At 44.1% G+C, this 144,179-nt stretch overlaps 2 protein-coding genes across 2 annotated transcripts; one reads left to right on the top strand and one right to left on the bottom strand.

Annotated features, from left to right (window-relative positions):
• Window positions 1–64,820: 64,820 nt before the first annotated feature.
• LOC120842709 lies at window positions 64,821–65,960 on the top strand. Its single transcript, XM_040213872.2, has one exon. It carries the CDS (start codon window positions 64,959–64,961, stop codon window positions 65,958–65,960), a length of 1,002 nt encoding a protein of 333 aa, XP_040069806.2. The 5' UTR covers window positions 64,821–64,958.
• Window positions 65,961–83,907: 17,947 nt separating this feature from the next.
• On the bottom strand, window positions 83,908–130,972 carry LOC8033054. Its single transcript, XM_040213913.2, has 5 exons — window positions 130,853–130,972; window positions 117,622–117,782; window positions 117,456–117,550; window positions 107,041–107,124; window positions 83,908–84,196 (listed from the first exon to the last, which is right to left on the bottom strand). The coding sequence occupies exons 1-5, from the start codon at window positions 130,970–130,972 to the stop codon at window positions 83,922–83,924; spliced, it is 735 nt and encodes a 244-aa protein (XP_040069847.2). The 3' UTR covers window positions 83,908–83,921.
• Between the last annotated feature and the right edge of the window lie 13,207 nt (window positions 130,973–144,179).

Genomic DNA, 144,179 nt, shown 5'->3' with positions numbered 1-144,179 from the left:
TCCGCTCTGGTTTCCTGTTTTGTTTAGCAGTGACTCACTCCTAAATTTAAGTGATAATATTAAAAACGAATGGGCAGGTTCTCGATGAAGACTCAATACCAAAGAGTTGAGCTGTTTTTCTTGGTACTCATTGCTTAGTTTCCTTTCGTTGCAATTAAGACACCGTCGTCGGTCTTTACTTATATGCTTACTTATATAATCAAATTTGCAAGAACGCATATCATCACCTTGGTCGCACGTAACCTTAAAGGGATACGGAATCGAAATTTGAAATATAGAGAAAACATCAAGAAATGAGTTCAATATGATCAGCTAAGCCTGTAATGAATAATCGCACGGTCGTATTTTGAGCAGAAGGCTATATTTTATGCTCTAAATGCCGCGATTTTGGCGAGCGCTTCAAAATCAGCCATGGAGGAGCGCGATGCATCTCGGGAGATCCGGCAGACGTCTTGACGTCATCATGCCTCGGACGACCAAGCGTACCGTAGTGACGAGTTTTGCCACTTGGAGGCGTCAACGCGTTACAATCTCGCTTTGTCGAAGTACCCAAGGGCTGTAGATATCGCGGGGCCAGCACGCGCACCAAACCTGAGAACAACCGAAGCACGCGTTTGCACGTCGCGCGAGAGCTGAAACCAAGGTGGCTCACTTCGTTTTGGCTCTTTCCACCAAGACGCCTTGGTATTGCGTTCAGGCCTAGGCAATCTATACCAGTGAGCGGACATACCGCTGCGGCGCTGCTTTCAGAGGCATGTTGTCGTCACGACATTCCATTGAAGCTTCATAACCAACTACCAGGTGGTTTTTGATTATCGTTTAATTCACTTTCAAATATGTTTTCTTGCGTTTTCTAGCGCAATATTTATGTTTCTGTGGTTGTACTGCTACCTGCGTCGTGTTGAAACAAAGAAATGAGCTCCAGAATTTGGTTTCCGTACCCCTTTAACGTTTTATCCTGTGTTGTTTTTCATTTCTTTGTTTCTCGTGTGCAAAACAGTGAGAAATTTCGTCTGTATTTTCTACTGTCTGTTGAATAAAAATGAACGCAAAAGGACAAGCATTGCATATTTTTTGTGTATGGGTCACTTTCGTTGCTTTGCTAGGTTTCTGCTGCTTTGCTGCTGGTCTCGCTTTTCAGTGCTGGCTTGTGTGCGTTTCAACGCACATTAACCAGCATTGAAATGCGAAAACCAGCCGCAAAGCAGCAGAAGCCTAGCAAAGCAACGCGCAAACCGGGCAAAAAAAAAAAAAAAAAAAAAAAAAAAGCTACAATATATATATTTTTAACTCTAGGTGGCGCAAGCTACCGCCCATCCATCCAAACAATGGCGCTGCCGTGCAGTTTCGGTTTTGATTTCGCTGTGCCGCCATGTTGATTTTAGTACAGCCACCAGATACCAGGGGATTCAAATGGCGCTGCGGCCTCCCAGGGTTTTCCAATTTGCGTTCCATGGGCGGTATAGGAAGTTGCACTCCTCTGGTGGGGTCTTCAGAGAGAGGGCTTCCCGTGAGCGTGTGTGAACGGTTTTTCAATCCAGACGCATCCACGCTAGAAACTTCGTTTGATGTTAGTCGCCATATTGTATTGCTCATGAAACCATTCTGAAATTGATCTGAAGCCATATTTTTTGGATTATCGAAGCAGGAACCAACTCTGCCTTATTAACGAGAGTAGAGAGGAACTAGAGGTGAGGTCTTCAGAGAAAGGGCTTCCCGTGAGCGTGAGTCGTGAGCGTGAGTCGTGAGCGTGAGTGAACGGTTTTTCATTCCAGACGCATCCACGCTAGAAACTTCGTTTGATGTTAGTCGCCATATTGTATTGCTCATGAAACCATTCTGAAATTGATCTGAATCCATATTTTTTTGGATTATCGAAGCAGGAACCAACTCTGCCTTATTAATGAGTAGAGAGGAACTAGAAGTGGGGTCTTCAGAGAGAGCAACGTTACTAAAACACTCAGTTGGGAAACTCCCATAGAGACAGCTTTGATAAAGCGGCCCCAATCTGTCTCCGAGCACCGAGCTAATGACGAACACAACGCCACCATTTCTCCCGCAGCGGCCACTCGAGGAACTGCACGTGACTTCAATTTTGGCTTTAAGAACAGATACAGCGGTTGAGGGTACGGGGGTGCCACCCCCGTCTCCCCGGCGTACGCGCCGCGTTGAGCTACGGAAGTTAAAATGCACCTAGGGCGGGACGTGCTACCTGAAAGGCCCGCTGAGGCATGGTTGTATAAAAACAATATTAATTGTGCCGCAAAACCCTGCAAACTAAAGATTTTAAAAACATAACGCGCCCCTCTTTTGGTACTAAACTCCAATAAATTTCATACAAAAAGAGTCTTTTTCGTTTGTTTTTACGCAAAAACAGGCTTTCAAAAAGCTCAAGGTGACCACAGTACAGACAAATGATAAAGAGTGGCGCTGTTGTCGCATTTAGCTCGGTCTCGGTGGACGCCAGCGGCCCAGGTTTCGACGGCGAGTTTCCCAACTGAGTGTTTTAGTAACGTTGGAGAGAGGGCTTCCCGTGAGCGTGAGTGAACGGTTTTACAATCCAGACGCATCCACGCTAGAAACTTCGTTTGATGTTAGTCGCCATATTGTATTGCTCATGAAACCATTCTGAAATTGATCTGAAGCCATCTTTTTTGGATTATCGAAGCAGGAACCAACTAGGGGTGTCGCGAACTTTTGTCGAACCAGATTTTTAGGTCGAACTTTCGGGGTTCGACTGGGTCGAACCGGTTCGACGAACCTTCGAACTTTTCACCAGATTCGACCGGTTCGACTTTGTGGACAGTGTGGCCAGACCTTGATACAAGCATGTCTAGGTTTGGAGAATGCTTTTTTTAAGAAAAGGGTTATTTTATTTTATAAACAGTTGCAATTCAAAGAAACTAATTCTAATCACTGAAGAGGTTAATAACTTAATTTTTTTGTACTGTATTAAGTGAAATAACCAATCGGCGCTGCCCTTAATTTATTCATTAGCCATTGTCATCCAATCCGAAGCCAACTGGCCAGCCTGTCGCGCATGCGCACACGAGTCGAACCTCAATAGAAGGTTCGTCGAATTTTCCACTAAAAGTTCGAAAAAGTCGAACCTGGTCGAACTCGAACCTCGGCCGGTTCGCGACCAGTGTTGCCAATTTGGCGGTTTTCCCGCTAACCTTAGCGGTTTTTGGTCCTGTTTAGCGGGATAAATTATTGCTTTGCGGGCGGCGGGATTTTTAGCCGGTTTTATGTAATCTTGGCGGTTTTTTTAGATATATAGAAGTTATATATCGATTTGCTGTCGACTATGCACCTTTCATATCCATAATAATAAGGATAATAAGCCACAGTCAACGTTACTAAAACACTCAGTTGGGAAACTCGCCGTCGAAACCTGGGCCGTTGGCGTCCACCGAGACCGAGCTAAATACGACAACAGCGCCACTCTATCATTTGCCTGTACTGTGGTCACCTTGAGCTTTTAGAAAGCCTGTTTTTGCGTAAAAACAAACAGAAAAGACTCTTTTTGTATGAAATTTGTTGGAGTTTAGTACAAAATGAAGGGCGCGTGATGTTTTTATAATATTTAGTTTGCAAGGTTTTGCGGAACAATTAATATTGTTTTTATACAACCATGCCTCAGCGGTCCCTTCAGGTAGCGCGTCCCGACCTAGGTGCATTTTAACTTCGGTAGTTCGACGCGGCGGACGCGGTAGTTCGACGCGGCGCGTCCGCCGGGGAGACAGGGGTGGCACAGCTTACCTAGTAAGAGCTGTTTTTTGTGGGCAACTTTTCTATGTTGCTCACATTGCACTTCCCCCTTCTCGGTTCGCTAGCCGCATCACCTCATGTCTCTTTCGGTTTTACTGGAGCAGGGGCACTGAGCTCTTTTGTGATGTAGTGGAACCTGTAAAGTCACGGTGCAAAGGACAAGTCGTATGTGATTGGTTGTTGACGACGAGAACGAACTATATAAGAGGAAGTTGTTGAAATAAACGTGTAGCTGAGTTTGAGACCTGTCTGTTTTTTCTGTTTCTTCTGCTCTTCAAAAAAAAAACCCCAGTCTCAGGGTAAACGACGAAATGGTTGCACTGAGCTAGTGTCAAGGTCGGTGCTCCGCCTTCCCACGTCACTGGGCAGCCGGGGCATGCCCTGCGTCAGCACGGTGTGCCGCCTGCTCTCCCTCCGCACTGTTCTAGGGGTGTTAGATGACACGGATCACCCGGCACGGTCCCTGGCTCTTTATTTTCTACGGCCCTCGCGCCGAGTGCTTGTTCCTCGCGCGTTGGGCAACCTTTACCCGAGCGCAGAAGCAACGCCGCCGTTTTACCAAGCGGTGGTGGCTTGCCAAGAAGAGTTGAGGCAGGTGTTACCAGACCTCGAAGTGCGCGAAGTACCACCGGCTCGCGTCGTCGAAGAGCTCTGCGTGACCCGGATCACTTGTGAGCAGAAGGATCGGGCGAACGCCTTTCCGTGGACCTGGTTGGTTTCTCGCCGCCTTCCCGGACCTGTGGAGGATTTTGAGTGGCGTCGGGGCTGGGGTGTCCTTCCAACAAGACAACGACTCCACCGGTGGGGCATTGTTCCCGACCCTAAGTGCCTCAACTGTGGACAGGTAGAAACAAACACCCATGTTTTCTTTGATTGTCCCGTTGCGCGCTCATTTTGGCGCCTGGTGCACCATGCCTTCCGGGGTACCGGCATCTGGAACTTTGTGTCAGGCGGTAGGTGCCCCCGCGGGGGCTTCGCCCTGCTCCTGTTGGCAGTCGGCCAACTGGTCCTCTGGCAGAATCGTTGTGCGGCGGTTGGCCAGCAACGACGACCTCGTGCAATGTGGCCAGTCCTCTCTCGACTGCGGGGTACCCTGCTCCGCCACCTAGACTCCGAGCTCTTTTGGTTGGGCGAGGAAGAGTTCCTCAGGCGGTGGTCTTGCCGCTACGTCCGGCTGGTCGGTGGTCACATCCACTTGCTTTTCGCGCCTCTCGCACAGGTGTGAGAGGCGTGGGGTGGGGTGAAAGGGGGGGGATTGGACGTTGGCCAGCCGAACGCTATGCCTGGCTTACACTGACATTTCTTAGGTAAAGGAGAGAACCCTCCTCGTGTGTGCTGATGAGATGTAAAGAGCGGCCATGTTTGGTTCGCTAAGTTATGTTTTTTCGTTACCTCCGTCCCTGCATCTTTGTAGCGTACATGTTCCTATTGTATACCGATGTGATTTACGTCTTGCAGTTTACAGTGTCAATAAACTTTTCTTTAAACCCTGATACCCCTTCCGCTATATCTGTTCTTAAAGCCAAAATAGAAGTTACGTGCAGTTCCTCGAGTGGCCGCTGCGGGAGAAATGGTGGCGTTGTGCTCGTCATTAGCTCGGTGCTCGGAGACAGATTGGGGCCACTTTTTCAAAGCTGTCTCTATGGGAGTTTCCCAACTGAGTGTTTTAGTAACGTTGGCCACAGTCGTCTTGCTGACTCTCAGTAATGTTCTGGTTTGTGAGAGTAACGCCTGTGACGTCATCACGTCGAATATCGGAACATGCCCCCCCGTATTGTGCGCGCACGTTTGAACAGCATGAATGATCCAAATTTCCTTTGACGTTTTGTCACTGTTTCGTAAAATGGGCGCGGTGAAGTACGCTCAAAAGTTTAAAAAAGACTGGCTATAAGACCCCAAACTTAAAAGACTGGCTACTGGAGGTTCCTGGTGATAGCAGACGAGACTTGTGCCGCTATTTCAAAACGGAACTATCTGCGAAGAATGTGGATTTGGTCTTGCACGCTGCAACGAAGAAGCATGTTTCGGTCGCTGCACCTTTCTCCTCTGGTAGCAGACGACTCAAAAAGTTGAACGGCTATTACTGTTCACGCACTGCTGAAGGGTCCCTTGCCATGTTCGTATGCGCTCACTCTGCAATTTTGGCTTCGGATCACTTGGGTGGACTGTGGCGTGGCGTGACAGATTTCTGGTCAAAACAGAAGGAAAGCTTCCTTTCAGATGGCATTGATATGATCTATACTGTTACTATACCTTTGTCAAGAATTAAAGCAAAAAAAAATGTTTAAAAAGTCGTTTTGCGCTGTGTTTTGGATTTAGCGGTTTTTTAGCGGTTTTCGGGATTCCGACTGCTGGTTTTCAATTTTTGAGTTGGCAACACTGTTCGCGACACCCCTAGAACCAACCCTGCCTTGCAGGGGGGGGAAGGTGCCGCCGCTTCCAATGCACCCTCCTCAGAATTTACGGCGCTCCGTGGGGGCCGCCATGTTAAAACGTGAGACCAGTGTTGCTGCATCTGTAGCTCGTCTTTAGGTTAGAGCTGACGGAGAAAGTCTGGCCACGGCGCAACACGGATGTACGCTGGAAGCTAGAGCCGGTTTGCTTTCGTTGTTTTTGTTTGGTCGGAGAAAATCTAGCAACAACGCACGTTCAAGTTTCAACATGGCGCCGGTATTGCTTCGGCGCTTCGGTTTGACCACGTTTGAAGCGATTTGCCAGCACATGTAGCGAAGACGTGACCGGAGAAGTGCCCCTGTGATGGTCCCGGAAGACGGAAAGTATCATTCGTAATCGTCGTGCGTGCTTTGAAAGCGAAGAAAGTCACAGGGTCCACGAGTGCGCAACCACAAGCCAAGGTTCACGACAGCGCTCCGTTGACTTCGGCGATCTTGTTCTGTTTGGTGCATAGAGATAGGTTTGGTGCAACACGGCGATGCGACAGAGAGTTGAAACGTTCGTGGTGTGTCGTGCGGTGCTTGGAGGTAGAATCCCATACTAACACGAAGCGCAAATTGGTTATTGTGGCGTTGAAATTCAACGGGTTCAGTTCCGTCGCCGTCAGCTGATCCGGTCCAACTGGTCCGGGAGGACGCAGCGAGCGCTTTTAAAAGTAAATCTTCCTTCGTTCCGTTTCAAAATGTGGAAGATTCTCGACGCATACCGTGAGTAAAATGCTGCGGGCGTTTTCAACAAAATTACGTCGTTTTAATTGAACAATGGACTACGGATTCTTGACCTAGACCTGCCGTTTTTATGCTTCGTGTTGTTGGCGTTTGCACAGCGACGCACACCGCCCGAGTAGATGATTCGGTCCTGCGAACGACCGGTCATACAGAATTTCAGAGAAACATAAGTTACCACTGATATTTTCTTGTAAATCTCGTGTGAATTTGTTGCGCTCGTCATGCGGTGTGAATAAATTAGGGCAACGTTTCCTACCTGCCTACGGATGCATGAACTGAGACCATTTTTTTACATAGTGAACATAGCGTTTTTTCTTTATTTTGGAAAGAGGTGTTGGTGAATTTATTATAGTACAATCACTTGAGAGTTCAGAAATTGGAGAGAGCGAGCATGCTTTCCCAACTTCGTCACTTTTCTCTCTGGCATTGCCCCTAGTTTCAAGTTGCAGTTTCACTAGACATACTTACTAGCAGGTACAAACTGCTCTAAAGCAGGTAAAAGACTGGTAAGTCAGGGCGGTGCGGACCCCGTGTTTCGCGCTTTTCGCAAGGTTACTGGGTAAGTGCTTTTGCGAGGTATGCGGAATACGCAAACGATTTTGTTATGCCTGTCGATTGCGTGTCTCCAGCAAAACGAGTAAGATGATCTACAAAGGCGCAATCACAAGCCAATATTTACGATAACAGTGCATTTGATTCGGTGGTACTTGTAGTTGTATTTTACCCTGCTTTCTGCAACAGCGTGTCATGACGAAGAGCTGGAACGTTCACGGTTTGTGCTGGGGTACCTGTTGACCCAGGGGCAAATCCAAAATTCCGTTGTTTTTTTTTTGTTTTTTTTTTTGGGGGGGGGGGGGGCGAGGGGGGAGGGAAAATCTAAACTCTAAAGCAAGATAAACAGGACTCCGGTTGCGCCTTTTGTTTTAACCGCCGCAGTACCACACTGCGCCGACGGGCCCTAGATGTGCGCCGCTGCGCCGACTTTTGGTTCTAACTCTAAGCCGTGCTTTGAAACCGCCGCCGCGGACTTCAGTCTAGGCGACGGAGTGGTTCTCCAAGTGTGTGCGCCTGCTAGGGTGCGGCCTACCCTATTTCGAACCCTCGTCCTTCAGTACCGAGCTTCCTACCACCTGGCAGGACGGGAGTTGGTTTTATTTCGGGGGATCCACCCATGTCAAATCGCCCTCCAAGAAGGGGGCAGGGGGGAGGGGGGGGTCGACTGTTTGGAGGGTAGGCGGCCGCCCCCGTCGCCTCCCGCCTCCCCCTTGGGTCTGCCCCTGGATTGACAGAAGCCCGCGTCGCCCGCATCGTGAGTGCACTTGGGCTGTTGTAGTGGCTCTAGGCTGTTGATGCTCAAGCCTTTCATCCGCGGCTTGCCGTCAGCTGATCCGGCTGCTCGACGCTGAGGAAGCGGCGAAAGTGACCTCTGAAGCAAATCTAAATCCTTGTTCATCCAGTTATCCGGTGTCAAAGTGTGGAAGGTGTCAAAAGTGTACTGAGGGCGGGAACTACGAGCGTTTTGCCTTGCTTTCGTAACCGAAACCAGAACAGCGAGATAACTGCCTTGCGTACTCCAAAATGATGGAAGCAATAAGTTGCCAAAACCTGTTTTTAGGGTTTCAAGCCGAGTAAACAAGACAGATATAATTAAACTTCGTTGTCTGTATGCAGGAGGACTTATATAACACAACAATATATTCTCTTTCCAAAACGAAAAAGAAAGTAAAACTTAGTCCGCCGTATATGGCAGCAACTTCTCCACTGCAAAACCTATGCTGGCAACGTAAGCGGTTTTAATATGGCAGCCTCCGCTTTGCGCCGCGTTCCCTTTCCCTCCTTCCCCCCCCTGCTGCCTTGTTAACGAGAGTAGCGAGGAACTAGAGGTGGGGTCTTCAGAGAAAGCGCTTCCCGTGAGCGTGAGTGAAAGGTTTTTTAATCCAGACGCATCCACGCTAGAAACTTCGTTTGATGTTAGTCGCCATATTGTATTGCTCATGAAACCATTCTGAAATTGATCTGAAGCCATATTTTTTGGATTATCGAAGCAGGAACCAACTCTGCCTTATTAACGAGTAGAGAGGAACTACAAGTGGGGTCTTCAGAGAGGGGGCTTCCCGTGAGCGTGAGTGAACGGTTTTTCAATCCAGACGCATCCACGCTAGAAACTTCGTTTGATGTTAGTCGCCATATTGTATTGCTCATGAAAACATTCTGAAATTGATCTGAAGTCATATTTTTTGGATTATCGAAGCAGGAACCAACTCTGCCTTATTAACGAGTAGAGAGGAACTACAAGTAGGGTCTTCAGAGAGAGGGCTTCCCGTGAGCGTAAGTGAACGGTTTTTCAATCCAGACGCATCCACGCTAGAAACTTCGTTTGATGTTAGTCGCCATATTGTATTGCTCATGAAACCATTCTGAAATTGATCTGAAGCCATATTTTTTGGATTATCAAAGCAGGAACGAATCCTGCCTTATTAACGAGTAGAGAGGAACTACAAGTGGGGTCTTCAGAGAGAGGGCTTCCCGTGAGCGTGAGTGAACGGTTTTTCAATCCAGACGCATCCACGCTAGAAACTTCGTTTGATGTTAGTCGCCATATTGTATTGCTCATGAAACCATTCTGAAATTGATCTGAAGCCATATTTTATGGATTATCGAAGCAGGAACCAACTCTGCCTTATTAACGAGTAGAGAGGAACTAGAGGTGGGGTCTTCAGAGAAAGGGCTTCCCGTGAGCGTGAGTGAATGGTTTTTCAATCCAGACGCATCCACGCTAGAAACTTCGTTTGATGTTAGTCGCCATATTGTATTGCTCATGAAACCATTCTGAAATTGATCTGAAGCCATATTTTTTGGATTATCGAAGCCATAGGCTGTGTTCCAAATCTTACCCAAATGGATCCGAGTTACTCTGGAGGGTCGTGTCACGTGACAACACAAATTGAAAAACGCTGGACGAGGGTAGGTTTTAGAACGCCAAGGTACAAAACCCTTACCCTGGAGTAAGATCGAGTAAAATTTGGAACTCGGCCATAGAGTTATTGTAATGTACGCTAGAGGTTCAACTGGCGCTAGTGTCTATACGACTTCCGTGACGCAAATTGAAGCAGACAGCAACCAGTCTACTTTTGCGGTGCTTCTGTGCAGGGGGATCGGTGGCCGAGTGGTCTAGCGCACACCAGCTCGGAGCACGTGGAGCGAAAGCTCGCGCTGCAGAACCCAGGGATCCTGGGTTCAAGCCCCACCCCTGCCCGTTTCGATCTGGATGAGCATCGTACCGGCGTGCGGTCGTGTATCACTACTGCGTGATGCACGTTAAAGACCCCAGGCCAGCGGTTGTACCGCACTGGCTAAATTTCTCATCTACAGCTGGGAGACTCGTCGCCCCTGTGAGGCAGACCAAGTTCTAGGCTGTATAAACACACACACACAACCCAATTTTCGCTCCTGTGCATTCCTATGGGAAAACGCGCGTGCATTTCGTCTCTTCGCAGGAAAATAACATGGAACACTTTGGTTATTTCGGTCGTACCGAATAGTACGTGTCTTAATTAGCATCGTAAAAGTGTAATTGCTTTAGTTAGCGCATTTTTCTTCTTCGGTGAGCGATGTTTAACTTCGCTGCATTTCAGTCCCAAGCGTGTGTTCCGCAGCAGGTGTGTAAAAACAAGCGACGATTCAAAGCAAAATTACGATCGAAACGAATATAGAGTGTGTTCAAGGCTCGCCAGCATTCCGGTGACGCTTGTATATTGATAATATGCCAGTCCTGTCACCATATGAAAATGATCCCGTCGTGCATGGGCGGATAAAAACCTTCAACGTAGAGAGTAAAGTCCGTGGGATATGAAAGGTGTCTCTTCGTATTGTTTTCTCTGCCGGGCAGCTTTTATCGCGCACTTGTTCTCAAAGGTGTCTAGCGCGCGGGTGATATTTTGAACGTATACACGCAGCTTCGCTCAGGACAGAAAGAATAAAGTGGTACTCACTTATTTAAAATCGGAATAGATTACGTGGCCTTCAATTTATTTTGATCGTACATGCACTGCGAGTTACTGATCCGGTGTTGCTGCGTAGTTCTTGCCGTCGCTCTTGATTTCCCAGATGTCCTTAGTTCGTTTGACATGTATATCCCCCATGCTGAAAATCGCCGACGCCGCGTTCGCGCTAACAGTGTCCGACAGTGCACATAAATACACGTACGAAGCCGTTTTAGCACCGTTTTTAATGCGAAGAATTTGAAAGAAAAACGCTGTAACTGACCAATTATTTCGTCGGCCTGACTGAGAACTGTTCCAAGCTACTTAGTACGTACGAATTATTTAGGATATTTGCTCTTATGATCGAGCGCAGAGAGCAAATGCACTCACTTTTTCCCATAGAAAAGCATTACCGGAAGTCAATTTTCGACTGGTTGCTGTCTGCTTCAATTTGCGTCAGCACACTAGCGCCACTTGAACCTCTAGCGCACATTCAGGGGGGGGGGGGGGGGGGGGGGAAGGTGCCGCCGCTTCCAATGCACCCTCCTCAGAATTTACGGCGCTCCGTGGGGGCCGCCATGTTAAAACTTGATACCAGTGTTGCTGCATCTGTAGGTCATCTTTAAGTTAGAGCTGACGGAGAAAATCTGGCCACGGCGCAGCGCCGATGTACGCTGGAAGCTAGAGCCGGTTTGCTTTCGTTGTTTTTGTTTGGTCGGAGAAAATCTAGCAACAACGCACGTTCAACAAGGCGCCGGTATTGTTTTGGTTTGACGCGGTTTGCGAGCACATGTAGCGACGCGGTTTGCGAGCACATGTAGTGAAGACGTGACCGGAGAAGTGCCCCCGTGATGGTCCCGGAAGACGGAAAGTATCATTCGTAATCGTCGTGTGTGCTTTGAAAGCGAAGGGAGTCACAGGGTCCACGAGTGCGCAACCACAAGCCAAGGTTCACGACAGCGCTCCGTTGACTTCGGCGATCTCGTTCTGTTGTGTGCGTAGAGAAAGGTTTTGTGCAACACGGCGATGCGACAAAGAGTTGAAACGTTCGTGGTGTGCGGTGCGGTGCTTGGAGGTAAAAGCCCATACTAACACGAAGCGCAAATTGGTTATTGTGGGGTTGAAATTCAACGGGTTCAGCCCCGTCGTCGTCAGCTGATCCGATCCAGCTGCTCCGGGAGGACGCAGCGAGCGCTTTTAAAAGTAAATCTTCCTTCGTTCCGTTTCAAAATGTGGGAGATTCTCGACGCATACCGTGAGTAAAAAGCTGCGGGCGTTTTCAACAAAATAGCGTCGTTTTAATTGAACAGTGGACTCCGGATTATTCTCCTAGACCTGCTGTTTTTATGCTTCGTGTTGGACTGCGTCTGCACAGCGACGCACACCGCCCGAGTAGATGATTCGGTCCTGCAAACGACCGGTCATACAGAATTTCAGGGAAACTTAAGTCACCACCGATATTTTCTCGTAAATGTCGTGTGAGTTTGTTGCGCTTATCATGCGGTGTGAATTAATTAGGGCAACGTTTCCTAATGCCTACGGATGCATGAACTGAGACCATCTTTTACGTAGTAAACATAGCGTTTTTTCTTTATTTTGGAAAGAGGTGTTGGTGAATTTATCATGCTACAATCGCTTGAGAGTTCAGAAATTGGGGAGAGCGAGCATGCTTTCCCAACTTTGTCTATTTTCTCTCTGGCATTTCCCCTGGTTTCAAGTTGCAGTTTCAGTAGTACTAGCAGGTACAAACTGCTCTAAAGCAGGTAAAAAACGGGAAGCTTAGGACGGTGCGGACTCCGTGTTTCGCGCTTTTCGCAAGGTGACTGGGTAACTGCTTTTGCGAGGTATGCGGAATACGCAAACGATTTCGTTATGCCCGTCGGTTGCGTCTCTCCAGCAAAACGAATAAGATGATCTGCAAAGGCGCAATCACATGCCAAGATTTACGATAACAGTGCATTTGATTCGGTGGTCCGTATATACTCCGTTTCACCTTATGTTGTACCGCAGACAAGGCTAGAAGCGCGAGCTCATAGCGTTGGGAGCTGCTCTTATAGGGGTATTCACACGAGGGAGAAATCCCGGGGATTTCTCCCCCGCACGCGCGATTCACGAGATGAAAACGCGAGGCTTTTGCACATCGCAAAGCCTGACGTTTTCGTCGTGGGATGCGCGTGCCGGGGAGAAATCCCCGGGATTTCTCCCTCGTGTGAATACCCCTTAACGCACGGGAGCTTGTGCCGCCGAGATGTGCCCTAGAGCAAGGAGCTCGCGCTTGTACCTTTAACTGCGGTACGTCATAAGGTGAAACAGAGTATAGTTGTATTTTACCCTGCTCTCTGCAACATCGTGTCATGACGAAGAGCTGGAACGTTCACGGTTTGTGATGGACTACCGGTTGACCCAAGGGCAAATCCAAAACTCCGTTTTTTTTTGTTTTTTTTTTTGTTTTTTTGTGGGGCGGGGGGGGGGGGAGGGAAGGGAAAATCTAAAGCAAGATAAACAGGACTCCGGTTGCGGCTTTTGTTTGAACCGCCCCAGAACCACATTGCGCCGACGGCCCCACACTTGGGCTGTTGTAGTGGCTCTAGGCTGTTAATCTCGACGGTGAGGAAGCGGCGAAAGTGACCTCTGAAGTAAATGTAAATCCTTGTTCATCCAGTTATTCGGTGTCAAAGTGTGGAGGGTCCCCAACGTGTACTGAGGGCGGGAACTACAAGCGTTTTGCCTTGCTTTCGTAACCGAAACGAGGACAGCGAGATAACTGCCTTGCGTACTCCAAAATGACGGAAGCAATAAGTCGTCAAAAACCCGTTTTTAGGGTTTCAAACCAAGTAAACAAGAAAAATATAATTAAAATTCGTTGTCTGTATGCAGGAGGACTTATGTAACACAACAATACATCCTCTTTCCAAACGAAAAATAAAGTAAAACTCAGTCCGCATATATGGCAGCAACTTCTTCGCTGCAAAACCTATGCTGGCAACGTAAGCGGTTTTAATATGGCAGCCTCCGCTTTGCGCCGCGTTCCCTTTCCCTCCTTCCCCCCCCCCCCCCCCCCCCCTGCGTACATTATAATAACTCTATGATCGAAGCAGGAACCAACTCTGCCTTATTAACGAGTAGAGAGGAACTACAAGTGGGGTCTTCAGAGAGAGGGCTTCCCGTGAGCGCGACTGAACGGTTTTTCAATCCAGACGCATCCACGCTAGAAACTTCGTTTGATGTTAGTCGCCATATTGTATTGCTCATGAAACCATTCTGAAATTGATCTGAAGCCATATTCGGATTATCGAAGCAGGAACCAACCCTGCCTTATTAACGAGAGTAGAGAGGAACTAGAGGTGGGGTCTTCAGAGAAAGGGCTTCCCGTGAGCGTGAGTGAACGGTTTTCCAATCCAGACGCATCCACGCTAGAAATTTCGTTTGATGTTAGTCGCCATATTGTACTGCTCATGAAACCATTCTGAAATTGATCTGAAGCCATATTTTTGAATTATCGAAGCAGGAACCAACTCTGCCTTATTAATGAGTAGAGAGGAACTACAAGTGGGGTCTTCAGAGAGAGGGCTTCCCGTGAGCGTGAGTGAACGGTTTTTCAATCCAGACGCATCCACGCTAGAAACTTCGTTTGATGTTAGTCGCCATATTGTATTGCTCATGAAACCATTCTGAAATTGATCTGAAGCCATATTTTTTGGATTATCGAAGCAGGAACTCTGCCTTATTAACGAGTAGAGAGGAACTACAAGTGGGGTCTTCAGAGAGAGGGCTTCCCGTGAGCGTGAGTGAACGGGTTTTCAATCCAGACGCATCCACGCTAGAAACTTCGTTTGATGCAAGTTTGATGTTAGTCGCCATATTGTATTGCTCATGAAACCATTCTGAAATTGATCTGAAGCCATATTTTTTTGGATTATCGAAGCAGGAACCAACTCTGCCTTATTAACGAGAGTAGAGATGAACTACAAGTGGGGTCTTCAGAGAAAGGGCTTCCCGTGAGCGTGAGTGAACGGTTTTTCAATCCAGACGCATCCACGCTAGAAACTTCGTTTGATGTTAGTCGCCATATTGTATTGCTCATGAAAACATTCTGAAATTGATCTGAAGCCATATTTTTCGGATTATCGAAGCAGGAACCAACTCTGCCTTATTAACGAGTAGAGAGGAACTACAAGTGGGTTCTTCAGAGAGAGGGCTTCCCGTGAGCGTGAGTGAACGGGTTTTCAATCCAGATGCATCCACGCTATTAACTTCGTTTGATGTAAGTCGCCATATTGTATTGCTCATGAAACCATTCTGAAATTGATCTAAAATTTGGGGGTTTTACGTGCCAAACCTACGACGGGCATCTGGCACGCCCCAGCGGAGGACTGAGGATTAATTTCGACCACGTGGGGATCTTTTGACGTGCAACCGAAAGCTCGGTTACACAGCGCCTTCTCCGCAATAAGCCTCCGTCATATTGCGGGCACCTTGGTCGGGATTCGAAACCGCCACCTGGGGATCCATAGGCCGGCGCTCTCGCCTCGGAGCCACCGAGGCGGCTGACGTGGCGTATATGCATTTCCACACAATGAAGCGCTTTTACATGCAATTTCTGACTTTTGTGTTTGCACACGAATACCAAAAACGCATGGAACTCTAGCCATCTACAGCTTCGTTGTGAAATTCCCGATGTCACAGAAATATAATGTCTCAAACCTGAAAGCAATATTTTATTTATCCAACAGTAAAATATGATTAGCTGTGATACTGCACCTTAGTTAAGGGTCTATTGGTAGGGGCCAAACCTTTTAGCTTGCCGGCTCTACCTGGTTATAAAAAATAAATAAGTGCTGGCTTTTATTTCAATTTAGGTTCGCCTTATGTCGTGATCTATTTAAACTTATTGCCGGTTGTCATTTATAAATTAATAAGTGTATTTTAGTTGCTTCAGACGTAAATCAAGTTTTGAATCTATCTCATGTGCGCGATAGTTTTTTTTTCAGACTGCGTGTGAAGCCACATTCTGATTACTTCTTTGCGCGGGACATTATAATCACACTGTGCTAAACAGTATTCAGTATCAATTAAAACGAACTTACCATTTGTATACCTTGAGCATATCTATATGCCTCATCATCGTCAAAGTTACGATGTCTGACGTTTCCGTTCCCTTCAATCCGCATCCCCAAGAAACAGGCTAATAAAATTGAATTAATCATCATCTTCATCTTGCAGCTGAGCCTAGGGACGGAATCTGCGAACTTCTTTCCTTCGAATGTCTTCGAACTTAGTGAGAATAGACCACTGACATGTTAGTCGCCTACATATGTTTCCTGAGATGGAAAGAGAGAGCGAAAAAAAAAAGAGGAAGCGAAAAAAATAAAATTTTTAAAAAGCTTGGCGACCTTTAACTTTTGTCGCGATGTAGCATTTCGCCACCGACATACTTTTGTTTATTGTTTTCAAATCAAACAATGTATATCCCTGTCATTTTGTTGACAGATTCTGAAGAACGATGCGGAGATACTACTGTCCTTTTTACGAATTAAAATCGTTCAGCCTTTCCACTCTCGTGAAGAAGGAAGACCAGCGGAGCTGTATTCGATACACTGTGTGCTTCTTCGACGTCTGTTTTTTGCGCTGTTACGATGAATTCCCCACCAACGCGCCCAACTATCCATTGTTTTATTATAGCTGGAAAGGGTGCCGCCATCTACGGGCGACGGCCGAAACCATACTGGTTGTGTGCTTGCCGCCGTCGCTTATAGATGGCGGTAGCTGTCCAGGTAGGTTTGTGTCGACATACACGGACACGATCCTGAGGAACCTAGCCCTTAACAGCTCCGCTATAAAAACGCAACTACATACACAGGGGTTGAAAAATAAATCAGTAGTTCATATAATGTGAAACAGCCGGAAGTTAGTCTGCTCAGTGAGTGTCTGGTGTGTCAGCCGTAGATGAGCAATTTAGTCAGTGTATTATAACCGCTAGTTTGGGGTCTTCAACTTGCAGCACGCAGTAGTGATACATGACAGCACGCCGGTACGGTGCTCATCCAGATCGAAACGGGCAGGGGCGGAGATTGAGCCCAGGAGCCCTGTTCTGCAGCGCGAGCTTTCGGTCCGCGTGCTCCGAGCTGGTGTTCGCTAGCCGTCTCGGCCACCGACCCCCCCCCCCCCGCCTGTTTTTTTTGCCTGGTGGGCGTGCCTTTTAATCTAAGAGGTTTCCTTTACTTCCTTTCTCTAGAATAAACTTCAGTTGCGAGTAAGTCTTTGTCCTGTCGTACTCGTTTCCTCTTCGTCGTCCGTGTTTGCTGAGGCTGTTTTGCATCGTGTTTAGCCGTTTGGCATCTTCCGCTATTCCACCACCGTCTGCAACGTACGCAACAACCCTGAAGCGCGGCTTTGAAAGCTGCGCTCTATAGCGATCAATAATGCACGAGCCACGCTTTATTCATTCCTAGGTTACGTAAATAGGTGCCTATCAGGGCACTTTTAAGATTATACTTACTATGCTAAATGCAATTGCAAAATATAGTTGGGTGCAAATAAAACAAAACAAAAAACTTCGAAAGTTTTTAACAATTTGCAGGTATCACCCAAAACATACAACCACCGCTAAACTGTGAAGGAGCGCGGTGCGAATGGAAAAAACGACTGCCAAGGATAGGGCTGTAGTTCTCAAGTTTTTAGGCAGCGCCTCTTGTGAGCAAAATCAATAATTTCTCGGGCGCGTTTTTGTTGCGCGTCATTGCAGTTTTTTTATATTGCTCGACGATGCTAAGCTGGCAGAATTTCATTGGTGGATAAGAAGTTTATGAAAAAGAGACTAGAACAGAAAACCTGAAAGAAAATAACAGTTATCGTCTTAATAGGACAGCGTGAGCTCAATTTTTTTTTTTTTTTTGCGTATGTAAACCTTTATTAGCTTTCAGACGCTCTAACCGCGCGTGAACAGATGCTGACGCACGCTTGTACACGACTGTGACTCGTGCATAATAAAACACTGCGGTGGCACTTTAAGGGGTATTCACACGAAGGAGAAATTCCGGGGATTTCTCCCCGGCACGCGCATCCCGCGATGAAAACGTCAGTCTTTGCGATGTGCAAAAGCCTCGCGTTTTCGAGTCGTGGTGCGCGCGCGCCGGAGAAAAATCCCCGGGATTTCTCCCTCGTGTGAATACACTTCGTGTGAATACCAGCACGCTAAGCGCGTGCTGACGGGACCGTTCACTACCTTTGTATCACACCGTCCAAACTGTTGCTCATGGCAGACGATAAGTAGCTTACGACACGTGAGCAGCGCTACATCAGCGCTTCGCTGGGTGGGAGAACCGGCCTTTATGATCGATGCAAGTATTACATAAGTGCGTCTTACGGGCGCACTCTTGCCCCCCTGGCCGAGAGAAACATGCCTATAATAGAGGTAGCATTTTGTCGACTACGTCTGCACGTATAGGGAAAGGCTGCTGATGTAGACGACTTTGAGGAATTGCAGATCGTGATGGCCCGACGGCTCAGAACAAGTATCGTGGAAACTGCGAAGCTCGTCGGGTGTTCACAACTTGCCGTCATTAGTATCTTTTAAAAGTGCAAGGACCACAATACGCCTGTAGCTCTCAAGTTTGAGCAGCGCGTCTTGCGAGAAAAATCTCATCTTTATAGCTCGGGTTTCTTTTGTGCGTCGTTTCGCATTTTCACACTGCTTGCGGGCGCTAAGCTGGCAGATTTTCATTGATAGACATGAATTTTCAGCAAAAAAACATATAACAACAAAAAATAAAAAAAATTGATCATGTTGTTTTGATAAGACACTGAAAGCGCGAGCTCCATTGTTTTCTTATTTATTTAAACGTTTCTTTTAGTTCGTTTTTACGCTCTATTACTGCGGGCGTAGACAGAGGCTGCCAGGTGCTTGCTAAAGACCACGGCTGATAGATGATCGAACACTGCAGTGCCGCTTTATGCTCAATGCAAGCATTACATGGTCGTGTCTTACACACGCGCTCGCGTCCCCTAGCCGAAACCAACAGGCCTATAAGACTGCTACTAAAGCCAAGGCTTTAGTAACAGTACCATACCTATGTCCACTTCTCATGAAATTATGTAGACGTGGGAGGGTTCCCCGCTTGGTGAAGCAATAGAGGTGGCTACCTCTGGCAGCCAGATACGATGCAGGTCAAGGTACAAGTTTTTCTGAGCACAGATTTTATTGGAGTTACCTGAACACGTATTAATCCTCGGAAGCAGACGACCTTTGAAAGTACGTTCCTTTGCAGGTGCGGGTTGTTGCCTTTCCGCGGTGCCACGGCTCTCCTGAGCCGATATAAATGATATTACTCACTCAAGAACCATTAAGTGAAGTGTTGCCAGCACGGCTCTAATATCTGCCTTACACAAATTGCGCCAAGATAAAATAGGGCAAAGTTTTGGAAAGCAGGTGTCGAGTTGACGAGATTCAGGAAATCCAACAAGTCTCATGGTGCCCTTAGTGAAAACATCTTCAGACATTTGAAGCGTATAACTTTGGACAACGAAAACGCAGAAAATACTTGAAGGGGGATCACTGTGCTACCTTAAATTCACGAGGTTACGCACAAGTTGAAAAAGATGACTGCAAGAAATGAAGTATTTCGCTCCACACCCAACAAATCGTACTCCATGGGCAGGCAAGGTAACAGAAGAACAAAAAAGGAAAAACCTAAAAAGTAAAAAACACCGTATGTCCCATGTAGAACAGGTGTGGTGAAGCGTGCCTTCATGTGCGCTTTGCTTAGGTTGGAGACATCTGGCCATTTTGTCCCACACGTTTATTTGTATTTTTGTTGAAAAGCGCGCGAAAGAGCATATCTTTGCACGCGTTCGTGGCACTGGCTGTGCTATAGAGACATTTTGTTGTCGTCTTTGTATTTTCCCCGTGAGCGCGTGCTGTCGGCATCGGGTACTACAAAGGGTGGCATCACCCTAAACAGGACATTGAGGCACCCTAGGGTGGTGTATCACATTCCGTTTCATGCGGCAAATGCTACATCGGCTAAACCGGCCATTGCGTACAACGACTGAGCTCACAATCATGCAGCGTCTATTCACACTAGGGAGAATTTCGCACAAGGATGTGCGTGACGCAGTCTTGGGTAGTAACGCGTTACTAGTAACGCGTTACTGTAACTTCGTTACTTTTCTGGTAACTTGTAACTGTAACGAGTTACTTTTTGAAAAGGTAACTTGTAACTGTAGTTCTATTACTTTTTCCTGAGGTAACGATGAAAGTAACGACGTTACTTTTGTCGTTACTTTCCAGTGTTTTATGAATAATATATCACTGAACGAGGGTGCAATTTAGCCATTCCTAGCACTTTCCAAATCGTCTATTTCGACATTTCGAGTGTCAAGTTGGCCTTGCACAAAGTTGTGAATACGTTCTTTCTCGCGAGTCAGGACTCGAATATAGCCACGTGTAGATTTAATGAAAAAATACCTAGTTATCTTTACGCACGCGCTTGTACTTTGTGCCTGAACACTTACATCTTAGTGTCTTGAAGCACTATCTATGTTGTGGTTTTTCTTATTTCTGTGCAAACGCTTTTTAATCGGGTGAATCAACCGTAAAAAAACAATACACGTGAAGGGCACTGCGCATGTCTCGTATTTTGATTAGCTCCACTACTCCGCACTGTGCATGTTTCGTATTTTGATTTGCGCCACTACTCTGGCGTAGAAACTTTCAAACACTAACTTCGAGAAACAAAAGCTGCTAAGCTACAATATGAAGTAAAAAGCGTACTTTTTAATTTTATGCAATAAACGTTGTGAAGGGCGTTTTCTAGTTTTTCTAATTTTTTTTTTGTGTTATACAAAAGTAACTGAAAAGTAACGTCGTTACTTTTTAAAAGTAACTGTAACTGTAACGAGTTACTCTTTTGTTGCGGTAACTGTAACGGTAACTTCGCTACTTTTTTCTGAAAGTAACTGTAACTGTAACGAATTACTTTTTAAAAGTAACTTACCCATGACTGGCCGTGACGTCGACACAAGGCGCGATTTCTTCCCCAGCTTTGTCGTTCACTCCAATAAAATGCTAGGTGGAGGGATGTCAACGTTTGCTGTCCAGTTGGGCGGTTTCCACGCGCGACACTACGGCAGAGAAATTTGGCGAGCTCTACCAATGACAGTAAATAGTTAAACGACCATATATGATTGAAAAGAAACTGATCGGCCTCCAAAGCAGGATTGTTCGCTCCGCCCGAGCATCCCTTTCTCTGTCCGCCGCGTAGCTCACGTCAGATTTCTCCCTCGCGTGTCTACCCCTGGGAACAGCGGCAGGACATCTGGCAGCTCATTGCACATGGCAGTGCAGTGCTGCATTCAACAAACCAACCATCCTTGCCAGTAACCACAATCCTCATGCACACGAGATGCTCGAGGGGCTCACTATCGAGAAAGACGCGGAAGAATGCGTTAACACCTCGCCTATCACCGCAATACGCTTGATTCGTCGCGCACGTAGCAAGAAGTTTACAAACAAAAAGCTGGCAATTAAGTTTTCAGTGGTGGCCTTCGCACATCGGCATCTCGGGCAACGAGGCTGCTGACCGCCTCGCTGCCGCGTCTCATCACCTTGATGTCCCAGTGATATTAGTACCTAAAAAACACGAGGCCAAGCTACTTATACATTGAGAAATATTCCTTCATCATCCGGACCCAAGGGATTCTGGCGGAAAACCTCCTGTACGTGTCCTACCAAAGCTACAACAAGCCAGCGCCTCTTTGCTGCACAGGCTCCGCACTGGATGTGCCTTCACTGCAAAAGCCCTCCACCACATAAACTCTGTCGTCGAACCCCACTGCCCAACCTGGAATGTTCTTGAAGACCTTTACCATCTTCTCTGGCGACTGCGCGACGTTAACGAACGAAAAAAAAATCCCTCTTTGACGGCCTGCAGTACGCCGGCGTCGCCCATGCCACTACAAAGGAAATTCGTTTTAACCCTGTCTAACCGGGACCGCTTCTGAATCATTCGCTCGTCTCCTCATATTCTTAGAAGACACAAAATAATTCGACCGCCTATAAGCCACAAGTACTCGACCTTAAGTTCACTTTGACAAGTGACAGTCACCCACCGCTTCCCTTGGTCCTCGTCTCTTTCTCTCTCTCTCTCTTGTCTTTCTATTAATCTGTCTCTCTTCTAACCCATTCCCCAACCCTGATTTGATTCCCCCCCCCCCCCCCCCCCCATTTTTAGGACTGGCCAACTGTTCAGGCTATCCTTTTCAATACAACGCCTACTACAACTACTACACCGTTCAAAAAAAAATAAATAAATAAAAAATAAACAGAATATTTGTGGCCTGCCACGCCCCGAACAACGGCAGAACGAGCTTGTGACGGGTCAGTTTAGAAATAATCATTTTTAGGTATTTTCGTGTAATTTCTCGTATAATTTTGCATACCTGCAATTATCGATAGTAATCTTTATTAGTATAATAGATTTTTATGTAATAAATTAATCGTGCCATATTACGGCCTCTGAAGGGAAAGAAAAAGCGAAAGGGAGAAGTTTACAATAAAACATCGGTTGTAGTAGGGTTGCTTAATTGATTGCTAACGTACCCATTAAAAGGTTATTGCTTTAATCGCGATTATTTTTTAACAGGATAGTCGGTAAAATATTGAAGAACCAAAAGCAAGTAAAACTTAAACGTTTTCACCACGCAGACGTCGACGAGCACATCTGTAAGAAGGGCGAACTTTATGCAAAATTTTAACCTAAACTTTGCTGTGGGGACGAGCTTTGTAACCCCAGACCAGTGCAGAAAGTTACACGTCTCCCGGCCACTTCAATGCCGTGCGAGTGTCCGCTTTATCCTGCAGAGACAATTGTGAACAATAAAAGGAGACCGCTCTTGCCGGAGAATAAAACGAACCTTTTTTTCCTATGTAGATGAAGTAATAATCTGTTAGTGTGAGCGTCTTTGAACTGTTTTCAACTAAACATTGAGGATGATTCGTAATTGAAATTCAATATTGCGCCGTTTATCACATATTCAGGAAAAGCAAAAACAAAATATTTAAAACAATATTTTGCATGGAGATGAACGAGACCGATTAATTGATTTTTGAATCGATTAAAGGGTGGCGATTCATCGGGCTAAATTTTTAATCGACTCGCAACCCTAGTTGGTAGTCAGTTAACTTCCCTCTGCTGTTTTTTTTTTTTTTTTTTTTTTCGTGTTCAAGTATAGTTTTATAATTCAAGCTGACTTGTATACAAGTATGTAGTACCAACAAGCTCGACTCTTAACCGTTAGTCAGTTCCGAGCAGACTGGATGAGAAACAGACTACCAAATGATCCGTGAGCCATAAGGCATTTGTTTGGGACATTCGGAGCAAAGGCGTTGTTGAAAAACACGATCACATCGCCAAGCAGCCTTCACTACCTCCCATAAGGTCAACCGATCGTGATTCTTGGGAGTATTAGCTTTCTTTTTTATTCACCAATTTTCGCCACATTCTTAAAAAACAAGGTTTTTTTTTTAAATTTGCGAGCATGTGTAATTCTCGATTTATTTGAAGCACAAAGACATGGCTGAATAGTGACGTTCCAAGTGAACTGATCGGGTTACGTGAGCTCAATTTTCGCGCTACACATGGTGTGATGTCACGTGACACTTTCTTACAGAAAAGTTTCCCGCTAAATGTAGCAAGACGTTTGTCACGTGATGTTAAGGTATAACGTGACGTCAAGGCGCCACGTGATGTGGCTCCACCAGGTCGGTGCGACGACACCGGCGTCACATCACGCCGCTGGGTCGTCGTGGCGTCATTTGACGCCTTGACGACCCCGTGTCGTTGCCATCACGTGACCAGGTCGGGCGACGTCAGGTCACGTGACACTCAATTTCCCCGCTAAATATAGCGGAGAAATTCGGCGTTACGTCATCACGTAGTCAGGTTTGCCGCTAAATTTAGCGGGTGAATATCTCATAACACAAGGCCACAAAATGTCAATTTCTTAGTTAATTTTAGGTAGGAACTTATAAGCAATGTTTTTCACCTCTCCTAAACACTACTGTTTATTGTCTTCAGAACACTTTTTACCGATCGTTTCTTTAATACTGCATTTCATGCATCATGTGACTTTGAGGATTAAGCTCGCTGGTATGTTTTTTTTTTTTCAGTCAGCTAGAAGTAGGATACGCTGTGCTAGCAACATTCTAGTCATGCTGGGTGCGTCGTAACGGCTGTCATCCTCAGTCACCTTTGAAGCAAAAGAAGGCGGCTCGCTGGAAGGTTCTATGGATTTTCAGGGGATAGAATACAAAGCTATAAACAAGAATTATAAAGAAAGAAAGCAGTGGCATGAAAAACAAGCTTGACAGTTACATGAGAGCGCTATGATTGTTCGCTACGTCGGTTTGTCCTTCACATTAACGCGGTTTCTATTTCTAGCTGTGTGCTACCAACCAACCCATTTCTCCGCTGTACAGCGTAAGACGTTTCGTTTCGGAGTTGTGCCGTCGAGCAGTACGCTCGTCAAAGACGAAAACGCTATAATCATATTTTTCTTGGCAGAAAAGCTATCACGAGAAGTTCAGAAACAAAACAAATAAAAAAAAGGACATGAGAGAATTCTGTTCGTTCCTTCAGTAACCAGCGCAGTTGGCGGTATTAGAGAGGGAAGTGGTAGTTCAGAAGTCCTAACATATGAATAACCTTTTTTTTTTATTGGATTCATTTCAGTTCTAGAAATTTCATCAAGATGCAGAAGAAAAACTCTAGGTGATTCAGTAAGAGTGATAAATGGGAAAATTCGTTTCTGACTTCAAACTACTTTTCTCTCTAATGTCCATTCCCTGGACAAAACTAAAATGTTTTAAAACGTGTCTTTATGTGTTAGTCAGGAAGTGTTAAAGCAGAAAAAGCAAGGGGTGGAGAGTGCACTCGCCAATTAGTTTGATAAAGGCAGCGCTGGAGAGGTATTACACCTTGACATTGATAAAACAGAACTTCGGTCGTAATCAATATTATATGTTTATAAAGAGTTAAAAGTGTATGATGGAAGCTCTTTTTAAAGGTCCGTTCACACACTTGCAACCGAGTATTACCGACCGAGAGAAGACCGGTTTTTAAGCTTCTTGTGATGGCGTAGGACCATCTCCGCAGCAGCGCATCCGGTCCTACGCCGTCGCAAGAAACTTTAAAACTGGTTTTGTCTCAGTCGTTCCTACTCGGCTGCAAGTGTGTGAACAGGCTTTAAAGGGGCCCAGCAAGGACTTTTTTTACTGGTTTTTAATTCGCACCGAACCTGAGCGCACTGAACGTAGTAACTTAATTGAACTTTTCTTTTCTTGAATTTTGCTTTACTTCTTTTATCGGCAACTTCAAATTACAAAAACAAGCAAAACATAACCTCTTTTATGACGTCCTTGGTCACTTGAGTCGCCGTGAACTAGAGGAGGGCTAGTGAGCTCAGCGAGCTCTGACGGCTGCCGCACTCCGTGTCGACGGCTCGAGAGGGCGCCACTAAGGCGTGTTCTGGATAGGCTGTATAAAGCAGGCACCCAGGGCCGCTCGCATTGCATTTCCTGCGCGATTAAACACTAATTCGGCATGACACTTCAGTGGCCACAAACGACAGAAAACACAGGGTAAAGATCAGTTCAGAACAGGAGCCACTTCGCGCTGCCATACCGCCAAACGGCTAAACCGCAAGCCAAACCTTCTCGCCGAAGGCCTTCGGAACGCTATGAACCGGTCGGATCCTCAAGTCCGTATACGACCGCAGCGCCGCCGCGTACACCCGGGACCTATCTACGCTCGCCGCTCGTCGGTGCCTGATCCCAATGCACCTTTCCATAGTCGGTGACAGGTCAAGAACGAAGTGGAAGCTCGCCCCACCCCTTTTCACTTTAGTAATGCGAACACTGGAGAGGAGGCGACCTCCTTTCCACCGTTTGCTCCGCTGAGGTGGAAAGGGGTGGGAGGAGCTTCCACTTCGTTCTTGACCTGTCATCGACTGTCACTATAGTATTAGCCGCCTTTTGCACTGCTTTGTGGTGGGTATGATTACGAGTAATTTCCTGCTTCCGTACTTTGTAAATGGCATTTGTTTCTTTACTGATCTGAAATACTGAACAACAACAACTTTTATAAATAATTGAAACTGTTCGCGCCACTTATGTTTTGTATTTCGACTAAAAAGAAGCTTTTAGCCGCTCTGACCAGTAGTTACAGCGGGTAGGCACCACGGGTCGCCCCGTAGGTGGAGGAGGTTTCCGCGTCGTCCGGTTAAAATATGACGCACTGATATTTAGTTACTCTCTCCGTGCACGCTGGCTTGCCCGAACCCGAAGATATGTGGAAACCGCAAAAAAGGTAGACGCTGAAATATGGTTGCAGGGCCTCTTTAAGGCAAAGAATAAGTATTCCCCTACAACCGAAAACCAGCGACGATGTTCGTACATTTAAAGAGATTCGCTTACTCAAGTTTCAAAAATCCCAAAGGACGTGACCTCATCACGTGCTGTTTAACCATCAACCTCCTGCGCAGTTGTGTGCACACCAATTTGTTTGTTTATTTTTTTTAATGCTTTGGACCCATATAGCATGAGATGGTTTAGTACCAGTCGATAAATTTACTACAACCTAAATGAGAGAAGTAGTACGATATCGCAAAAAATATTCAAAGATAAGACAATCTAACTGTTTCTAACTATCCTAAAAACTGAATTTAGGGTTGTTTAAAACAAGAGTTTGCGCATCTTCAAATTCCACATATAATGTAAATAAAGTTTATGGTCATTCAGATTATCGAATATCTCACCTCAGTTATTTTTTTAAAGTGAACAAGTCGCGAAAATATTACGAATTTCAGCTCAACCACAGACTGGCTCCTATTTTTATAAGATGATTTACCACCGTTATTGGCAGCCCATCGACCAGTGACTGTTTTGATTATCACAAACTAAAAACGTATACGGTTAATAATATAGGAACGTTTATATCGCCTATGTCGCGCGTGGGTAAACACAGAACTGTTAAAGTTTGCTTATATGGTATTGTTTCTAGATATACATAAATGTATCCAATCCTTACGTTACGTAAAAGCGCTAATAACCCAATATGAGCTTTGTTGCTGACGCAGTCAACATGGATATCCTAGTAGAGATCATTACCTATGTGAACACCGAGGCATTTATAGAAGGGCGCACTAAGTGCGATAAAATAATTGACGAAGTAGGAAAGTCAAGCATTATTTTGACAAGAGACTATCATGGATTTACATTTAGGGATGTTAGGTTTCATATGCTTGTCATCGCACCCTTAAGTAACATTGTTAACATTGATCTGAGTAGCATAGATGCCATAATTGTTATTTATTTATTTAGAGATAACGCAGTCGTCAGCAAAACGGCTAATAATAGAGGAGAGAGAATATGGACGATTATTAATTTAAATAAGGAAACGAGGTAAACCTAGTACTAAACCTTGTAGGAACCGAAATTAACACGTGTGGATGAATGATTACTTTTGTTTTCATAAACAAATGGGATACAGTCAGTTATTTTTTTATTTATTTTGTTATTTGCTTATTTATTTATTTATTTATTGTATTTTATGTGACCCACCAACAGCTTAACGCCTCCTTAGTGGTGCACTTATCAATGAGTAAATTAGTAGTAAAGTTTGAAACAGGATAAAATCAAAATGTTAGGCCAAAAGAATATTCTAACACACTTTCGAAAGTTTCGCTTCTGATCAAAAATATTAAGACTAACATTCCCACAAATCTGTTCTAAATGGTTATACTTCAGTTGTAGGCGTGTCATGGGTGCAGCATGGTAAAAATCGGTAGGGTAAAACAAAGTATAAATTCACAAGACTTACGAGGAACGTGCAAGTAGATGTGACTGAGTAGCTCTGGTGAATCAATTATACCATTTACAATCTTATACAAATATATCAGTCCACGAATTGCTCTCCTGTTGTGCAACGAGTCTAACTTCACGAGTTCACAAATCGTCTCATAGCTATAGTAATATTTCGGTTGAAAATAACGATCAAACAAAACACGAGCGAATCTGCGTAGAATATTCTTAATTGCACCTGAATTTGTCACTCTGATACAGTTCCAGACAACTGAGGCATATTCAGCACGACTACGCACCAGTGAAGAAAGCAAACGTAAAACAAAAAGTGGGCTTGATAAACCACGTGTCACTTGCTTAATGGCTCCCAGCACTCTAAAGGAAGCTATCGCAATCGTAGTCACGTGATGAATGAAATTAATTGCAGGATCAATAAAAACGCCTAGATCACGGATGACCTCAACGCGAGTAATATCGGTGGAATCTAGTGAATAGGGGAAATTCAGAATTTCCCGCTTCCTAGAAAATGATATGTTTCATCTTTGACTTAGTTAAGAGTAGGTCATTTGCAAAACACCACGTCGAAATAAACTCTATACCACGCTGAAGACATTCACAATCGTCAACCGTTTTAACAGCGGTAAACAATATCATCAGCAAATAACAACAACCGCGTCTGTTTAATACAGGAAGCTAGATCATTTACAAAAATTAAAACAGCAAGGACCGAGGTTACCGCCTTGAGGAACACCAGAAGTAGATAAAAAAGGAGCAGATATTCGGCCGGATACTCGCACGATGTTCAGCCGATGAGATAGGTAACTCTCGAAGAGACGACATTACTTAAGAGACAGACCGTAACTACAGAGTTTACTCAACAGTAGTCGATTATTAACTTTGTTAAAAGCTTTGCTCATATCAAAGTACACTACGTCCGCTTGCCCTCCGCTATAGACAGATGGTACAATTTGATGCAAGAAGGAAAACAGGTTTGTTTCTGTGGAGCTGTCTTTCCTGAAACCACGTTGCTCAGGAATAATCTTCCGACAAAAACATACATAAAGACGGCTGTGCAAAACAATTTCATAAACTTCAGACAAATTACAAAGGAGGGAGACTGGCCTATAGTTTTTAACCATGGACCGATCACCCGATTTGTGAGATGAAACCACAACAGAGCGCTTCCAAGCGGCAGGAAATGTTTCAGACGCAAGGGATACGTTAAATATATGCATCAAAACTGGACAAAGGAGTGCAGCACAACCTTTGACAATGAAGCTGGAAATTCCATCCACTCCCGTAGATAACCTTGGTTTCAATATTTATAATTTCCTCCAAGACTTCAGATTCATTAATTGGAGCAACAGTCAAAAAATTCTTGCAGTTTATATTACAGCTAGCTATTAGGCCAGTATTTGTACTGAAAGAAGCACTAAAATGGCGCGCAAAAATATGAGCGACATCAACAGGGTCAGAGACGCAATCCGCATTATTAGGACTGATTCAATCTAAGAAGCGAGGGCGTATGGGCATTTCTTAAGGCTACGAAGTTTATAAAAAGAAGGATGTGAGAAACAATATCAAACTCTTCTGAGAAATATAGAAGTATGCAGTCAGATTTGGAACCTTGCACTCTAAAAAAAAAAGGTGTCAAGGGAGAGTAAGTGCCCTAACTTACTCTCCTTTAACTCTATCTGCATGGAAGTTACTCTTTCCCGACCGCTTCTTTCGATGATACTCTCCCTTAACCCTCCCTCGACCTCGAGAGTAACTGTAACGAGAGTTAGTTTCTCCTCGCGATATCACGGGCTGTCGATAGATGGCGCCGCTATGGGTTCGGCGCAAGTTCGACGCTGTTCGGCGCAGGTATTTTTTTCGTTTTCTCGGGGAAACCTTTTTTTCCTATCCGCTTTTCTTTTTGCTTTTTTTTTCTTCTTCTTTTTTTTTTTTTTCGGGGGGGGGGGGGGGGGGGGGAGATGGGCAAGGATGTTTTAATAAATGAGTTGGTACAGCCTGCCTTGACGGGTTTATATTTCAGTATTTATTAACTTAATTATTACCTGCGGCAGGAAGATCATTTGAGCGGGGGACACTCCTTTATCCAAGCAATAGGCAATTAATGTTTTTGCTACAAAGATATATTAAACAATAAACATATAGATCAGTGTGTAAACGGGTGTATGAGCGGATGCTGACGCGCGTGTGCGATTATGTTTCGTTACATAAGTGCCTAGGGTTGTTATGTAGCCCAGGGATGTTTTTGGGGCATTGTTATATTTTTGGGGGGTCGTTTCAAGTTACTGCTGAGCCCGACCTCACTGATCGTAGGAACAGGTATATGTATAAAAAAAGTATTTTTTCCACATTCGCATTAAAAGCAAGCAAAGAGGAAAACCTCCCTCCGTGACAGAAGAGGTCGGCTTCGCGCGGTCTATTGCATACGCCACGTGACGACCATTTCATAAAGCGTCGCCCTAAACACGGCGTTCGTTTCGAAGCCATGTGTAGGTTCAAAAAACCTATACATGGCGGCAAGCCAGGTTTATGGTACGTGACACTAGGGGCTCCCTTATTTTCACCGCCGTGGAGAAAATGAACGACGGAGCCAGAGCGTTTGGAAAAGTTGTTAGCGATGATTTCCAAACTTGTTATGCGGTCTTTGTTTTGAGTCATTAAATAAACTTGGCTTGACTACTACCTTTTTTTTTCAATATTTACATTTTACTTTCCGAAGCGAGGGAGTCGATTAGTCTTCTGCTCTGTTCAAGAAAAGCTCTGGGGGGTTAAACCTTTAACTCTGCACAGTTTGCTACATCCTTTAACTGTTTTAACCTCACTCTCCGAAGCTCCCTTGACAGGAAGGTTTTCGATATAAGAGAACATTCAAGATCGCTGCTCTTTTCCGCTGTCCATCAAACAGTTCGTAATGTACAGCGGAAGCACCGTGTAGCATTCCGGATATCGATATTTGTGGTACGGATCTCACTGGCTTTAAATATAGATACATTAGTGTGTATTACAGAAGTCTTATTTCGCTGTCCAACAGAGCCACATTTAAACTGCCATTGACGGGTTCACCTTACGTTCAGTTGATTCTACACAGCAAGCGATAGCTCAATTATTTGGGGGAGAACGTAGACTGCTCTATGTCGCCCTACGATATGTTAAAAAGTATGCTAAGCTTCTTATGTTCAATGTCCCCGAGGTACGAAACACGGACGACAGAAGCTCAGTTAAAATGAATGAGCGAAATTGTCTATATGTTCTGTAACTAGCGGTAGCTTCCTCCATCTAGCATGGCCTTTGAAAAAACCTGTGTCTAGAGTGCCGTGGTACTCTTGCCAAGCGTTCAAGTGCCCACGTCCGATGGCACTCTAAGCACGCATTGGAGTGCCGTCCGAATGCCCTAAATGGGCTGTACAGAAGACGTGGGTCAGCGCGTCCCGAGAAGCATAGCCTGCCGCATCCGTGAGCTAAAGAAATCCGATCACAAAAAATTGTTCACCATCGAAGTGCTTCGGAAGTGAGGGAAGTGTCGCAAGCGGAAATTTAGAGGACCCAGAGGAAATTAGAGAGTAAATAAATTTAGAGGAATTTAGAAGATAAATAAATCTGTCTTTTAGACACAGCCAAATTTACTTATAAGCTTGGTCTTGGTGCCAATCCAGCCAGCTGAAAGTCATAATGTGGAAAGATTGTGAACTTTAATTTGGTCTCCTGTGTTTGTTAGTTACCGAATCGACAACAAACCAGCACCGACCAACCAGCTCTTTTACGACGCAAATATTTTCACGAAAAAACTTCAAAAAAAAAAAAGCTTCGAAAAAGCAAATAAATAAACACAAAAAAAATAGTGTGGAATGGGCATGCTGCGGACACTAAAGTTCGTTAATATTTTTCTCTTTTTTTTTTTTTTTTTTTTTTTTTGTATGGAGCATTAGTGCAAGCTGGGTGCAAGGTGCGCAAGGAACGAGCGAGGCGCCCGTTGAGTCCGGATTCCCTGGATTACCGCCTTCGGAAGCACACGCTGTCCTCAGTTGCCACACAAAGCCTTTAGTCATGGATCGGGGACTTTATCCCCCGTAAGCTGACAGCGCGGTGGAAACTACGTGCTCGTTAGACCGTTTGACTGTCAGTCTCGCACCACGTGATCACCCCTTCTCCGCATACACACGCGAGGCGAGCGAAATCAAGCGATAGGAGTCAGGCCACTGAATGGTTGGCTAACGCTTAGCTTCACCGCATTGTCAACTTAGAGATGAACGAAATAAGAGCCCACCTCTACAATCAATTTCCGGCCTGTTATCGCCTGACATCACTTTCTGCGCGCGAAACCTCCAACCTTGAAAGCAACAAGATCGTTTTGCCCACGAGCAAGCTTCCCGGAACTTCAGAACGGATGCCTTGCGAACGAAGTAGCGCTGCCATAATATATTTTTTTTTTTTTTGATTTCACGAACGGTTTCGGAATATGACTGAATACCGCTTTGGCATCTCCACAGAACTCAGGTTTAGTGACACTATGAATGTGTCATTGATAGTAGATATTCCATGCGCAGTTATGCATAAATATATAGGACAACGATAATTTATTTATTATGCTTGTGAACACTGAAAATACGCAAATGAATTAATTAATATATTCATAAAAGTATCTGTTTAACATTTATTTTCAAGAAGGTTTGTCTTTCTCGCGCGCTTCATGGGTAACAACACAATCATTTAAGTACTCACGTGTGCACTTATCTGACAGAAGTATTATTTTTTTATACAAAAAAAAAACATACGTTAATATATCTTAATTACGCTTCTCGATTAAATGTTCCTTATAATAAGGGACGCGCTTAAATGCATATATGTGCACCCTGCTGTCATTGCTGCTGTCATTGCTGCCAAAAAAGCAAACATCTTTTTGATAGGACAGGTCAAGAGTGCTTATATTATAAATTGGAAATAAACACCCGTGCCAGAATCACCGGTGTATTTCCAATGAGAGGGGCCGACATCCCGTGCTCGCCTGGCGTATAAATGACCAGTAACTCGTCATTCGTAATCTATAGATGATATTTTGGATGAAAACATTATTTCAAAGCAAATGAGGGCGAAATTACAGTCGATGTGCCATAGTGAATCGTTAATTAAACAAGAGTCCCACCTACACCAAATCGATGACGTCGCGCTTAGGCGGTGGCGCAGCCTGTTGAACGGAGCATGGCCGAACGCTTGACACTTCGGGAAATGGGTGCATACCGCGCGTCGTGCGCGGAGCTCTTGTGTACAAATGCGTGCTTGTTTACACGCAATGAATTGGTGTACACTCGATTCAAAGGTCAAATTGTTCGTGAGAGATTATTCAGCGTGAAGTCGGTCTGCCTTTCAAGATTTGCGACACTGGTTCACGCTGTACATGAGACACGCGTAGCTTGTGCAGCACGCCCGCTAACCTGAGGTCGTTAATGTGCATCACGCGCTATACTTAGTTTCACCTCAGAATGAACCGCAGATGATGTGTCAGTGCTTGTGCACCCCTGAGCGCTCGTGTGCCCGCCGAGGCGTCATTCAAAACAATTAGCTCGCGCTTTTAGCACGTGTGACCAACAATGGTCCATGCTGAGGTGAGACGAAGTATTAATGGTGATCATAGCACGTTCTGTAAAATGAGCTCGCGCTCCTCGTGCTCCTAGCTCCAACCAGTCAGCGACACGCGCGAGCTAGCGCGTAATCCTCCCTTTGAAACAAAAATGTTTAGCGCAAGCGGTCATTCCGCGAAAACACGTCTGAAGGCTGCACTTTCGTGCCGGCAGCCTTCGCTGTTTAAGGAAAGGCCTCGGGCACGTGCAGCATTCGCACGGAAATCTATTTTGGTGTTGTTGTAGTGTTGTAAAGTTCAGGAGAAAAGCTGGAAGCCACTCGCATCTATTTCACGAGCAGAGTGCTCGCGAAAGTAGCGTAAGTGCTTTTAACGTAAGCTATCACTTTTAGAGACAGATTGTTATTGTTTGAATAATCTTCTTTCTTTTTTCCCCTAAAATTAATTCGTGATTGGAGTGATCTCCGAGATTACGTGTCAACAGATACCTGTATAGTGTCATATTGGCGTGATATTTGAGTGCTGTGCTTTTGATGCATTGCGTTTCTTTTTATAATTCCTTTTTTTTTTTTCTTTTTCGCAATTTGACATTTGAACTTTCATGTAGTCGGACGCTGTTTCTCTGTCTGTGACAATTTGATAGTTTGTATAAAAAAATGCATTCCTGAAATAATTCCCTCTGCACACTGTAGGCATTTTATAAATAAATAGAACAAATAAATATCCGCGGGAAGGATGCGCTAATAACTGACTGAATAATTTTCGATCAGTCTTTCATAGGTCGGTACTTTACGACAGTTAATCATACAAATATTAACCTGAGATATGTTTTTGTAGTGAAGGCAAGTGGAACCGTTCGCGAGTTTTAGAGATTCGAAGAGCTATCGCGGTAAAACGCTAAACACACTCCAATGTACTTTTTTTTTTTTTTCGGGCATGTTGTTTTTAGTATATTTACTGTGGCGGATGCTTTCAACGCGTGAGCTCTTGCTTAGTGGGGGCATTTCTTCCGTAGTGCTCCCGCTCACTCTTGCCTCGGTATTACGAAAATCAAATGATTATTAACCCCTCCAACTAGCAATCCGGAAAATGGGTTTTATCGACGTGTTTCATTCGCTATGGCAATCGGTTTGTTGGATGATGCTTCATCGACAAAATCGTCTCGTCGACACTGCGCTGTCCCATCGACGGTTTCGTCAAAACGAGCGTTGTGTCGTTTCACAACGTAGCTTGCTTTGCGATAGCATTTATGGGCGAGCCCTGCGCACTTTACGCGTCCGTAACGGCGGCGCCGGTCGGTCGTCTGTAACCATACAACAGATTGGAACCACCGCGTAACCACAGTGGAAATAGCGCTCCATATAATAGTCACAAGGTCACGTGACTATAATCCGTGGGGGCGATGTAAATATCGTCACTGATGAATCCATGAATCCCGAACAAGAGCTCTGCCGGACAAAAGCTTTTCACGGACCCGTATAAAACCTCAGCACTTTTTTTCAGAGACCCGGATAAAAGTACATCATTTTATGACTACACATGAGCAAAGGATTAATGAAGAATTTCTTTAATTTCATTGCCGATCTTGATATGAGGACCGTATGTTTGTTTCTGGGGACCGAAAACTACGTTCAGAAATGTCTCGATATGGGCCCATCGGGGCCGCCAAATGGGGCTGCCGATGTTCGCGTCAATGCCTCGCCGTTCCGTCGCGGTCAAACACATGGGACCTTTCGCTCCAGATTATTAAGTTGACTCTATGACCTCGAGAGAAAAGCTTCGTACCCTAACTACGGGTTTATGGACTTCATTTCGTGGCCAGTGAAGAACCCCGTTGCGATTGACGGGACAAGAACATATTGTGAAACGTGGTTATACAAGGACGGCTCTATGACTTTACGGCACAACTGCTGCCACAATAACACGCCGAATGCTTCCAACATGGCACCACCAAGGCACTGATAGCAGACGATAACGTTGTTTTTGATTTAGAGTTTAGCCGGAAATAACGTCAGCTGCAAAACGCAAAAAAAAAAAAAATCATACGAACGCTTTTTACAGTGGACTGCCAAGTTCCACAAGGGAGACCGGTTTACAGAAAGTTCATGCCCTCTGTACGATCTGGTGGTGCACGAAAGCACCCGATGTCAAAAGCCCGTGTCAAACGCCTCACGGCTGACACTCCACCCTTTTGCCCCGCCTTTAAAAAGCTAGCTTGATCAGAAGTCCATGACGCGAATCCCCAGATCATATGGCCGGGTTCTCACCGTGATGGCGAAGCATTCTGCTTTTAATTAAGAGACAGCAAGTGTGCACGCGAGCGTGTGTAACGTAATCATGCCGTCATTTGTAGACCTTCAACATATTAGGTTAAGTCATGGAACAATGATGCTACACCTGTACGATCGCCCACATGTGGTTGGTATTTTAGTCTACAGATCTGGTGCAATCCATATGTTTGCGTGCATTTTTTTTTGTATGCGCATGTTTTGCTGTTTTGTTTATGTTGAGGCATAACCTAGTTAGCCTCGCTGGTGCTCCGAGGCAACGGGAAGTGGCTGACGATTTTCTTAAAAATCATATTTCCTCTTTTTTTTTTTTTTTTTTCGTTGGGAGACATTTGATTTATCATTCTCGTTTTAATGTTGACATTAGGGTTCAAGTTGAGTTCGGAGCGTCGTGTCTGCCAGACTCTTTTTGTCTTCTTGCTCTAGAGCTGTCATGTTTAAGAGCACAGAACGACAGAGACTTCAACAAAACACAGAACGACAGAGACTTCGTCCCTGTCGTTCTGTGTTTTGTCCCTTTTCCGTATCCCCTGCACCCTCACCATTGCTTCAATCTCTACCACATTGGTTTTTTGGATACCCGGCAAGCAAATACCAACAGAGACAAACGAAAGAATTCGAGCGCCCTTCCCCCGCATGGGGGGGGGGGGGGGGGGGGGGGGGGAGGAGGAGGGAAGGCGCACGCACCGACGGCCTCGAAACGGAATGCTTACAAGGTCGCTCGGCCTGGGGCAAGACCTCTATCTTTCCCGTGGTAAAGGTCGAGAGAGGGTATTGAGAGAACAGTTCCCCTCCCATTTTCCCCACACTGCCCTACACTATCACCAATCTCTTCTAATCTCTACTTTGTAAGCGAAGAGGACTCGTCCTTGAAGGAGGACTCCCTTCATCCCTAAGCTGACAGTGTAGAGCGAGCTAAGCTGGCTAAGCGCCCACCGGACCAGTTATCACCTGCCTCGCTCTCTGCGCGTGGTTACAGGAGGGAGCGTGATCACATGGTTAAAGACAGACGTGCGATTAGTTCACCGGGCACCCCTTAGCTTCCTCTACACTTTCAGCGCTTTCAGCTTAGTAGTGACGGAGCCCAGCACGCAAAACACATACACTAAAAAAAAAGATACGAAAGAGTTGAGAAGCGCGCGCGGCAAAACGCCGACGCCGTCGAGGCGAGATCTCTTTGCTTTGGGGCATTTCGCCATCGGAGCGGCGGAGGGAGGCCCACCCGAAAGCCGGCGCACTCAGCTCGCGGACGAAGACGTCTGTCACGTGATGTTTACTGGGCGCACCGTGACACCGCTGCGTAGGCTCTCCGACGGAAGCTCTTCCATGACTTCGTTGCCGCGACCTCTTGTCACCATTCAACTGCACTTAAAAGGTAAGTAGCTCATTTTCGCACGCGCCTTGAGAGATAATCGAAGTGCAGAAGGAATGAAAGACGCGTAACTTAACGCGATAGCGCGTGTTGTGTCAGAAAACGCGCTCAACCTTGTTGCTTCCGCTTTCCCCACTCAGTTGCACGAGGGCAACGCATCCTCGCATCAGACTCGACGCGATTGACGTGTGCAGAACAAGGGCTCACTGCCATGGGAGTTTGGTTTGCTCTGGTTTCTTCCAAACACTTTTTGTTCGTACCTTTTCGCTTTCCGGCGCCGTAAGAAGAACGGAAGAAATCAAAAACACTGAACCGCGCTCGTTGAATAATTACGATGGGCGCTCTCGCGTGCTGAAATTTAAAGAGAGCATGTCATATCTTCTTTAGTCTATTTATCTATGTAAAAAAAAAGAAAAAAAAGTTCTTGTCTTAGGCAGTGGTGTGTTCGTTTCACATCGCGCATCCCCGCTCCGCGAATGAGGCCACCAGACGGTCATGTTACATGTCGAAAAATTGCCTTTCTGGAGCGTTCCGGAGGCTGGCGGCAGCGTGCTGAAGTTACGTGTTTTACTCGTTCGTCGGTATTCGCCGAAAAAGTTATTTAAAACCCTGTGTAAGCCGTGAGACTTGCCGTTGAGAACACGTCAAAATTTTTACGGAAGCGCAGTGCCGTAGGAAAAAGGCGCAACTCGTCGAAATCAAGTTTACCGCGGCGTGATCAAAGCTTCCTTGGCACGCCGAAGCGCTGCGTGTCTCTGGCTTTGCGCGCCTGGATACCGATCAAGAATCGGCGCCGCGGCAAAGTTTTGAAGGTGTGTCGCGCGTAGATGTTTTTGCATCATATCCCAGGCAGCACACCATTGTTGGACCCCCGTTGGCACAATGTTGGCAAAAAATGGTTCCAATATTGGTCTGACGTTGGCATTTTTGAAAAACGCTACCCGATCCAATGGTGGTCCAACATTGATGCCAATGTTGGACCACTGGTTTGCCATCGTTCTAGCCCACGTTGGACCAACGTGGTTTCCGCTTTTTTATCCAATATTGGCATAGAAGTTTCACCGTTGGCTGAACCAACATTGGCATTCAACGCCTTACACACTGGCTCTTCCAACATTGGCTTAAATATCGGCTATTCTAATATTGGCATCCAGTTTAATACACTGGCAAATTTTTGCATCTATTGTCTATGACATTATCAGATGCTATTTTTCAGCCAGTGTTCTAACCAGTGTCACAAAAACAGTGCAGAGAACCAAGCAAGTATCTTTCCCTTTTTCCTGAAGCACCGTTTTCTTTCTTATACTAAAATCTAATAAGTGCGGCAATTTGACCATATTTGGGCACATTAGAAATCATTAAAGCATGCAAATGAATTGTTCATAACGTTTGACAGTTCATAATTTATTTAGATCGAATAAATATATTTAAAACATTGTGCAACCACGGGGGCCTGGACAGACTCGGTGGCAGGGTCGGCGGCAGGCTCGGTAGTGGACAGGGCAGAGCGCTGGGCAAGGAAGGGGATACCACACAGGGGCATGACCACAGGATTCTGAAAGAGACAGAAGCGGGGGTTGGATTCAGTTGAAGGGTTTCAGAGGCTCTCAGTTCTCTTACGCCTGTCAATAAGTAATATCAAAATAAAAGAGAGCTTCATTAGTAATCGCTGCCCTTTAATTAAATATTCGATTAATCGGTTCAGTTGCTCTTCAACTATAAAATCTCGGAAAAGCCTACCGACTTTTTATGTTTACTTTTCTATATGATAAACTTTATTTTCCAGTGAATTATTTTTCATTATTTAGTATATAAAAAACTTAGTACTGCCTTCTAAAATAAATAGATGCGCAGGAAAGACACCGGGGCCAGCTTGCTGAAATCACTGTCTCAGCTCAGACTGGGTGAAAGAAAGCACTGTAAAGGCTGGAACGCGCGAGCGTCTTGAGTCGAGGTTTGAGTCCCGTTCAGCTCGTACGCTGGCTTTGACAGTGCTTTCTCTTCCCCCGTCTCGGCTGAGACGCACGGTTTCTAGCAAGACGGCCCAGGCGCTTACTATTGTTTTGTTTTTCCGACTTGTCCTTACTCAAAGCTCGATCGATCTAGATTCAGATATTTATAGCGATTTTAAAAAAAAAATATTCGAATAGTACGAAGGTTATTTTATCAATTGCTTAGCTCTAATCTTGCAACATCATGGCGTCCCTTAACCTTTCATCTAGCTGTAAGAAGTTTTAAGATTTATAATCTCGCCATCTAAGTTTACACCGATATTTCTACACGTAAGAACATGACAGTTCAACAAAATTTTATGCTTGAATCAATCAAGAATTCAAAAAAAAAATCACACCTATAAAATAGCTTGCCGTGTAAAGACAATTAGTGGCAATTACACTCGCAGAGCGCGGTGACATAGCTGACACTCAACTTGCACCCAACAAGCCGAACCTTGTCAAATAAGCACTACTCAACGCTTTGTAGTATTCGGCTTTGGACATACCTGGAGGACTTTTTATTGCAGCACACATCTGCCGCCAAAATGACAGCCGTATTTTAACAAGAAAAATGAAATAAAAAAAAAACTTCGAGCACAGAAATAACCAATCAGAACGCCTCTCGCGGTCTATTAGAATAAAAAGCACTACAAATAGCGCTGTACAGGGCTTTTCGGGCCGATCGCTGTGGATTCCGCGTTGAACTCGTCGGAAATCCCTGGCACAGAGTCCGACACGGTTCAAACTCATCGGAAAGTTACAAAACGTACATTGCGTAGCAAGAATACCCATCCCCAATGGTCAAGAGGACCTCTCCTTGTCACTCACATGGAAGAGAAAGCAGTCCGTCGTGTCTTCGGTCCGTCGAAGCTAGTGGTCACATGTATGCCCACAACAAAGGAAGACCACCGGTATGTAGGCGCTGCCGAAAGAATATCCATGGGTCTTGGCAATCCGCATGTTGAAGATCGCACTTGGCACTAAGACGAAATGCGCTGCTGGTGATCGGAACTCTAGAACCACCGTTCTTGCCCATGGATGGCGGAGATGCCGAGCCGCTTCGCCCGATAAAAGCAGTCTGCTAAGCAATCAAATGCACTCGGACAACCTGGAAACTGACCCACGGTGTCCTGGTATCAGCATGATTAGCTTGCCATTCTTGTTCCTTAGAAAAAAAAGCTATTTCTGCCACAAAAAAAAAAAATGCATGATTTGCGAAGCGCACCTGCCCACTTGCAGTTCGCGGATGCGCGTGTTGGAAATTGAGGAGACCGTCCCCACCGCCTTCCAGTCGTTGCCTTATCGTGTGGCCTTGGTGCTCGCGATCCCACTTTCTGTGTGCTTCTGTGTGCGTGTGTGCGTGTGTTTCGCGGTCTGGACTCCATCACCCCTAAGCTGAGAGTGCAGAGGAAGCTAAGAAGCTCGGTGAACCAATCTCAGGTTTATATTTATTCACGTGGTCACACTCTCTCCCGTAACCACGCGCAGAGAGCGGTGCAGGTGATGACTGGTCCGGCCGGCGCGTAGCTTCCCCGGCACTGTCAGCTTAGGAATGCGCAGTGTCCTCCTCCCTCAAGGTCGTCGAGTCCTCTTCACCCACAAAGGAGAGATTAGTGACGGCGTGGGGAAAATGGGAGGGGAAGCCGTTCAGGGACGTTAGTTCCGAGGCCGTCGGCGCGACCCCTCCCCTACATACTTCTCTCTCCAATTCTTTCGTTTCTCTCTGCTGGTATTTGCTATCCGGGTTTCCAAAAACCAACGTAGAAGAGATTGCTTAGACATGATAAACTCTACAGCAAGTGGACGGAGAAGGACTGACAGACACGAAGCTCTGAAATCAGCTCGGAGCCTAATGTCAATATTGAAGAGACAGTGATAAATCAAATGCGGAAAAAAGGGGCTAGACTCCATATCAAACCAACATTGTCGTCTGCTATCAATGCCTTGGCGCCATGTAGGTGGCATTAGGGCTCTTATTGTAGCACCAGTAGTGCCGTAAAGTCATAGAGCCGTCATTGTACAACCACATTTCAGAATAGTGTCCTGTTCCAATCAATCGCAAAGTTCTTCACCTGACACGAGGTGCAGCCCACAAGCCCGTAGTTAGAGTACGAAGCTTTTCTGTCGAGATCATAAAGTCAACATAATAATCTATTATGGTGACTATAACGCGCACATCGATTCTTCTTTTTTTTTTCCCCCAGTGGGCGGTCCTGATGAGCCCATATCGCTCGCGACTCCTTAGTATGCACAGTGAAGGAGCAAAACATCGCCATTAAGTTCTGTACGTTGTTATTGTTTTGTTTACTTTGCAGAAAAGCACCTCAATCGCGCTTTGAAAAAAGAACATTAAATTGACAATCGCTCGAGCAATTTCAACTTGTTGAGGTAAAACGAAATTTGCCAAAACCAGCCTATTTCAACATGCTTCCACTATTAAGCCAATGGTGTTGTGAGACTAACACACTTTGACCATTATATGCCACTGTGTTTTTGAAACGACGATGAGCGAATGGTACTAACAAGACAACAGTAACCATTATAAGCTCGTGTTTATCCATCATTGGCAAGCCAATGCTGCAGACAAGCCAACAGTGTCCATTTCCAGTCCCCATCAAATATTGGAATGCCAACGGCAAAGACAGGCCAACGTTGACCATTTTATTCCAGTGTTCATCCAATGTTAGCAAGCCAAGGGTACTCAAAGGGCAACATTGTCCGGTTTACGCCAGTATTCATCGAATATTCGGAAGCCAATGGAACTGACAGGCCAAGATTGCCCATTTTATACCAGTGTTCGTCCAATATTCGCGAGCCAATGGAACTGACAGGCCAACATTGTCCGGTTTACGCCGCTATTCATCCAATATTCACAAGCCAATGGAACTGACAGGCCAAGATTGCCCATTTTATACCAGTGTTCATCTAATATTCGTGACCCAATGGAACTGACAGGCCAACATTGTCCATTTTATGCCAGTGTTCATCCAATATTCGCAAGTGAATGGAACTGACAGGCCAAGATTGCCCATTTTATGCCAATGTGCTTCCAATATTGGTTGGTCATTGGAGAAGCTGGGCCATCACTGAAGATGCTATATAATGGCAAAGACAATATTGGGTGCAGATTGGTTAAAGTGGACCATCATTGGACCTTTTTTTGCCAATGCTCTTCCAATATTGGCCCAACACCTTGTGCTGCCTGGGATATCGGGCACGGAGTTCTGGGTCGTCCAGCTGTTCCGGCAAGTTGCTTTGAATAAAGAGGAAAAACAATATGGACGGTTGCTCTTATGCACTATTAACCATGGCTATTAACCATGTTCCATATCTGCTCTAATGGATCACATGGCAGCACAAATAGAGCAACGCTGTGGAGCAAGTTTGGTTTTCGAAGGCAAAACTACAAGACAGCGAGAATTAAAATTTTTGAAGCGCGACCCATACGGTCATGTGCAGTCCCTTGGCCAATCACAATTAGGTGAGTCGCGCTCAAACGTCAGGTGCAATAAAGTAGGTTTATAATGGTTCAGCACTAATCAGTGATGAGGAGCTATCGTGCACAATATTCTGTAAATCGTCTAACGACGAAAAAAAGACGTACTGAGTGCGACACAGTTTCTGCGAACAAGTGATCGCTGGTTTTTCCAGTTTTTCTCTTTGAAACCAAGGGATGTCATCCAAGTTATTATTGCTACGGAAAGAGCTCATATAATGTAAGCAAAAACATTTTGTGCTCGCTAATACTAATTGGAAGTGAAATGTGCCGATGTCGTGTTTGCACTAACAGTATCATGATGTGTACCTTCCCCTCCTCGTTCGTTGCCACTGGCCACTGGATCAAGCTCTTTCTGGACCGCGAGTGCCGGAAGTTACAAATACAGGGTGTCACAAAAGAAAATTTACACTGTCTTTTTTACTGCAAAAATAAACTAGGCATCGCCGAAAGCTCATTCTCCGCCCAAAGGCAGAGCTGGAGGTCACAACCAGATGCCAAAGTTTCAGCCTGATCCGATAACTTAATCAAAAGTTATATGTGATTTTCTGAAAATTTCAATGGGAAAATGGAGCCCATTTTTGCCCGTTTTCGGTTTCTGGTGCCTTAGAGCCCCATCTGTTTGAAAACTGTCGGCTGCCATTTTCCCAATGAAATTTTCAGAAAATCACTTATAGACCGACACGCTGTTTACAAACAAGCCGGCGTTTGCCCACACCAGGTGTGGGCACTGCGCGTGCGCAGAAACCGAATTGGCGTGAAGGGAAGCGTCTGCGCATGTGCAGTGCCGTCGACAGCGCCACCGCAGCTGCGTGACGTCAGGGCCGCGTGTTGGTCTATAACTTTTGATTAATTTATCGGATCGGGCTGGAACTTTGGCATCCGGTTGTGACCTCTAGCTCTACCTTTCGGCGGAGAATGAGTGTTCGACAATGCCTAGTTGATTTTTGCAGTAAAAAAGACAGCGTAAATTTTCTTTTGTGACACCCTGTACAGTCGTCGGGGTAAAGCAAAACGCTGCTCCAGAAGCACATATATGGCTTCACACACATTGCACTCGCAAAACACATTTACACGTTGATTCTTTATTGTCATCCGAGCATGCGAAGGCACAGAGACGCAGTGCTTTTGCGGGCCAGGGAGCTTTCATCACGCCACTAGACCGGTGAAACATGCTTTCGACAAGTTGTGCCTTTTTCCTGTGGCACTCTGCTGCCGTAAAAATTTCCACGTTTTCTCAACGGCAAGTTTCACGGCTTACACAGGGTTTTAAAAAGCTTGTTTGGCAAGTGACGACAAACAAGTAGAAAACATGTCTTCAGCTCGCTGCCGCCAGCCTCCGCCACGTTCCAAAAACAATTTTTCAATGTGCAAGATGGTTGTTCGGTGGCCGCACTCGCGCTGCAGCGAGCAAGCTGGGATGCGTGATCCGGCAATTGTCATAGAAACCGGGGGTTCGTTCGTTTCGCAGTAGGCCTAGCGGGCGAACGACGACCGTGCTTGCATAACCTACCGCAGGATGGCGCCACCGACATCATTAGATGCTGGCTGGAAGCAGACGAAGACGTGCCACCTGCTTTTGCCACTACGATTTATTAAATACTTTCAGCGGATATGATATGTTACCGCTCGATAATAAATAGGACTGAGGTACACGAACCACTTCTGTCCCACGGTGAGCTGAGCAAGCACTCTGCCATAGACGGAAACAATTTTGTCCTTTCATGAAATTAAGGAACCCCAAGTTACTCGCTTATATTTCTCTACGTAAAAGCAACCATTAAAATATGTGCTTGAGCGAAAAGTAGCCACTTTCCGAGAAAAGTTTTCAACTTTTACTTTTCCTTTATGGTTTCCCTTTGGCTGGAACGATTATTGATGCCTTGCATGGAAGGAAGTGAGGTGTCAATCATTGTTTCAGTGGCCCCAATTACTTGAGGAACACTCGTACGATTCTTCCTCGCTGTATTTGCATTTTAAAGGGATGCTGAACCGAAATCTGGATTCCACAAAACACGGCGGCAAAAGCGTGCAACGGGATGCTACAAGCACCAAAACATCACCCGTATAGCGATATCTCGACCATATTTTCTAAAAAAGGAGGTGCATTTGACAGATATGTTGACGTCTTGTTTCTCCGAGAAGAGTCGAGAAGGAAAGGGAACGGTCTCGCGTCTTCCCCGCCTCGCCGCCTTGATAGGGCGAAGCGAAGAGAGGAGAAAACCAGATACGTTGACGCCACGTCCCTCGTCGGCCTCGTTCAATCTTGACCTCTTTTTCCAAAAATACGGCCGTCAATTCAAAATTTCGCCTTACGAGTAGTCTCGTAGGGATTCTAGCGTCCCACCTACAGCTCCTGCATTGTTTTCTGAAATCCAAATTTCGGTTCACCATCCCTTTAAGGAAAAATGCATGTTGCAACGTGTGGTTTATTCGCTCTGTTGAAATAGTTTTATTGCCCTGCAGTTGTTGAAGACCGAACTGATTTAGTAAATGGATCGAGATTTAAAGGCGTTTTGCGTTTTTACTTTCTATCCCCTTCTATTACAACACTTCCAACAACAATCTTTTTGCTGCAAATATTTGTCTGTGTTTAATCACAGTTAAAATAGTTTTTATGGCACGTTGAGGAACTGCGGGGTTTTCTATAGTACTTGCATCGCTTTTTATAAGGTGATGAACCGGAACCACCTGCTCCAAAAGCTGAATTCAGAGGGGGGGGGGGGGGGGTCACACTACCACTGCCATGATGGAGCACTCACACATATTTTTGTTGCAGACTATACTTCTGAGCATCGCCAGCAATGACGGGGCCCATGTGCTGGACGGACCATGGGACGCCACTGAACCGATCATTTTCGAGCCAACCACGGGAAACAGCGGCTCCCAAAACCCGTCCTGGTGGATTTCAAGTTAGGAGCATTAGGAGCCTGCCAACATTGGTCGTCAGCTGCGATGCCTCTACAAAAGCCGTTATCCCATGCCGGTCATTCGGGGCACGCTACCACAGCCGTGATGGAGCACTCAAACATCTTTTTGCTGCAGGTTGGTTATTTGAAAACTTCAGCTTGCTGTCATTCTAGCAACTAATGTCTGCTAGTGGTATTGTGGCCCAGTGATTGCCAAATTTAACATAGCTCTCTCGAAATTTTCTGACAATTATGTTGTAAATTTTTTTTCTTTAAATTGTACAGTTAATGACGACTAGTTACTTTCCAAACAGAAGTTGCTAGAATTTATTCTTGCCTTTGTTCTATGCTTTCGTATTTGGTTAGACAGCACTAAACCCCGGTACAAGGAAGATTTTGAAAACTAGGGCAACAGAAAGAAAAGACTATTAAAGATAGCCAAAAACTCGAGTGTCGAGGCAGCCTGGACCAAATATAACTCTTGGGCCAAACTCTGTATCGAACGTATGCATTTCTTCGAAGACAAATTTTATAACTGTGACCTGCCTTTAATATTATAGAATAACCAAAAAACTTTTTGGAAACTTATTTTCTCATATCAGTCATCCTGTTCAATACTCTTGATGAACAATGATGGCAGTGTTATTTCGGACGCTGTATGTCCTACGGTTTTGAACAATTGCTTTTAATCTACTTTTACTGATGGAGATAGTTCTTTCTTACCTTTTGTACCAGATGTCGATTTTAGGTATATGAACACTATTTCTATAACACCGTCTGAAATTGCGATATTGATGATAACCTCAAAATTTTCAGATTGGCTGGTGTCGACTCAATTAATACAAAAATTCTAAAAAATACCAAGGGTGTAACCAGCGAAATATTGTCACCAAAAATAGGTGATGAGGCAAAGTAAAACTGAACAAAATGAACGTTTAATGGGGCGAACTTTGCCCAAATTAAAGGTAAATAACAGCACGTCGGAGGCGTCGAGTGTCTTCAATGGAACAGGGTCGAGCACAAGCGATAACTGGTTGCATAAGGCCACGCGGGGCTTCTTTTATAGCACTTTCCTTTCTAGAACATTCTGTACTCGAACATTCCGTACTAAAATATAGAATTAACCACGGCCTTCTCAAATTTTCCAGAAGCATTGTCTTAGGAGTAAATAAAAACATCTGCCGGTCCCAAAATTCAAACCCGGGACCTCTGCATGATAGTCGGGCGCGGTGCCCACTGGGCTACCCCTAAGCACGCCGTAATATGCAGTCTACTTTTCCAGCATTCGTCCACTGGTTGCATCCCACACGAGCGGAAGGTTGGGAAGGTCGTTCCAATCTACAAAAGTGGCGACCGTCACTCTGCGGGAAACTACCGTCTTATAGACCAACACGCGGCCCTGACGTCATGCAGCTGCGGTGGCGCTGTCGGCGGCACAGCGCATGCGCAGACACTTCACTTCTCCCAAATCCGGTTTCTGCGCACGCGCAGTGCCCACACCTGGTGTGGGCAAAGGCGGGCTTGTTTGTCAACAGCGTGCTGGTCTATATCATTAACCAGCGTTGTATGCAAGTTGTTAGAACCCAACATTTTCTCATGTAGTATGGCATTTGGAATCTACTAACAACTTTTTCTACCAAGATCAGTACAGGTTTCGTAAAATATATTCATGCTAGAGGCAGTTGCCGGAGTTCACCCATGATATTCATGTTAATATGAACACTAACTCCCAAATATGATGCCATATTTTTTGATTACTCTAAGGCTTTCGATCATGTATCTCTCTGTCATTTAATATCAAAACTTTCCTCACTGAATCTTGGTTCTCTCACTTTATCATGGATTACAAATTTTCTTTGTGAAAAACAGCTCAAAAGGGAAAAGGACAAAAAGGAAGGACTACATAGGATAAGTGCTGAATAACAACTGATTTTTCATTGGAATGTGTAGATGGCACTATGTTCGCACGGGCATAGGGCGCACCGTGGATTTTGCACTTCTTTCTTCTTCATTGCACACTCCACATGCTAACCAAGATCCAGAAAATGAATCTCACTGTTCGTTGGAGTCAGTAAAGGTTGGCTCACTCAAGATGGTCTGTTTTTTATTATGTAATAGGTTTCCTTCATTTCCTTACACATTTGGTCTTGGTGTTTAAACAATACAATGGTGTTGGAGAACTGCGGTTTGCACCCGCAATCGCGACAGTGCACCGCTAAATACTAGTATTAGGTCCCTTGCAATGAGCTTTGGTGTTCTCAGAGTTCGATGTTCAGGCATCGCTTGGTCACCCAGGTATCCTGGTCACCAGATAGAAATCAGAAACATTAAAAGATATATTTTTGTAATGATTGGAACTTTAAATATTCTGAAATGTTTTCTGTATGTCCAGTAACCTATGGGGCTGTCATGTAATGAATACTCTTACTTGCCTAATTTCTGTGTCCTGGCCCCTTTCAAGTAATTTCATTTGGGTTTACAGCTTTCTTGAACCACACTGGCACCTGCAGTGCACTTACGTGTAACTCATAGTTTGCAGGTATCGGGTGGTTTAGTTCGCCATTGTATTCTGTTCAGAACCTAACCACATTCCACATTTTTTCTGTTTTTCTTTGTTTTCGAGGTTCTATAGTTGTTCATATAGACTTGATTGCTGTGCAAGTTACGAACATTGCCTTCCACTTGAAAGCTGGACGTAACCCACTAATTATTTTTCAAGAAAAAAGATACGAACATGTTTTACTCAGTGCTGCATCTTGTGTGCACTTGCTTGAAATTTCTTACTATCACGGTGTTCAAACACCCATCTCTGGGAGGTGCACTTGGCAGTAACCTCTGAAATTAACTTGTGACAGCAGGCTTGATGAAACTCATTGAATGTGAAAATTTCATCTTGAAAGGTATTTTTCGAACTTGCCTTGTTAAAGTGGCTTCATAGCATAAGTCACAAGTTGGTTTCACTGCTTAGTGCCTGCCAGAATGAATCTGAGTTAGCTGCACTGCGCTTATGTATGACTCATAGTTTGCTGAAATCGGGAGGTTTAGTTTGTCATTGCATTCTGTTCAGAACCTAATCACATTCCACTTTTTTTTTTCCAGGTCCTGTAGTTTTCCGTATGGACTTGATTGCTCTGGAAGTTAGAGATTACCTTCCACATAAAAGCTGGACATGGCCCACTAATTTTTTCCCAAGAATAAAGGTATGAACAGGTTTTACTCCGTATTGCATCTTATGTGCACTTGCTTGAAATTTCTTACTAACATAGTGTGTAATTATCTCTGAGAGACACAGTTCGCAGTAACTTTTGAAAGTAACTCGTGACAGCATGCTTGAAGAAACTCATTGATTGCAGCAATTTTGTCTTCGAAGGCATTTTCGGACTTCCCTTGTTAGTTCGTAGCATAAGTCTCAAGTTGGTTTTGCTGTCTAGTTCTCGCGAGGAGTTAAGCTGAGGCTCTTGCAATGCGCTTACGTGTAACTCATAGTTTGCAGAAATCGGGAAATTTTTTCTGTCATCGCACTCTGTTAATAATCTAATCACATTCCATATTTTCTGTTTTGCTTTTCCAGGATCTGTAGTTCTTCATATGGACTTTATTGCTTTGAAAATCAAAGATTGCCTTCTACATGAAAGCTGGAAATGGCCCACTAATTATTTCTTGAGAAAAAAGGTATGAACATGTTTTACCTAGTACTGTATCTTGTGTGCACTTGCTTCAAATTTCTAACTGTTTAAGCACCTGCTAACCGCTGGGATGCGCAGTTGGCGTTAACTCTTGAAAGTAACTTGGGCCCACAACCTAATCACATTTTATGGGCGCTAGATATTTAATTTGAATTGTTCCGGCATCAAAAATTAGTTGGCGTGTTCTCCGTAACTTGCGGCACCAGAAAACTGCAACTCTCAATCACTGAGCTGCACGTCAGGCGTGACAACGGGAATCATTCACACATTAAAAATTAGCTGCCGTGTTGTCCACACCTTGCAGCAACGGCTAGAGCCTGTTGAACTGCTAGCTGTAATGATCTAATAAAACGGACGTCTCAGTGAACAATAATTATATTAGTTAAATGCCATATTTATTGTTCACTGAGGCGTCCATTTTGTTAAGTCACTGCAGCTAGCAGTTCAACAGGCTCTGGCCGTAGCTTCAAGGTGTGAACAACACGCCAGCTAATTTAAACGATTCCCGCCGTCGCAAGTTACGGAAAACATGGCAGCTAATTTTTGATGCCGGAACAATTCCCGTATCCGTGCATCACGTGCGGTACAGTGACTGAGAGTTACAGTTTTCTGCCATGCTTCTACGGGTCAAGTTACGGGGAAGACCGTAGGGCCTCATTACTCTCATGCACGTAAGACATAGTTAATGCTGTGACCATGATGGAAGACAACGGTAATTGTACCGGCATCAAAAATTAGCTGGCAATTTCTATTAATTTGACGGAATTTGTTTTTACAGTGAATGTACTTTTTGTTAGGATCCGATGAGCTTGGATTGTGTCTAACTCTGGACCGGGAATCTCTGACAAGTCCAGCGTGTAATCCACGGCGAAAGGCCCTGTACAGCGCTATTTGTAAGTGCTTTTTATTCTAATAGTTCATGAAAGACGTTATGATTGGTTACTTTTGTGTTCGAAGTCATGTTTATTTCATTTTTGCTGTTAAAATATGGCTGTCTTCTTGGCGGTAGATGTGTGCTGTAGTAAAGTCCTCCCAGTAGGTCCAAAGCCGAATGCCACAGAGCGTTGAGTGAGTCCTTATTTGCCAAGATTCGGCTTGTTGGGTGCGAGTGGAGTGTCAGTTACGTCACTGCGATATGTGAATGTATTTGCCAGTAATTGTCTTTAGTCGACGATTTCTTTTTATACGACTGATTTATTTTAAATTCTTGATTCATTCAAATGTCATGTTCTTTCCTATAACAGGGTATTTATTCGACTTAATTTAGTAGTACATTTGACGCTAGTGAGCTGAAGAGGAAGGCCAGCGGTTTGATTTTTAACTTGTAAATGATATGGAGGCAATATGGGTACATTTATGACTACATATTTCTCTGCCGCAAATACCGTAAGCCTTAAAACATTTTTTGTTTGTTTTCAAATCAACATAGAAATATAGGTGTGAACTTAAATGGCGAGGTTGTAATTATCAGTTCTTAAAAACCAATGAAAGGAAAAAAAATGTTTTTTTTTTTTTTTAAATCTGGTTGGGGCACGCGTGTCAAAGAAAATTGAAGTGGAAATTTTTTTTATTTTAGAGAAATATTGATGGCGCGAGGTGCCTTGCAACTAAGTCAATAGTCACCTCCTTTCAACTGCTTTTCTCTTGGCATTCGGGCGTGCGGAGGAGAGGTGGATCGGCTTCGCCTTTACGTTGAGGTGGAAACAACGAATGACCATCTTGTTGAGGTGGAAAGAGCAAATGACCATTCTGTGATGTCATGGACTTTACCCGCATAATTTCAAATCAATCTTTTGCCGTCAATATTGCTCTAAAAATTATTTTTATTTTTTTTCGCATAAAATTGATTTTTTGACACGCGCGTGTCCCAACCAAACTGCTTTAAAAAAATATATATATATATATTTTTTTTTCAAAGCCTCTTCAAGGTTAGATGAAGGGTTGAGGGTCACTATGATGTTGCAAGGTTAGGCCTAAGCAATTTATAGATTCACCTTCCTACTATTTGAAAAAAAGAAAAAAAGAGCTCTAAATTCGACCTTGCAATGCAATGCATTCAGAGTGGTGCAACCAGTTCATTCACATGCAACGAGAAATTTAAAGCCCACATCTATTGTGCAGCTAGCTACATGATGAAGTGGCACACATGAACAGCTTGCTGACTATCTAGTAGTGTCGGTTGTGGCGGAGCTTAGGCATGCCACGATGCATTCTTTGTTTTGACATGTGGCACATTTCTCAATTATTTTAACTCTTGCGAATCAAAACCTGTGTGTTCTTGGGTTGGGGTACTTTTATATATATATATTTAGAATTTGTGCATTTTAGTATGTATAATTGGTTTTTTTTAAGGTTAAAATGTACTTTATGGCAAATTAGCTCCTTGTAGAGTTGAAATTACTTTTAATTAATGGTCTCCCCAAACTGAGATGTTACATGCATTCGCTAGCTTTTTTTTTTTTTTGTAAAGTTGTAAAATAAACTATAATATACGGCAGTCAGCACTGAACCACCACAATAGATTGTTCACACTAACTAATCTATAAAAACTTGGACGAGTCTACTTGGACAAATCCAGATGTTAAGAAATTGCATTCATCCTACCCTTCGGGAAAGTCTGTATAAATATAGAGCTATGTCTTTTGCCACTGTGGGCAGAGGCCAGCTGAATTGCTACCGTTTGGAAGGTGGAGGGGTGATGTGCAGGGAAGCTAAACCCTATCCCTCTCTCCCATATTGTCTGCTATAATTGTTTCAAATGTCAGGAAAAAGGGGGGGGGGGGGCAACTGCCCCCTCCCCTTGCACCCTTGTCCCGATGCCACTGGCAGGGGGTGCTAGCTTGGGGATGCCATAAATAAATGCAACCACTTACGGCTGCCATTGCATACAAAGGAAGAAATAGAGAGAGAGGGAGAGAGATGTGGATTATTTTTCTTTTAGGTGTTCATGTCAGAAGGGGTACTAATGGTTTTGGATGGTTGCGGCTGAGTGAGCTAGCCATGAGTGCTGCCTAAGTGTTTGGTTCGGACTCTTGTTCAATCGGCAAAAATGCAAGTCCCAGCCAACTATTCAAGTATATTCTATGAATGGCTCCTGGGATTTTCGAAAATGGTCTATTGTCTTGCAAATGAGTGCACTGGTATTAACTAAGGGCACTTAGCAAGCTTACTCTTTTTTAATATTTCTGACTTTACATTTATGCATTCATTCTTCACAGGAGGAGTGGCACGACGGATCGACCTGCCCGGTGATGCGCAGTGATGAAGAGGACTCAAGTGCCATAACTCTGGTGTCGGAGGACCACTTCTTTGAGGTGACGGATATTGTGGCTCGTGCTGTGCTCGTTCTTGCACTGCACTGGGTCCACGACATATCTTACCGTCAAAAAGCAAGCCGGTCACTCGCAGTGATTGGGCACTTCATTGGTTTGAAGTACAAGATAAAGTCCGTCCTGGCTTTGGATCTGATATCAAAGTTAGAAACTTTTAGCCAGTGGGAATTTAGGTGCCAGTTTTGGTTTTTTTTGCCATGTGCTGAAATTAAAGTCTTGGTTTATTAAGCTTTTTTCTACTGTTTTTATTCTTTCCATGCTGACTTCATGAAGACCTGTAGCCTCTGTACAGGCTCATTATCTATGTGCCGTTCCACATTTCCTATGCAACCATCTTGTAAACATGTACATAGCCGATTTTAGATTTTAGGGCTGCTGTTCATTGCAAAATACTTGAGTTGTCCCTAGTTGTATGCAACAACTCCTGCAATAAGGCCGAAAGCATTCCACATTACAGTGAAATCAAGAGAGGTATTGACATTCATAAAATAAGTGCAAAAAGAAAAGTCCAGTGGTCGCACTTTAACTGGCTAGAAATGCTGATTGCCAGTAGAGTTCTTTTTTCCTTTTTTACTTTTTTTCCAGCAAACTTTTTATTAACAAACAGCCAAATTTACACTTTTGTTCTTCTAATTTTCTTTTCAGGCGTTTCTGTTACTTTTTACTGGGTTAACTTGCACTCAACAACACAACAAAAACAACATATAAGAGTATAATTGAGTGGAGTTTGTGTGACCCCTTCCTGGAGAGTGTGTTTAATTTTTTATACAGAGTTTAGGCACACGGGGGTGTACTTTACACAAATCTTTGTGGAGATTAATTGACTCTATTAAAGAGTTAAGCACTCTTCGAAAAGGGGTCACACAAACTGCTCAAGTGTGCTGTTATTTGACATTAACTCTCGCTAGAGAGCATACTTAACTATTTAGTATGAAGTGTAGGCAACACTTCTAATGGAGTTTTATTTACTCTCCTCAAAATGGTCATCACAACTCTTCCTAGAGAGCATGCTTAATTCTTTAATACAGAGTTTAAGCAACACTTCTAATGGAGTTGTAGTTACTCTGCACAAACAAGTGAAATCAACTCCTCCTGGAGAGTTTTTTTAACTCTTTACACAGAGTTTAGACAACACTTTTAATGGAGTTCTCATTACTCTACACAAAAAAGTGAAGTCAACTCTTCAGGGAGAGTATGTTTAACTCTTAAGTACAGAGTTTAGGCCACACTTCTAATGGAGCTGTAGTTACTCTACACGATGGAGTGAAGGTAACCCTTCCTGGTGAGTACGCGTAACTCTTGAATACAGAGTTGAAGTTACTCTACATGAAGGAGTGAAGGTAACTCTGCCTGGAGAGCCTCCTTAACTCGTTAACAAGGAGTTTAGGCAATACTTTTGATAGAGTTATAGTCACTCTACACAAAGGAGTGATATTAATTCTCGTCAAAGAGTTTAGACAACACTTTTTATGGAGTTATAGTTACTCTACACAAAGGAGTGAAATTAACTCTCACACTTACACATCGAAAGAGTAGTGCTGACTCTGGCAAAAGTATTGGCATGACTCTTTATAGAATAGTTAAGTGAACACTCGCATGGCAGAGTTAAACTTACTCTCGTCGTTGAAGAGTAACCGTTACTCTCAATAGAGAGTGTGGTTTGCGACAACCCAGATACTCTCCAAAAAGAGTCGAGTCGACACTTGTCGACTCCTTTTTTTTTTAGAGTGTGGTCAAGAGTGGCGTGAAGATTATGGGCATACTGATGTTTAAATTGTACTAACCTTTTATACAGAATAAACATCAAGTTAGATGGAGCTAGTGAAACGTTTTGGCATAGAGATCCAAGCGTTTGATTCGCATTATCTTTATGTAGAGTGGGCAAGGCGGCAGCCGAACGATGCAGCCACGGCTCAATTTCTTCGCTTTTTTCGTCCAGGTTCTTGCCTCGTGCATCGACCCGGTCTCGTTCGGTGATGTCGGCAGCGCGGATGATTCCTGCTGCGTCAAGTGCGTCGACACGGTTTCTTTCGGAGATGTCGGCAGCGCGGGGGATTCCTGCTGTGTCAAGTGCCACCAACCAGTACCGATGACAACGTTCGACGATGGTGATTCAGCGGTACAAAACGGAAGCATCGCTCGATTTTTCGAACTTTATCCTCTTCGAGACAACATCTTCGAGACAACATCGACACCAACAGGACCAGCGAGCAACGCCCCTCAGGCTTTTTTCGTCAGTGGGCAAGGCGGCAGCCGAACGATGCAGCCACGGCTCAATTTCTTCGCTTTTTTCGTCCAGGTTAGTAGAAAGCTTTCTACTAAAGAATTGAAAAGTAATTGTTTATGTTTGATTGTGCTGCCTTGCCCAGGCGTGTTGTGCGATTGTATAGCGGGTTGTTTTGACTCGTTTTGTTTTCTTATTCTTCTTTTGAGCGGGGATGTTGAAATGAACCCTGGTCCAACTATCAACGAGCAGTTGGCACAAATCATTGAAAGTCAAAAAGAAAACTCGAAAGAACTAAAGTCAATTCAAGGAAAATTAGACTCGCACATATCGGAAACAGATAAAAGATTGACTTCTATAGAGGGAAAGCTGGAGTCATTTTCGCGTACAGTAGAAAGAATGGATGACTGTGAGCATGCAGTGAACAATCTAAATCATCAGGTTGCAACGATAATGAGCAAAATAGATGATCTCGAAAACCGCAGTCGACGGAATAGTTTGATTGTATACGGAGTAAATGAACGTGAAACTGAAACGCCAAATTCTCTCCGGGAATTTGTCTTGTCGGGAATATTTGAGGAAAAGCTGGGCATTAAGGTCAGCAGCCTCGAACGTATCCATCGCTTGGGTAAAAAGACACCAAACAAAACTCGCCCTATAATTTTGCGTTTGTTTGACTTTAACGAAAAAATGGAGCTGCTAAGAAACTCAAGGAAATTTAAGGGAACGAAAATTTCAGTCTCGGAAGATTTTTCGCTTAAAATTCAGAACATCCGGAAACAGTTATGGGCTACAGTTAAAGATAAAAGAAAACCCGAAGATAAAGTATATCTTAAGTATGATAAGTTGGTTATTAATCAGGATGTGTATGTGTGGGATGACGTAAATTGTCGAAGATGTAAGCTAACGGGCTCTGGGATTGATGACGTGAACGACGCACAAGATCATCTTGCTAGCACTTCCCAGTCCGGAAGAGGTAGGGACGGTGACAGGCTGCGCGAACACACACGCGAAAGAGTGGCCAAAACTATTTCGGGCGACCGTGACCGAGTACGTTCAAATGAACAAGCGTATTCCACCCGTGCTCGTAAAAATCAGGCAGCGACATCTTCGAATTCGCAGACACTGTCAGAAGCGTCATAGCTACGTGCAGGAAGTGGTGGCGAACATGTTACTTTCTTTCCATCTGTTTCAGTTACGTTTACTAACATAAGAAGTGTTATGAATAAACGAGATCAGCTTAACTCTGTTGTCAGCTCAATGAACGCAGACCTAATCTTTCTTACGGAAACATGGCTTAGTAAACATGTCTGCAGCTCTGAAATTTTCCAAGGAGATAAAACATATAATGTATATCGTTTTGACAGAGATGGTAGACATGGGGGTGGCACACTCATAGCCGTATCACAGAGCATACCTTCATTTTGCGTAGATGTTCCTTCCAATCTAGAAATTGTTTGGGCTTGTATCACTTTAAATAACACAAGAATTTTATTGGGCGTCTCCTACCGCCCCCCAAACAGCGCAGTGACATTTATTGATGATTTACATGACGTTATGAATTCTATTGTTTGTCAGTATCCCAGTTCTCCTATTTTTTTATTAGGAGATTTTAATTTTCCTGATATCATGTGGTCTGACCCACCTTCTTTTCAACGTGTTTCAACTCAGAGTCAACTTTTTTTGGATCTGTGTGCGTGTTTTAATTTGACACAGCTGGTAATGAAACCAACAAGGTATGTCAATGATACAGCGAACACACTTGATTTAATTCTGTCCACACATCCTGACCTTCTATCTTCCCTTACGTATCTTCCAGGCTTAAGTGATCACTCGTTGTTAAATTTTGATCTCAAAGTTGCTCCCCCAATCAATAGTAAAAAGTAAAGCTTATTTCTGATTACAATAAAGCCAATTTTGATCTTATTAATGAAAAACTGTACAGCTATCTGGACACATATCTGCCAGAATTTGATCAGCGAAGCGTGCAGGAAAATTGGAGATTATTTTGTTTAAAAGTAAACGAACTGATTGATGCGCATGTACCCGTCAGGCGTATTCAATCTGATGCTAAAGCACCTTGGTATACTAACACCCTAAAACGTCTTTCCAATAAAAAACAGCGACTTTTTCGTTCAGCTAAACAACGTAACACGATTGATAGGTGGGAAGCATACTTTGCAGCTGAGGTCGAATATTCCCGAGCTGTATCTGACGTCAAAGAGAATTTTTTTAAGAACACTTTACCGGGTCTATTGTTGAATGACCCCAAAAAGTTCTGGAAGACTGTTAATATAAATGACGACGGCTTAATTTCTCTTAGCGATGAGTCTGGGGCGTTAATCCCTCCAGCAGAATATCCATCAGTGTTTAATAATGTTTTTTCAAATAGTTTTTCTGTAGCTGATGGAAATGTATCGTATGACGTTCCACGTTGTGAGTTTAGCCCTATGTTTCCAATTTCCATGGAACCTACTGGAATTGTAAAGTTAATTGATTCTTTGAAAGTATCATCGTCATGTGGAAGCGATAATATTAACTCAAAATTTCTAAGACAAACTAAAATGTACTCATCCTTTTTTTTGGCCAAAATTTTCCAGCAATCTCTTGAGTGTGGAACGCTCCCAATAGAATGGAAAACTGCGAAGGTGGTTCCACTGCATAAGGCCGGTAACAAGCATTCTCCATTAAATTATCGACCCATTTCACTAACAAGTATTCCTTGTAAAATAATGGAGCACATTTTGTACTCTCATATTTTCAATTACCTAGAATCCAATTCATTTTTCGCTCCTGCTCAACATGGTTTCCGTCGCTCATTTTCTTGTGAAACGCAGCTGCTTCATTTCACCCATTGTTTGCATGCTATACTGGACAAAAACCATCAGGCTGACTGTATTTTTCTCGATTTTTCTAAAGCATTCGACAAGGTTAATCATAAGTTACTAATGCTTAAACTTTCTTCGTTAAGCCTAGATCCTAACTTGTTAACCTGGCTGGAATGCTTTCTAACCAACCGCTCACAATATGTAACTCTAAATGGCGTTAATTCATCCCTGACTGATGTTGTATCGGGCGTACCCCAAGGTTCAGTTTTAGGCCCGCTTCTTTTTCTAATATTCATTAATGATTTACCAAGTTGTGTTTCTTCCTCCATGCATTTATATGCAGATGACTGTGTAATTTATCGGGAAGTTCATGGTGATGATGACGTACGCATTTTGCAATCTGATTTAAATAATATTACTCTTTGGTGCAAAAAATGGCGTATGGAACTAAACCCTAACAAATGCAAACTAATGCGCGTTTCCCGGCAAGGCGCACGCCCTTCAAAATATACACTAACCGACATTCAACTTGAATCTGTAAACTCATACCGTTATCTGGGTGTTACTATATCGTCGACATTAACCTGGAAGCCTCATATTGATATAATAATCGCCAACGCTAACCGCATGTTAGGATACTTACGACGAAACTTCAGAACGGCCCCAGTTAACTTAAAACTTCTTCTTTATAACACTCTAGTACGGTCAAAATTGGAATACGCAGCCTCTATTTGGGATCCTAACCACACGTTTCTGCATAAAGCTCTCGAACTAGTTCAAAATAACGCCGTTCGTTTCATTCTGTCTAATTATAATCGAACAGCTAGCATATCATCAATGAAATCCAGTTTATTGTTACCCTCTTTGTCATTGCGCAGAAAGTTTTTTCGACTTTGCCTGTTTCATAAAGTGTATCATCATCAGTCGCTGCGAGACCATTTCTTTACATTGCCTAGCTATTACTCTTCCCGTCTGGACCATCGGAATAAAGTTGGATTAACACGTTGCCAAACAAACACTTTTTTTTATTTATTTATCCCGCATACATCAAACGACTGGAACCACCTTCCAGCAGATATCGCAACTATACCTGATTATTCTCTTTTTCGCCAATCTTTGTCTACATTTCTGTTTGGTGAGCCAACATGAGTCATTTTATTTTGTTTATTTTTTTCCGTAAAATATATTGCTTGCCGCTTTTGCCAATGGCTGTGTGTTTTTGATATTTCAATTTCTTGTTGTTTGTTTTTTATTGTTTTGTCAGTTTGTTTTATTTTTGTTTGCTTTGCCCCTCCCCTCTACAATGCTTCGGCGCTTGAGGGTATGTACAATAAATAAATAAAAATAAATGTAGTCAATGTTAATTTGCCGAGAAAGTGGCTCCTGGGTAGTTTAACCCCATGTTACTGAAAATAACTTAGTTCGAATTCCGAGCGAACTCTTTTTGTTGACGTCGCACCCATCTTAAATTACGGAAAAAGAGCCCAATCACGTACCTGATCTCGCTGCACTGTCGTCTCCTCCCGCATATTAAAGTATGTCTTCTGTAGTCACCGTCACCATAGTAACAAAGTGTCTGCTGAATAGACGCAGCGTCTAAAGTCAACAAATTGGAATGGATTTGCTAGGTCCTTTTCCACCGTCGACGATGGGGAACCGCTGGATAATCGTCGCCACCGATTATCTTACTCGTTACGCCGAGACGAAAGCCCTTCCGTCGGGGACTGCGGTCGAAGTCGCCAAGTTCTTCATCGAGTCCATCGTCCTCGGGCATGGCGCCCCCGAAGTACTGATCACAGACCGAGGGTAATCGTTCATGGCACAGTTGACCCAAGAGATCCTCCGTCTAAGCCACACGGAACACCGTCGAACAACGGCATACCATCCGCAGACCAACGGGTTGACGGAGCGGCTCAACAAAACAATCACCGACATGGTCTCTATGTACGTCGACGTGGAGCACAAGACCTGGGACGAAGTGCTGCCCTACGTTACGTTCGCCTACAACACAGCAGTGCAAGAGACCACAGGAGTAACGCCCTTCCAGCTGGTGTACGGCCGGGTGGTGACGACTATGCTAGACTCTATGTTGCCGCACGAGTCAGTCGACGACGGGAGCGATGACGCCCAGGTCGTTGCTCAACGGGCAGAAGAGGTCCGCCAGCTAGCCAGACTACGAATTCAAGACCAGCAACATGTCGACGCCGGCCGCTACAATCTTCGCCGGCGTGACGCCCACTTTCAACCCGGAGACCGGGCATGGGTCTGGACACCTATACGGCCGCGGTCTCAGCGAGAGGCTTCTCAAGCGCTACTTTGGACCCTACAAGGTTCTTCGCCGTCTCGGGAACTTAAACTACGAGGCTCTTCCCGACGGAACTAGACCATCAAGACGACGCCAACCACGACCCGAAGTAGTCCACGTCGTGCGCTTCAAGCCGTATTACGAATGATAAAACTTTGAACTCTCGTCAAACCGTGAACTGTGACTAACGATTCTGCTACCCTTTTGTTGTGGCTTTGTGTTTTATGTTGCATCGGGACGATGCACTTTTAAAGGGGGGGGGGGGGGGGGGGGTAATGCCGAGCGCAGGGCTGAGAAAGCAACGCTCGATCACGAGCCTCTAGAAAGTTCTCGTTTATTCTTGTTCCAAACGTAACATCTATCGTTTATCCCTGCTTTTGTTGTTCCAGAAAGTGCGTGTTCATTCTCGCCCCGCGCGCGCTACGCTCGAACCTTCTCCGCCGAATCTTCGAGATAGTGACTCACCTTAGATAAGAGGCCGCCCGCGACCTTGTCGAGTCAGTTTCGCCCCAGCGTTCGACACTGCTGCTTCGCCGACTTCGACGCCCGCGACGCTCTGTTATTATCTTTTGTACCCCTTTTATTTTTGGCACAAGTTCGCCACATTAAACGTTTATCTCTTCCTGTTTAGTGATTGTTTTTTGGTCACCACCCGTGACAATATATAGTTACGGACTGGTTTACAGATCTTAGGAGCTACGCGAGACGTCTCGGAGTCCTGGTGGCGTCTTGCCCCCTCCGATGCTCAGCGTAAACTGCCTCCCCCTTTCGCGCGCGCCCCCAAAATTCCAGAAATCGTCCCCACTTTCCCGAGCGTCTGGTCAGCATCGCTTGTCACCTGGCTGGGTCGCTCCGCACCCCCCGCCATGTCGTTCCGACCCGGCGGTGCTTCTCGCCCACTGCCCACATTTCCAACTCCGGTGCTCGAGATTCGGGTTACTTCGGAATTCGTTCACTGCCGTCGCGTCCGGGACTCGTAAACCATTGCGGGCCCCCTGTTTTCTTTTGAGCTCGTCACAAACAAAAACAAACAAGAATATATATACAGAACACAGTTTCCCCGAAAGTCCTGGGACCTAATAGACCTGTTATGTCGGCTGGGCATTGACTTACGGCGAAAATGATTTGAAAGTTTATGTCGTGCAAAAGCTCTTTCGATCACGAAATGCTGACAAGGCATGTCTTATATATGTTGTTTACCGTTTGATAAAATTCTTCACTGATTAATTGACTATGTTTTTAATTCCTGAATAGTTAAAACGATAGCTACTAGCTTGTGAACCTGTAACAAAATTGCTTTGCCAACCCTGCAGCGCGGAACAAAGCCAGTATCAAAAAACAAATTTTGCCCTGCTAGGCACTCTCGATCGGGTCGATGAGCTAGCTGGGCTCCACTTCTGTGCAAACTGGGCACTGCTAGCACCACTGGCACGTTGGCTGGCATTTGTGTCAGCGGGAGCACGCGCTGAGCGCTGAACGTGCACTGGCGAGCAGCAGAAAGGAGGAAATTAAGAGCAGAGCTAGGAGGAACATCACTGCCACGAGCCTGTTTTCTGGCCACACGGATGAGTGCCGCCATCTAGTGGTTGAACTAATCGCTTGTTCAAGATGGCCACCGTGGGACCACCGCCTTAAAATGGAGGTCTTTGACGTCATTTTCGTTGCGTGTGCTCGCGCACACCGGCGGCTGCTGGCTCGTGGAAAGAACGTGCGCCACTTATTACGGGCACTAAAGTCTTTGGTTCAGTATCTCTTTAAAGTAATAATGCTTGGAGTTGGGCTAGTTGGTTTGACATTGATGGAATGCTGCGCTGCGTAGTTACGCGGAAAAAACTACGCAGCGCAGCATTCCATCAGTGTCAACCCTACTGAAAAAAAACCATTAGGCGCCTATATGAAAATAAACGGGTTCATACCCGTAACAGTTTAATCATACCGGTCACCAGTTTGTCAAAGGGGTCGCCCGTATGGCTCAAAGGGGTCACCCGTATGAGCCATAACGGTCACCTATTTGGACAAACAGGTCACTCCTTTGGCAAATGGGTCGCTCATATGGGCAAATGGGTGACTCGTTTGGGCAAAGTTGTCGCACGTTTGCTCAAACCGGTGACCATGTTGCAAACTGCACCGGTTTAATCAAACGGCTCTCCGGAGCCCGTTTGATACTGAACGTACAGATCGGCGGCGTGGGCACGCCTAGCCAATGTTTCCGGATGGCTGGGAGCGGCGGTTCATCGATTTCAGATCGTCCGCGTAATGCAAGTAATTATATTTATATTTCAATTGCGCTGATGTTCGCTTATACTGCAACTAAAACTAACATTTTTTTTTTTGTTGTTGTTGTTTTCCGTAAACGCGCTACGTTGGTAAGCCGATATTTTTGACAGAACTTAAAAACTTTGTCCATCTTTGTTGCCTCAATTTACTTATTCAGCTCGAATCTCTCTCGCAGACGACGCGACCGAATGAAAGAATGTACGTCTAGACTCCGTTTCACTTTAATTCAAGACGCAGCGAAGGTAGCACGCGTACACGCGGCTGCAAGAACATCGAGCATTGCGAGAGCACGCCCGCCGTTGCAGCAGTCGAACTACGAGCTCGCGCTGGGTACTTTCTTCGCTCGGGCGCAAGCCGAGCTTCTGGCCGCCCCGCCGCCATTTCCAAAATTCGAGCGTGCTAAAATGCGCGCGCGCGCGCGCGCGTGTTTTTTTTTTTTTCGAGGTTACAAAAACACATCTTTATGGAATGCCTGGGGAGAGGGAGAGGGGCTGTCCCTGTGGTCCTCGCCCCCTCCCTCCTCTCTTGTCACCCGTCACGTGACCCGCACCCGCGCGCGAGCTACACGCTGATAAGCATCGAGATCCGGAAGGGTGCGCCTAGCAGCCGCTTTTTTATTTTTTTTTTTATTTAGAGGATATTACAAGCCATTGAAGGTCCAAGTAGGGGTGGGATACAACATATACATTCACACATAAAACGAAAGCAAATAACACGACATTAAAAGGTTTACAACTAACTAGCAAATATACAGGATATATTATTTTAAAAAAAGGGGAGGGGGGAAAGCAAGCATCAAGCAGTATGTAATTCCATCATGCACTAATACAAAATTACCTATCCAGATGTAGTATGAAGGTTTATACAATCCTAATGTCTATGCGAAAAAGATGAAGGTGCAGCAATGTACAAAGCAAAACATGTTAGTTATGAAGACGCTCGAGACCTTCTACAAAGTTGGTGTCGATAAATAGTTCGAGAGGTAAACCGTTCCAGTCGCTAATAGTGCGAGGGAAAAAGCTAAACTTAAACATATTAGTACGCGCAAAAATGTGTGTTAGTGAAAACTGATGTCTGTGCCGCGTAGCTCTTGACGCTAAAGGGGAAATATATTGCAATGGGTCTATGCGAGTCTGTCCTTGCTGAAGATGAAACAAGAATTTCAACCGCGTTAGTTTCCTTCTGGCCTGAAGAGTCTGTATTCCGTTAGCCTGCATAAGTTGAGATGGTGAATCCAGCCTTCTATACTTTCCGTAAATAAACCGAACCGCTCGACGTTGCACCATCTCCAACTTCCGGATATCTTTCTGAGTGAATGGATCCCAAACGATATTTGCATACTCCAACTTCGATCTGACTAATGAATAATACGCATGTAGCTTAACCTGAATCGGAGCGTCGTTCAACTTTCTTTTAATGAAACCCAACTTCCTGGATGCCGAAGTACAGATATGTTTTATATGAGGAGACCAAGAAAGTATGTACGTCTGCTTGTTGTCAGTTCCAGCTCAAACTTAGCGCGTCCACCTGCCTCGATCTGTCGCCTAATCCTGCGGACCTGTGGTCTTATTAGGATGTCTCTCGACAACGTATTGGATGTGCACCAAAGCTATCAGTGTTCGAAAAGTCCTACGTCTATATCGGCAACAAGCGATTCTTCGAAGAAGTTAGGAATTCTTGCGGTTTGGTTGGGTTCGGCAACTGAAACTTGTGCGCCACATGGTGTTGAAGCTTCCAAGAAGCCATTCCCTCTCATTTGTGTTTGTGTGGTTGTCCTGCTTTGACCGTGTCGACAACTATCACGGATTACATCTTTCAAGTCCGCTATTTTTATGGTAAGTGCACTGCAACCTACTTCTTGGCAACGATTGATCGTTCTTCTACTCGTACTCTTCCAGAATTAGGCAGCCACTATTCTCGCGGCAGCCGGGCGAATAATTTCCCGAAAGTCTACCTTCATAGTCTAGAATTACCTCGGTTCTTGCTTGGTTTGCTATCTTCTCAGTTGTATAAAAGCTTAGAGTGCCTCTCACATTTCACAGATCGCTTGCACGTTTGTACTTGTCTACAGAAGACGGAATAAACTTTGAGGAGAATTGAAAACAATCTTTTGTGTCTGTTTTCCTGTCCATTTGCAAGCACCTACGTGAGCACATTTGTTCTACGTGTTTCCTCCATGTTATAAATAGGTTGATGAGTTTCGGAACGTCTTAAATAAGTTTAAGATAACCAACCTACCAGACTATCCCTGTTTAGGGCTAGCGCATAATTTCCCGATTCGAATGGCACGTTCAAACGTGTGGTCACGTGCAAGGTCGAACGGGCACCTGTATCAAACGGGCACCTGTATCAAACGGGCACCTGTATCAAACGGGCACCCGTATCAAACGGGCACCCGTATCAAACGGGCACCTGTATCAAATGGGTACCGTTTCAAACGGCTACCCGTATCCCATAATCACGTTTGATCCAAACGGGTCGACAAGTTTGCACCCATTTGATTTACCAGTTTGCCACCCGTTTGAATTTCAAATGGTTTTTTTCAGTAGGGAAACCCTTTAAGGGGATCGGTGGCCGGGGAGAAAGAAGAAGACGCCGTTCCGAACGGACGCGCTTTATGTTCTCCAAGGAAAATACACCGGCCACTGGCCGGGGAAATGCTGAGGCTTCGGCCAGTTCTTTGGAAACCATGACAACTGAATACCGGACCGTCTTACCTCGTCTACCCACAGGTAATTTGAGCCTAAACTCTGTTTTCCTGCATGGAGATCTTGCCGCGAGACCCTACCGCGCACCTGACTTCCGTGATGCCTTACGAGGAGTGGTTGAGGCTCAAGATATCATCGGAATCGGCCAATTCCAAATGAGCCACGTATGGATGGTAACTTGTACTAACGCTTTGGCGAAAGCCAAGCTCGTCAACAAGGCCGAGCTCTGTGTGAAGGGACACAGATGCATAGTCATCGACCCAGACACCAGAGACGTTAAACTCAAGTTGTTGTGGCTGCCGGTCCACATGGAGAACAAGCGAATCGAAGAGGCGCTAGCGCCCTACGGTACGGTTTGTTCAATCGTTCGCGAGAAGTGGAGTTGCCCAGGGATGGAGCAAATGGAGACTTTAAACAAGGAGGTAACGTTAACACTCCGTGAAGGGATGAACAGCACCCAAATCCCGCACCAACTCACGGTTTTCGGCTGCCGAAGCCTCGTGATCGTTCCTGGTCGCCCTCCGCTGTGCCTCCGATGCAACCGAATCGGGCACATACGTCGAGAGTGCAGAACTCCTCGGTGCGGCGAATGCCGCCGCTATGGACACACTACAGACGAATGTGTATCGACATACGCCGACAAGCTCCGACAGGTGAGAACCCCTCTTGATGACGTTGTTCAAGATCACCTAATGGACATCAGTGAGATGGTTGACGCTACAGGAGAAGTAATCGATTCCATAGCACCAAGGATAGAACGGGAAACTGCTTCCCAAGAAGCACAAACGACCAATCCCGTCTCGCATGATGTCTCATCTGTGCCAATCAAAGAAAACTCTACGATAACAACTACAGCAACCATGCGAAACTGGTCGGATAACGAGTACCCCCTCTTGGAGGTAACAGAGGAGCCGTCCTGCAGCCAACAGCCACTGCCTCGCCGGGAGCGTCCCACCACATCCAATGGAGCATCCGTCAAGAGACCCGCTCCTAAGGCTGAGTCGTCCCAGCCCTCTGGAATGGGTGCCAAGAAGGAGAGCAAGAATGGCGAGGGAGGAGAGGCAAAGCGCAAGCCAGCAGCGCTCCGAGAAGACCCTTACAGCCTGGCTCCACAGCCGGACAACGAGATGAAAGACCATGATGTTTTACCTACATAACAACTAGTAGCCCATGGCACGCCCCCCACTCAGCTTTGCTACCCTCAATGTCAGAGGACTGTGTTCACGTGTGCGACAGTCCCAAGTATATAGGCTCCTATTAAAAGAACAGATAGACTTTGTTGCCATTCAGGAAACAAAGATATCGTCTGATGAGGACACCGCTCGAGCACTGGACCCTTTCCTCTTGACATACGAGGTATGTGTCAGTCATGCTGATGGCTTGTCGGGAGGGTGCTTCTTGTTTCTCAAGAAAAGCCTGGGTTATTCTTCATTGTCACATGTCGTTGGCGACAAAGGAAGGTTTATATGCTGTGATTTTCTGTTACGGGGCATTTTTTTTCGTTTACTGTGTATTTACGCTTATAACGGCGAGCGAGAGAGACGTTTTTTCTTTGAAAATCTTGCCCCATTTCTTGATACAGACAAGCAGATTGTTTTGTTCGGAGACATTAACTGTGTGTGTAACGTTAGCGACAGATCAGTTCCTTCTACAAGACGTGGTAGCAGTGCCGAAATTTTGAACAGTCTCACATCTGATTACTACCTTTTTGACGTTGGGGCTTCGCAAAACGTTTCTAATCGATTTACCCATCTTCATGCAACATGCAATGCGAGACTGGATCGCATTTATGTATCAAGTCCCCTTTTTGCACAAGTGAGTGCCTACGACGTAAAGCCAGTTTCCTTTTCGGATCATTGCCTTGTAAGGGCGTGCATCGGTAGAGACATACAACGTAAATCACCACCAAATTGGGCTTTATGGAAATTTAATACGAGACTATTAGAAGACAAAGAGTTTAGCAAGCGAGTTCGAGAACATTTTAATAAGGCGAGTACGAACCACCTATTCGGCGTTTTTGCCCAGTGGGACTCGTTTAAACAAGAAATTAAGAACGAAGCAATTGAATGCTCGTGCATAACATCATTCCATGCAAAAAAAGACAAAAATCTTCTTTTACGCAACCTACAGACCCTCCACGAGCTAGAGTGTGAGACGCCTGGTTTGTTTCATGAAGAAATACTACGAGTGAAGTGTCAGATACAAAGTCACGAACAAAAACGGTTCCATGGAGCACTAGTACGGTCTCGTTGTAGACGATTTCTATCCTCAGAGACACCCACTCGACGAGCACTTGACGATGAGACTCGAAATAGACAGTCAAAAAGAATACAACTTCTGAATTGTAACGGGGCATTATCATCTAACGAACTTGACATCATGAATGCTTTTGAAACACACTACCAAAGCCTCTTCGGGCAAACACAATCGATAAATAGAGAAAAAACTAAATATCTAGTCTCCTTGATGCCCCAGGTTAGCCAGCTTAAGAGCGATCTCCTTGGTAGGCCAATCACATTGGAAGAAGTACAATGCGCGATAGATGAATTACCAAATTCAAAAACACCAGGGCCCGATGGACTCCCAGCAGAGTTTTATAAAGAATACAAGGACCTCCTAAGCCCGTTTTTACTTAAAGTATTTCTGGAAGCGTATGAGCAGGAAGCACTACCACCTTCTTTTTATAAGAGCCATACAGTTTTAATCCCAAAAAGTAAAGAGGCAGATAAACTCCTAAATGTTGAAGGGTACCGCCCTATTACACTCTGCAATGTGGACTACAAAATCTTTGCAAAAATTCTGACAAAACGACTTCAATACATCACATCCAGCGTTGTTGGCAATCACCAGACTTGTGGAATTAAGGGCAGAACGATACAGACAAACATACACGTAGCTCGTACAATAATAGAGAGCTGTTGTGCTCATGCAGACCAAGTGGCTATGGTTGAAGTGGATTTAGCAAAAGCTTTTGATCGCGTCTCCCATATTTTTCTATTCGACATACTCCGCCACGTAAGCTTAGGACCAACACTTTTTAAAGGAATAAAGATATGCTATCGCAATTGTACCACTAGGCTTATAGTTAATGGCTCTTTGTCAGGTCCAATTCGTCTAGAGTCATCTGTCAAACAGGGATGCCCATTGTCCCCCCTTTTGTTTGCACTATACTTAGAGCCCCTATGTCTAAGCGTACTAAATAGCCCAACTGTAGAAGGATACCGTTTCTACTCCACAGAGGTAAAAGTGTTGGCCTATGAGGATGACATTCCGTTCTTCTGTAAGGACAAACGAAGCGTAGACAATGTGTTCGCTTTAGCTCAAAACTTCTGTTCCACGACTGGTGCGCTCATCAACAAGGCAAAGTGTACTGGCTTCTGGTGCGGGCAATGGGCCACAACACCTTCAAAGTACGCTGGCATTTCATGGAGCTGCATTGCCCCTCAGTACTTAGGAGCTCCCCTTAATTGCGTTAGGAACAATGGACATTATTGGACAGAGAGGGTTGAAAAGATGAAAACTCAAGCGGCAATAATGAAAGTAAATCAGTGGTCTATCTTTGGACGGGCGAAAGCCTGTAATATCTTCTTAGTAGCAAAACTTTGGTACGCACTTCAGGTGATTTGCTGTACTAGAGGCCACATTCAGAAGTTTCACAGGGTGTTTGCAACTTTTGTATGGGGTTCCACTTGGGAGCCCATGAGATGAGATAACCTGTTTCGTTCCGTTGAGCAAGGCGGTCTCGGGCTTTTACACGTCTTTTTAAAACAAATTATATCACGCTTCTTGTTCTTCCGAACTGTGTCTCATGACTTCCTTCGAACTTACATGCAGGCAGCGCTTTCAAGTGCGTTGCCGTATTTAGTAGTAACAACAGTGCCTGCGAGCACATCTCGTCCATTGGGATACCTCGGAGAGGTTGTGAGCTCAATAGAGTTCCTTAAAGCACGTTTTTCCTTGGAATACTTATTTAAAGTGTCGCGGAAAGCTTTATATGTTGATCTCATCGATGCATTATTTCCTATACCCCTGTACCGAAGTATGTTCAGTAATGGCCCGGGACAAGACGTCCTGAAACGTGTGTGTAAGCTACATGTCTCAACGACAGCGAAGTCATTCTTTTATAAGCTCCACACTTCAACGTTGCCGGTAAAGCCTTGGCTGCGCGAAAAAGGTATATTTGTTCCTTGGTCAGTGAACTGCCGTTTGTGCAACCAGCCTGAAACAATAGAACATTGCTTTATTTTTTGCACCGACGCCTATTTGTTTTGGGATGTCCTACAAAGGACATTGAAGAAAGATCTGAATACCTGTGCATATACGATACGTTTTTTGCCTTTAAACCAAAATGATACTTTTCCTTATGACCTGTTCACATTGATGGGTCTGCATAGCCTTTGGAAAACAAGGATGAATGATAGAAATGCTGATCCTCCACGGTCTACAAAGTCCAATTTCATAGAAACTGTGTCACATGTACGCAATGTGTACGACCACCTCAAGAAACGCCCAGAATGGTATACCCTTCTAGACAAATGTGTTCATCTTCCTGACTTTTAGAGATGTGACCCCATTCGAAATATGTTACTATAGCCCTCTTTCTTCGTATATCTATGTGACCATTATCAGTCAGTTTGAATGTAGATAAGGGATAGCTCTGCTAGAATGTGTCTTGATTGTTTTTACTGTCCTTTTTCCATGTAATAAATACAAAAAAAAAAGATCGGTGGCCAATTGGTCTAGCGCACACCAGCTCGGAGCGCGTGGAGCGAAAGCTCGCGCTGCAGAACCCAGAAATCCTGGGTTCGAGCCCCACCCCTGCCCGTTTTGATCTGGATGAGCATCATACCGGCGTGCGGTCGTGTATCACTACTGCGTGGTGCACGTTGAAGACCCCAGGCTAGCGGCTGTACCGCACTGGCTAAATTGCTCATCTACAGCTGGGAGACTCGTCGCCCCTGTGAGGCAGACCAAGTTCTAGGCTGTATAAACACACACACAAACCAATTTTTTTTTCAAACCCTTTAAAGTACTACTGTTCGGAAAACTGGCACTTCACATGAGGTACATTTTTTTAAGAATGTACTTGTAATTTACTAAAGTATTCTTTCTGGTTATTTTTGAGGAAAGTAATACATCCGACTTTAATGTACATTCCCCGAAATTGAAAACAAAAAATGGCGTATCGTCGTGTAAAAACGGGCTTTTTCGAGACGTCATCTGGTCATATCTCCCAGTGAAGTAATAGCGGCTATAAGACCGACACCAATAAGTGCCTTATAAGTTAATTGCGTTAAATAGTTCGTCACCGAGAGTAAAACAGCTACTCTGTGGCGACTTGACTTCAAAATATTTGGTGCCATTTCCGTAACAAACTGATGCACCTCCGATTTTCCCTAAGCAGTGCATACATGTTTAAAAAAAACAAGAAAAAAAGCAGAAAAAAACACTACAGGGAATGAAAGGGCCAAAGGAAAGAATTTGTTAAAGTACTTGTACTTTACGTTGAAATACAGTCAAACCCGTTTATAAGGAACAGCAGGAAACGCTATGATCATTTCGATATAGCAAGTAGTTCGACACAGCAAACACCATTTAGAACGAACTTTCACTATGCGTTCGTTGTAAGGCGAGACCTTCTCCTTCTTTCTCATGTCTACACTTCCGCCTTTTAACACACCGCTAAAAAGTTTTTCTTTTTTTTTTTTGCATGCGTGTTTAGTTTGTTCTTTTAGCTTATTTCCCCTTCTGAATCGCTTCTCTTCTTGGGCAAACGCTTTGGGATGAAAATCTCTTTTTTTTTTCTGTGCGTGCGTGCAGAGTGTATTTTTTTAGCTTTCTACTCTTCTGAATCGCTTCTCTTCGCTCAATTTTGTTCCCAACTTGAGGTTTTGAAATTTTCTTTCTTTCCTACTTTTTCTTTTTTTGGGGGGGGGGGGGGGGAGGAACAGGCTAAAAGACAATTGTTTGCGCGTTTTTGGAAACCTTCCCGTGGGGGAAAAGCTCGATATAACCAATGTGTTGTTCGTTATAAAAAAATTGTTTTAAATGCATTTGTATTTAAATGTTTCCTGAGTTCGATACCGACAATAAATCGCTATACATGGGTTCGTTCTAAACGGGTTTCACTGTATATTGTATTGATACTGCGTTACTTCAACCACATTTCACGAGGTGTACTTACGACTTTGCTTAAAGTACATAACCTCTCATTTACTTTGAACGTTACTTCAAGTACCTAGACGTAGTTTACGAAACACTGTAAACAAGCAAACACTGTCTAAAACATAAAGCTGAGGCAGTGCTAAACCTCAATGTAAAAATGATACATTCGCTGTATATCATTGACCAAAAAAAGAAAAAAAAAAGTACAAAACAATTAGGCACGCAGAAGAAGAACCAGCTACTAAAGCATTTCTCTGAAAAAACAAGCCGAATCATTATTGTCGAGCACAATTTCGCTAAGGCCCGCTTCAGACGGGGCAATTTCACCCGGCAACTTGACGTCGCAACACCAGCAACACGGACCGCCCGCCTTCACACGCAGCAACCGAATTGCTTCGACTTGCCATCATCATCATTCACTTTAAATTTTCTTGCACCATTTAGACGCACAGCTACGCGCTAAAGACGTGTTTTTATATCTTTGAATGGCGTTGAGAAAACTAACTCATCTTTCTGAAAAGGTTTATTTCTAAAAACGATCAATTTCAAACCAGAACCAAGTCTTTAGTTTTCATCATGACCACCAGAGGGGTGTCACGTGAAAATATCGCGTCTCTAATTGGCTGCTGCCGCTTCAAACGGCTCCGAGTTGTTCGAGTTGGTCGTTTGTTTTGAACCGGACCCGATCTCAGCAATTTGTGTTGATCTGGGAACACAACAACCCGCCAGCAACCTCAAAATAGCTGTAAAAGTTGCCCCGTCTGAAGCGGGCCGAACGGATCAAAACCTATATACTTTCTCGTTACCATAAAAACATATAAAAGTAACTTAAAAAGTAATTTACTACTTTTTTATGGTAATTTGTAATTTTTTCAATTACTTTCCATTTGAGTAATTTCTACTCTACTCAATTTACTTTTGAGGTCAAAACTCAGTAACTTAACTTAATTACTTTATTTTAGTAACTTGTTCATGTCTGCCCTCGAGTGACTATTCGTAGCTCCCTTCGTGGTCCCACGACGTCAGGGGTCATATCATTACGCAGCAAGGGGCTGCGCAGCGGGCATGTGACGTCACGACTAAGCACAGCAACCAGTATATAGCTGGAGCAGCGAGAGAAATAAATCTTCATTTGACATTACTTTATTTTTCACAAGATAGAATCGTCGCAAGAATCAGAGCCCATGGAAACTTCAATAAAGCATACTCCTCAAAGACTCCACTTGAATAAATATAATTTTGCCTTGATTATTTTGTTAATCTTGACGAGTACACGAGTGTGTCTTGTGTGCAACGCACCCGAAACAACCGAAAGCTCCCGGTACCCAAGCGTAACAAATCATAACGCACACGTAATGCACGCAAGACACATTTTGTGCTCCCTGGATTTATCAGAATGATAAAAAAAATGTTTAACCTTTCTAAAGTGAAACCTTTCCGTATGAATAGCCTTAGCTCTGACCTCGTTTTTAGGGTTAGAACGCTACACGTGTCCTACCGCTGTCACCTTGTATTTTCCAGATTGTTCCGCGGTGGTGCCGGACGCACTAGTCGCAGTGACACACTCGCTTATACCAGAGTGTCGAACCGATATTTTTATCGGTTCGGTTCGGGTTCGGGTTCACGGCTTTCGGTTCAGTTCCGGTTCAGTTCCGGGGCGCAAAAAATAACGGTTCAAACCGGTTCGAACCGGCTCGAACCGGTTTGAACCGCTAAATTGATAATATATTTTCCGCTTTGTTCTGTCATATGCACTATTTAGGCCGTAAAACTAACTGCTGTAAACGATCTGATTTTTGCGAGGACTTATTTTTGAGAATTTCGCTAATCGCCTACAATCCACAAAAAATGGGTCCCGCGAAAAATTTCGGTAAAATGTAAACAGATTGAAATTTATATTGAGATTCCACCGCGTCGAGAAAATTACAACCCGCGAATTATACCGAAACTTCAGCTTTGACCTAAATCGCGAAATATTGAGCCCACGAAAAATAAGTCGTTTACAGTATATAGATTTCTTCTTTTTTATATCGTTTGTTCAATCCAGTTTTGTTTTCAGGTACAAAAATTATAAAATTCTGTTATTTATACCTACACAACAAGAAAGGAAAATCTACATTAACATACAAAACGTCGTGTATATACGACTCAACATTCCTTCGTTTGCCGGAGTCACATACATTGTACCTGAATCGAAATGTTTTCGCGAAGTGAAGTAGCTAGGTTGCCTGAAATACCCGTGATTAGTACAACTTTGTATCGCAGTATTAGATGTTGATTCGTGGTTTTGCCCTTGAACTAAGGAATTCATTACAGTGAATAAAATAATGAAATGGGCAGTTCGTCGCCATATACACCATAAAATGTGTTTTATGGAATACGTTTCACAATATATATATGATGACGAGACGACTGAACTCAAGGCAATATAATTTTCAAGATGTCACGAAAGTCACGGGACAAGTCCTTCCAGACTATATTTTACAGAAACACTAAGCGACAATCGCGATGCTTGTTTTTCTAACTAGCATTGTTTGCTCTCGGCAGCATGATGCGGGCGACGAATCATGCGAAAAGGAGTGGCTGAAATTATTCACTCTAACCTATTAGCACCCTCGTACTGAGATCGAATCTCACCTAAAACAGTGCTTACCCATGTGAACATTTTCTTATATTGGATAAACTGGCATAGCCTGGTTCTTGAGGTTTGCTCTTGACAAAATGCCGGTCAATTTAATTTGCAAATAAGCATCACCCTCGCTAATTGATGATTTTTGTTAAATAGAACAAAGTGGAATTTCATGCTCTACTCAATTCGGAAGCTACTTAATTGGACACTTTCTGAGAGTTTAAGTGTGCAATCGTCATAGTTCCACCATTCGTTCCAGTAAAAAAAAGGGCGATAATAAAAACACATAAAAAACGCAATAATAAACTTCTATATATTTGAGAAGTTATATATGCGTGAGGAACACATATAGTTATTTAAATTAGCTTCAAAATAAAAAAAACATTATTTAAACTTTTCCAAATCACCTATAACGTGTCTATTGAGGATAAAAGCGCCGGAAAAGATTTGCAGAACATCTTTCAGATAATTTAAAGGTTCATTTACTTATATATCTTTGAGGTGACGATCTTCTATTTATGCTGCCAAATCTTCAGACAGGAATTAAGTATATTTTTATTATCATCGATAAATTGGACTTTATGAAGTTCACATAACCGCCTGAGACCGACACGGAAGGACGATACTCGAAAATACACCAGCTGTTGAGTCTTCGGTAACGTGCTTTTGTTAGCTGTTTTGCAGTGTAAAATACTGGGTTGCAGAGTATGCCAAAAAACACTGTGGTCACATGATATATCGGAAGGCAAATACACGAAATGTGCAGAAATAAGGAGATGACACGCAATTTTTTCTAAATAATCCCTTACACAACGCTTTACTGCAAAAAGAAATGCATAGAAATGCATAAAATGATATTCCTAATTAAACATATAGATTCCGCGCAGGGCAAACGAAGATTTTTAGAATCCTAATATAAATCACTTTTGGGCATCAGCTTGCCTCAGCTCGAAACGTCGCGAGATACTACCTCGGGAGGCTAATGTTATCTTAGGTTTTACGTACAGTTGTTTTGGGACCTTACTTCACGACTCTGTTCTTTATCAGTCATGTGCTGCAACATTTCATTAGGCTGCCGTATATCATCGTTTGGGAGCCTCAATGGTGTGCATACATGTAAAATGGGTCGTGCAGCATTTTTTTTTTACCTTAAGTTCAATAAATACCGCTAAGTTGTAATCCCTGACGTTTATAACTTGCAAAAGCATCCATTAGTTTGCCCCTCCGCGAAATGGCAGACGCAGTCAAAAGAAAGAAATGAAACAGCTTTCCCTCCTCAACTCGCCATTAGAATTATCAGCCACGTGATCTGATCCTAATATATGCACCGTCAATGTTTATCATAGTCCTACGCAGGGTTGGCAAAGCAGAGAGCATGGGCTAATCTTCAGGTATAGTTTTAGTTCGGCTATAATGGGGCCCGAGCCCCACTAAAGCGACAAACAGAAACAAACGACAGCGGCTAGCCTTAAACCAGAGAATTTCGCGATTTGACAGGCTTTGTAGAATAAAGAAGGCTATGCCAAAACACGAGTATCCTTCGCACGATGGTACCATTTGCAGGCTTGTAAACACTCGTGTAACCTTCGCGAGCACCGAACAACTCAAAGCCGTATAAAGGTACCATCGCGAACATGCTGCATGTGTCTGAGGCTTGTCGCTTTCGTTTGTTTCTGTTTCTAGCTCTTGTGGGACTCGGGCCCATCATAATTTTTGAGTTGAACACGAGCCGTTACCCGAATGTTTGGCGATACTGGTTGTCATGAACCAGGGCATTCGACTCGGGATCATGACAATCGAGTACATCATGGTGTCACGTGACTCTCAGTGCGAAGTTGTGATGTCATGTGACGTCACGGTATCAACAACGTTAATAGATCTAGCGACGTTCTCAATTTGAATCGACTTAACGCGGTGAGTCACGTGACGTCACGGGGTCACGTGATGTGACATTACTTGACAGCATGTCTTAACATCATGACGTCACGTGACGATGTGACACATGGCTAGTCATAGTGCCAATAAGAAAGCGCCGCAAAAAACAAGGATTTATTATACATTGCAATTCTGTATATGACGATTTGATCAATACGTAGAGGAATACACGTGCCAATATTTTATTCCCAAATAATAAATTTGTAATACTAACAAAACAAATACCGTGAGCCGTTTTGAACCGGTTACCGTTATATTTTTTTCCGGTTCAGTTCCGGTTCAGTTCCAAGATGGCGGCGAAGATTTCGGTTCGGTTCAGTTCCGGTTCGGCTAAAAATAACGGTTCTGTTCCGGTTTTCGGTTCGGTTCGGTTCCGGTTCGACACCCTGGCTTATACAGTACACTGGCTTGACCATAACTAAAATAAACACGATATCAATTTCTTTCATATCATAGGGTACGTACACTTTATTGCTCGAGTATTTCCCTTTTATTCCGGGAAACAAACGATAACACTGATTGAACAGCAGCATCTCGTGGTGGCTAAGCTAGCTACGGGATTCCGTCTAACACTTTATCTGCTAAACGTACTGTCAACATCTAGTTGCTACTGCCAATTGTCCTCACGATTCGTCGCACCAGTTGTACACATAGGTCTCGCAGCCGTTTCCAAGACACAGTTCAAAATATCGCTGCCCCAGCGCTTCAGCCAAACACACCCGCCACCCCTTAAAATGTGAACATGCAGTTACAGTGGCTCTTGTTGGCACTTCGGTACTTAAATCTTATCTTAGGACGTCGTGTACGTCCGGCATCACCGAGTTCCTAAAAGAAACGCTGCGACGAGTTCTTTTCATGTGAACCAAGTTCTGGCCAATGAGTCGTGCGGCCGGCTTGATCGTTATCAGGATGGAACACGAGGCTCGGTACTGTTCCATAGGCTGTGTCGCCAGTATGGCCGCACTGCTTCCGTTCAAATTTAACAAGCAGTACTATAAAAAGATTACTGTATTTACTCGATTCTAGGCCGACCCCCAAAAAGGCAAGGCCGAAAAAAACAAGAACAACATTCTAGGTTGATCAGAAAGGAACGGTAAAAACCATAAATTAAGAACAGAACGGAAATTATTGTTCGGTATACAATACTAGATCAGCTACGAAGCCGACGGGGGTGTTAGCGGTTGATGTCCGTATTTTCAAGTAAAAAGAGCAACGCCGCGAGTCGCCGTAAGCAACAAACAAAAGTAAACATTTTTTTTTATGTGTGTGCGCGTCCGTGAAGAAGAGGAGGGAGGGGGCAAGGAGCAAGGTGCATGGCTGGCAAGGTGCATCGCATCCTTCTCCCTCCTTTTTTCCCTTGCGTAGCGAGGGGCATGCGGGAGCGGCGCGGCAGCGGAGGCGCGAAACCCGACGCCCAAGGGATGCACGCGAGCGGCGGCCTCGGGCGTCAGACTGTTGTTTTTGGTTGTTTTTCATGCACCAAAAAGCTTTCTAAAACATGAAGCCGCGGGAATCTACAGCGACAAATAAATGCCAACAGTTTCGGTTTCGGTAGCCGGCATTGCCGCGATGTGGTATAGGCGCGAACTGCATCTTCGTTTCTGGGCCGACCCCCGAGTTCCGATATTAATTTTTTTTTTATAAAAACTATCGGCCTAGATTCTAGTAAATGCTGTAGGTTAAAGAAAGTCGGGTCTCCAATTCACGTTGGGAAGGAGGTTTGCCAGCGAAGTTGTGGTATAACCTGCAACGACTGCTCACTACGCTATTGACCATTTTCATGGCAAACGGCACCAGGCGGTGTTCCAGTTTTTCACGTCCCGGAGGTCTTCCGGTTCATAAAAAGAATGAACGTAGCCCATCATAACACCGTTGCTTGAAATGTCGATTGAACGTTTAGCCACCAATCCTCCAGGCAAACGCAAACAAAAAAGCGAAGAAGCGCGAGATCTGTAAAAAACAATTTCTTGTAAACCAACTTGCCTGCTCCAAGACGTTAAATTGCCCAACCGAGTGCCCTCGTTAAATCTACAACTACGTGTAGCATTTATGCTGTCTCGTACCGGTCACATAAGCAAGCTCGACAGGCTTGCAAAGACTGAGCGAGCGGAAGGGGGCGCAGGAGGCAGTTCATAACTGTGAACAGCAAAAGGCTGTAGGCCAAATTATTTACGAAAGAAAAGTAAATGCAGTGTGCCAACACATTTTAGATATGAAAGGCTAGAGACGGCACTCGGGTGACGCAAGCTACCTTTGCCGCAGCAACTTGCGCAACAGTAACATTTACCGAGAAGCGTATTGAGTGAGCGCTATGTGCTTCGCATTGTTATCAGGAGCACCTTATCACCAATTATGTGGCTCACATTCTTTTCTTTTGTGCTTTATAGTTGTTTAAATGAATGCTCTGCTTTATGATGTATGCGGGACATGCACTTTTTGCTTCTATCGCTGAATGTGTCTTTTTCTCGTGAAGGCGACGAAAAAATGCCAAAAATCCGACCTGCGACTCATATACAGCTTCGCTGTAAAAGAAACAGACGCTCCTTCAGGATGACTAATTAAGAATTAATTACGAATAACTAATTTCATTCTACATGCTACTAACGAAGTTCAGGAACGGTCAAATATTCCCTGATCCTACGTCGCAGCGAAGAACCCATCAGGTGGCGCCACTCTTTGCTCTATATGCTATAGTTGCCGTGCCTTCTTATAAACGGAAAGTGAAAAAAAAAAATTGCGAGGACTTTTAAACATTTTTTATGAGTTGTGATTGCGAAAGCACGAGTGTCGTTCTTCCGCTCTTTTAGTTCGTCTGCGGCGTACTGGCGTGGACGGTCACGTTTCGCTACTGCCCAGGTAGCGGCCGACGGCCGACCACCGACCGTGCGGTCTCGTGAAGTGGTCGCGCCGCGCTGAGCTCGGCTACGCAGCCACTCTGGAGTATGACCATGCGGGCTCTGTGGCCAGGCCCGCTTTAGAGTCACTAAATGAGCTGTGCTTGGAGTATCGGCACTCCGTTCCCCGACATTGTTGGGGACGCCGCAATTTTGGTGCTTCTCCAGAGCAGACGCAACTGCCAATCGTCGTGATTCAAAAGTGCGACTTCATCAGCATTAGATTTGGTGTTAGGAAGCTCATGTTATATTGATTTGCTCTGTCGCGAACTCTTTAAACATTTGTGGAGGACGGAAAAGCGTTTCCTGTGATTTCAGATACAGTGTCAGATAACTGGCAAGCATGATTATAAGACACAATATGGCCTAGTGTTGTTACTCTGAAGCCTACCTAATTTAGTGGTACTAGCCCGCTCCTCTTACCTGCGGCTAGGCCTCTGCGTGCGCTGCACTGCCATGGAGAGGGCTTCTCTGGTGGCGTTCCTTGAAACTACGCCGCACGATAATTAATAGAGGCCTCGCTCCTTGAAGCTATGATGCGTGCGAGCCAATGGGAGCCTATCCATCAGATTTCTGCTACAGACGACAGGCTTCGCGCCATCGGGACATGGGAAGGTGCCGTTCGGCGCAGATTCAAACGCTGATAAAGTCGGTTCGCTCAAGTGCCAAAAAATAAGCTACGCTTCAGAGTAACGACACTTGGCCATATTGTGTCTTATAATTATGGGTGCTAGTTATCTGAAGCTTTATCTGAAATCACAGGAAACGTTTTTCCGCCCTCCACAAATGTTTAAAGAGTCCGCGACAGAGCAAATCAATATTACATTAGCTTCCTAACACCGAGTCTAATGCTGAGCAAGTCCCACTTTTGAACCATGACGATCGGCAGTTGCGTCTGCCCTGCATATGAGCCAAAATGGCGGCGCCCACAACTAGAGTGCCTTCATACACACGCGCGCTTTTGCTTGAGTGGTGACATCTCAGCCATTTTTCCGCCCAATCGTTTTTTTATGCATTTCGAAGTGCGCGCAATCCGGTGTCACTCAGCTCGAGCGCGTAGCTTTGGCTAATGCATAGACGCCATTTTACCACCCAAGTCACGCACCGAGTGCGTGAGAGCGTCACGCGCTGGCACATTCTGGGCAACAATGGATGTCTTCACCCTGAGACAGACAGACATGTAGGCACCCTACCCACAACAATGTCGGGGAACGGAGTACCGATACTCTAAGCGCAACGTATTTATGACTCTTCGCTCCATGCAACAGTTAATGCTTTCGCATTAAAAAGAAACTTCATATAAGGGTTTAACGCAGACAGCTGACTTTCTCCGGCACGTTATATTTTAATAAGACTTATGCGAAAGGCATGTTTTAATTTTACGCCCGCTGGGTTTAAACTATACTCTGTTTCGCCTTACGTTGTACTGCAGCGTAGACTAGAAGCGCGAGCTCATAGCATTTGCAGCTGCCCTTAATGCGCGAGAGCATGTGACGACGAGATGTGCCCTGAGCAAGGAGCTCGCGCTTGTATGCTATTTCTGCGGTACTTACATCATAAGGTGAAACAGAGTATACCGACGTACAAGTGAGCATCAGTGGCAAGATGCGTTATCGGCTTGATAGCCTTTAGAACTGTTGTTACCACTTCAAAGGTGTTTGTCCTATGCAATGACAATCCTAGCCTACTAAGTTACGGGTTTTAGTTGAGCTAGTTGGTACATACTGTTGGCAATCTGGTCAGCTGAACACGGAAAAACAAGAACACGAAGGAAAGGACTGGACAATCACACCGCTGACTGACAACTGACTCTCTGCATCACATCCACCCCAGGTAGCACACACTTGCTTGGTTTAGCTGGGGCCAGGATTGGCCCTTAGTTGTGATAGCTTGGCCACGACTGGCCAGCCATTTAAGTCTGTATGCCAGCGTGGCGTTTCACAGTCTTTCCTTGCTCCAGAAAGCCATGGAACTGCCAGGGAACGTCTTCCCTGGTTGACCAATGACTTTCCTTGGTCATTGATGGCCAGTGTAAACAGGCCGCTGCCAGTATTTGATGTACCCTGGCTGTCTATTGATTTTCCTCGGTCAGAGATGGCCAGGGTAGCAATGACTCTGCCAAGCTTTGAGGTTCCATGGTGGTTCGCAGGAATTCCCTGGTCCGCTCAACACAAGCAACAGCCAATATTCGGGCATGTTGCCAGATCGAAGATAGGGTGAGCCAAGGAATGTCTGGGATTTGCCGCTATGCAATGTTCCGTGGCTCAAGCTCGTGTTTTATCGGACCCAGAATGTCCGCTGAAAGCCACTGTTACTCTATAGTTCGTTTAACTTTTTCATCTTTTTTTTTTTAAATTCGTATGAGCGTTGTCTTAACATTGTTTTGGTGCTTTGTGGCACGAGCCCTCGCACTAGAAATCGACATTGGAGTGCAAAAAGTCTGTTTTAGCTAGAGACATAAAAAATAACACGTTTTCCCCATTGAAAAAGAAAAAAACAAAAACTACTTTAAAACAGTTTGGATATGAACAGGCCAAACCCGAAATGAACTGGTTGTAGTGGAATTGTTCCGGACAAATTGGACATCAAACTGTCGAAATTGGTCAAACTCGAACTTTATAACTATCCCGCTTTTTACCGCGGCCTTTATCTAATCTGGCTTGCACGGAGAAGCCGCTTCCAGCGCAAGTGTCCGAGGCGGCGAGCCTCCCACGTGATGTTGGAAAAGCGCGGGAAATATTCCGCACCCCAGATGAATCACACGCCTGGAATGCGCCAGTGCCCCGGGACCGGAGATGATGCAGTGTCCCCGCGCGCAGCGCAGATGCCTTGAAAGAGGAGAGCTGCTCACGTGCAAGGACTTGGAGCGCGCGGGCCCATCAGCGCGGCCCTCGCGTCCGCTCGAAGCGCCAGTTTTGAGACGGCGGCGGCGCAATTCCGAAACCCCCCCCCCCCCCCCCCAAAAAAAAAAAAAAAAAAACACACACACAAAAACAAACGATTTGCGCGAACTTGGGTTGCTTGGGTCTTTGTTCGACGCTGCTGTCCTGCTTGGGGAGGTTACAAGTTGCTGTGTTTGAATAAGATAGTTTGCCGGTGCCTTGAGTGCTGCCTCTGCCGATGGTTCCTGTGGCTGATGACGTCGTCCGCCTGAGTTCCACTCGCTCGTGGGCGAAATGGCTGCATCCCAAAACGGCGTGTTGGGAATCCGCTCCGTCCTCATTGCAGCGCGGGCAATGGCTGTCTCTGTCTCGGCGCCAGCGAGCCAGGTAAGCAGGCTCGACCATTTGGATTCATTTTCATAATCAGGATCATGTGAAAATGAACCTTTTTGCAACCCAATTTGGAACAGCTATGCTAGTAATACAACCGCCAGTGTATACATTGAGCTTCAGAGATCCTCTAGCGCAATGGTTAACAACTGTGGTAGAGGATCCATCTGTTGTTGCCCCCTTCCTGCCTTCCCAGTCTGTCGTCCGCTATGCAACGTAAAGGCTGAACCGCACGTAAGCGATTAAGCGAGCGAGGAGAGTCAGCGACGAGCGGCGGAGATTTCCCACGGTCACTTGTCGCATCGCTCGGGTTTTTGGATTTCTAAAAATCGTCGCTCATCGCCTTGGTCGCTTGCTCCGGTCGGTTTCATCCGGTTTGCCGCGTCGCGCGAGTGACCGAACGACTGTGAAGCGGATCGTCGTCGCTTGTCTCGTGGCTCGTCAAATCGCTTACATGCCGTTTCTACTTAACTGCCGCGAGACTGGCACCACATGTACGATTGGCACACGCTTCCATATTCCCTATCATACTGTTTATGATTGTGCATATTTTAATTCGTGGCATTAGTTACATACCGTTTTAGAACAGACGGGTGCAAATAAATCTGCCACAGTTCTAATTACTGATGTTCATTCCTTTTTCAGATGCCTTGGGGTACTATGTTAGCCACCACCGGAACCCCGACACTCCAGAAGATGTGGAGAATCTCGCCAACCGCCTGGGACACTTGAATGAAATCATGCCATTTTTTTTGCATTGTACATATGTTTTTATGTCTATTTTTGCGGCCTGCAGTATGTATTTTTTTCGTGGAAATAATTTTAATTTTATTAATTTACTACGTGTGTTGTCAATATGACCAGTAGAACTGGTTTAACTGCATCGTGAATTTCTATTGTCTAGCCAAGCTTGGCTGACCACCCGGCCACTAACCTGGCCGATGCTGTACATACAATAAAGAGCCAAGCTTGGGGTACCACTGAGCTTCCCGCCTAGCCCAGGCCATAATTCCAGTGGTGAGCCAGTCCATGGCTACACAGGGAACTGCCGGTGGTCGCCGGAGTGGCATACCAGGATGGGGCTGCCTAGCGCCATGATGCGAAGCAATCTAGGCCCATTGAAACTTCCCCGGCTACCCAGTCAGGCTCAAGCTTGAGCCGGTCGTAATGTGCTGCTTGGGACAGGTCCGGCAATGAGCTGACACAGCCCATAGAACACGCCATGCCCAATGCGAAACGTGGGTCGTCTATCATATTCCCCTCTCTTGCTGGAAGAGCTACATCGGCAAAACTGGCCGATTTATGAATGACAGAGCAAGGAAGCACGCAGCGTCGCTGAAAACTACACCAGCGGGACACTTGTCAGCTCATTGCCGGACCTGTGGATGTGATGCAGAGCTCACCAGCATAACTGCCCTTCATAGGAACAAAAACTCCTTCGCGCATGAAGGGCTGGAGGTCTTGGCCATTGAAGAAAACGGAGACGATTGCGTCAACACCTCGTCAATTACGGTCCACAAAAAAGAACGCCAATATTTGCGGTTTGCCACACACCGTTAAGTGGTAGGCTAAAATGTTCTTTTAAACGTGTTTTATTTGCCGTAGGATGAAGAAGAAATGGCGTAGGCTGGGATGAGGAAAAAGTAAAAGTCAGATGTTAGTCAGCCATGTGGCTGTGTAGTCCTTTCGTTCGTGTTCTTGTTTTTCCGTGTTCAGCTGACCTGATTGCCAATCACCTACTAAGGTGAAGTCAGTCAAATATGGCCTAATTGCTTGCGAATTATGTGTTCATTTAGAAATGCACACTTTATATATTTTACTGCCATTTAGGAAAGTACGCAAAATTTAGACAGGGAGGAAAGTCTTCCTTAATTTCGCATGTCACGGAGGTTGACATCGCCATATAAACGTCAGATAAGACAGCAGCGAATAAAAATTCGTGAATTCTGTTTTGTAATTTCTGTTTTATGGAAACTTTAGTTAACACTCATTAATATGTGTAAACTATATAGAATACATGCATGTCTCGTTAATACGGACTCCGTTAATATAGATAGCCCGTTGTCTAAAAAACGTTTTTAGGGATGAACTGGGTAAATACACTCATATATGTCCGGTTATTCTGGACATTATTCAATATAGATTCATATATGTCTGGTGGACTCAAATTCTGGATGAATTTATTGTCAAGCCACGTGTCGTTATTAACAAGCCATCACTGTATTAGCAGCTACGGGGAAGTCTTGTGGTAGTCGTATAAACTGGATAATCATCATCATCATCATCATCTGGTGGAGGTTCTTTTGGCGTCTTTCCAGGTTCGGGCGCCTCTGTAGAAGGTTTCGTGGTGTCCTGGGTCGTATTCTTGCAGCTGTTGTTATACACTTGATTCTTAAAGTCGTCAGTTTTTCCGCAAGCATTCTTATATATAGATTCACACTGTCTAGGTACAGACTGACTAACGCACTTGTCATGAAGGTAGAGCTCACAAGCGGCTCCTAGAATGAAAAACAAAATTAAACATCAGCACATTCTTCTGATTGGTGCAGCTGCGAAAGAATGCAATATTTAATATTTACTAGCAAACACGTGTTAACATTACTTATTTGTGTTGTTTGACCAGTTCAAGGTCAGAAAATATTGCATACCACTGAAAGAGGGCACACTGAGACGATACGTTGTATAAGAATACAAATCACATCGTCCAAGTAGAAAGCGCAGTACCGATATAAATTGCTTCGTTTGCAAAGGTGGTAAATAAATATATTACTGCAATATATTATGATATGTGGTCTCTTGAATTGATTCCTTCGATATTCATGGTACGCATAATATGTTGAATGCCTATTCCGTAAGCTAATCTATGTTTAAGGTTAAGAGAGTTACCGCATCGAAACTAACCATATAGAAGACACCAACGCCTCATACTTACTAAACCGGATAATAACATTCAATTCGTTATAACCTCACTTTTTTAACAATGAATGGGCGTGGTGAAGCAACGCTTATTCAACGATGCGCACGAAATATGCCGAGTTACCAGCCCTATACTGTTCTTTCCATCTCCATGTCGTGTCTTGAAACTAAATCAAGCTGAATAAATGGGGAATGCTTAATTGGATGCAATGAGTGTGACGCATTTGTTCTTTGTTCCAAACTTCGTATTTTATATTTGGTGGGGTTAAGCGCACAAATAAACAACAACGCTTCTTATCTAAAAGTTTAAAGCAGCTGTGCAACGATATTTAATTGGAATGTTTTTCGCTTGACACGAGCTTACTGGCACACCTGGGACTCAAGGATACTAACACGCAACGCCACTGGCCAATAAACTCCTTTGTTGCGGTGTAATTTCAAGGACAAAAGCGATCATTTTCATTCAATCTCTACTTTGCAAAATTTGATGACGTAACGTGGGGATCGCAGTACACCCAAGTGACAATATTTGAATGCGGTTCATAGATTGGACCCGAGCATTGCGTGGGCACTCGACTTCGGCTCGTGACAATTGCTAGCTCGAGAAGCATTCGGGTAGTGACCCGTGTCCAATCGCTGCAACGACGACAACAGCCGAGCCATAACAATGTCTGGAACTCAGCGCGTGTCCTGCGCTTTGCCAACCCCAGCGCGGGGCTGTGATCAACACTGGCGGCATATAATCGGCTCCAGATCACGTGGCCGCTTGTTCTGGCTGCGAGTTGAGGGGGTGAACGCTACTCGATTTTCTTTAATTTTTTTTTCTGGGACTTCGATTGCGTGGCGTGAAAAACGAACGCGTGTTTCATAGGTCATTAACGTTAGGGATCTGTTTTAAACGGTATAAAAATTCAAAAGCGCAAACACCAAGGAAAACTACCCGAGTGCTTCTTCTTTTCCTTGGTGTTTGCGCTTTTGAATTTTTATACAATGTGTAGCCAACTAGCCCAACAGTTAATTTTGATTTAAACGGTATTTGCGCAAAGTACCAAAAGTGTTGCATCGCTCCTTTAAAGGGGCCATGCAACAATTTTTGTACTTTGCGCCAATACCGCTTAGAACAGATCCCTGACGTTAATGACCTATGAAACACGCGTTCGTTTTTCACTTCACGCAATAGAAGTCCCAGAAAAAAATTAAAGAAAAAGTAAAAGCCGCTTACAACTCCCTGTAACGCCGAATTAGAGCGCAGCTCTTGAGGAGGAGGAGGGAAGGGCACTGGGGGGGTTAAACTTACCAGGGGGGTCACGTGACCTTGGGGGTCACGTGACCCCTAATGCCGATGATGTCATCACTGACGTCACTGATGACGTCATCAGTGACGATGACGATGCGGGTACCGATGACGTCATTAGTGACGTCACTGATGACTTCACCAGTGATGACGACGATGCGAATGTCGGTGACGTCAGTGACGTCGCTGATGACGTCATCAGTAATGATGACGATGACGATGTGGATGCCGGTGACGACATCAGTGACGTCACTGATGACGTCATCAGTGATGATGACGATGACGATGGGGATGTCGGTAACGTCATCAGTGATGATGACGATGACGATGCGGATGCCCGTGACGTCATCAGTGTTGATGACGATGACGATGTGGATGCCGGTGACGTCATCAGTGATGATGACGATGTGGATGCCGGTGACGTCATCAGTGATGATGACGATGACGATGTGGATGCCGGTGACGTCATCAGTGACGATGACGTCATCGGGGGGTCACGCGACATCGGCGGGGGTCACGTGACCTTGGGGGGTCACGTGACCTCGAGGAGGGGGTCACGTGACCTCAGGGGAGTCACGTGACTTCGAGGGGTCACGTGACCTCTGGGGGTCACGTGCTCCCACGAGGTCACGTGACCCCGGTGGGGGGCTCGCGCGGTGCATTATGGGACATTTCCCATGATGCACCGCGCGGTTACGCCGACGCCGACGGCGACGCCGACGCCGCTCAAGCCGGAAACGGGCCCCTAACCCCTCATTCACACTGAAAGCGGATCCGCGTTCGCAAAGCGGTTGCGAACGCGGTTGTATAAAGATCCAGTACAATTGCACGCGCACTCGGTGACATCAAGTGCGCGTGCAATTGTACTGGATCTTTATACAACCGCGTTCGCAACCGCTTTGCGAACGCGGATCCGCTTCCAGTGTGAATGAGCCCTAAGAGCTGCGCTCTAAAACGAGCAGCGTTCACCCCCTCAACTCGCAGCCAGAACAAGCGGCCACGCGATCTGGAGCCGATTATATGCCGCCAATGTTGATCATAGCCACGCGCTGGGGTTGGCAAAGCGCAGGACACGCGCTGAGTTCCAGACATTGTTATGGCTCGGCTATTGTCGTCGTTGCAGCGATTGGACGCGGGCGACTCCCGGAATGCTTCTCGAGCCAGTAATTATCACGAGCCCAAATCGAGTGCCCACGCAGGGCTCGGGTCCAATCTATGAACCGCATTCAAATATCGTCACTTGGGTGATCTGCAATCCCCACGTTACGTCATCAAATTTTGCAAAGGAGAGATTAAACGAAATTAATTGTTTTTGTCCTTGAAATTTCAGCGCAACAAAGGAGTTTCTTGGCCAGTGGCGTTGCGTGCGAGTATCCTTGAGTCCCAGGTGTGCCAGTAAGCTCGTGTAGAGGGAAAAAACATTCCAATTGAATATCGTTGCACCGCTCCTTTACGCACACGCTTAGTTAAAAAAGAAAAAAAAAATCCCAAAGGAGCGTGGAAAGGTGACGGGGATTTGACTCTCGAAGGCCAAAGTATTAGCATCAGATTCTCGTTGTATTTCAAATGCATTGGGAGCTTGTCGTCCACAAGTTAAAATATCATTGTCGATCTCTAGTTTTCATATGGCGTCCTTTAAATTTAACGCTCAATATACCAAAATAAGATGACGGTGAGTCTCGCGAACGTACTAAGCGAACAAATATTATGACCCTACAAACATTCTAGAGGGGCGTTAAGTCTGAAAAAATTTTTATTTCATTCCAGAATTATTGATGCATATGCATGGTCACCATAACTTGTATCATCGTCAATCATGACGCAGACGACAGTCGCCATATATTTACCCCCGGAAATACTGTTTTGTAACATGTTTAAGCCCCGGTACTGTGTTTTCAGAGCCACCCAACTGCATGGTTTGATGAACAGAAAAATATGCGGGATGAAAAAAGAAAAAAAAAGTTGTATTTCTGTGTTTGGTGATCTTTTGCGATTATATAATAAAAGCAGTCTTTTAGATTTAGTAAGTTAATGTCAACAACTTCTAAATAAAAACAAACTTCAAGCTATCAGAAAGAAAGAATATGTTATATATGTAATACGAATTCAAACGTGATAGTTGAAAAATGCAATAAAAATAAATGTTTGGCGCAATATATAACGTTAAGCCGTTTTCGATGCGTTATTGCCCCTTCTATTTACAATTTCGGCCACCAACAATACACCGCTTTAAGTATCATGTTTGACAAGCCTATACATAGGTTTTCTTGAGTATCTCTGTGGTAATAATTTAGGCTTGACACTTATTGAAACTGGGCAATGGTGGGGAGTAGAAAATACCCGCCGTCGGCAGTTGTTGTTTCACGGCATATTTAATACACTAATACCATGGACGCACTACTACGACCTATATAAGGACTAAAGAAGAAATACAAAAATGAAAGCCGTTTACAACTCCCTGTAACGCCGAATTAGAGCGCAGCTCTTGAGGAGGAGTAGGGAAGGGTACTGGGGGGGGGTCAAGTGACCTCGGGGGGCGGGGGGTCACGTGACCTTGGGGGTCACGTGACCTTGTGGGAGTCACGTGACCTTGGGGCGTCACGTGACGTCGGGGGGTCACGTGACGATACCGATGACGTCATCAGTAGCGTCACTGATGACGCCATCAGTGATGATGATGACGATGCGGATGCCGGTGACGTCATCAGTGACGTCACTGATGACGTCATCAGTGACGATGACGATGCGGATGCCGGTGACGTCATCAGTGACGTCACTGATGACGTCATCAGTGGCTATGACGTCAACGGGGGTCACGTGACCTCGGGGGGTATCCCCAGGTCACGTGACCCCAGGGGGGGTCACTTGACCTGGGTAACCATCGTGACCCTCGTGAGGGTAACCCTAGTAACCCTTGTGAGGGCAACTCTCGTGACCCTCGTGAGGGTAACTCTCATGACCCTCGTGAGGGTAACTCTCGTGACCCTCGTGAGGTTAACTCTCATAACCCTCGTGACCCTCGTGAGGGTAACCCTCGTGAAGGTTACCCTCACGAGGGTTACTAACCCTCGTAACCCGCGTGAGGGTTACGAGGGTAAGTAACCCTAGTGAGGGTAACTCTCATAACCCTCGTGACCCTCGTGAGGGTAACCCTCGTGAAGGTTACCCTCACGAGGGTTACTAACCCTCGTAACCCTCAAAAGGGTTACCTTCACGAGGGTTACCCTCACGAGGGTTACTAACCCTCGTAACCCTCGTGAGGGTAACCCTTGTGAAGGTAACCCTTCTGAGGGTAAAAACCCTCAGAAGGGTTTTTACCCTCAGAAGGGTTTTTACCCTCACGAGGGTTACTTACTCTCGTAACCCTCGTGAGGGTTACGAGGGTTGCGGTTACGCCGACGCCGACGCCGACGGCGACGCCGCTCAAGCCGGGAACGGGCCCCTAAGAGCTGCGCTCTAAAAGAGTGAGAGGTGACAATAGATTAACAATAACCTTTTTAAGCAAGCTTAAATGAAACTAAATTTCCAAAAAAACGCATTATTTTCTAGGAGTGTGTTTTACTACAAATAAAAATTATAATCACATTACATTTTTGAAAGACAGTGACAGGCGTATTATGTTGCATCAATTTCAATATCATCCTCTGATATCTTAAATAAATCCGAATTTTCGTCCGGTGAAAAATATTACGGAATTTTTACGAAATGACATGCTAAAAATATTCGCCTTAAATTTAATTTTGGTTTTACCGGATTACGCATAAATTTTTCTAAAAAAGTAATGAGAATCTGTCACGAATATACGTCGGCATGAACGCGAATTAAAGAAGTGAAAAAAGACCATCATGAAAAACGCCCTGTTCTTCCCCGCTTCTTTAAGATTTTATATTTTTAACTGTAAACACACCTAAATACTTATATAGGAAGCGCTGTTTTTCGTGCAGTATGTTGTGTTTCAGCATATTGCCGCGTGAATTATTGATAAAATAGCTTTTCCGTTCATCTAGAGGATTTACGTATACACTTTCTGTGCCGGCCTGCAGTTGGACGAGCACCTGGCCAAGTCCCGTATTACTTGTGCCCTTGTGAATTTCCATGGAGGCAAATTGTTCCAAGTGGTTAAGACTCCCAGGCGTCTGGAAACATCGTTTGAGGTCGTCGAAGGCCCGCTGTCGTTCTTCTGTCCACTCAAACTTTAGGGTATCCTTCGATTATGTCAGTGGCGCGGAGACTTTGGCGAAGTCTCGAAGAGAATTAGTGAAGGAATCGGCGCACGGCACTTTATCTAATCTGCACGTCTTCCAGAATATTCAACCTAGAATGTTCGGGAAAGAGCTAGGTCGAGACTGACAAGGCAATTTCTGGCCTCCTTATCTTTATGCTCTGGGTAAGAGTATACGCGAATCTTCTAATTTTTAAATGAACGGAGAAGCTATAATCTCGATCAGGTTTGCCAGCATTGGCTACCAAACCTGAAGGATCTCCCAGGACGTCTCGTACGGTGGAGTCTTCGGCTTCAAGAATTCGACGTGAGTGGGGTTTTCAAGCCCTGCCGCAAGCACAGCAACGTCGATTATTTGTCGAGGGCATCCGTCGAGTTGGCGTCTGAGAGCACCAACGACAGCTACGACGACGCCGTTCTTGTCGGCGCGGTGGCTGTGAACAACATGGCAGCACTTCAACGACAAGATTCTAAGCTGCGTGCACTTGTCGAGCATTTTGAAGGACTAGGAGTGCAGTTTCATGTGTCTTCGTACAATCCCTGACAACATTCGCTGTTGGAAAAAGTGTGCTGTACAAAGAAAACTTCGGCGGCAGCAACTCGACGTGGCTTCTGACATAGACTCCTTTATACTCACAAATACTGGAAGTTCAACGACGGAGCCATAAAGTGCAAGGTCGCAGATTTGAAGCCCAAGGATCTGGTAGCACAGAGCATTTTTCGGCGAACCTGGGGAACCTGGACTTCAGCGCACAGCTTTTGCAGCGGCGAGGATCCCAAAACATGGTTTCAATCCCGACGAGAAAAAAAGCGGTAGCGCGAGCAACGCGAGGCGCACATTGCTTAGGAGAACTGTGTTTCGGCGTCTCTCCACAGCGGGGCGCCCGTCACCTGGCTCTCCCTTCATTTGTTGTCTGCCGCTCTACCTTTTCAATTTCGGCGGCCACTTCTCGTTGCGATCTGCACACGCTTTGTCAGTATAGAGGACGTTATGCTGCTGGTTTTTCATGTGAGTCTTCGAGCGCACGTTTTCCAAAACGTTACATGACGATCCGACGGCGGGGCACCTGGGCTAAAGCAGGACACTTGCACGGATTCGAGAAAAGTGCTAATGGTCCAAGTTTGAACTGACGACTGGAGTGCTGACGCCCAGGTGGTTGCTCAACAAGCCAAAGAAGTCCACCAGCTCTCCCGACCACGGATCCAAGATCTGCAGCGTGTCGACGCTGGCTGCTACAACCTTCGTCGTCGAGACTTTCACTTCCAGCCGGAGAAAGGGCGTTGGTGTGAACACCCATTCATCGCCTCGTCTCGAAGGAAAAACTGTTGAAACGGAACTTCGGACTGTACATGGTACTTTGTTGCCTCGGAGAGCTCAACTACGAAGTGGTGCCCGACGAAATGCAAACATTATCGCGACGCCGACCGCGACCCGAAGTGGTTCACGTCGTTCGACTGAAGCCTTTCGACGCCCGTTGTGACTATGGACTTTTCGTATTTTTGAAGAATATTTTAGCTTATCACTAGTTTGTTTTGTTTCGTGTTGTGTTGCATTGGGGCGATGCGCTTTTAAAGGCGCGAGGAATGCCACGTGCATGATCAAGAAGATAGCTTCTCCGTTATTTAGGAGATTCGCGTATACTTTTACCCCGAGCATAAAAGATAAGGATGCCAAAATGATGCCCAGTCAGTCTTGACCTATCCCGTTCTCGAATAATGTAAGTCGAATATTCAAGAGTGCCAGCACAATTGATAAAGAGCTGTGCGCCGTATTTTCTGTCGCGACAGCCAGCTGTTCCGCCGACGCACCGTCGCTTGCTGCTGCCGCCGTCGACGTTCACTGCTGCTTTCTCGACGTGTGTTTTTCTTTTTTCGTTTCTGGCACAAGTTTGCCGCCATTAAATATTCAGTTCATTCCGTTGTTTCCTGCCTCATCGTCTGTTATAGGTAACACAATCAAAGATAAAAAAACATGTATTTTCTATTTGAAATGTTTTTTACATAATAACCGCATATAAATTGCCAACCAACATGCTTTTTTTGGCAAACACAATAGGTAGAAAGTTTTTTTTGTGAAATATTATGGTGAATCTTGTTCATTGACAAGATTTTGACCAACACTTTAGCACTTCCGTTCAATATTGCCAGGGTCATGAGAACAGATTTCAGGATTCAGAGCACGTGTTGCGAGTGCGTGTCCATTTACAAGAACGATTACTTGACTTTGTTCAGCTACTTTAGGAACATTGTTTTATTATTAATATTATTATTATTATTACTGTTATTATTATATTATTATTATTACAAAGTTTGCTTCCGATATGGCGATCATAAGCAATTCGAACAAGCCGTCGTTGCACAGATTACAAACGATTGGTTTGATTTACGCCTAGGGAATCGCATACAGTTCAATAAAAATTATAACTTTCACAAAACTAGTGAGTGAAATAGATGAAGTATACTTGAACAGCTGTGGGAGTTTGATTAATACAAAGAAAACGAATCTTAGACAATTTTACTAATTTGAGCACCAAACTTCAGGAATGAATCAATCAATACTTCCAGTTCACTGACTACTGAACACTTTGGCATGTCAGAGCCATCTAATGTACAAGAAAAATATATTAGTCTTGAATGAAAAAAAAATATTTTTACGGGTTTTGAAGACAATATTTTTGCATTACACCAAAGATGAATAGAACCAATGTCAAGCTGCAATAGCTGACAGTCTGCAGTGGTGCTACTGCTACGATAAATTCTAACATCGTCAGCAAATAAAACATTTATGACTTACCTACACTACTGGCGAGGTCATCTACAAGTATATTTAAAAGTAGCGGTTCACGTTTAGATCCTCGCGACACTCCAGATTTTAGGACGTAAGGAGACAGCCTGTGCACTATACACTGTACTTGGCCGATCCCTCAGGTAGCTTTCAAATCATTTACAAAAGCCAAAAGCAACACCAAGTTTAGATAACTTCGTTAACAAATGACTGTGATCTATACGATCCTACGGTTTAAAACACTCAAAGTAAATTATATCCACCTTCCATCATAATCCAAAAGAGGTTTTGCAATTTATAAGAAAGTTATAAGATCTGTCCCAACAGATCGTCCCTGACAAAAACCAGGCTTGCGCAGACTGAGCATAGGCTTAAAATGGAAACAGATATACTCAAAAATTGGTTTTTCAATGACCTTAGAAAAGGTAAAGAGCAGTGAAATTGGTCTGTAATTGTCGACATACACGGTGCTTCCAGACCTGTGGACTGGTACAATCAAAGCGTTCTTCCATGCGGAGGGAAACGTACTTGTCTTAAAGGCGCCCTTCAAGGATGCTATTAATGGTTTTTAATTCGCACCGAACCAGAGCGCACTGAACGTAGTACCTTAATGAAAATTCTCTTTTCTCGAATTTCGCGATATATTAAAAGTTATAGGAAGATTAAAAATACAAATACTAGCAAAAAATAACCTCCTTTATGACGTCCTTGGTCGCTTGAGCGGCCGTGAACTAGATGAGGGGTAGTGAGCTCAGCGAGCGCTCACGGTTGCCGCGCTTCGTGTCGACAGCTCGAGAGGGCGCCACTGAAGTATATTCTTGGTAGGCTGTATGAAGCGGGCAGCCAGAACGGCTCGAATTGCATTTGCTGCGCGATTAAACACTAATTCGGCATGATACTTCATTGCCCACACACGACAGCAAACACGGGGTAAAGATCACTTCAGAACGGGAGCCACTTCGCGCTGCCATACCGCCAAAAGTCAAGGTTGCAAGCCAAACCTGCGCGCGAAGGCCTTCGGAACGCTCGGAACCGGTCGGATCTTCGAGCCAGTATACGACCGCAGCGCCGCCGCGTACATCCGGGACCTTTCTAAGCTCGCCGCACGTCGGTGCCTGATCCCACCACACCTTTCTAGTATGCGCCGCCTTTTCCACAGCTTGGTGGCGGGTATGTTGACGGGTCATTTCTTGTTTCCGTACTTTATAAACTGCATTTCTTTCTTTTCTGATCTAAAATACTGAACAAAAACTTCTTTTATAAATAATTGAAACGGTTCGCGCCACGTATGAGTTATATTTACTATTTCAACTAAAAAGAAGCATTTACCGGCTGTAACCAGTAGTAAGCCCAAAACCAGAGGCCTCACATTTTGCGCGTATTCGGCACTGCGGGTCGCCCCCGTAGATGGAGGAGGTTTCCTCGTCGTCCGGTTAAAATATGGCACAATGATATCTACTCACTCTCTCCGTTCCCGCTGTTCTAATGCAGTTGTTTGACAACATAGACATACAACGAGCGTTCAAAGCTGCGATTTCCTGCAGGTGGGAGAAATGTCAGTTTTCGCTTATGGGTCAATCTATGTCAAGCGTCCCCTGGCGTTGCGCTCGACCACCTTCGATTTCTAAAGAAAATTCATAGCCTTTTGCCGTATTGTCCGTAGCCATGCCCTAAAATATTTTTGACGAAACAAGTTGTTTATGGCGCGAGCGCGGTTTTAACTTTTAAAAATAGCGTGGAACTAGGTATCACTCCATAATTTATGAAAAATCAGCGTTTTTATAAAACACCCAACAATATTTTTTTCATAAATCTGCACAGCTTTCGACTTGCAGTGTAATTGGGCTCGTGCAGTTTTGTTTGTTTCAAATATTAAAAAGCCCACATTTTTTACTGAAAATTTTATAATTTTTGTTATTTTATTTAAAAAAAACATCTAATTGCTCCGGGGACTTAATAAAAAAAATGTTTTAACCACTTAATGAAATATTTTGAAGTAAAAAAAAGTTTGAATTTGCCAAAAAGTGCGTTTTGACGCATAAGCAGCCGTTTATTCACCGTGAGGTGGTCCAAGTAAAAATACAAAGGATGATGGGTTTGGAAGAACAATTGATTCTAATTTGATTCTGAAAGTTTAATCAAAGTAATTTTTGTTTAAAGCGAGAAAACAATTTTTGAGGTTGAACTCTCGCACCACAACCCGGCCTCGCTACTTAACGCCTCTTCGCCGCACATCACGTCACCTGCGACGATTACTGACACGATTAGGTCCAGAGAAAGAACGGAGTTTTGTGCCGCATCCCCTTGTCTGTGTTTCCTGCTGCAAGGGAAGAAACAGCAGGCATCGTGTTGATAATCGGAGGTGCCGCCAGTGCCATAGGAGGCCCGTTGTGGCCTTTGTATCCGAGGCGGCTCCTCACACTCCGAAACCCGATGCCTAATCGACGGGCGGCATCAGCTGACGTGGACTTCCCCTAAAAGAGAAACGCGACAATATCGCCGCGAAATCTAGCCGTCACGCATACTGCAGTTAAAATCGGAACCATTCAGCGACGCAAGAATTTGCCGTTTCAAATCCGATTTAAACACAAACGAGGCGTGAGCCTCCAAGGTGCGCATTCGTTAATATCACATTGCCTCGTCGTTTGAGATTGCCCGTTCACTGGGCTTTTTTTGTGTTGCGGTTTAAATAGTGTCTTGACGTTGACAATAGACAGTGATTTCGATGTGTACGTAAGGAACAGCAAGCTTACTAGTGGATGCTCTGACTCGGCAGCGCTAAGCATCTGCTGATATCAAGACAGTGGAAGACTACAGGAGGACACCGCCGCGCAAAGCAGTCGAAAACGGAAAATCCATTAAGCAACAAGAGTGGAAAAAAAGCTTCTTCCCACCAAGATGTACCCGACAACTCGAAGTTCTGCTGTCTACCTGCGTGCGGACACCGTGACACCGTCGCACGCTTTGCCAGGCTCGACGGTGGCGTGCTGTGCAGGGAGAGGCGCAAGAAACGACGCCAGGTTGCGGCCCGAGAGCTCAACTTCAAAGCGTTTTTTTTTCTATGTAGAACAAAATTACTTTGTTTAAACTTTCAAGAACTAAAGGCAATGAACTCTTCTGTAAAAATCACTATGTTTCCTATTTTTCTATGGGCTACCTCAAGCCAGAATTGACGGCTCTTGAAACGGCAAAACGCAATTTTGCACAAATTTAGTTCTTTCTCTGCATAATATTTAGTTGTACGGCCTGCAACTTTTTTCTTTGTTTGTGCAGTATACTTACAGGCATGCCAATAAGAATTTGACAGTCACCTGCAGCAACGAAACAGTTTGTAACAAAACTTTCGACAATGCAAAAATTCTTACATATTCCTTTTTTTTCAATTGCTTCAAGCCAATATTTGTGATGCTTATTTCATAGCAACCCAAATAACGTGTAATTTTTAGGAAAAAATATTCCACCTTTTAATAAATATATCTTACTTCTAGATCCCTGCATATCCGCGGATTATACGCGGATATCTCCGAATATCCGCAGCAACTGGCGGATTCGGCTAAAAGTGAATCAAATTTGGCTGATTGCGGATCGGACGCGGACATCCGCGGGTCCGGATCCGTGTTTGCCGAGGCGGCCCAAAAACGTGTGCGACCGTACAGTCTAGAGTGAATCAGTGAGTGATACTATGAAGTACATCATCGAACCTATTGCGAGGACAAACTGCTCTATTAGATTAATTATGTCGATAGGGGAGAAAATCGTTATTTATGTCAATAATATTTGATTCTCAGTAAAGATTGCTTTAGAACGCTCTATCTCGCCAAACATACTGTCCCTAGAAAAAGCAAAGAATGCAGGAGTATCAGTCATCCCGAGAAGACGTGTTCTTCTTTGGCGTAGAAAAAGCGGAAAATGTTCCGGCAAAAAAAAAAAAAAAACTAAAACGTACAACCCACAAGAAAGTAGAAGAAACCTACAAGTTGCTTCTTCGCCTGCAAGGATATATTGAGGAGACGGAGTTCACTCCTCTGGAGGGGTGGAACTTGCGCCAGCACGAGTTTCCGCGCCTCATTTTCGTAGCGTATTTTGTGCATACCACCCCAGCATCAAGTGCACCAACGGAGAGAGACTTCTCAGTAGCGCGTATTAATTTAAGAGAGTCCAACGAGTCTCAATTCAACCGAGTATACGATATTCTATTTCTTCAACCCAACAACCTCGCCAAGTGAAATGTTGTGTGCGTGTGCGTTTTATTTTTCTCGACAGTTGGCACTAAGTTTTTCTTAGGTATAGCGTTCCGAGCAAGGGGTTGACTGTTCGTGTTAAAAACGGAAACCGATAGGAGGTGTTGTCATTATTGAATATTGCTATATTTTCCCTGTGGTGTACTCGCGCCTTACCACATATACACGAGTATTTTGCTGCTGCGAATGAGCGCCTTTTCTACCACTTTATTACTATTTGTCCTAAAAAAACATGACACAATGTTATTAGTCTGTCCGGTGGCATCTTTCGTGTTTATAAAATATGCGTTGGCTTGAAGTGGGTTTTACAAAGCAAAAAGAAAAATAAATATATATTTCCTTCCTTTTGAGCGCATATAGTGGCCAGGGTGTCACGGACCTTCAAGAAGATCTAATAAAGACGATAATACAGGTATGATAACATGACTTTCACCTTATTCCTGCACAAAGAGTTATTTGTAGAAAGGTAAGCAGACGGCTTATGAAATACCATCTAGAGTTTTTTTTAAGCTTTATCAGTGCTTGGATTTATCATGTAAATTGAATGTGCGGATTGAGAGTCGAATGCGATTCCGAATTTTGCGAATGCGGCTCGGATACAAAGTCTCCGGATGGTGATTGGATGCGGATACGGATGATCAAACTGTTATCCGCGCAGGGCTCTACTTACTTCTCATGGAGAAGTAAGATATATTTGTGGAGAAGTCCACGTCGCCCGACGCATTGAGAAGTCCACGTCAGCTGATGCCGCCCGTCGATTAGGCATCGCGTTTCGGAGTGTCAAGAGCCGCCCTCGGATACAAAGGGCACAGCGGGCCTGCTGTGGCTACGCACTGGCGGCACCTCCGATTATCAACACGGGAAGCGGCAACGGATTAACAACAAGGGGAAGCGGCGGTAAACTCCGTTCTTTCTTTGGACCTAGTCGTGTCAGCTACCGTCGCCGATGGCGTGCTGTGCGGCGAAGAGACGTTAAGAAGCGACGCCGGGTTGTGGTGCGCGAGTTCAAATTCAAACATTGTTTTCTCGGTTTAAACAAAAATTGCTATGATTAAACTTTCAGAATCAAAAGACAAGCGATTGATATTCCCAACCGATCATATTTTGTATTTTTACTTGAACGACCTCAGGGTAAAATAAGCGGCTGTTTATGCGTCTAAAGGCACTTTTTGGCAAATTCTGAATTTTTTTTTACTGCGATAATTGAGCGGTTTAAACATTTTTTATAGAATTTATACCTACAGGGCAGCCGGTTAAAAGTTCTATTAAGTTCCCGGAGCAATTACATATATTTAAAAAAAAGTAACAAAATGCGAAAATTAAAAGAAAATTGTGTTTAAAAAATATTTATATTAAACAAAACTGCAGAAACCCAACCACATTGCAAGGCAAAAACCGTGCAGATTTAAGAAAAAATAGTGTTGTTTTTCTTAAAAAAGTTGGTTTTTTTATAAATTATGGAGTAATACCTAGTCTCTCGCTATTTTTAAAAGTTAAAACCGCGCTCACGCCATCAAAAAAATTTTTTTGTCAAAAATAGTTTAGGGCATGGCTACGAACAATGCAAAAAAAAAACAAAAAAAAACATGATTTTTTTTTTTTTTTGAAATTGAAGTTGGTCGGGCGCGACGTCTGGGACATTTGACTTGGAATGACCCTTATGACTGCATATTCTCACTCATAACTTGAAAAAAAAAATCATCCAAGCTTGCCGTTCCTCTTCTCCTTCATTTAGATATACTTCCAAAACACGTGCATATATTGTTTACCAAAAAAAAAAAAAAATGCGATCCAAAAATTCGTGCCTGCCCGAAGGAAAAATCCATCAATGTAACCCTATTTGGCAGTCAATGTTTTCTAGTGGACAGCTGACTGTGCCTGACTGTACGTCAAGCATGTCTGATTGGCCAACAAGTTACTCTGACCGGCAGTCAAACTCCAGTCAGACTCCACTGGTCGGCTTTCTGAGGTTTCCTGGACCCGTTTGCTCGAAGCCGGTTAACTTTAACCGCGGTTAAAAGTTAACCGCCCTTCCCTACTAGGCACCTACAAGTACCTAGCCAAGTTTGACGAGGGCTGGATGAGCGATAGCTCCGTGTTTTATTATGGGGTGGTAGCTGGTGTCACCTACTCGCTGTAGCGAATATACGTGGCTTCCGTGGAAAGGTTCCCGAAATGGGGGGACCCAAAAAATGCGCGCTGCCTGGTTTTCGCGACGCAGCGCGGCATACATTTGAGCTTCAGAAACAATTTTTATTTCTCGTGGCAAAAATAATCGGCAAGGTAAAACTAAATTAACCCTTGTTTGGAAATTTTCTAAATATTTGGCTGTATGAAGTGAAGAAAAGCCTCGTTAAAATTTCCTTCCGAGTTTGAAAGAGGACGACGACGTTGAGTCCTAGAAACGATGAGAAAGAAGTGAGCAGTGAAAGGCGGGCGGTACACCGGCAGCTTGGTTGGCTAGCATGTAAGAACTGGATATAACACCGTCATAAATTGAAAAACCTTTAATTCGGCTCCACTGAACATTGACCTATTAGTAAATTATCCGTACATCGAGAAGAACGCTGGAAGTGTAATTGTACGATCCGCGCGCGCTGGCCTTCCACTTATAAAAGATTTGAAGCAAATAATGATAATAAATTTTTGACGAACGCGCGTGCACGGCAAAATTTGTTTTAGGCTTTTTGCTTCAGAACAGTTATTACTGCAGACGCCAGCAGGTGCAGCGCGCGTGTAACTACACTCGTAGCATGCACTTCGGTGCTTGGAAAATTTAGCGAAAGGTCTATGGGAACGCTCTCTGCTTTTCTGTGCTATCAATACCCGGCCGATTGAGTCAAGGCAATCCACATTCCAAAGACGTTGCCATGCCGACAACTATCGCGTTCATTTAGGCTTAGGAATGGCCAGAGTCGAAAGTCTATCTAAAAAATGCGGCGAGTTCACTGCTCATGTTTTGCGTTTTAAGTGAGGTAGGGCAACGCGAAAACCTCCTGCACCATTCATTGCTGACTAACGCGCCCGCTACTGCAGCTACTACGACATATTCGTTCCAAAGCGAGCGGCGCTCACTCACCGGGACGCCGCCATGTTTCCCCGCCGTCCTTACTCTGCCGGTCACGTGACCCTAAATTCCCCCTGGTAGGGAAATCCGGTTAACCGCGGTTAGTTAACCAGCTTCGAGCAAACGGGCCCTGGTGGCAGCCGGCCGCCGCGAAATGCCATCAAGATGTCTTGGTGGCGATTCTGATTGTATATTGATTGTCTCTGACTGTACGTCAAAAAGCTTTGACGTGCAGTCAGACGTGCGGTCAAAGGACGTAAAGTTCGTTCGGATACCACTATTTTGTCAAATCTATGAATACGAAAAATAATCTATGCACAAGAAAACGATTTCGGGACGTGAGCCCATAAAACCGCTGATGTTAGAGATATGACACGCAGCCGACCGACAACCTTGATCAGAAGCCCGCCGAAACAGAAACGCCGAACACGCCACTTCGCTTCGCCCATAGAGGCTTCGCCGAGCTTTCATGAACGATCGCTCTCGACTCGTTTTGTTTGCCCGCTTGCTCCAACCTGTCGATCTTGCCCGGGCTCTACAATGTCTTATGTGTTAGTAGAATTTCTACTCAACAAGACCCAGCCTGTTGTGAGTTCCGACGATGTAAGAGACTTTAGCGGTGTAGTTGAAGACGACAAGGTGTACCAGGTCTACTGGGCCGGAGACGCGCAAAGAAAAGGATCGTTCTACGACGCGAAAGTACTCTACATGGCAGGTGAGTAGAACTGAAGTACGGCGAGTGATGTACGAGTGCTTTGCATAACATGCTGAAGGCTTAACTGCATTTGCAGCCGAAGCATCTCGTATAAAACGGATGGTCAAATCGCGTTTCCAAAGCGATGGCATAGCATAGGGGTTAAGGTGTCCGATTTGTACGCAAGTGGTCGCGGGTTCGATCTGCGGTGGTCCTGCTTTTCTTTCTTTTTTTTCTCGAACATTCTGTTTCATCGAGGCATTTGGCGATATTTATGAGTGCGTATAGCTTTACTCTTATATAAATGCTGTTCTTGTTGATGAAATTCCCTGTGCAATGGCAGTCAGACGTCAACTGATGAACCAGCAGATGACGTCTGATGGTCCATCACGTACCACCAAGGCTGCTGACTGGCAGTCAGTGTCCCAAATTACGTATCTTGATAGAATTTTCAATAGGGTGACTTGAAGTAAAAACAAACAGGCCACTCATGTTTATATTATGCTCACATTTTGTCGTGTGAGCGTAAAAACAAGTTATCAATTTATAATACACAGAGATGCGTGTTAAAACATACTTCAAATCAAAATAGCTACGTGCTTGGTTCACGGGTTTGAGTCGAGGGCATCCAGGAAGCAGGGAGCGTGACTTCTTCGTTCGTGGAACCCAAGAAATATGATGCGTGTCAAAGTGGTTCGTTATTCGAGAATTTCGAGTGCATGATTGAGTTAGATCCAACACAGGCCTGTGAGGTCCATTTTGCTATAAAAACAGCCTCAGTAGATAAACCATAATTTGGCCAGCAGTACTTATATCCGATGCAAAAATTGGCTAGAACGCTCGAAAAAAGGAAATAGGATGTGAAATCGAATTATTTGGGTAATCCTTATTTGATTCAATTTGTAAACTAGAACATTCGCACACCCCTAGTTATCGTGCTTGTTCAACCAAGTGTACACTCAATGCTCCATCGGACTTGCGCTAATGCTGCACGGTCATGGCACACTTCCTAACCTGCTGTATTGGTGACTGATTAACTCGTGTAGGCTCCATTTTATGCTTTAATCGTTGTAAGCTGACACTTCAACGATTACCTTAATAAGCCAGATACTCTCCTGCCAGAGTTAGAAGCATGTAGGCTGGCTAGCTATGCGCCGAGAAACCGAGGGAGACGAGGAGACGAGAGCGCAGAGAAGTCATAAAGCCGATATCTGGTTTGAATACCTGTGGGTGAACCTAAAGCTAGCTGCCTTTGTCTCTACTGCTCTTGTCGAGCGCATTCAAATACGAGAGCCAAAAGCCGGACGTCGGGGTTCCGCGTTTGACGAGTGCAATAGAAACAAAGGGTACATTTTTCTCCACCGCAGTCGTCGAACGCGTTCAAATACGAAAGCCAATCGCCGGAATCCAGTGTTCCGCTTTTTATTGCTTTCGGCGAGTGCAGTGTAGAAAAAGGCAGCTAGCTTTACGTCTACACACTAATGATACCATCAGAGTTCAATGTTCTGACGTCCACGCACGCTCTCGTCACCTCCTCTCCCTCAGTTTCTCGGCGCATAGTTTGTGATTAGATGCGACCTAATTTAGGACAATTGCTTCATTTTAGCTAGGGATGAGGTTTTGTTTCTGAACCTGATATTTTGAGAAAGATATAGTAGAAAATGCATCACGCCAAAGTAGTTTTTTGCAACATCTATTATTCTTGAGCCCGCCAAGAACGGTGCGTCCAAGCCAGCATTCCCGAACCCAAGATGCGGGTCAAGTAAAAAAGGGCTTATTTAGTTGGTTTCCCCAAGAACAAAACAGAACCATGACAGTGAATCTTTACATACCGTGATAATATATCTCATAGGAAATTCCCCAAAATAGAATGAATACATATTCGATTAAAAAAATCCGCGTAAAATAACTTGAAACTTTAGGTTGTTTCAAGTTTGAAGCAAAAAAAATAAAAGCCTATGTAACTAGTTATCTCAAAACTACAACAAAGAAACGTCCTACACTATTTGTACTCTGTCAATTTTTACGCAACCGACGCAGACACCAAAAACGAAGTAAAAAGTCGCGTAAAAAATTGCCTCGAATATCTTACAATTTTAGATTTTAAACAAGTTTGGAGCAAGACATAATTAATTTACTAACAAACTTAGACGAAGAATATCTGGAAATAACTTCAGATAGCTCATGCTTGAGGGTTCACACTGGTGATTATTTTCTATCATTTTTCTTACTGGTTGAGTTCTTGCGGCAATTTCAAACTCAGGCAAAATCAGTAAGTTATCGATTCTGTTAAACAATACCCATAAAAACAAAGAAAAAATCTTCTTGCTTAAAAAAGAAATAGTCGTTCTGAACATTTCAAGTTGAAAAAATTTAGTAGTCTTTAGGGGCATTTACCAACAGTGAAATTTGGCAAAATTGTGTGATGCACGTTAAAAAAAACCTCTCCCCCTCCCCGCACCCCCCCCCCCCCCCCCCCGGGGCTGGCGGTCACAACTACTGATCTATGTTCACACGTCACTCTGCACTAGCATATATTCCAGTATATCCGGGACACTCGTCGACTCATTTAATTGCCTGACCCAACTTCGCGGAGTCTTAATATCACACCCTAACTTTTCTAAACCTGATTTCGTGAAAAGCAGTGAGTCGTGTAAACATTATTTGAAACTGAAACTCTGGAGGAACATGAAAACCGGACTTCGAACTTTGCAAACTTGGACCTAAAAGAAATTAAAAATCTTCGAAATTTTTTTTCGAAAGTATCGTTAAAAGAGAATCGAAACCTTCGAACTTTTCGAACTTTATGTAGATAGAAGTTCGAAATCTTAGATTTTTTGAACTTTATCTCTATAAAACTTCGAATCGTTCGAATTTTTCGATTTTATATCCAAATAATTTCGCAATCTTCGAATTTTCGAATTTAAAATCCCAGATTTTCGAAATTTTCGAATATCTCGAATTTCAAGCGAAGGAAAGTTCGAAATCTTCAGATTTATTGAACGTCAAGTAAAAAAATATTTGAAATATTCAAACCCGAAATTTTAGGAACCGTGAAATCTTCGAACTTTTTGAATTCGAAGCTCGGTTTATACGAAAATATTGAAATTTTGCGAATTCGAACCTCACTTCACTTTGAAAATATCAAAACCTTTCGAAATCGAACCTAGCGTGGTTCGCGACATCCCTAGTTCTCTATGACTCGAGCGATGATACATCGTTATTTCGAACGAAATTGAAGGCCCAACATGCCCGGGACAAGCTTGGTCGAATTCAACTAAAAATAACCATGACTATCAATCAGCGCAAGAGTATATATTTATAACAGGTGTCTCAGAAAGCGAAACTATCTGGGTACATTTAAAAAAGTCATGAAAACACAAAAGCTTAAGAAGAATTTGCTGCCTTTGGGAACAGGACTCTCAATGACGAAAAAGAGAAGTGACGCCAAGTGAAGACCAGCCAAACTCTGCCTACACCGCGATTTCCGGTTAGTACAGTTGTTATTTAGCGTTACTAAAACCTTTAATATAACGTGAAGAGGTTGTTAAGAAACTTGAAGACTTAACCGCATTAAAAATTAAAAAAAGCAGAACATTTTGAAGCATATTACTATTGTAACACTTGGGCAACATGTCCAAAGAATGCGGAAGGCAAGTACGTCTGCTCTTGCGCAGGGGGTAGGGGTGACGTCAGAACACCGAGCCACAATTGGCTAATCGCGACCCCCTATCTGAGTATCGTCTGCTTCTTTGCAACGTCGTCCGCTCGCAACGTCGTTGCGAGCAGACGACGTTGCAAGTTGTCTTACGTACTACTTACGATCAAATCAGCATGGCCGACAGCGTCGCTCAGTTACTCGATCGCGACGACCAACGGACGTTCATTTTTGTACGCGCTCTTCTCACGCGTCCCGACAACAAGCAGCAAGAAAAAAAGTAAAAAGTACTTGAAATAAACCACGACTAACAAGAACACTGGATCCACAAACACCCGTTAAATGCACCAACGGCCACGATTCCACTGACTCCGAACAAGCGAGCTCGGCAGATAGGCCTAGCAGGCACTCCTACTCGGCGCAGCGGTGCTCCGACGGTCCTTGGCCAAGACTGTCTGCCCACGACCGGCTGGCATACTAAATGGAATATGCCCGCGCGACCCTTGTGAACCCTTGTGAACCCTTCGCGTATTATACTTTGATTCCTGACCTCAATTTTAGATTAAGAGGTCAATCTCTTTTTCTTGTCATCTCTTTGTTTTCCAAAGCAGCGGTGACTCTCGCCGGTGAAAAGGCGGTGAATCTCCGACCGACGCAGGAAAGGTAAAGCAGCCATCACTTTGACTAGCAGACATAAAGCAGACGTGAACTGCGCCAACCCGCCGAGTGAGGAGTCTCGCCGCACACGAGAGGAGGGAAAAAGTATTTGGGAAGGAACTTGCGGACACTAACACGCTCACTCTCGGTTCTTAGCAAAGAAACCTCGGCCCCTCGGGACACCTCACCTGTGAGTCCTTTGACTTCTCTCCTTGATGCGCTTCTGCTAGTTGTTAGACAAAAACAACGTAAAGCTCGAGTTATTTCGTCTGCCCTCTCTGAAAGGCGAAGTCGAGCTCGCTTGTAGAGACCTGCACTTCCGAGAGTCGCAGGAAAAGTAAGACAGACGCAGACGACGTTGCAAGCAGACGACGTTGCAAAGGAGCAGACGACGCTGAGATAGGGGGTCGCGATCAACCAATCAGGGCTCGGCGTTCTGACGTCACCGCTACTTCCTTTCTCATGCGCAGAAAACAAAAATGATCCCACTTGCGAGGCGCATTGTTTTGATTAGAGATGAGCTGCTTAAACCAGCAAATATTAAAGGGCAACCGAAACTCCACTTGACTACTCTGTAGAATAAACAAATGAGACTTGTAGAATATGTGCGTAGGGCGCAATGGGCATCGGGATGATAAAAAGTACCTCCATGGGCGTACCAACCGGGGGGGCAAGGGGGGCACCTGGCCTCCCCCCCCCCTCCCAGTTCTCAGAGTGGTGGACAAGGCATGTGTATTGCTCCCCCCCCCCTCCCCCTTCCCCTGAAACATCCGCCACTGGGCAGGGCAAACGCTGGCCGGCGAGGCCCACGGAATACCCAAGGGCACCGCCCCCCGGCCCTGGGGGGGGGGGGGGTCTTGTTTCTCCCCCCCCCCCCCCTCACAAACAAGTTGGTACGCCACTGGGTACCTCGGAAAAGATGAATTCCTGAATCCAAACGGCGAGCTACTTTCGTGATTAAATTACCTAAAGCTTTAAGGCCCGAAATTGCAACGGTCGAAGTTGCCTCAACAGGAAAGAACAAACTATAGAAGTCGAAACAACCACTTCAGTTATTGACCTCCTGAAATATAACATATATTCTATGAGTTTGCAGTGTTTTTAACTTTTTGTAGGTTTATGTTGTTTTTGTTTTGTTTCTTTTTTGTTTTTGTTCCTTCAAGTTGATGTGCAGAATTTTAGAGAATGAGGTATAATTAGGCCGTACACTCTCCGGTGTTTATTTATGTTAAAAATCGGCGGATATTTTTCGGTGTTTACTTATTTCCAAAATACCGGTGTCTTTCGGTAAATTTTCTTGTGCAGGCGCTTAAATGGCTTTTTTTGATGGGAAAAATCGCGAAAAGAAATGGTTGACTTTTTTTACATCTGATACACAATGTTCTTCACACTTCATTGTTGTAGTATATGCATGCATACGACCTCAGCTTTCAGGTCACTTATCTTACATTCATCGTGCACAATAAGGTTGTATAGGCTTTCATGTTGAACAAATTCCTCTGGCAGCTTCAGCTCGACGCAAGGATTAACTATCTGCACGCTAAACCGGAACAAGTCATCCATGAACTGCAGGTCATTAGAGATGCTGCGCGAAACAATCCTAATTTACTTGCCTTCGATTGAGCATGACGAATGTCTACATCGAACTTTTTCGGTGAAAAAAGAAAGGCTGCTAGTACGAAAATATACAAAAACTTGTATTTTCGGTTTTAAGTCATTATTATTTTCGAAACCGCCCGATGTTTACCTTTTTTTTCGTTATAACGGGAAAGTATGCATCCTAAGTACAATGCACCGTTCTCACTTACCATTTTCCTCGTCCAAGACTCTTAATATGTCGCAACACTTAAAGTCAGAGTAAATGAGCTGGTATCGTTTTCCATTTTGAGCATCTAAAGAAATATAACCAAGTTATTACAACTGAGAACATCGCTGATCTTTGATATAATGTGGAGCCATTACGCGGTAGATATTTTAAATTATAAAGCAAATGAAAAATTTAATATTCATATTTTGTGTTATCTTTATTCTGCTATACACAAAAAGAATGCTGGTAGAAGAGTGGTAACAGTAGATATTTATTTGATAAAAAAATCGTGAGCCATTCCACTCTGTGAAAGTGGATTACCAGAGGAGCTGTTTAGTACAGGACACAGATGTGACACAGAATAATGAATACTGAACAAAGGTACGAACATTTTTATGGTCTTGATCGGTGGTCATCGTGACGAAAGGTGCGCACACATATTTATTGTTGTCTTGATCGGTGGTCATTATTTCGCGTGGACGACTATCGCCACCCCGAGGAGCCGGAGGGGACTAGACACGCGCGACAGGACCGCCACCCGATGGAAAGTAGACACGCGCGACGGGACCACTACCCCGGGAGGGCGCAAGCAAAGGAAACTAGGCACGCAAGCGCTTGGAACGACGACAATGAGAGGGCGGTGCGAGCGTAGACATGGCCGACGCGGGTCGCACAGCGGCAAACCTTTGAGAAACCTTTATTATCTACCTGAAAGTCTACTGATCTTTAAAATTGTACCTATTCACAACTAATCTACTGAATTGCTGAATAGAGCTATAGCTTAATTACCCAAGCCTCAAGGAGAATGCAGGGAATGGCGTTCCACGCGCAACCCGTGACAGCGTCTGCAGCAGTAACTGTTCGAAAGCAAAAGACTAAAACAAATGGTATCATGCACGAGCTTTCGTCAACGCAATATCTTGGTTATTAGACAGTTTTAGTATAGCGTTGCTGGGTCTTACGTACGCAATAGGCAATAGTATAGCGTACGCTAAAAATGACGTGCTCCGACTGAATTTAGTTGTGCGTTACGTTTTCGAGTGAACACCGCGCATGATCTTGGTTAAATTTTCTAGGGCCGTAGAATTCCGCGTGCTTATAGCGCAACCATGCTCCTGGAAAGAAATATTGAAAATGAAAACGTGTCCAATCATTTTATTTCAAATTAAACCAGCCACAACTGCCTCGTCAAGCGCGCTTTTCTGCGGGGTACAGAGGCAATCCCGCAATTCAGTTAAAGTCTCTGCTACTCCTCCGTGAAGCACCCGCTGATGTGCGCTACATATAAGCAACCCGGTGAAGCGATGTGCGTTGGGGAGTATGACAGCGGGTGTTTAAGGCCTTCTGACGCGTTTAGTTGTTGAGCCAACCGCCTACGCGTGAAACTCCAATGTCATCTATGAAAGGTGTCAAATATTTTAGTTTCGATGACTTGTTCAGTGGCCTTCCATTTCGTAGGTTTTGAAGTTCTTCCAAGAATTCTTTTTTTTTTTTGTGACCTTTATCTAGTATTGTTCCGCCTTTTTTAGTTCTGCCGTTGAAAGGTAGTTAGACGACTCCTTCAGTACGCCAGTGTTTTCTTTGAAACGGTGAATCCAAGCAGTGACGCGTAGGACCTTTGAGAGGTCGCTGTAGCGTTGCAAGTAAAGAACAGGATCGTCTACGGTAGTTGTTACTTGTAGTATATTGGTTTTGATGTCATTGTGTTTCATTTCGTCTAGGTCGTCTCGTTCGGGATGCGCCTGTGGCCATTCGGGTGACGGTTTCTTGAGCCCAGAAGGACCAGTCCACCACAGTTTGTTTGACTCTAGGTTTGACGCGGAGAGTCCTCTTGTTAGGCAGTCTGCCGGGTTTCATTTACGCGGGCAGAATGTTTAGCAAGCTGTAGGCGTGTTGTTTTGGATCTCGCTCACTCCATTGGCAACAAATGTCTCCCAACGGTGACTTTGACCTTGTATCCACTTCCACGTTATGGTAGACTCTGTCCACAAGTATACTTCGTGGTCTTAAAGAGACAATAGGGATTTTTCGTAGATCGTTTTGGCCTTTCCGCAACACTATCCGCTACCCGCTACGAGGCGCGCTAATAGACGCATAGCGGAGACTCAAAAAAGTGCTTTCGTAGACCGTTCTCTGCGGGCTACGGTACTGCGATTATGACAGCGCCACTAGCTGTCGTGAAAAGCACTATATAAAACATTAAACGCATACCATTACTGCAACCACGTATTTGTTTCATCAGAGTGCCTCTTTTCGAACACAAGACATGGTTAGTTTACGATTATGAACGTTAATCTTTTTTCTGGATAAATTCTTCGTAGCACATCTTGCCAGCTTGCGGTAATCGCGATTTGCTTAAAGTCATATTCAGTTCGGTTAAGCCAATGCTCTCTTTGCTATCTCGCGCTCTCTTATTTTCGTGGACGCGTTCTCCGCCAATTCCCGAAGATGTAGCGGCTCAGCGTTCTTGAGGACCAACTTTTATTGTCCAATTTAAGTTGGAGGGAAATAGAGGATGTGTATTTGATGTTTTCGGAGCCGCCAAAGCGGTGTTATGTTATTTCACTGATGTGCGCCACTGGTATGGTGTAGTTTTGGAATTTGTAATCTATAAACGGGGAAACAGTACTGTTCTTTTTTTTTTTTTTAGGCGCTACCGACTGTTGATCAGCAAAGAATTTTGTCTTTAGTCTTTAGACTTTATTTATTTGGCTCTGGAGAGCCGCGGCACCGCGGAAAGGCACCAGCTCGTACCATGAAGGCCCGCGGTGCCGCGTCTAGAGAACATGATAATGTCATCAGTACATACGTGGATAATGACGACGACATGGATTGTTTGTATTGGGGAGGATGGCAGTACGATTCGCAGAAGTCCAGATTTTGTGGAGGCGGGTTGGGCGGGTGAGAATCGAGCTGGGGGATCTGGCACACCGTTCGATCGGCGCATGAAGGAGCCTTCGGAACATTATGGCGCTGTTACTCACTGGGGTCCACTGCGGTCGATGCATCAGGCTCCAAGGAGGTAGCCCAGTCAAAGTAGAAGCTGCCGCCTCCAAGGCACCAGGGCTCAGATTGAGGCACCGCCGTTGCCCGGTGTGTCATCCTCTCAACGTCGTCATCATTGCGTTTTTATTTATACGCGTATATATGTATAAATAAAATAAGATGGGTAAAAAGACACACAATCGAATGGCCAGCGTATCTCGAGATCCGCTATTTTACGGTGACTAAGAGTTTTATTATTCTGTCCGGCCAAAGCATCTGTGTTACACTAAGACTGGGTTCTTTAGGATATCTACAGGTATTTTTCGCAGCAAATGGCTTCCAATCAAGAACACGAGTTTGTTCTCGGCCACCGAGAGCAAGTATTTTCAAGGTGAGCTATTGCCCGCCTATATGAGCTTTGTATTTCATTCCTCTTGAATGCCATAACCTATGTGTAGTGGTCTTGCATTAGTATTTTGTTGTCTCTCTTCTGCAAAAACACCCAAGTTTTACTATGACCGGGTTCTTTCTTATACATGCAGGTCTTGGTGGCAAGCACCAGCCAATCAAGGCCAGAAGTTTGCTCTTTGCCGCGCATGGCAAGTGTTTTCAAGGTGAGTGATTGACGCTCATCTGAGTTGTGCGTTTCATTCTTCACAGACACTCTATGTCCTGTCTTTATAGTGGTCTTGTGTCAGGCTTTTGTGTCTCTGTCCGGTCAAAGCATCTGTGTTAGACTAAGACTCGGTTCTTTAGGATATCTGCAGGTATTCTTTGCAGCAAATGGCTGCCAATCAGGAACACGTGTTTGTTCTTGGCCACTAAGAGCAAGTATTTTCAAGGTGAGCTATTGCCCACCTATATCAGTTTTGTGTTTCATTCCTTTTGGATGCCATTTCCTATGTGTAGTGGTCTTGCACTAGTATTTTGTTGTCTCTCTTCTGCAAAAGCACCCAAGTTTAATTAAGACCGGGTTCTTTCTTATACATGCAGGTCTTGGTGGCAAGAACCAGCCAATCAAGGCCAGAAGTTTGTTTTTTGCCGCGCATGGCAAGTGTTTTCAAGGTGAGTGATTGATGCCTATCTCAGTAGTTTGTTTCATTCCTCACAAACACTCTATTTTCTGTTTGTATAGGCTCCTTGCACATGGCGTCATTTCCGATGCCCTCCAGAGAAAAGGGGAAGAAGGAGCTCCCCTCTTATCAGGATCCTCCTTTGTGCCTCCCGGATTTGCACAGGCGTCGCCATTCTCCTCCCAGAAGATTATAGAAGATTAACCTGTCACTCAAAATTCTTACAAAAGCAGCTTCCATCTCCTCCTTTTACTTGGTGTTCAAAAGTGTGCGATGTGACGTCAGTGCAAGGAGCCTATAGTGGTCTTGTTTCAGGCTTTTGTGTCTCTGTCCGGCCAAAGCATCTGTGTTAGACTAATCTTTAGGATATGTGCAGCAATTCTTGGCAGCAAGTGGCTGCCAATCAGGAACACGAGTTTGTTCTCGGCCACCAAAAGCAAGTATTTTCAAGGCGAGCTATTGCCCGCCTATATGAGTTTTAGCATTCATCAAGGAGCGCAAAATCAAAGCCTGGGGGTTAACCATTGCAAAAATGTTGACTTAGAAGCGCATAGGGAGGAAGTTTTATAGAAGTATCCACCTGCAATTCTACAAGACAAACCAAAACTAAGAATGTGGGTTCCATTTGAAAAAAAAAAAAAAAAAAAAACATTGTCAGCCCGAATTAACTCGGGGGCGGCACGGAGCAAACAAGCCACGGTACGAGTATGCTTGGTTCAGGCGTTTGTAGGGGTGGTAGATGACTCGGTGTTTTCTAAAAAAAAATATATTTTTTCTAAAAGTGTGGTGGTCGAACATTCAGGGATGGGCATTGAGTCGGGATGTTAAGGTAAAAATTTCATCCACATGCCGGGATTCATGTGCCTTGTCCCCCTAGCGAGGGGGACAAGGCCTTCAAAATTTGGGGTTCGCAAAAGGGGTGCGTCACTATTGACGTCTCATTTTACATCATGCGTCTCAATTTAAAACGCACTATAAATGACATGCCTGAGATTCGTTTGGGTGTACTTCCTCTCAGCAAGTATATGGTTCTGTCTCAAAAAGGTCTAATCTGATGTTGACCACTTTTCAGGTCTCCACCGACGATTCATCAGGACGAGACCCAACCGGGACACTAGGGAGGAACGGCTTAAGCAAGGGAGGCTACATATACGACAGCTTCTTGCGGACAAGAAACGAAAATAGATAGATGGTGGGTGTTTCATTTGCACTGCCTTTTGGCGTGCACATTGTGTTTGTTATGTTTCAAGATTCCTGCAGAGTTCGGTTTCAACTATCGTAAAACACCGAGCAAGCGCCCAGGTCACAGAAGCACCTACCCTCTGATTCGGAACGATCCGCAAATAAGCAAACGGCATACCAGACACCCATCCACGTGTTTTGAGCCGTGCTCAAAATATTGAAAGAGCACATCAAGCGCCAGGTGCTGTGGCGTCTTTGCCACAATAGCGCCAGTCGCAGAGCTGATAGACCCGTGACTGGCGCAAGCCATGGCATGGCCTTTGGGAACCAGGGAATCGAGATTAAAGAAGTAGCGCAGAAATTGGAGGCGAGTGGTGAAGGTGAGCAGAGTTAACAGAAAACAAGGACGAAGGGAGTTCCGTCGCATTAATGATCTGTGTCCCGTGCATGCAATTTTGAGTGTGCTGTAGGTGGCTACCCAAAAAAATTGTTACTTGGACGTAACTAATCGCAAATCTCTCTTGCAGTTTCCATGACCCACAAGCCAGCCGGCGCCTGTTCGTTCTCGTTCAAAGGTGAGGATTCTAGATTTTCTAGATTGCTCTGAAGCAGCAATACTGAAGCCAGACAAGCGGTACGGCATATTTAATTGACAGAACGACTGGGGACGCTTTCACTAAAGCTTGTTTTGCTGCAATACACGTGTGTATTGCAGCAAAACAAGCTTCAGTGAAAGCGTCCCTACTCGTTCTGAGCTCCGTGAATTAAAGGTGCCGTACCGCTTGTCTGTCTGGCTTCAGTGTTGCTGTAGGCGACAAAACGTGTGCCCAGTTTTTTCACAAGAGGCATATTATGTCACGCACATGTAATTTTGAATTTATCCGGCTTAGTGTGCTGTAGGTGGCTGGTCAAAAAATTGATACTTGGACGCAGCTAATCGCAGATCTTTCTGGCAGTTTCCGCAGCCTAAGGGCCAGCAGGTCCCAGTTTGCTTTTCTTTAAAGGTGAGAATTCCAGATTCCCGAAGCAGAAATACTGAAGCCATACGACCGGTACAACATTTTTAATTGACGGAGCTCAGAACGACTGGGAGCTCCTGCATTGAAGCTTATTTTTCTGTAATACAAGTGGGCGACATTGGCACGTGCCCAGTTACGTCGCAAGAGGATATCTATGTCCCGCGCATGTAATTTTGAATATTTCAGACTTAGTGTACTTTACGTGGCTACTCAAAGTAACTGCTACTTGGACGCAACTAGCCGCAAATCTCTCTTTTAGTTTCGACGGCCTACAAGCAAGCAAGCACCAGTTCGCTTTTCCTCAAAGGTGAGCATTCCAGGTAATCTTGTTAGGTGCGAAGCAGGAATAGTGAAGCCAGACGAGCGGATACGTATATTTAATTGACCGAGCTCAGAATGACCTGTGGCAGTGGCATTGAAGCTTATTTTTCCACAATCAAACGCAGACATAATTTTGAATCTATCCGGCTTGTTGAAGGATTGCTACTTGTCGCAAACTAACCACTAATTTTTATTTTGCAGTTTCTATATGGCTACAGCAAGCAGGTGCTGTTTTCATTAAGGTGAGGATTTCACATTCTGTTTTCAAACACCAAGTTTTTGAATGAGAGTCCTAAACAATTAACTTTCTTTTGCAGTAAATGCCAGATCCTCCAGTTCAAGAATATGTTAGATATATTTGGTATGGAGAAGTCCAGTGTTTTGCTTCTTTATTCACAATTTGACAACAGCAACATTTTTTAAATTTATCAATCAGAAATACACACAAGAAGAGACTGTGTTGCAGAGAAATGTTGCGCTGAACGTGATATTCCAACTCGTATATAGTTTTATTGGTAGCCGATATAATATATTGGATTCCAATATCCATGATACGCTGAGTATATTGGAATCGTAAAACCTTATTGGATCCCCATACGACACATGGGGATCCAATAAGGGTTTATATGGTATTGGATTTCAATATTTTCAGCGTATTATGGGTATTGGAATCCCATATCAAATCCTTATTGTAATACAATACAATAAATGTAATGTTTTCCAATACACTGTCTATATTGTATTGCAATACAATAAAAAGATATTGTTTACCAATATCCATAATACGCTGTTCATATTGGGGTTTTCCAATAGGGCACTAACGTTTCGATCCCAATTTGGACGGTCCGCGAAAATCGGTTTGTCAATGTTATGTTCAGTTCAGTTTCGATCTAACTTTCTTCCCTCCTTCGTGTTGTTCCTTCTATGTAGCCATTTGTGGCAGCGTCTCCCGAACACCAGAGCCATATATGTAGAGAGTTTGTCCATTCATTGGAAAGTATAGGAGACAAATGAGGAAACACCATTGGCCGAAAACGGGCTGGGCGTCGTTTCAGTAATTCGAATGTGGCCAACCAGAAGCCGGAAATAATACCCTGGCGGTGGTCGCGAGAAACAAACCTGATAAGTGCATCGGCAAGATTATGAGAGATAAGGCAGATTATGAAAGTTATATGCTATGCAAGCGACTGGAATGGAAGAAAATTCGTTTTACAAAAAACACTTTTAGAAGTATAGGGTTCTTCTCAGGGCTCTAAAAAAACTGCATATGATGGGACACTCTGTATTAGGGAGGGGCTCTTCGATTAAGCTACCGATTATTCGGTTAATGATTTAATCGCATTTCAATGTTTAACCGCTTAATGAGTTAAATTTTGATTAAATCAGTAAAAATGGCAAGTTTCCAACACGCAGACCTGGACGAGTACACGTGTATGAAGGAAAAATGTAGGTGAAATTTTGACCTAATGCAAACTGAAGGAGCGAGATTAATAACTCCAAAATGAGTTGATTAGGTTACAGGTATCTCTGCCACTTGAACGCAGTGCGATTTAGCGTTTAGCGCAACAGAGACTATTGTAATCAATCAGAGGAGGTAGCCATTCCCGGAGAATATGAACGAACCTCTTTGCCTCTGCGGCTGAAGTAGTAATTCGTAAGTGTGTGTGTCTTTTGACTATTCTTAACCACTGTTCCAGGTTTATTTAAAATTTGAAATCGTACATTACGCTGTTTAATATATATCAAGCAAAGGCAAAACTGTAATTTTTACTTCTTAAAAATATTATGCATACTAATGACCGAAGCCAAGCAATCGATTGATTAATCGATTAAAGGGTAGCGATTAATCGGGTCAATATTTAAAATCGACGCCCAGCCCTACTCGACATCGCGAAACATGCGCTTGAGAACCGTATACGGTTGACTGTTTGTGAAATGAGAGTATACTATTATGGGCATTGTCAGCTAAATTGTGTACTTGGCACCTGCCCCTGGCAGGATCAAAACATACAGTCAAGAAGATCGCTGTTACAGGTTTTTTCCTTTGCCATTTTGAATATTTCGTATCTGGCGATTGTAGCAAGGTTAGTATCTCATTCCGTAGAATGCGATGCGTTTTTATTTGCCTCTCTACTCTAGTACGAGATTATTCCCGTATTAGTCCACTGGGTTTGGAAGACGTTCTATTCTACAGGACTTTACAGTTAAAGTTAACGTGTTCCTATTCTTAAGTTGTCATTTTGTTTTTTAGTGATTTTCCTTTTGTAACCCACTTCCCTCTGTAATGCCCTCCGGCCCTGAGGGTACAATAAATAAATAAATAAGTAAATATAATGTAATAAAGGCAAAAAAACATTTTAATGGCCTTGGTGGCTTCAACAGCAAACACCGCCAGACAGATCCCCAGTTAGCGGGTTCGAATTCTAGTCAGGGTGTCTGTACTACGATGGATGTTTATAATGGCGAGGGCACCGTGTAACTGAGACTTTGACTTTACCTCGAAATATTGCTAGCTCGTTTAAATACCAGCTCTGCTGGTGTTTATTGGTTTAGCTGGAAAATTAACCCGACGTGGCCTCAACACCAAATTAGTTTCCCCGCTAAATTTAGACGGGAAAATGACGTCAGATAACTTAGTGTCAAGTGACCTATACAAAAATTCAGTCTCCCCGCTAGATTTAGCAGGAAAATTGACGTCGTGTGACCTCAACACCAATTCAGTTTCCCCGCTAAATTTAGCGGGGAAAATTATGGCACGTGACCTCTACACATATTCGGTTTCGCCGCTATTATAAGCAAAACTAGCGTCAGATCACTTCAACACCAAGTCTGTTTCCCCGCTAAATTTAGCGGGGAATCGAATTGGTATATAGATCCGTGACGTCCTATAACGCAAAGCGCGCGGTTACACCGACGGCGATATACAGCAATTTCATTCTCCACCAAATTTAGCGGGGAAACTGAATTGGCGTAGAGGTCATGTGGCGTCAATTTTTCCGCTAAATCTAGCGGGGAAACTGAACGCACAGTGTTGCGTTATGGAACGTTACACACCTAGACATCCCATAATGCAATGCGCGAGATTAAACCGAAACCGCTATACACGGAAACGGGCATTTAAGAACAGCGCTGTATACACCGCGTCGCTAGTTGTGTGCAGTGCAGGCGAAGGCAACGCCAGGCGAAGAGAGAAAGGGCTAGCATAGGAAGACGAGACGGGAGAGGAGGGCAATGGAGTGCGAGGGGAGAAAGAGAGAGCACTAGGAACGTTAGAGAGAAGAGGTTTCTGTTCTCCTCCCCATCCTCCTTAGTGCTTGCCATTTCTCCCCTTGCCTGGCGTTGCCTTTGTATGTACTGTACGCAACTAGTGACACGTAATATAAGACACGCTGCATAGCGTGTCTTATACTACGTTATATTGCTTCGTATAGGAATAAATATTCATGATCCCATTCAATACGACGTATCTCTCTCATTTTAGTTTTCTATGGACAGTATCCAATGTTTTAGGTATATCAACGCGCGTTTCAGTATTTCAATATAATTCATCACCACATGTTATTGTGTCATGATTATCTACAGGATTACTCGGACGCAGCACTTCTTGTAAATCAACGGTGTCGCTAAACACTGCGTCCTTCTGGCCACTGTTCTTTTCTTCATCAGTGAATTTTATCTAACATAGCGTGGCCGCCATTCCTTCCAATCAAAGGCAACACACTAGCGTTTATTCTTCATGATTTTCATTGAATACAACATATTCATATAAAACAAAGGTAAAGTTTTTATCACAATTCTACAAATACAAACATCTTATGTGAAATATGATGTCCTACCTTCCTTTTTTTTTACAAGCATTGCATTTTCTTTTTCACGTTTCTTGTGTCCTGCGGACTCCGTCACATAAGGAAATGCCAATAACGTTTCTTCCCTACAGGAAAAAATTAGTTGGTGTTTATATTTATAATATTAATCGATATCTAGCAACTATAAATATCTTACACATTGGTTCCGTCTTCCTTTATATATCCCTGCACAAATTCGAAAGCATTGTCTTCTGTTTTTTGTGTTTTCACTTCTGTGTACACGCACTCGTTAGCACGGTCCGTTCTCCTTAATGTTCGATACAGCATCCAAAATTTTCTATCGGTGTTTTCGAGGGCCTGTAAGTGAACACTGGAGTTTATTGACCTATACGATTGTATTATGTGCACTTTTGAGTACGTTTTTGCTTTGAACATTCAAGTTCCATTGCTGCATGCAGACCTTTTAGCACTCGCGCAACCTCATGCAAATGTAAAAAAATAATATATCATCATATAATTGCAGTTTTTGCATAATTATTTAAACAGGGAATATGTAACTGTTGCCTAGCATCGCCCCCTAAAAATGGCTCCTCTAAGATATTCAAAAGTTATTTCTTTTCAGAAAATAAATTAGAAGTTCTTGACACTTTCTGCTCAATTTGTTATTGCTTTCTCAGTGTATCGGATTAAAAAACTAAAAATTTGTTGAAAAGATCTTATTCCAACAGAAGCATCTGAAAAGAGCAATATTTCAGCTATATTAGTATTTTATTTTCTACAGTCCGTTGCATCTGGAGAAGATAGGGCGAGTGTAAGGCGTGCAGGGAAGGAGGAAGCAGACGGAACGCTGAAGGGACAAGGAGGTTTCCCCCATTCTTCTCCAGCGTTCCGTCTGCTTCCTCCTCCCCGAAACGTGTTACCCTCGCCCTACCTTCTTGAGTTGCAAGGAACTATAAGTAGGGAGTTAATGTACAATAATATAGTAGAACACTTCAGTATGCAGGATACTTCTTTTTAAATTAAAACGCAACATTCTTGGGCTCACACATGGCACAGTTACATCTGAGTTAAGTTCGAACAGATTCTTGAGTTATATTTTTGGGGGTAGTATTTAGTTATTTTTACTAATTGTATGCAACCAAATTGACTAATCAAATTGGGTCTGTAACTCGAAGAGAGCTGTCTTTTATCTCCTCTCCATCCATAATTTTCTGTTACCATAGTGCATTCTCATTTACTGCAAATAAGTTAAAAAAAGGTTGTAAAAACGATCTTTGGTCGACTTTCAATGTCTCGCATTCGTGCAGTCAGAATCCATGCGACCCCAAAGTTCCAATACAGCAATCTGGACGGTTGCTGGCCCGAGTGCCTCAGTCGAACATAGCACGCCGTTAAGTACGTGCAAGACTAGAAAATCTGCTAAGGGTCTAGCTCTCGAAAATGGAGGTTCAAGACGGAGGAGGTTGATATGTGCGATTGGTGAGGCTTAAATGAGTCATTACTGCTATACAACAACGTATTAGTCTTATGTCATGCTCTGATAGATGAAAAGGTGGGCAGTAGCAAATGTTTGTCATCAAGAGAGTACGTCTGACTCCCGTTTCTCGCTCAATCGAGATAAATTTCTTTTAATAAGAGTGTCCACGGGATTTGTTAACTACAAGTCGGGACTAGTGAAAGTTTTCTGGGAATTCTAAACCATACTGTGTTCAGAAAACCTTTTTTTTTACGTAATACGCACGCTTCAGCTTTCATAAAATAATGGTGTACTTATATCAAGTCCCAGGCAGCGCGCCACAAGAACACCAAACTAAGCCAAATTTTGCAAACCTAGGAGCTTAACTTAGACCCAATAAGGTTTTACTCAAATCCGTTCGTTAGTGCTAAAGTACGAAAATTTTTTTTTATGTGCCACAAAATTGATAAGGTGACAAACATGAACGCAAAATTCCATTACCAATCGGACAACCAGCAGTGAAGCCTCATTTTGGCATTTGTTTCGCATAATTAGTCAAGTTGCCAGGTGAAAACTGCTAAACCATAAATAAAGCCTATGACATTTCCTCGGGGCTGAGGCCAAAAACCAAATGACCACCGAACAACCAGAAGGTGAAACCTTCATCTGGCACCTAATCGTTTCGCAATTTAGGGCCAAAATACCAAGTATTGTCCAAAAAAATGTCAAGTAAGTTTATCCCTTGGCTTTTACGGGCTTTCGGGGACCTAAATTGCCTGACAATAAAAGAGTTTGGTGCAAGTAACTGTGCAGCCCAGGTCTGTTCTGAGCAGACTTGGGAAGTAATCCGTTACAATCACGGATTACTTTTAATCCGTTACTTTTTCAAATAATTTTGTAATTGCCTTGTTACTTCTTTTCGGAAGTAATTTGTGATGTAACTTCGTTACAAAAGATTGGTCATGGATTACTTTAATTACTCGTTCATGTTAAAAATTTTAGCATAATACAGAAACTGGGGCAATACGAGCAGAACATTCAGCAGCAGCAGAAAGAGGGCAAGTTCCACAAAAAAGAAAACATCAGGGCGGGAAGAATAGCCGAAAAGAATACACGATTCTTTGTATGACCGGTCATTAGAACCACCAGAAAAACGGGCAAGGCATGTACAAATATACAAAAGACAAAGATCAAGTAAGACAACGCCATGTAGGCTCTCCGTCGCCTTCCATGCTGTTTTTCTTCTTCTCCCGGGCAGGAGAAAGCTCTTCGTGTTTATTTGTTTTTGTTCTTTACACCGTCTCACCCTTTCCAACTTCTTCGACGTCTTCCGCCACCTGCACAGATATCAAACGCGGGTCCGTACCCCCTTGATTTGCGGGTTCACAACTTGCGAAACAGACGATGTTGCCTCGTGCGAGGGGGTCGAATTCTCTTCGTCTTTGACGTGCGCTACTTTATTTTAACACGCTCTTGAGGCACCGCTGAAAAGCGGCCGGCGCGAGTCTATACGAGCATCGTCTTCGAGGGTACAGACGATACTTTTTTTGGTTTACCTATCCGGGCATGGTGGTCGAGTCCACTCCTCACTTTACAGTCAACTGTCAACATAAAGTGCTGACAGAGAGAGAGAGAGAGAGAGAAAGAACGCGTAAAAGTGCTGTGATCCTCTATCGTTTTGTGAAACCGATGGCCACCGCTTTTCTCGCTCTCTATCACTTCCTCTTCCCCCCCCCCCCTGGCCTCCACGAATATTAATATGAAAGTGAGAACCGATGAACGATCAATCACTCGTAACCACCATTTTTTCTCTGACATGCGAAAAACACAGACAATGTCATGAGCAAAAACAACAAACTCTAATCTACGGAAACGCAACAAGGTAAGCTGGGACACCTGCATTCTGCATTGGGCTATACATTGTAACGTTAGAACCAAGTTTTTCTTTTCTTGTGAATAACGGGCGAAACTCCCGAGTCAAAAGGGAGCTTACGTAAATAGCGTCTTTAGCTCCGAATCTCACAGCGGAGGCAGACGCTGCTACTGAGCATCCGCACCGCTAGCTTTGTTTGCACAATTCCAGGGATCATTTCCGGAGGCCGTAATCTAGCGGGATGGCGGGTCTGGTTGCAGCTTTCGGCGCCTTGTCAGCTTACCGGAGAACGGAATGGATCTACACTCTTTCTCTTAAATACAATATTTTATTTTTACAAGGACTACCGTAATACGGGCGTACGAGAAATGAAAAGTAGTTTTGCAGAACATTTAAAAAAAATATTAAAATTTTTTTCTATTGTTTCTGGATGAGTGTACCAAAAAAGTAACGTAAAAGTAATTTGTAACGTAACGAGTAAAGTAATCCGTTACTTTTCAGCAAAAGTGCAAACCATTTTTGAAAAATAAATTAAAACTGTTTCTCTAAATGAGTGTACCGAAAAAGTACCGTAAAAGTAATTTGTAACGTAACGAGTAAAGCAATCCGTCGCTTTTCAGCGAAAGTAATTTGTAACGGTAATCCATTACATTTTTCAAGTAGCGAGCACAAGTCTGCTTTTAACTCAAGCTCCCTCTCGCTGTCTTTATTTTGCTTTATTTATGACGGAGAAGACTAGAGGTCCGTTCACACACTTGCGACCTCTTAGAACATAGTGCCTTAGAACCTCTTAACATCTCTTATGACGAAAGGACACACTGGTGCCATCTATTGGGTAGTAGTGTAAACTTGGCGGTCCGGCATACTTTCTCTCTCTCTCGCACATTATCCTTTCTTTGTTGGCTCGAAAAACTTTTGTCAACGTTATAAACGAGCCTTTCTTATAGGCATTACGCAGATTTTACCTTGAGAATCACGCAAAACCTTCGCTCTTTTGAAATGCACTTCCAGGGTAACCGCATACATGGTGCCAGCGTGCCAGTTGGTTCTCTCGTCCTAAAAAAATTTAAGAGGTTTCAACAGGTCTCGTGTCCCTCGGTCCTACTCGCTTGCAAGTGTGTGAACGGGCCTTAACGCATTGTTCAGTAATTTAGCGATGTCACACGTTTTATGTGCTTAACAATTGTTAATAAGGTTCATCAAGCATATTTTTGTTTAAAAAATTTTTGAAAGCACTGCACCGCTGACTTCTAACCATAGAAAGATCACACCGCAAGGCCTCTGCCATCTCCTGAATTTTTCTTCCAAACCGGCCACATCTCTCTCAACGCCGAAGGCGTTGACGGAGATGTGGGCGTTTCGGAAGTTAACATTCCTGCAACAAACTGTCTTTTCTTTTCTTTTTTTTTTTTTTTTCCAGCCGGAGGATTTTTTGCGTCTTCAGAGAGAAATTGTCGAGCGATAAGAATTTGGGTTGTACCACTCGTCCTTCATTTTACCTTTATCTGAATTAAAAGAATAAACGTTTGAAACACACTAAATAAAACATGAAAAAAATAAGGTGCATCAATCTGAAAACCGACGCGTCGTCTGCACGTGGAGAAGGGATACGTGCAAATTCACAGTAAAATAATCGTGCGCCCCTGATTACCGCGATTGATTACATGGAAAGAAAGGAAGTAACATACTTCCTGTTTTAAAGCAAAACAAACTAGTGCACCATTTAGCCATCACCGTCTTTGATTTAGACGGAAATTTGAAATCTGGCTTTATTTGAATAGCTTTTACTCTCCCTATGCTCTTTCCCCAAGCTTAAGATTTTAGGTCAATCCCTAAGACTTATTTCTAGTAGTTTGCGACAAAAACAAATCAATGCTGGGGTTATATTGGAGTTGAAGCGTTGTGCTACCGCACGCTCTATACTTCGGAAATTACATCTTCAAACTATTACTTTGGGAATGTTATTTAATTACTAAGACAACTACTTTGATCTAGAGGTAGTTGATTACATTTATTGTTGCTAGCGCACAGTAAGTAATTCGTTACAAGAATGTATTACGTCGAGAAATAAACTCGCAATTACGTTCAAGTGTGACCTGTACGACTTCAGTGATATTTATTTTTGTTTCACTTACTTATTTCGTGTTTGTCCGTTTGGCCTTTAATTTAAGGAGTTTTAGATTCGCCAGATTTTTGCCAATTTCTTTTACCTACGTCGTGAATGACATGATATGGGAACTAAGTGGTCTGTTTGACACAATTCAACTTTGCCCACGAAATATTTAACAAATAAAACGAAGCACACAACACACATCTTTCGACTAACCAGTCGAAAAGTGTCGTTTTCCGTGCTCCGTCATATTTGTTTACCCTCTCGTGTGTAAAATCGAACTTTACTAACACGCTCGGTTTTTAATTATCAAAAACCAGTAGTTTTAGCATTTAGCGTCGATACCAAGACTGTTACAGTTATTTTTATCGGAAATGTTAAAAAAAAAAGTGTTAGAATACACTGAAAAGCTTAAGAATGTCAGAATTTGTGTGCCTGTGCGCATACGGAAGCAAAGAATGTACACGGCGCAAGACGCCGATCGCGCCTGCGTGAGCCAAGAAGAAACTTGGCACTGTTTCCACGTCCGTTCCAGTTGCCTTAATTTGGTATTTATATAAGCATAAATATGTAGCGACTGCATCTACTAAAGTTCTATTGCTAATTGCTAGGCAATTGTGTAGCATACGTTGCAGCATCACAAACATTTAGCAATATTCTCAGTTTCCAGACGCCAAACACATACATTCACAGCGCTCTTCATCAGCAAGCTTAACACGTTCCATGTGTCCACTATAAAGTGATTACAGCACTCTAAAAAAATTTGCTCCTAAAAGAACTCCTAGGCGTTCTCGGCTTACCCATATCTTGCATCCTAAAAAAGTAATTTTAAGCACCCCCGAAAATGTCCACTGTGAGAAAAAAACTTAGGGGCTTTTTTAAGTACACTTTAATGCGAAAGACGTCTTCATCACCCACTTGCCTTTACTAGTGCGCCAAAGGGCGATAGTGTTTGGGGCGAAAGCGTTCTTCACGAGCTGAAGGGGTTCCATGGGGTGTCAAAGAATTTTTCAAGAACGGATTGTAGAGTGTAGACTGAAGCGATACTAACGCTTCTCAAGGTAATAACTCGGGCGATCTTCCAGAGTATTTCATACCCTGGAGCCCCTCTCCCTCAGTACACACGAGGTCTCGATCTCCTCCCCACCCACCTCACTCCTCCTCTCCCACCCATCAACCAATCAGTGTCGATTCCCTCGTGCAAGGTTTTATCCAGGCTTCACGAAATATTGAACACCTAGTTAAACTACATATCACGTCAATAAGCTACTGTACTACGCCATTCACACGGCCAGCATAAAAGTCCTTTAAATGGACACTGACAGGGTATTTATGCTCGCCAAGATTTTTAGTTGTACGTGACATAGCCCAACTACCCAGAACACAATTTGCAGCTCCAAATTCGGTTTCTTTCCTCCCGAAAACCGCCGATCGAGAACTGGCCGGTTTGAGTCGCGCTCACTCTCTTTTCCGTGGTCACGGGCGTTTTTTTAAGGTTTCGACGCGACCACCAAATTTAATTAAAGTCGTGGGTCATTGAAGGTACAGAGTCAATATTAAACAAAATATATATATATCAAACAAATTTTTTGTGGCTTCCAAAAAGCTGCAAATACGTTGATTGAAAAACCAGTAGCGCACACAACCGGAAGCATTCTGTGCGTTAACTACATAATTCTCAACATCGCGTCGTTTCGCGTATTGTGGGGCTAGCGGATGGCAGTGGACGACGGGCGTTGGACCTCTACTTTAGAACTGTCGTTCAAGGTACCGGAGGATTCTGTCTTCCTTCGAAAGAGAAATTTCGGACCGCTCGAAAGAACAGGTATTCATCCCGTACGACACGCCCGACCAGGAAGCCGATTGCACGAAGACGTCGCCGAGCCATCGTCCCTTCTCGTGGCTGAAGACAACGCTCGCTCAAACGTCAAGCACGAAGTGAGTACTTCGAGTTGAATACGCACGCGTACTGTTTCTTCACGAGGTGCGAATGTGGCATATGCGTGGTGCTGCCCGACTTCAAGCCGGGAGTGCATGTATTAAGGGAACTCGGCAGCAAACTTCCGACATACAGTCTACACGCCGCATTACTATGCATGATTGAGTTCCTTCAGTAGCTCTAATAAAGGTTAAAAAAATGTTTCTTCAGTAGCTCAGTGGAAAGACGTCCGCTTCCCACGCCACGTCCGCTTCCCACGCGTTCGATCCCTGGTGGGGGTGTACTTTTCTTTTTTTGTCAAACGTTTTGCAATGTTTACATTTATTTTTTACAATGATCACTGAAAAAAACAAGAAAACAAAAATTTTTGTGGTCGATACGTCGGTGAGTTAAATGGTATGGGATTCCATTTTTGACACCTGCGAACTTAATGCAGTCACTTTCCACAAAATGCAAGGAGCATATGAATCGAGTAGCGTCCGCTTTCCGAGCTTCGCGTAACTGTTCTACAGGAATTGCAGCCAGCCATTGATCCCGACCCGTTAATCTTTCGGAAACATGTGCACTCTGACGCACAATGCCACTTTTAGATGCAAGTCATGTGAGGAAAATCTTCACGCAACATGTTGGGAGTATTTTTTTCGGAGCCGATCACAGGAATTCACCACGGCACTTGGGCACTCACTATCAATTGCCAACACTTAAATGTGCACAATAGCTGATCTTGAACTACAAACCAGCGAGTGGAACAAACATAATTGCAAAGGAATTGCACGGCGAACGAACGCATTTCGTCTGCTACGTAAGGAGAGAAAAAAAAGATCCACACGGCCGGATGTAGCCACGTGATTTCCGCCACTCCACTCCATCCTCTCCACTTCTTCGTGCGGTGCGGCAGTTTCGGTTTTGGTTTCGAGCAGTTGGCTTGTTTTTTTTTTCTTTTTTGCTTTAATGAATAAATACGTTACTCTGTTGCAAAATATTATTTGGGTGGTATTCCGACAACCATAATAGATCGCCTGACAAAAAATGAAAAGAAAAAAAAGTTTGGGGGGGGGGGGGTATCGGTGTCCCTTTAACATAGCTCCCTTTGCAATCGTCGAATCAGCACTCGCTCTTCCGTCGCGAGCACATGCCACACGCGGAAAGTCACGAACTGAACCATTTTCAGAAATCGCCGGTTCAGGGGGCCTCCAGTATAAAAATCCGCAAACATATTATCATGCGACCACAAGCACTTCCTCGGCCAAAAAAGCTAGATCCTGCTGGCTTTACTGAGCCGCAGGGAACTAGATTGGGCATTCCTAAATCTCTTTGTCTTCCTATTGTGGCTTAACGTTTGCTCCGAAACTCGTTGAAAAGCGTTTCTTTCATCTCTCTCCGAATGCGCATATTGTTTCACCCTAAGAATCATCAAAGCCAGTTTTCCGCGAGGAGGAGTCATTTATGAAGTAGGGGATTCTGATTCTTGAATATTGACCATCTTGATCTTAATGCTTCAAGAATAGATTGAACTGGAGCAGAGGGGCAGAGGAAGTGAATTTAGAAGCGGTTTTGTGTACACTCTCCTCTGTTTCCTGTGTTTCCCTCTTAACCACCTTTTGTTTTTTTAGAGATTGAAGGTGTAGGTGCTCCTCGCTTTTTACTGAGGGGACAAACACTTGCTCTTACTTCTTGATCAACGAAGAGACTGCTTTTCTCGAGCCAATGTTTCTCCTGAGCGTGCGCGTGTGATGTGCACTTACGTACTCATCGACAAATCTGGCTACCTGACCTACTTCTTGTTGTTTTGTTATGAACGTGCAATGCCGTAATACATTATTCGCGGCGGGACCAATTGCGAACTTATTGCAGAATCCGTCGCGAGCCGAGCCAGGCGTCACACTAAAGCACGTCCTAAATGATTTCGGTACGCCTTATGGTGCATATTCCGAATTATTTCAGAGTAAACTTCGATTGTACCAGCTAAGGCGCGTCTTGAAGATCACAAAAATTGTAGAAAATTTTCATTTTCATTGGAGCAATAAAAAATAGAGCACCCTTTTTCGAGTTTATTATTATATCTCTGCTTACAAAACTTGCCATGTATCTTCCCAACTAAGTCAATTACTTTTTCAAAGTATTTGTACTCTACTCAAGATAGTTCGTACTAAACATAACTTGAATGCTACTATATATACATTTCAAATGGGTATTTAGCATCTTATCTCAAATACTGTGGTTGAGTATTTGGCACAAAACTGGTATTTTGACATTTTATAAGCTGTGGCCCCACGTTCAGCGCCCGGATGCAGTCTCGGCGCTTTCATAGTCGCACGAGTTGGCGGAAAATTGTTGAGGCAGGCACTCGGAACATTTTCGCCTGTCAGGGACTCTATGAAGAATATTACGAAACGTCAGCGTGACAAAAGCGCAAATAAAGTAGTTATGTTGAAATTCAAATGTCGCACTTATTCTGGCTAAAAATATTCAAATTAAATAATTTTCATTTCAAATCCTTAACATTAATTAAGTTGCTACAATTCATTGTCTGTAATTGACTCACAACTCAAGTATGCATGTTACTGACCGCCGATACCGACCATAGTATAAGAATACCTAACCAGGCTGACAGTAAGGTCTGCTCTCAATAGGCATGCGCGTTAGAAATCCTGGAAAAGGCCTATTGCAGGCTCATAATTGTTGTCTTTCCGCAAACCATTAGGTGCCAATTTAGCATCAAGCCTAAGAAACGGCAACGCGATTGCTGTAGGCGCAACATCTCCTGTTTCTAAAAGATCATATATAAATGATCTCTAGGAAAAAAAGGGGCAAATTCTGTTATGCGTTCTACAAAGAAAAATTAACTGTTCTGACACTAGTACGCGAACACCCGTTCCCAAAAATGTTTATGGGGCAAAAGCTTTGGGTTTTGGGTGGATTTCAATTTCTGTAGTGAGTTTTTATCTTCAAAGAAAGAAGGGGTGAAATGTCTATAATGTCAGTTCTATACCCTTTTTATGTGCTGTCTTATATGACAAACATTGAAGCAGTCACCTGAGTCGTTTAGAAGCTTTTCTAAATTAAAGAGGGCATTTAATGAGTTTCGAACTGGTTTAAAATTTGCGTTGAAACGAAGCTCATCAAATGTTTCAACACAAGAGAACACCTTTTTATTCGCATTTTGTGAATAACTAATTCTTAATAAATAAATACATTATTTAATGTTTTGGGAGTTATAAGCAAATTAAAATTACCAAACGAGCAAAACAATTTCGCTACGTGACGCTTAAAAAAATCATTGATTGCAGGGTTGGAGCGAAACAGCTGTCCAGTTTGTTGGGGTTACGTTTAGGACTGCCGCGTCGAGAACAGTCACGCATCGTAATCAAAGCCCCTTCCTTGTATCGTGCTATATTCAGGCTTTAAACGCGATCGGGCCGACGCAGAACGACGTTCGTCGTACACTACGCGCGCTCCGCCGCGCTCAGAAGAGCCCGACCAAACGTGTTCCAGCGCGGTCTAGCGCACTCTGCTCCAGTTTATTTTCACTTTCGCTGATCGTCAACAATGCCATCGATGTGACGAAAGCAGCGATCATGAAGAGGAGTTTGCTACACCACGATAGATACGGAAACTGTTGAAACGATGTGGATAAAGAATGTAAATAAGACTTTATTTTCTCCCATATGCCCTATACATGTCGGCGCGAAAATCACGATATGGGAGTCCCCTTATTGCACGCACGCAAACAGGCACGCACACACACAGACACAAACATAAAAATCCCAAAACTTGTTCAGTCCGTCAGTTCGTCCATCGGTCCATCCGTCCGTCTTTCCGTCCGTCAGTTCGTTCATTTTTCGATTGTGACTGGTTGCCGGCGCATTTGACTAGCACATAATCATACATAAATGATACATGAGGTCGTCCCGAATTATAACTCTAACTTTGGCACCTTAACCAGGTTCCAGCTTTTGCCGGCACTCCAGCAAAGTGCGTCTTGCTTTTTGGGCCTAGGAAGCTTCTCGAGGCTTGTCGCATGAACTTGCCCAATCGAGCGCCCGTTTGTGCGTGGAGAAACAAAATAAAGATCTAGACACAGTTTTCTTCCCGCTAAGTTTTGATTCTGCGTATTCACGAACAGCCCTGAAGTTTTTTCAACCATAAATGATTTTCAACGAGCCCTTCTTCCTCCCTTCTCCCCTCCCATCCCCAGAATTCGTAAGTCCGTCAGTCCGTCCGTTCGTCCATCCGCGTCCCACTAAATTTAGGGGGAATATTTACGTGTCGAGAAGAAAATACCAATTTTGTGTTCTTATATCATGCAGAAAATTTAGGTTACGTGACCTGACGTACCGTGACCTACACACAAATTTAATTTCCTCGCTAAATTTAGTGTGGAAATTGATTTCACATAACCCGACGTCACCAGACCTATGCACCAAGTCCGTGTTTCTGCTGTGCTTAACAGGAAAAGAGATGAAATAGGTACTTCACTCCTTGAAACGAGCTTTTTTAAAAAAAAACGTAAAAAAAATCCACATTAGAGACTGCATTTCATGCATTATAAAACTTTAAAGATAAAGGGAGCCACCATCTTTCTTTATAACGCCGGCTTGGGGTTTAATATTTGGGTCTCTGTAAATACCGAACACACGGAACCCGACGCACAACGCGAAAAAAACGTTTAACTTCAGGGCAATTTATAGTGTATGGGGTTAGATGGAACAATCTGAAGAATTTACTAGCCCTTCTCTTGATTTGCTATGAGGGCTCGAAATTTTAAGAGTCGGGGTCTATGAAAGAGAGAGAACACTGTACATAATTAACAGAGAAGTCTGCGTGTAGTGTATTTTCGAATAAAATACTCATTATTTCCTTCAAAATTAAAACTGAACTGGCATAACTCCCAAAGAAACCTTTAGCATATACTGTGTGTTACTTTCAGGGCACTATTAACTACAACCCTACACGAACGTGAAGAGCCTGGCGAGTATAAAGCTAAAAAAACTATGCATTATCCAAGTATTTACATTGAGTTTTTGCTTTTCGGTCGCTATTCGAGCTTTAAACGAATCCGGTATTTGTTTTACAAAATATCTTCTTATCGGCTGCCGTATGATTTTGTTCTTGATCATACTGAAATTTTTCACACAACTCACGAAATATAGGTGGCAAGGTTTGGAAGCCTTGCCAAATCTCACCGAATGCATGTTTTCTTTTCTCCATGGGGCATACTATTGAGGTTGAGTCCCGTGCAGGGTTATAAAAATTGTGCACCTAGCCAGGTTTTTTTCTGTCATAGCGTTTAAATTGGTTTATTTGAATTGATAATAAATTATCAGCACATTTCTACAAACCCATTCCCCATAATGCATTTATATTTCTCTTTCGTGCGACTTTCTGTGCTCTAAATACTATTTGGCGTATAAAAATAATGTTACATTTCTTTTTACATTCGGTATAGTGGTAAAAGCCTGATACAACCAATTCAATTTATTTTGGCGGTTTTCTTTACGTTTAATTTTACAAAATTTAATAAGTTTAGCGTTAAATTATAATCGAAGGCAACTCCGACAGAATTTAATTTATTCCCTTTTTGTGTTAAATACGCACACAATAAACACTTATTGATTTTCGGAGCGAGATTATGCATAGAGGCATCTGAAAAATTATTTATAAGCAACTTAACAGAAAGTAAGTATGGAGTACATAAATATTAGATATCTCAAGCGAAACAAGACGGGTCAAAATAAGGATATAATGTGCATCAATTTTTTTTAATGTTTCCCAAGATTAGCTTTGCGTTCCTAATCCGGATGTTATAATAAGCCTCTATGCCAGCGGAAAACATTGTAGGTAGGTTGTAGGTGTACACCTCTGGTGTACACTTATGTGATTCCAAATTTAATTCATATTCGTAAGTAGCTTGTGACTCAACTCTTAATCATTGTTGAGCTCCTGTAATGTCATTACTGTTCAATATAAGATGAATAATTTACAACTTTGCTTGCAAAGAACCAATAAATTGTGAAACAGTACCATACAGATTGAAATTCAAACTTGCCCTTCGAATGTCTTGATATTGCCAATAGTTTTCGTCTTCGTCTATTCGTCTCTCTCCGGGTTTGGCATCGACGAGCATTGCCAAGAAGAAAATTATCAGAGAAAATAATACTAGTTTCATCTTGAAGCCGCAACTAGAGAAATGACGATACAGTGCTACGAACCGAGAGTTTTTATTCTCGGAGAAGAATGGGGCCGTGATATTTGAGCTTTTTTTTATCTTTTGCTGCGTTCTCGAAACAAGCATTAAAAAAAAAACGATTTGTTTGTTGGCATTTGAGCAACGTTAGTCACTTCAAACATTTTCGAACTTATATTCTTTCCAACTTCTGGTAAAAGTTAATTTTTATTTTATTTTATCCCATTAGAAAGAATAAAAAGGCTCGCATACGATGAAAACATGTATTACCTATATTAAATTGTGAAAATCATTTATTCAAAAAATTCTACTGAATTCGTAAAGAAAATTGTATTTTCGAGAATATAGTGTGCCTTTTTTAAAAGAACAAAAACGGTCTACCTGATAAAACGTGTCGTATTATGTTTAATAATTTAAGCAGCTAGTTGGCCACTACGTTGCGATTGCTTTCTGGAATGGCAATTGTGCGCCTTATTTTAGATGTCCGGCCAAACATGGTGATAGTTATTTGATGTGCTTCTTTATGCAAACATCAAAAAGTCTCCTTTTCATTCCAACCGATAGGAGGACGCGAACATATTCGAGTGTAGTGGTTCAGCTATCTTAATTGCCTACCTAAGTAAAACGCTACTAAATATTCACAATCTCCCATCAATCGTGTGAGGATGTTGATCGGGCTTGTAGTCTAGTTAATGCTGAGACTTCAGAGCCAACGAAATAAGGGCTCTTTTCACTCGAATATCCAGTCTAAATAGCCTTATCAGCTGTAAAGTACTGTAAGTGTTTGATTTGACTGACGTTGAAACGTGTTACCCCAGTTTATGACTGATTAGTACGCATCGATGCGTTCTACACGTCATTGCCTTTCGGGGGCTTTAGCCACATATTATGACACCCGAGCAGTTTTTAATTTTAGTGAATGCTCACCGAACAAGCTTTTGTTGTCGACAATAACACGCAATAAGTAGGAGAGAGCCTAACTTCAGTTGCTTAGAAAGCGGTGAGCTTCTTATTAAAAGTAACAAAGTATAAATTCAGTTACACACACTTATTTGTCTAATTGAATGCTTTATGGGCTTCTTAATTTGTTCTTATTGTCAGTATGACAATTTGAATAATACTATTGACCGATTGCGTTCCTTGAAAAGAAACACTCGGTCTAAAAATGTAAACTGACTTGCCTAAACATAAACACCCGCGAGTGGAGACTCTGCAGTGGGCAGCTCCCAGTTGCCTGTAGCACCGCTGCTGTCCGCTGAATTTATCTATATCCCACGATATTAGCTACAACAGACATTTAGGCTTCTTGGCGCACTATCGGACCGGAATGAAACACGAATGCCGGAACGCGTGGCCTTCGACATATATGCGGTGCAATCTGGAGGTCAATAAATCTGCGTGGTGGAAAATGGGCCTTTGAGGGTAAGGCGCCTAGTAGTAAGCGCAGACACCCTCATAGGCCCACTCTCCAATCAGTCGTTTTTCTTGGCTTCCAGATAGCATAGCTCATATGTCGAAGGCCCCGCTTTCCGGCGTACGTGTTTCATTTCCTTCTGAGAGCACCTGCCAGTTTCTTAAGAACACTTTGTCCAGACTAGGGCTCAACCACAAAGTTTTTACCTCATTCAGTGAACCAATCAACAAATCGTGAGATAGTGAAGATTGTGGATATTGCAGGCCTAGCAAACAATCAAAACGAGTATTACAGCTTACAGGGCTCTTGGATACGACGTTCCTTCAAACGCACCCTCCCAAGTAGTGTGTTTAAAAACTACAATTTTCAGCCTCAATATACTGTCTTTAGTCAGTGACACCTTCAGCCATTTTCCCTATTCGGATGCAAGTAAACGATTTTTGTTAGCGTTGTAGCTGGGTTGGTACGACGCAGAAGCAAGGAGACAGGTCAGTTGACGACCGAACTAAAAAAAAATACAACAGTGGACGTACATGGGATGTTTAAGCTCAAGTTTACATCGTTTTTTTTTTCTTTTTTTTCCCCTTTAAAATTGCCTGGCGGCGTCTGCCGGGTCCATCCCGCAGGCGAACGAGCTGACCTCTTGAGCGCAGGGTTGTCTGGTGCTTGATTAAAGAACGTTTTATATAAACGTATGTGCCGGCCGGTGCTCCTTTTTGTTCCCGAACATTTTGGCTAGCGCAGTTGATCACGACGCGAAAGAACGCCATCGGTAAGGAAAACACTGCGTCCGCGCATAGACTGACAGAAAGACACACCGGACCTGTGGGAGGGGGGAAGGGGGTGCGAGTACTTTAACCGTGCATTCCTGGGAGATGAAAGCAGATTAAGGTGCAATTAATGCAGAGGTACAACGAGCTGGACAATAATGACTATAATTATCTCTGGAAAAGCGGAACAAATGGGACAAAGGACAAACTCAAATCTCCAAACACAGCAATGGGTGACTGGTGCGCGACCAAAAAAATCCGCCTGGTCCGGGTATCGAACCCGGGAGCTCACCATTTCCAGTGGAGTGCTCTACAAACTGAGCTAAGCGGGGGTTAGGCGTCAGTAGAGCAAACAGGTTTTAACAGCTGCCACCAACAAGGGTGAACGGCCTGCATTATGAACGTTATAATTAAAATGGAATTAATGCAAAGGTGCAAGCGAGCTGAACAAGAATGACAATATTAATCCCTGGAGAAGGGAAAAAGAGAGTGTTTTCACTTAAAAGGTTAAAACAGCGCAAAAGACAACGGAAAGGGTAAAGAAGGACACAGACAGAGCGCTGACTCGCAACTAAATTTTTATTGTCCTTCTTTACCCTCTCCGTTGTCTTTTGCGCTGTTTTAACCTTTTAAGTATGTCACACCAGCTCGCCCTGGCTTCAACCTTAGCAGTGTTTTCACATTCTAGATATGTCGACTTCCCTCAGCCAGAGCTTTTAAATACCAGAACACTACTGCAGTGGACTAAAATCTATACCCATTTGCAAGTAAAACAAATAGACCCTTTCACGAATTCAGTGTCATCTGGTGGCTTAAATCATAAAACTAAATTTGTGTACAATACTTTCTATTTTTATGTAAAGTACTTTCTCTATGTGTTTCAGTTTGGACGGTGTTAAGAAACTACCTCTCTGTTCGAGGCGCTTAGTTGAGTATAACTATTGATAAAATTATTTACATTATATTGTTATGAGCAGTCAGGGAGTGTGTGGATGCTGAGTATATAAACCTTTAAAAAAAGGGCTCCTGGCGGGTTCCATTTTCAGTGTTCGAGCGCATGGTGCTTGATTTGCTCGCTTTGCGAAGCGGCGAACATGCCCGTGCTGGGCTCAGGAGATAACACGCTGGACTGAGGGCTGTAAATATCAGAAAGGTGTATACTTCCCACCCACGCTTGATCTGAACTGGGCTAAAGGGAAGACGAATTCTCACAATTGTACTGTTCCTTCATCTAGCGGAATTCATGTCAAAAAAGAAAGAAAAGAACATGCTGGTGCCTTCTGGCGGGACAAAAGCAAAGCTCTACTTTTCTGAAACATTCCCACGCACAGCGTTCACAGGCCTTGTGCTGGTGAGGCTGGCCTCTGGTATCTGCTGATGATCAAAGCTTTACAAGCTATGTAACCTCCGAACTTACAAATTATGCGCACTGAGCAATTGCATGAATTTGAATATTTCGAAAGCACCTGCGCCGCAAGCTGCTTTCTCGGTATTCTTCGAAGTGGGAAGTATGGTCGCCGTGGCCTAGGAGCAGCTCTCTCCCACGCAGCTTTGGGAGCTTCAGTTCTTGAAAAAAAAACAACAACAACAACAACAACAACAGATATTTCCGTTTCTAAATGGCTTTGAGAAAGAACAGACTATAATTAAGGTGCGAAAACTGAAGGAGCATCTTCAGCTCCTTCAGTTTTTCTCTTCAACAATAAAAATAATTGTTCTACTATTTTTTATCAGCTGCTGGCCCATAGAAAGTATAGTTCCCACCCGGGTATTTTTTTTTTTCTTGTGCTGTGCGGAAAAAAAATATTAACTTGGCACAGAGCTCTTTTTAAAATAGTTCAATTCAATTCAAGTCATCTTTATCGACTCCAGTTTGGAGAATGAGACAGGAAAAAAGCTACATTGCGTAGCTTGACAGGTCCCTGTCTCCCATACAGACTTGGGCAGATTAGTCGGCACTTGAAAAACAAGAAAAAGAAAACAAAAACGTACACGACATGATAGAGTTTTGATATCATGAACAGTACATAACTTTTAAAATATTATTTGTTGTTAAATTACACTTGTCTAATTTGGTTATTTGACATATTTTCTATGTGAATATTGTTTTTAATGGGTTCATTAATGGTAGACGATACGGTATACTGGAGCATTTGAAATCCATAATTCTTTCCTGGGATGCAGAAATCTCCAGTGCTCTGGACAACGCGTATCATCATCATCATCATTTATTATTCCTTGAAGGCCCAGGGGGCATTACACAAGGGAGTGAACACTTAAAAAACAAACAAGTAACAAAATTATTTATCTACGAAAAAACGCTGTAATCTAGTTATGGGTTAGAAAAAATAAGCTAATGGCTGCAGAAAATTTTTTAGTATCAGATAAGGTAACAATTACGTCAGGCAGTGAGTTTCAGTCGTCAATGGCCAATGGTAAAGTAGACATTCGATGAGTGACGGTTGACGATGAAATCGGACGGAGTTTACAAGAATGGTCGAGACGAGGGAAAATGCGGTAAGGAGGAGATAACAAACTTTGTCTGAGATGACTGTTGTAATAAAAGATCCGATGAAGAACAGAAAGACGAGACACCCTGCGGCGGTGAGAAAGAGTGTCAAGGTTAGCTGATTGGCGAAGTCCTGATATGCTTGCGTATGGGGAATAGTCGGAATAAATAAAACGGAGGGCCCTGCTTTGAACGGATTCCAGGTTGTTAGTTAGGTATGCCTGCCACGGTGACCATATGGAAGAAGCGAATTCTAGTTTAGTTCTGACCAAGGTAGTATAAGCTAGTTGTTTTACGGGGGATGTAGCTTGTCTGAGGTTACGGCGAAGAAATCCGAGAGTGCGGTTAGCATCGGCGATGACAGTTGTTATATGAGTGGTCCACGACAGGTCAGATGTCAGATGAATTCCTAGATATTTATACGATGAAAAAGCAGTTACTGGGATGCCAGAAAAGTGGTAAGAGGAGGATAGAACATGTGAACTGCGGGAAAAAGATAGCGATTTACATTTATTATAGTTTAAAGCCATTTGCCATTTATGACACCACTGAATTATAAGTTGGAGATCGTTTTGCAAGGTTAGCTGATCGTGGCGTGAATGAATGGGTCTATATATGACACAGTCATCGGCGAACAAACGTACTTCAGAAGTGATGCCATGGTGGAGATCATTAATGTAGATTAAAAAAAGAAGGGGGCCAAGAACGCTTCCCTGAGGGACACCAGACGTTACTGCGCTTGTGGTAGATTTTATATTGTTAATAGAAGTGTACTGTGTGCGATTAGTAAGGAATTCAGAAATCCAATTGACTACTGAGGGGTGAAGATTAATATTTCTTAGTTTCATTAAATGATAAAACAAAAAGTTTTTATCCGGCGAAGCTAAGTGAAGGAGTAATTTCTTATTATAATAAATACTATCTTTATATTCCTGGATTAATGTTTGTGTATATAAGTCAAAAACACGCGTTACCTTAAATTTTGAGAATAAAATATCGGCATGACTCTTATATGATACATTGGCTACAAAATGTCAGATCTTATTTGTGCGATGTCTAGGTTCAATTTTGTCGTATTGCCCCATACAAGCTGGCAGTACTTTAATTTTGAAGCAAACAATGTGTTATATAAAATAATATTGACCCTTTCTGGTAAACAAAAACGATATTTATAAATAATACCTGTTATTTTTGATAATTTAGACATAACATTTTCTATGTCTTCGTTCCAACTCATGTATTGGTTAAAAAACACCTCTAGTATTTTTACCGTTGGAACAACTCGTATAGTCGATGTGTTTAACTTAAGTGGTGTACTTATTTGACACAGAAAACTTTTAGGGTGAAATAGACTTTCATATAAAGAAAAAAAAAGTTCACCATGGGGCCTACGAAAAATTCGCCCATGAAAGAACGATGAGACTTCCCACGGTGGCGTAAATTTATCAATAGATCGTGATGTATCTACTCCTTTAAAAAAAGATATCGCACTCACGAACAACAATAGAGCGAACGTACGTCTGGAATGTTAAAGCTCCACGTTTTTTCCCGTCTTCAAATTCTTGCTTCACCAGCCATCAAAGACCACCATTAGCATTTACAGGTGATGCACACTTACATGATGACAGTTATCGAAGTGGCCAGACTGAATTTATGAAAGGGAAACAAATAGTATTGTGCCTAGCAGAATTACATTTCTGAGTATTCATAAAGGTGGCCAGAGACGAATAGATCGACCTCACCAGCCAGTTTCGCTACGCCACCGCTTCCGGCATGCATCGTGGGAACTGTAGTCTTTGCGCGCGCGCGACAACCCCTCTGCGGGTCGACACGAGCTGACCCTACAATAATGGAGGCGTCACGCATGCGAGGAACGCTTGGTGAAATTGGTCTATTCGCCCCGGTCCTGTTCGGATGACCTTCGCGGGAATTCATTATGAATGTACAGCAATCCGAGATGACGTGTTTTTCTTATACTAATAAGAAACCTCACAAGATTGTAATTTTTCTATATAGATATTGCGTTGTAGGGCTGTAATTGTTTTTATTTACTCGAGCTAGATGTTCTTGTGAAACCATGGCACGAATCTTGTAGCTTGATCCAAAGATAGCATGTTGTTAGAGAGAAGATGACGAAGCGGAGGCTGACCAGGCAGCACGCGCTCTCGTAGTGGTTGGCCACGTATGGATACTATGCAATTGTGGGTAGAGACGTTGCAAAGCTGAATACATACGCCAGAGCCTCGGAAAGACTGTGAGGAAATGGGAAGGCTTAAATGGCGTAGCGATTGGAACTGTCAGAAGGCGGAGGCCTGGGATTAAGCGGACACACCGAGGAAAGAACTACTATGCTTTGATTTCGGTTAGTTTGTTTCACACTATGAGGTATGTTACTGCTCTGCGAAGTTACACTGAACGCCTAAACACGTAAACTATGATACGATATGGTGGACAGAAAAGCACATGACGTACATATGTAAAAGCGCAGACTAATAACTGTTTATTTTTCGTTTCTCCTTTTTTATACTCTTGCTTTGAAAAATGATGCTTGCTTGATGATTCTCACAGTTAAAGGCTGGATGATTAGTGGTATCGCGTGCAATTGTAGACACAGGTGCCTTAGAGAACGGAGAGATATCCGAGTTTTCAATGACAAATATGCATCCGAGAAACCGTGCAGGGGACTGGGACGATTAATGTCTTTTAGGTCTTTTGTATTTTTTCCGAGGTCTACCTTGGAATGAAGCCCCGCCCAACCAATCCGACGATCTGTGGCAGCCGAGACACGCCTGTCAATATCGGCGCCTGTGCTACTGAGGAAGCAAGTCAGACGGCAAGCCTTGCCTCAGTCTGAAGATATGCTTCGGCTGCAGTTACAAGTCGGGCCACCGTGGCGACTCCGTTGAGAGCCCGCTGGTCAATCGCAGAGAGACAGGACACTTCCGATTCTGCGGAGGTTACGGCATAAACTGCCCGCCACTGCGGGCGCCGCTTCTTCCTTCTTTTAATTGCGACGTCTTGTAGTCATCATCATCAAATATCGCCATCTATTAGATTTAACACAATTCAAAATACAATATTCTCCCTTCGTTAAGCAAATTAAGCTGAAGGTACTGAAATGAAGAACACTCCAGAAAAGCAGTAATTCACTCAGTTGCCACCTGTCGTTACGACGAAAGCCTGAAAAACAAGTTTCCTGCTTCCAATACCGTCGACATCATTCAATGGGAACAAAACGCTTTTGCTTATCCTTCACAGTTGTTTTTCCTTCTCTCTTCCTTGAAACGAGCCACTAAAAGCACAGAATATTACAGTAATGTATCTCAAATGTCCGATTTAGACGTAGCAGACGTACTGCCAAAAAACGCAACTACATAGTGTGTGAGAGAACCGGGAGGCTTGCGCTGTCTCACTGGGCGACCTAGGGCAACTGGTGGTGCAGATACTCCGGGTTCGTGAACTGAGGGGACGCTAACACTCTCAGCACTAAGAAGAATGTCTTCTAGAGGAGGCATCGATGTGGTGTACCAGGACCAGGCACGTAGCCAGGGGGCGGGAAGCATGGGGCCCGCCCCCCCCCCCCCCCCCCCGAAATCTTCAATTTTACTGGGACCTCCTCTCCCCCTTCCCCATCATACAGCATTTTGTCATGGGCAACCCCCCCCCCCCCCCCTTCCTTCCCTCCCCCTGAAACCAAATCCTGGCTACGTGCCTGACCAGGACGGTACATCATGGGCGTGCTTCTAGCCCGAGGTGCAAACGAAACTGTAGGTGGACAGTCGGGCTCTGCAACCGGCCGTGATCCAGGATTCAGGAAGTGCAGGGAACGGGAGTGCAGGGAAACTGGAACACATCCCTTTTTCACATATAGAGTGAGTAATGAGAACGCGTTCCAAAAATGAAAAGAAAAAAGGAACAATCTCTCGTTCTTTTTTTTTTTTTTTTCTTGTTGAGGATTGTCTACAACACTGATGTATATATTGGGTATTAAATTGACCGACCCCGAGAATAAATCCGGTAGCGCTGGGGGTAAATTAAATGGCGCTTTAATTAAATTGAATATCACTGCGATTAAATTGACCGCCAGTTGGGCTAGAGTGAGCAGAAAAACCTGGAGTAGTCGGTCGATGTATTTCCCAATGCTGATCAGGGGAAAACGCAGTTGCCGGGCTTGGTCTCTGATTATCCGGTGATACCAGCTGATGCGAGTGTGGCGAGCCACTGAAACAGGAAGAAGATCCCGTGGTAGTAAAAAGCACAACCTGCTCCATTTCTAAATTCACAAGAGACAGCCCCCTTTTGCTGTCTCCTCACATTGGTGACCCGGACGTCCCAGCATGGATCGGCAAAACGTTCCCGATACAAATGCTGCGTCCCTCCCAGCCTTCGCCCCGGCGTCGGCACCTACGCCGTTCCGTCTGCCTCCATTCTGAGCGCAATACCCAAAAGTCTGGTTCATTCAAGCCGAGGGTAGCTTCTGACTGGTTAACATAACTTCTCAAGAGGCGCTGTTCAGCCCCGTCCAGGCTCCGCTGCCTGCGAAGTCGCGCTGGAGGTCTACGACATCCCCTCACGACCACCTGCGGCGAACTTCTACGATACGCTCAAGGTTGCTATCTTAGAACGCACAATGCTTTCGGAACGCGAGCGTCTGCAACAGCTCCGGTCAGCGGAGGAACTAAACGACCGCCGCCCATCGCAACTTCTCCGCCAGACGCAGTTGCTTCTCGACGACCATGCCGCGACGTTCGACAAGCTGTTCCTGAAAGAGCTTCTTGCACCGCCTTCCGCCATCGGTGTGGATGATCCACACCAATGGCGGAAGGCGGAAGGTACGACCCTTAAAACTTATCGGCGTTCCTTGGCCGTTAACGCCGATAAGATCATGGAGGTTGCCAAGTAACACCCGACAACTTCTGCCGTCTCATCGCTTCAGTGCTCCTAACCCGTCACTCTAGCGACTCGCGCACCGGCAGCGCCCGCGGCTGCTTCCGGTGAAATCAGAGCACTGCAACAGGACGTGGAAGATATGCAATAACTCGTCCAAAGCACCGTGCGCCTTTCACGACCGCTCCTCCCTCGACAATGCTCTCAGTCCAGAAGCTCCCGCTGTCGTTCTTCCTCGCCACACGCGATCCACCGGCCTAGACCTAACCAACCGCGGCAAGAGCAACAACATTGCTGGTATAACCAGCGCTTTTGTGTTACTGCGGACCGCTGCACCAGGCCTTGCAGCTGGTCGGAACACGGGACTAGGGATAGCTAGTGGCGACGAGCGCTTCCACAGTTAAGCAAGATCGCCTGTTCTACATCACGGACGCTATCAGTGGACTGAAGTTCCTGAGTGACACAGGCGCTGAAGTGAGTCTGATACCGGCTATAATTCCCTTGACTGCACAATAGGTCCTATCTTCCGTTTGCAAGCAGTCAACAGCTCTAGCATCCCCGTCTACAGGAAGAGGTCCGTGCTGATCAACCTCGGCTTGTGAAGGACGTTTCATTGGACCTCTCTAATAGCCAAGATCAGTCACACTATACTAGGCGCGGAATTCCTGTCCCACTTCTGTCTCCTAGTTGACACGGCTAGAAAGAATATCTATGACTACCCCGCAGGCCTTTTCGTCGCCGGTCAAACACCGACATTCCATCCGTTCGCCCTCACACTTCGCCAAACCATACAGTCGCCTTACGGGCATTTGCTGAGCGAATTCCCATCGCTAACGGCAGCTCCCGACCGAAACAAACCGGTCAAGCATGATGTAGTCCACCGCATCATCACCAGCTGTCATCCCACACACGCAAAAGCCCCTCGGCCTTTTCGCGAAAAAGTTCGCGTCTCTCAGCAAGAGTCTCAACAGATGTTTCAGATCGGCATTGCTCGCCCATCCTGGAGTAGTTGGTCCTCTTCCCTCCACCTAGTCCCGCAGAAAAAAGGCGACTCACGTTATCTTATTGATACCATTGAATCTGTTGAGAATCGATCAGCCCGTTTTATTAACTCTAATGATTACCGCCTTGCTAGCGTGTCACTTATGAAGTCTAATGCTGGTATTCCTGAACTAATACTTCGGAGAAAAATTGCGCGTCTTTCTCTTTTTCATAAAATATATTTTCATAACCCAGCGCTCAAACAGGAACTCTTTTTACAGCCTTCATACCTTTCATCCCGGGTTGATCACCAATACAAGGTTGCCATACCTCATGGCAGCACTAACATCTTTTTTGATTCTTTCTTGCCAAAAACTTGTTCAGAGTGGAACCACCTTCCCCCACACATCGCCGCTATTGAAGATGTTTCTGCTTTCAAGGCAGCCATAATAGAATACTTTTCTGCAATTTGTTGATTATACTTTTTCTTCTGTTTTGTTGTTGTTGTATATTTTTTGTACCTTGAAGTGATCATTGTACTTTGTAAACCCATTCTACCCACACCCTCTGTAACGCCCGATGGGCCCTGAGGGTAATGAAATAAATAAATAAATAAATATTGTCCGCCTATAATTCTTTATTCAGTGTTTCCCCCTTGAAAACCTAACTAATCATGTCCTCTTTGCAGCTCTCCAGGAAAGTCTTTGAGCTCTGCCTTGTTCATAAAATATACTACCGCATTCCATACCTCAAAAGTGAGTTGCTCTAACCCCCCACCAAACACCTTCGCGACTTAACAAAACATGTGCCATCAAACGTATTTCAAACGCATTTAATCGATCATTTCTTTCCCAGGCAATGAGCGACTAAAACAACCTCCCATCATGCATTGCCCCCACTGTGCACACGAATAATTTTTTTATCTCGTATTAAACTTCATGTTTTGTCTAACTAGTTGCATGGTCTGTGTAATTCTGAGCAGTCCGAAGTTTTTTTTTTATAGTGTAAAAGGGGGGGGGGGGGGGCGGGGCGGATTGCAACGATCTTAAGATTAAAAATATTTGCATCTCGTTATTTTTCCGTTGTTTATCGTGTCCCGGAGGATAGAGGAAGCACCTCCTTCATTAAAAATGTCGCGATTTTGCTGCATAATCGCAAAGCAAAAGTCGAGCTTTTTCCCCCACCTACAGCCGCAAGTGGCAGCCGAGGGAACTACGGCGAAGAGATTACGTGACCTCGCTCGGCTCTAAGCTGCAGCATAACGCCCGCTAATGTATGCAGAGAGAGGGAGAGGAGCTCTCTCTCTCTCTCTCTGAGATGTCCTCTGAGAAAGCACACGGGAAGCTACACGGCACCCCGAGTTACGTCACTAGGAGGGGAACCAGGTGTGACCCTGAAGGCTGTGAGTGAGTTGAGGGGTGCCAGAAATGCCAATCTTCATATTTATTTTTACAGTAACTAGGACACGCAGGCGAAATCTGTTTTATGTTCTTTACTTCAGAAGTGTCAAAGGGCAACTTCCACAAATTTTTGACCGAAGTTCGGTAATCATTGTAGCCCCTACCCCCTCTAAGTTTTAATCTCCTCTCGTTTTTTTTTGTATTTGCCTTTTTATATTGCATAAATCTTGAATATCCCCCCACCCTTTATGTAATGCCCTTCACGGGACATTAAAGTGAAAATAATGGATATGAAATGAAAGCGTCAGAAGCTTTCGTTCGGCCACTGAAGTGTTATTTGCTTTCTCGAAGGCCGAAAAAAAAAAAGCATTAGCGTTCCTGTGAATTAATATGCATGTCACTATATTTGATGATTTCCAGGTAAATATGTGACATGCGACTTGGTTATGAGGATACAAAACGCCGAAAATTCCTACTTTAGCGAAGTGCTATCCAAAATAGTGTGCAGTGCCTGTTTTGGCGAATTCTATCTTAGATAGAACGTTCGGAAAACTACCTGCACCGTTTTCACCTTAATAACTATGGACTCCTGTAATGTTATTCAATGGTTTCTTAGAAAAAAAAGACAAATCCGATCTGGTTGCTACGATACGCGGCCCTGAAATAAACCGCTTCGACAAATTCTCTTTCCAATGGTCTGAACAGGGTATTTTTTCGAAGGAAAAGGCTTTGCAGGGACCTGCTGAAATTGACGTACACCACCCGACCTAAATTGAGTATTTAATTAAAATTGTATTGTATGATTCTACATGAACTTTGCAGGATTCCACTTCTTCGTCAAGATATCCGCGCATTGAGTTAGGCTGCTGCGACATGACCTCTTACCGATGTTCAGAGCAGTACGTTTTTTAAGCAACTGCGCCTTCGCAGGGAACCCGCAGAAAGTAACCTAGATTTTTAATATTTTGTTGAATACCTATCTTATAAGGTGGACTACAACTTTTCCGGCGAACTTCGTGAGATGCGACATGGATTCCGAAATAGGAGGCGCTAAAGTTGGCCTCTGACTAAATATCGCCTGGTGCAATCACATGGCGTGTTTTTTGGGCGACTGCGACTTCGTACGGAACCCGCAGAAAACAACGAAAACAACTTAGACGTAAAATATTTTATTGAACACCTATACCATGAGGTGGACTACGTGATTCCACGGGAACTTTGCGAAATG

Source organism: Ixodes scapularis, unplaced genomic scaffold, assembly GCF_016920785.2.
Source record: "Ixodes scapularis isolate PalLabHiFi unplaced genomic scaffold, ASM1692078v2 PGA_scaffold5__190_contigs__length_132052651, whole genome shotgun sequence".
In the NCBI taxonomy this organism is placed as follows: domain Eukaryota; kingdom Metazoa; phylum Arthropoda; class Arachnida; order Ixodida; family Ixodidae; genus Ixodes; species Ixodes scapularis.
This window is presented reverse-complemented; position numbering and strand designations above follow the sequence as displayed.

Bases quoted from the DNA above. Each gene is read 5' to 3' on its own strand.
- LOC8033054 (XM_040213913.2), bottom strand. From the start codon at position 130,972: ATGAAACTAGTATTATTTTCTCTGATAATTTTCTTCTTGGCAATGCTC. The intron at 117,783-130,852 runs GCAAGTTTGAAT...GTTCACTTACAG, and splicing joins AATATCAAGACATTCGAAGG to GCCCTCGAAAACACCGATAG. The intron at 84,197-107,040 runs GTAAGTGAGAAC...TTTTCATTCTAG, and splicing joins AGTCTTGGACGAGGAAAATG to GAGCCGCTTGTGAGCTCTAC.
- LOC120842709 (XM_040213872.2), top strand. From the start codon at position 64,959: ATGAGCCACGTATGGATGGTAACTTGTACTAACGCTTTGGCGAAAGCC.